The 144179-nt window shown below is 39.7% G+C and overlaps 2 protein-coding genes across 2 annotated transcripts; one reads left to right on the top strand and one right to left on the bottom strand.

Moving 5' to 3' along the window:
• The first annotated feature begins 16372 nt into the window (after positions 1 to 16372).
• On the top strand, positions 16373 to 65017 carry LOC135699244 (uncharacterized). Its single transcript, XM_065219447.1, has 3 exons — positions 16373 to 16554; positions 16617 to 16713; positions 64364 to 65017. Exons 1-3 carry the CDS (start codon positions 16373 to 16375, stop codon positions 64943 to 64945), a joined length of 861 nt encoding a protein of 286 aa, XP_065075519.1. The 3' UTR covers positions 64946 to 65017.
• A 7846-nt stretch (positions 65018 to 72863) lies between these two features.
• LOC135699310 (mucin-2-like) lies at positions 72864 to 139260 on the bottom strand. Its single transcript, XM_065219557.1, has 3 exons — positions 138929 to 139260; positions 73864 to 75026; positions 72864 to 73808 (listed from the first exon to the last, which is right to left on the bottom strand). Exons 1-3 carry the CDS (start codon positions 138929 to 138931, stop codon positions 73328 to 73330), a joined length of 1647 nt encoding a protein of 548 aa, XP_065075629.1. The 5' UTR covers positions 138932 to 139260; the 3' UTR covers positions 72864 to 73327.
• Positions 139261 to 144179: the final 4919 nt, after the last annotated feature.

Below are 144179 nucleotides of genomic sequence, written 5' to 3'. Positions count from 1 at the left end.
TTTTCGTTTTTACTACACTACACCGGTGTAGTGTAAGCAGCAATAAGTGCGAGTCATTGACAGTTCATCATCACTTCTTTGTAAACAAAGGTGCAACCGATAGCTACACCCTAATTTTTTTCGGTATTCGGCAGTGTAGCACCGGTGTAGCTACACCGCAAAAACGAAAACGACATTAGATTTACAGCTAGGTTTTTAAAATTATCCTTGTTTCGACTTATGCTACTTATGCTTATGCCATTTTCAATCATCATGATGTCTCTTTCAACGTGATCGTTTTAAATAACCTCCAAATTAATTATTTACTATGTTGCCTCCATGAATATCGGGTTCATGACCTAGGAAAATTCAATGTATACCACATTTATAAAACATGTTGTTCTTTGTTCCCATGTAAGCTATTGAGGTGCTCATCATATCTCTGGCTAATGCAAACCGCTTTCTCCCTGTTAACCGGGGTCACATTGTGGAACCAAGTCGAAATGACTGTTTTAATACAACCGTTCATACGAAAAACGCTTCTTCCCCAATGAGGCCCGTGATCTTAAAGGGGGTGACTTTTGTAAATACCTACTTGCTGGCGGTGATATTGACTGCGGTTAGCAGCGTACGACTTGGTTTAAAGTTCGGTCAAAAATGATTTACTTATATCACGCTCCACACCAACGCTCTAGGAAGCGAATTTACTGTCGCTATGCTGCGTAAGCATATTTTATGTAGCGCACGCAAAGTGTACGGCTACGAGGTTTATATTACAAACGATAAACCATCGGTGGTAACCGGGCGAATATTTATTGAAATATTTAGAATGCTTAATCTTAAAAGTGGAAATTTGACCTATTTTCATAGCAATTTTGCTGGAAATTTTCTTTTCCGCGATGATGATGATGGTTTGCGTGGGCCTTACAACTTTTGCTTATAAAAGCTTTTGTGCCGTTTTCAAATGCGAGACATTATCTGTGTGTTTTGTTTTCCATATGATGTTGCAGATAATTCATTTTCTACGGCTTTCTCAATCACAGCGGACAACGTTGCAAATTGTCCTGATTTTAGCAGTAGTTTGGTTTCAGTGTTACGAGCGCTAATGCAAAGTGTTTTCACTCCTTGTTTTGTGGCCATTTTGTTCGCAGTTTCAACTGGAATATTTTCTAAGATGTGAGCTTTCTCAAGGAGGAAAACCAAGTTCTCAATTTCATTGGTGAATTTATGAATGTCACCAGTTTGCTTTGTCTCGTGCATTTTTGCCACGTAGTCGTTCGGAGATGTTTGACCAATCAGTACATCTCGTAGATACCACGTGCGTGACGTATTTTTCTATCTAAAACCTTTGAGTTTATATAACAAGGAGCAGATGATTCCGTTCGGAATAATAGTGTGGTAGTCGAAACAAGGATAATTATCAATACAATATGTTTAAAATATCTATTCTTATACAAAACATCAACAACATGATGAAAAGATCAATTTATTTACCTGAACAATGCATTAGGTCCTAAGAAACATTAAACGATTCTCTTTCGTTAGTAACGTTAGAACAGAATTGTTTCTCCCTCCTCTTGGCTAGTTTTTGCACCTTGCTGTTGGTGGGCGGGCTTAATTTCATGCTTTATAGTGGAGTGTTGGAGACGGTAGGTTTATGGCTGGCGCTTTTAGATTTATTTGGGTTTGCAAGGAAATTATACTAATAACATATTTCAGAAAGTGCCCATCGGTGCTCTTTCTATTTGCGTGACAAGCTTTCATTTTTGTTTTAATTGAGGTATTACTCAGGGAACAATGTTAAACACCATTTTTGTACATGGTAATCTTATATGTGTTTCATTTTGATTTGGGATTTCCACTGTGGCGTGCTTCTATTGTGACATATTCATACGTAATTTTGTGGGACGACATAGTGGAAACGTGTGAGTGTAGTTGGATCATATACCCTATATAATTTAAAATCAGCTAGGAAACTAAATTCAAAATGAAGCATTTTAGTCACTTGAAGGTGTCACCTGGGTCAAACTAAGATATAATAAATAGGTATAGGTCAAATTCAAAAGTACTTGAAACACGTTTAGTTTTGGATTACAAGCACAAGTGCAGGTACTTAATAAAGCGTGGGTTATGATTGATTAGGTGAATTAGAGATTTCAATAATTTATTAAATTAGACTAATGAGATATCATAATCATCAAATGAACTTAAATAAGAAACTTCAGAAAGTCTAATAACATTAGGTAGATTAACAAAATAATTAGGATGCGGGGGGTCCGCTTAGGGAGGCAACTAACCTTTAAAGTTGTGGAATAAATCTTCCTATTTAGTCTTGAACTTTAATAAGAAAACACAAGCAGACCAATAACAAGCAGCATTAACAAGGAGAGGAATAGTTTAGGAAATAAGTAAAAGTAGAGGTTTGTGACAATTAATAACTTTTAATCTTTCGTAGGTATTGTTTTCTCCTGAGTTCATTGTACTCGATTACTATATTATTCTCTCAATACGTGAAATCTCTGATATATGCGGTTAAAGGATTTGAGTTAACTTATTTCTTAGTGTTCAAGTAAAGGGCGAACACGAAATTATTGCGACACCGAGTATGTCATGCCAATTTTCTTATAATGTTTAGAATCAAACCAAAATTTTAGGGTAGTTTTATACATATATTTACTTCAAAAATCAAAAGAAAAGTTAATCGATGGAGCCTTGAATGTAAAATTGAACGCATTTTCGCTTGATGCCCTCCATCAAAGTCTTTACAGTGTCATCCGGTACCAGTTTCTCAGTTTTTTTTTCCATTTTCTTAACATGTCCTTCTCGTCTTTGACTGTCTTCTTGCTCTTCCGAAGTTCCCGCTTCATTATTGCCCAGTACTGCTCCACCGGGCGCAGCTCCGGACAGTTTGGCGGATTCATGTCCTTTGGAACAAAATGGACAGAATTGGCCTCATACCACTCCAGGACACTTTTAGAATAGTGGCATGATGCCAAATCTGGCCAAAATAGCGGAGCTTCGTCGTGCTGCTGCAAGAACGGCAAAAGGCGCTTCTCGAGGCACTCATATTTGTAGATCTCGCCATTTACTGTGCCCTTTGTCACGAAAGGCTCACTCCTCAGTCCGCAAGAGCAGATGGCCTGCCAAATGAGATATTTGGAGGCGAACTTCGACATTTTCTTCTTCTTAAATTTGTCGTCCACATCGAACTTGCTCTTGCCGGTGAAAAACTCCAACCCCGGAATTTGCTTAAAATCGGCTTTTATATACGTTTCGTCGTCCATCACACAGCAGCCATATTTTGTCAGCATCTTCTCGTAGAGCTTCCGTGCCCGAGTTTTAGCCGTCGATTGTTGCCGCTCATCGCGGTTTGGGAAGTTCTGTACCTTGTATGTATGTAGTCCAGCTCTCTTCTTTGCATTCTGGACGTAACTCTGCGACATGCCGATCTTTTTAGCCAAATCACGGCTTGAGACGTTGGGATTTGCTTTAATCATCCGCTTCACCTTTCCCTCCGTCTTTTTGTTCTCCGGTACCGGTTTTCTTCCAGCTCCTTTGCCGTGGTCCAACGTCAACCGCTTCAACACTCTGGAGACGGTTGAATGGTGAATGTTCAATAATTTCCCAACTGCCGGTGCGACAGGTCAGGAAATTCCAGGTGTTTGGAAAGAATTTGTTCTCTCAACTCGCGTTGGTTCACCTCCATTTTCGTTGAATCGAAAAACACGACTTCGAGTTTGACAGCATGTACACAATACACATCAATGAGAAAGTGTGCAAAATTTGGTTGATTTTTACCCAATGGTAAAAAAGTTATGCCCGGTTGAATGTGTCGCAATAATTTCGTGTTCGCCCTTTACTTACATTTGTAAACAGCAGTCAATGTTAATCTATGAACTAAACCCTACGTAAAATCGATCTTTCCTTATGTGCTATTGATGCATGTTTAACTTTTTGTGGCTGTCGGAATCAACGCGCCTACGTCTACGGATCTTACGCAGAAGTAATTCGCAATATGGTAGAGCTTACCAAAAGTTTTTTTTTTTTTGTTGAGTTTATGTAGTTTAGAAATTGTTCGGTACGGTCGCGAAATTTTGAAATGATTGATACGTGATGATGATAGTTTCAATAGTAAAATAAGTAGAATATCTAGGGAGGAAACCATAATTAATCAACTTGCCAACAAAGGCTATTACATTTATTTTGGTGGCACTCTTTAAATGATAATAAGCCTTTTTTCTCGCTTTGGTTGTCACGCACGGCTCTCGGAATTCACGCGGTTTTCGTAACTTATATAATTTAGATATTTTGTTCGGAACGGATTTACTCATTAATCGGTTTACTACACGTCACAGCATTTTTTCCATAACTATTTTGAAACAATACTAACGGAATCCAGTGTTCTGATTCAAAGCAGAGCAGAACTCTCAGTAATGAATTCTAAATAACTCATTCAAATTTCAAACTATTTCCAGCTAACACATTCCATATCATTTTGTAGCATCGTGGCCATCTCAATCCAAAAAACATCCAACCACCTACCTCAGTCTAATCATTATCCCTTCCCATGGCGATCATGTAGCCTACATGTGGCGAGTCAGCCATTACCCCTCCTATACTATCGGCCTATGAAAATGAAAATGAAAGTTAAGAACAGAATTGTTTCTAGTCGTGTTTGTCGTATTAGAGGCTATATAATAGCTTCTTTCGACGATCTGTGTGCTGGAAATAGCTGGGAATGTCTATGAAGAGAATCTCTCAATGTTACTTGGGGCCTAATTCATTGAACAACTTGAATTGTTGAAAAGTATTCATGAGCAGGTTTATTAATCGATAACAGTCAATAATGTCTGCGTTAACGTCTGAAATACATATTCATCATAGCAAACGTTAACGGCGGTTATCAATAATCAACCCTGCTCATGAGCAGTTAATTGTATGAATCACTCAATTTTTAACGCTGTGATCAGATCACATTTCAAATACAGTCAAGCTTTATTATCATTAACCCACGATATTCTCGGTAGAAATCCAGGCCACTTCAATCACATTTCCCATGCAAAGTTCTATCACGATTGCGATTTATCAATATGCAAGCGTAAGTCTATATAAGAAAACATCGCTATGCCATATATCTCGAGAATGAGTGAAGATATTGTTAAATGGATAAAAATTTCGTCTTCATGGGTCACAAAATCACGTGTTTACTTATAAAAGCATAGTTTTTATTTTGAAAAGCTCATCGTTCGGCATTTTGTACTTGGACCCCTTGCACCACTTCTAAATGTCAACGAAAATAGCTCAATGATTTAAAAAATATAAGCCCCACCCTAATGGTACACGTTGTCCAGCGAAACGTTCATTCGGGCACCACTTCCGTTCACGGACACGAGCTTGCTACTTCCTACACCAGTTGATTTAATGCAATGGCTGTCAGCCAACGAGATTGCAGATTGCATCGATTCGTCCAGCTTCTACAAGATAGTCATATCAGAATGGCACCTGAGTTTTGACTTTATTACTAAGCTGTCTTCAATGAGCTGTTATCCTTAAAACTTCTAATTATTTTTTTCTTATTGCAGATTTCAAATCGGTTGGCGTTTTTGAAGTTGGTCCAGAACATTCAAGCCAGAACAATATTGACTGCCAAACCAGAGCAATCTTGGCTAACGAAGGTACGCCTTTTTTTTTTTTACTATTACAGTCGAGACTATAGCGCAACAGCCAAACGTGCTACGTTGGTGCGTTGCTCGATTGGTTTTGACGTTGACAGTTTGTTTGGCTTAGAATCAACAAGTCCGCTCCTCTCTAGTGCTACGCAAAGCTCCAATCTGGGAAGTTATTTGTTTTAAAGTTATTTCCTGGAAGATTAATTATTGCAAAATGAATCCAGTACCCCAACAGGTTAAACATACATGATTGAGTTGACTGTTATGTCAATAAGCTCAAAAGAAAGTTCTTCCTCTGAAAAAAATGTTTGCCACTTGAAGTAAATGTTCTAATTTATGGGATTTATCTGAAATTGATGTATAGCGTCAGATTGGTATGAGATCTGAACTAGATAAAGCGGTAATCCATGTTTATAATTTTATCCATGTAGAAAGAGATAAAACAATGAACCGAACGTACCTCCTCAACAAGACAGGGTCAATAAGAGGAACCAGAGATGAACCAGCCGATGCACAGTGGTTCCTGGCTGGTCAAAACCTCAAAAATTAAAGTTGATATTTTTTATTTCAATATTTTTTATCATTTTTAGATGTTAATAGTATCTTAAATTGAATGATTTGTGCAGTTCTGTTGATTACATATTTGTTTATGGTTTTTATAGTGTAGTGATATCACAAATTTTTGAAAAAAATCGTAATGTTTCTTGTTACTGTTTTGCTCAAATAGAGCAAAAAATAATGTGTTTATTAACTTGGTTGCTTGAGAAGAAATGTTCCTCGGCTTATTTCACGTCAAATGGATGGTAAAAAAGAGTGTATACACTGTTTTAAGTGACAGTTTCAAATAAAAAAATAGCAAAAATATACTTTTTTCACATTTAGACCAAGCAAAACATATGACGGACACATCCACCCACTATCCTTTAGTAATCAAAAGATAGCTTAAAAACCCTAATAAAAAATAACCATAAACGAACGATAACCCAAATCATTGAACTATTCCACAAATGGTTTGGATGATACCCAGAACACGTCGTTAAGCAAATTAACCATACAATTTTTATTAGGGAAGCTAGCTTTCAGATAGACTTTAATGTGTTTTGCGATTTTTTGCGAAAGATGTTGAAATTAGGAATAACAAGTAAAGTGTTCTTTGGAAAATATCCGTTTCTAAGTTAAATAATCTGCGGTGTATACTGTAGCCAGCTTCACAATGCCTTTTCAAAGCACACCAACACGCAGACACATACACACACGTACCATATATCAATCTCTTATGGTTCATGCGTTATGATTTTTTTAACAAGCAGGTTAGGGTGGCCCCTAGAAAATCGGCATTCTTTAAATATCTTTTTATACGTTCATTTCTCGTGATATTTTTATACTAGACACTTTAAGAACTTTTTATGGCATATATTTTTACTAAGTTGTTATCTCTTTTATTTGAAAAGTTATGGCTAGCTTTTGCTGAAAAATATTACTTTTTTTTTTAATTAAATTAAATCAAAGACATCATATCAAGAAGACTGACCACTTTGCCAGAATCCAAGCGACAGATACAATAGCGCTGCGCTTGAGTGAAGGTGGAAGCAACGCATAGAAAAATGAGCAAATTCACAAACCTTTCTTCTGAGGATTTAATCTTTGCTATCAAATTCATTCGAAGCATTTACCTTTGAGCGGCAGATGACGCGATTGTACCTGTCTCATAGCGTTCGTATGAGAAAATGGAAGTGTTGCCAGTCTTCTTGATTTGTTGTCTTCGATTAAATGCTTTAAACAGTAAAAGCTCTTGCAGTTTTTTACAAAAAAATGTTTGAAAATCGGTTTGCTCCATTTTGAGATATTGACAATTGAAAAGAGCATTTTTTTTTCGAAGAAAATAGCCTTTAACTTTCAAATCAAAAAAAAAATAACCTAGTTGCTTGAGAAAAAATATGCGTTATCAAAAGTTCTAAATGTAATCAGAACAATATTTTTACGAGAAATTAACGCATGAAAATATATTCAAAGAAACCCGATTTTAGTGGCCACCCTAACCTGCTTGTTTAAAAAAATCATTACTCATGAACCATAAAAGGTAAAAACGTTGTGTCTTCAACAAATTTGCTTTGAATTGAATGTTCTACAACTGTTTAGAACACTGCTTTGGTCTATCTCAAATAATAAAAAAGTTTGTATTTTTAATTCAACAATTTTATGGACCACCCTAATTTTACGAACATTAAAAGATTGAACAAAACATATGAAGCAAGTTTACCTAAGAAACCATATATGTACCTAAAACTGACGGTTTGGGCGCAAACATTTTGTCTTCCTAAATACGGCTTTGGGACCATTGTGCATTGGTTCTGGCTCTACTATACTCCTTTTTGTGACGTCTTGAATGTCAAGTTTTCTTCGTACAGCAACAATTTTGAGGTTTTGGCCAACTTTTGTTCTAAGGGGAACCACTGTGCGATGGCTGAAAGTCTCTTTAATAAAAAAAGATAAGATAAGATAATAAGAGGAACACTAAGATCAATAACTGACACACTTACCCATCTTGTGCTAACGGCGGATCTGATCCTATTGAATCAAGTGATAACCAAATAGTAAAAACAATACTAGTTGGCGCCATCATCAGTGGTTTAAAAATGCTTCGCGCTAATGGCATAGTTCCCCTGCCGAAGAGCATTCCACAATGGTGTCTTGGTTAGCTTTAGTTAGGTAAAACTATTTGAATTATTCATTTATCAGCAGGATCTTTTGAAGCCTTATGCACTTAATTCAACAAAATTAAGCAACAACACTAAATTAATACTCTTAATTGAATACTTTCATTCATATACAAGATGAGATGGGATTATTTTTTTTTAAACTTGAAAATATTACCCTCAAATGCACAATTACAATTTATTGACAACGAAATTTTTTTAGAGCATCTGAAATATGGCACTACATTGCTTGCTCATTAAATTTCGGCCCTAACTCTTTTCTACTAAATACAGTTTCACTATAACTACCAACTTTCTCTGACCTGAGGTCGTTATCTATCCTGTGTTTCAAGAATACAGGAGCACATATGTGAGAAGCCCCGTTAAAAGTACTGAACAAAGAATCCAGTACCTTTAAACTCCCGCCACATACCCTGCCAATCACATATGTTCTCCTGCCCTAGCTCCTAACTGATCAAACATATTTCTGAGGGTGGTATCACATTTCCCGGAGTTTTATTTGCTAAAATGGACCATTTACATGAATGTTTAAAATCATGTGCACTCAAAACGGAAAAAATGTAATTTTTTTTTATTAACAATTTTGCTAATGAGATTATTTCCTTCTTTATTGAAATAACAACAAGCAAACGAAAATAAAAGATAACATCAAAAATAACAGAACAATGAACACTCAAAGAAGGTAATATTCCCATTTTAATAGATTTTTTTTTTAAATATTTGAGAACGAAAATATTGCCGAAAACGATATGCTAATAAATGGCCCATTCTGAAAATAAAATCTGTGAAATGTGATACCACCCTATTAACTAACTAGCTACTATAAGTGAATTGTTAATTTGGATAAAAGGAGCACATATGTGAGAAGCCCCGTTAAATGCACTGAAAAGTCACCTCTCTTCCTAATTTGTATCAAACTCGATTTTCCATACAATTTTTTTTATGGGCCATCAGTTTCGATCAAAATCATCAAAAGAGGTAACTTTTCAGTACCTTTAAACTCCCACCACATTCCCTGCCAATCACATATGTGCTCCTGCCCTAGCTCCTATAAATCCTACCTGATTATTTTTCTACATACACTATTTCTAAAACCTAACACTACTACTATGGTATGCAACGATCGAGCTCACGGTAGTGGTCATTCGAACTTCATAAACAGTAAGATATTCGATGAAAGCACTCTGCCACATCGATTGGTTTGCTCAGAAGCACGGTCCCTAAACGAATTTTGTTTACCAAAAGGTCCCTATTTGGTGTTAATGGGTTCCGAGGAATCCTCGTAGCAAAGATGGTAGCTCGAAGTATTCGTTCGTACCCGGCTACAACATCTTTACTCGTCAGAAGACCTCGGAGAAGCTAAGTAATTTTGATGAAATTCGTTGGACCACCAGTGAGCTCGATCCATAACAAAAAACAATTCCAAACTGCTAGATGAAATTTGGAATTTCCATCAAACCGAGTACCACGGCCGAAAACAAGAAGGTCAATCCAAAAGATTTCCATCCAAACAGTTTGTTTATCAAATTTGAATTTGGGTCACTGGGATTTTTCTGAAGCATCTCAGTAGGCTGCTTCAAAAACGTCAAATTTTGGGTTTGCATACCTTGATTTTTTCTCAAGGTACAGTGCTCCCAAAATCCAGCATATACAAAATTCATCTCTGATCGCTGCATTTTGGGAATAGCAGTCTGTGTGGCAGCGTTAGCTGTGCTCGGTACATACGTCACACGTTCCAATATTTCATGGTGTGTCTTGGCGTACGTTTCAAATACTGCTAACGTTGTCGTACATTGCTGTACCTTGGCTATCCCTTCTGCCAAAACCGAATCTATCTCGGCAATGTTACACCTAAATACCTCACATACATTTAGTTGATTACCTTCCAAACTGTAAGTTGCGGCTTACTTGCCAGCCTATAGCTGGCCCGATTTACCCCGGCGGGGCGGCTACGAGCAGAGTACTTCCCCCAAAGACGTTCGGATTTGGATGGATTGTTAAGAAAAGAGAAAGAAAAGTACAATTTCAGACGTCTATTATCCTCTAACCTTTCCCTTTTCTCCTCGTTATCCTCGGTGTCACTCGGTGGGGCCCTTCGACGATAGCGGCGGCGGTTGCAGATCGTACTGCTTTACGTTGGCTCCAGACACGGTCTGTGCCGAGCGTTTTCTCCTTCACTTTAGCTGCGTAGCAGCGGTCCTTGGCGTTTAGCGGGGGGGATGAGCAAGGCTCCTTTATCGGAACCCCCTCGGCGACGGTGGTGACGAATCACCGGACCAACTACTCACCGTAGATGGTCCCGGTAGTCACCGCAGTGCACTACCCAGGCGAACGCTCCTTCGGTTCGACCTGCTTCGTCCCTCCTTGGCTCTTAACTGCGGTGGCGAGACTGGCTCTACTGGCTGAGCCACCGCAGTGAGGACGGTGGGTGTTCGGGGATCCTTGGGGTTTAGCCGGGAAGCGGAAAAATCCTTGAAATTTAGCTTCCCTTGGCGGCGATCCGACACCCTTCACTTAAGCTCACGAACCACGGCACTTTTCCAGGAAACGACGACACTTTCACGCGACGATGCTGGGAATTATCCCTCCAGCTGACACACGCCACGAAAACGGCACTCCAACTTTTCGTTTTTCACTTCAAACGGACGGGGCAAAAAACGCGTCGATTTCCTACCGTGGCTCGTAACTTTCTCTCGCTGTCCTACTTGACAATCACGGACCATACAACAACCGCCATCGTTCTCCTGCAACCGCGCTCGAATGTTGTGCTGGTTATGTTTTTCGCCTTATTTTGCAGCGGGAGGAGAAACGGGACCTAACTTCATTCTACACGCGAGACAATTTTAAACGATAATTTTTACACTATATCCTAATCCTAAAAACATGCCTACACGAATAAAATCTACGATGAAAATAACAAATTAAAATATTTACAAATAAAGCAGTGGTGAGTATGTTGCCGAGCGTGCGACCAAAACAAAAACAAATCATAACAGACAAGGCACACGCTCATGGCAAACACGTTAAAAGGGTGGGTTATTAATTGTCACCCTAGACGAGGGTTACAAAACATACCCTATCTCCTAAATCAATATTATTCTCTAACTCTACACCCTCACAATCTAAATCTTCCTTACCTAAATCCGCGTTTGCGGCAACCTGGGTAGTTTCATACCGGTTTTCTAAAATTTCTCTCCCGAATCCCTCACGAAGTAACTGTTTGCTAGGTAATGCTTTAAACGGCCGTGTGATGTACTCACCGACCGGTGACCTTACGTTGTCGTACTCATCGGTCACCGGTAAGTTTTTCAGCATTTCCCAACGATCCCGCCCTTTTGGCAGGTTGGGCTTCGAAGAAGCCGCCTTTATACGTTGGTAAATGGCCGTGAGCTTTCCATCAGGGTCATCACGCATAAAAATGGGCAAAGACACCGGTCTAGCATTACGACCGGACCGGGTCTGCTGAGCATCGCGGCCGTTTTTCATTTTTCTTGCAAACATGTTGAAAATCTGGAAATTGAGGAGAGCGATGTAAAACACGTCTGCTTAGAAACTACCTAGGAAGCCTCTTGACGATTGTTAGCAGCAGCCTTACTTATATAGGCTCGTGGTATGTGAACATTTGGTTACGATGGTGTTGCTATGGTAGCGACTGGGAGATGATGCGCAGTGGGTGAAAGTAGGGAAAATCGGACTTTTTGATCAACGTAGGCGCGCAAGTTTTCTTCATTGAAATGTCAATTTTTTTCACGGCACATCTTGAAATTTTGTAACGGATAGCGGTAGAATGAATATAGGAAAACGCAGGTGGAACGAAACTCGTAATGATGCATTTAAGTTACTTGGAATTTTCTGGGAAAAACATATCCCATTGTTATTTTTTGTGTGTGTCTCTATACGAAAATAGAAAAGGGATAGAAGAAATAGGTTGGAATCAACAGTGGCGTCGTGCCCGTTCGGAACCTTCCATGCTACCACACACCGACACCCGGTTGCTCTTTTCCGTCAGATTCGATCCAATCGAGCCATCACTTCATCCTTGGCCTTCAGCACATCTGCCTTTCTGCCGACGATGTGGGATGATCTTTCTTATAGCGAATTAATATACTATTCAGTTCCAACCTAGGTCGGGTATCAAGATAGAGTTTGCTTCTTTTCTGATAAACTTTAGTTTGATCGTTTGTTTGAAAAGCCTCAGGTTCGGTTTCCAACCCAGATAAAATAAACTATTTCTCTTAATCGACTCTATCTTTCGTTAATAACTTGGCTGCATTCATGTTTTGGGCTAATGTTTCTACATAGTCGGTTAAAGAAATTATTATTAATTGTATTATAAGATAAAAATAGCTGAACATGTTTTTAGAGCCTCGTTATTAACAAAAGAGAGAGTCGATGAAGCTGGTACTTTTGCCAGGAGTGTGCTTGATGGTGAGCACCTGAACGGCAATGGCCGGAATTCCTAGCGGTGGAGATGCGATGATGGATGGTCTTTATTCATTCCGGGTGCTAGTGCGCTTCGGTTAATTCCTAGGTGGTTCCCAACAGAACTTAGTTGATAACCAACGTACCGGTTTAAGGCAAGAGAAATCCATAACTGCTTAGTACTACCGCTGGACCACATTGACTTCATTACTAAGCTGTCTTGAATGAGCTGTTGTTCGTAAAACTTCTAATTATTTTTCTCTTGTTTCAGGTAACAAAACGGGTAGCGTTTGCGCAACCTGTTGTGAAACCGAGGAAGTTTAGCCTGGAATGGTCGAGTCTAAAGGTCAATCCCTTAGTGAAAACTAGTCAAGATCTAGAATGAGGTGTATAACTGGAGTATAATCTACCGAGTCTGTGATTTGGAGAAAAAGGCAAAATAAACTGAACTGGATCCTTTAAAGTGTCAGATGCGAATGACTGTCTTGTTTATTTTCTTCTTCGATCAGACCTTGGTCGGTGGAGTCGTTTATAACATCATCTCGCATGTATTCGTTTCCATTTAACGGGATCGGCGCTAATTATAAACAGCTAATTATAATACACGTTAACTTCGAACAACTCATTATACTACACACTGACTACAAACATCTCAGCTCTTCCCCCTTTGGAAGTTTAGCATACAAACTATCTTCAGAGTTTATAAATTCATGTTTCATATCATTCAAATAGATAATTACAACTTCAGTTAAACGTAAAATTCAACAAAGAAATATTAAACTGTGATTCAGTAACACACTGTTTTAGACTATTTTAGATAATCAAAATAATTGTCATATTTCGCTGTTCTCTGCCTTTTCGAGCAAGTTGGAAAGAATTCCGACTACTGTTCGATCTCATCAGTAAAATTTTTCACAATGATTTTCCTCTTCCTGCTACGATGTTTGGTTTCTCGTGGGTTGTGCGCAACTAAACGAGACAAAGGATAATTATTTACTCCTTCGCGATGTTTCACAACAAATGTAAAAGAATGGAGACGAAGAACCCACGCTCGATCCGTGGACATGGTCTAGAAGTTGGATTGAAAATCGCCTCGAGCGGTTTGTGGTCAGTCTCAAGAAAATCGGTCCACTGCCCAAACCAAAGCCAATGCCTCCTTCTCGATTTGGCAGTATCGGTGTTCTGTCTGTGTGAGGCTTTTGCTAGCATACGCAATTGTTCGAGGATCATCATCAGTCAGACAACAAACTGTATCAGGACAGCGCCAAGTGCAACGGACGAAGCATTCGCAATTACCCGAATTCGAAGTGAATTGTTGAAAAACCTTAACGTCTTTCAATTTAGAAAAAGATTTCTGTTGAGCATCGCCCCACACAACGGAGTAGTGACGGTTGCCAAATTTGGTAAGAAACGCCCGATGTAGTTAAAAAGTCCTAGGAAGCTCCGAACTTCTACCGGGCAGGAAGGGGCACGGAATCGTTGAAGTGCTTCAATTTTATCACGAGATTGTTTGTCCTAGAAATCCCAATTTCTGCACTTTAAAAACGTACTTGTCTTTATTCAGTAGCACTCCGTATTCCTTGAGTGTGGACAGTACTAATTCGAGAGCATCATCATGCTCACTCTCAATCTCACCAAAAACTAAGATGCCATCGATGAAATTTACCGTGTGTTTACCACAACTAAAGAGGCTGAATTTATAAAGAGACGACATGTGAAAATTGGAACAATCGATTGTCTGTCAAAATCATAGGATAAATTCAGGCTCTTTAACCACAACGGCTTAAAATCTGTTCAAGTATGAGCTGAAAGATTTCTGGAGCTATTAAAATGCCGTACATGAGGTGCTTATACCGGAAAAGGCCCATGTGTGTAATAAACGTCGTTATGTAACGGCTATCTTTCTCAAGTTCTACCTGGTAGAAAGCTTCCTTGATGTCAAGGCGACTAATGAACTTAGCGGGCGTAAATCGTGGAAGAAAATCATCTATTGTGGGCATAAGATGTCATTCCCTTAAGATAGCGACGTTTGTGTGGTGCGTATTTACGCACAAACGTACACTCAAAAGTAATACAATTCATTATTAGATTAAGAAATAAACATTTTTCAAATTCACCGGTTGTATACGCTCCATAGATTAAATTTTACACTATCATAGCTTAAACTTTATACCAAGTATGAATAGCAGTCAAAAAGCCTTCCCAAAGTATTCATGTCTAGGGTGATTATTTCTTGCCACACCTAGATTAGTCGTGCTGCAAGCGGTAGGTGGGTAGGTGGCGCGTTTTGTTTTTTGTTTTTACTGTAGTCCAAGCTGGTGGTCATTAGTGCATATTATGAAAATTGTGTCGATTAGACTGGAAGTTGGTGGAAAATGTTCTGACCATTACGTGGAACCCGTTGATTGAGTTTCATGGTGGATAACTCACGAATTAGATGCGTCAATTGATGTTTCACAAAAAGTGGCGCATTCGGGTGCACTACCACTGTCTGGTAGGTTTGCTTACATTAGTTTGGTTGTGAATGATTAGCTAATGGGTAATTAATTCCAGCTGCTGACGTCGAATTTGGTCCAGCAGAAGCATCAGAAGATTTGGCGCTGCGTGGTTTGATTGTTTCTCCTGGACCAGAAATTTGTGGCATCGCGAGTGAAAATTTTAATTTCTGTTTATTTACGTGGTGATGAGAACGCCGCTGATCTTTTGTTAGGGTTTTGCGAGGTGCATTGCTTTTGTGCACTAAGTGACTTGAAAAAGAATGCGTGGAAGCATCGGGAATGCGTGGAAGCATAGGGGATGCGCTCCCGGGTGAAGTGATTTGGTGAGTACGTTCCAGTTGAAGATTGTTGACAAGTGTATTTGTGGTGATGCAAATTATGCTTTAGATGACGCATGGCTTCAAACATTTTGTGTATCCAAATAAAATATATTACATACTAAATACGCACAGGGCATCGTCTGCTGACCATTGCCGCGGGTATATCGTGGGAGTCCCAGGTACCCGGTTCAAGCTTTAGTTGGCGGCGGTGGCTCTTCTTGACCTTCTATCCCCTGAGTAGTTAGTGTGAATAAGGGCGTCTATGTGATGTTTTGCTGTACCTGTTGTGGACATCTAGTGCATCCTGTTCCCTTAACTTGTTGAGGACACACTGTCTTGCCTCAAAAGTTACCCTTTTTGAAGTACTAGTCTTCACAACATAAAGGGCACCATTACAGAGCATGAGATTTGATCAAATTATTCGCAGTTCTACTTGTCCAACGCCCCCGGCTGGGTGAGGGATAGAGGATGACACACACACACACACAAACGTCGAATTTGGTCCAGCATGGGGAAGTCGAGGAGGGAATCTTCGGATTCATGGAGGAGGACATCAGGAATGAGGAAGCTCGTATCCGAGGACAAAAGTGCTACATCTGCAAGGAGCGGTATGGTAACGTTTCTTGTTGCGTAAAGAAGTGCTTCCGTACATTTCATACGCTCTGTGGGATGCGGAAAAGGTGCCTGTTGCATTACGTGCGATCCATGGATACGTACCAGTCGTGAAATACTCTGAGACCGAGGCCTGTGGGATTTGCAACGACGAGATGGGACCGTACAGGAAGCTGGAATCGATTCGTGCCCCGTGCTGTCAGGATGGCTGGTTTCATCGGAGCTGCGTGGAACAATTTGCCCAATCGGCGGGGTACTTTCTCAAGTGCCCTATGTGCAGCAACAAGGACGACTTTAGCCAGGAGATGCAGCAGCGTGGGATTTTTATACCGGAAAAGTAAGTGAGGCGGAGGTGGGTGAATCGGTATTGAATTACTAAATATTTTTTATCTGTTCTAGGGATGCCTCGTGGGAGCTGGAACCGAATGCATTCAACGATCAGTTGAAACGTCCTTCCGAGTGTGACACGATGTTGGGATCTGATCCAGTGTGCAAAGTGCGGTATGACTTGTTTCCACGATGAGTGCATGGAAGTTCCCTCGAACTACGGTCGACCAACGAGTCTGATTCGGAGCACGATTGCACAAGATTTGATTGCTTTGTTTTCACTTTCCTAAGAAAATAAACTTAATATTTATTGATTTTTTTGCTTTTTAATCAATAAAAATACCAGCATTAAAATGACAGTGATCAAATACATTCTACGGATAATCCACCGGTAAACTACGCATGCATATTCAAAAGATAAACTATACCCCTTATACTTCAAGTTTATACTAGGCTCGTTTTGTTGGTAACTAAACGAAGCCTGTGGTCAATCAGGCGAATAGCGTTTTAGTGTGAATTTTATACTAATTAGTTTAATTTTTTGACGTAGGACTACGTCTTTGATTTCTATATGGGGGTACACTTTGTGAAAACCGAAAATGGAACATGTAACAAATTAAAAAAGATTTTGAACGTTAATAACTCAGCTGCCCCTGGTCAAATTTCAATAATTTTATCACCACTCGTTTAGAAATATGGCTACGTATCGATAACAATGCTTCCGAATGTTGATTTTCAACAAGAAACTATTGAAAAACTGGTAAATGTCCAGCATTGTCCAAAAGCGTCGAATTAACTAACAAATCCACCAATTACCTACATGCATATGCTGCTTCCCCAGCACAGTCGTCAGAGAGTAGTAAGTAGACGAAACAAGTCGAAGTGGCATTCGCCTCCGATCCTCGGGCGCGTGCGAATAGGGAGGATGGAATTGCGTAATACTTTACACACTCATCGCCATGTTCAGAACCAAACGCAAATTCTTCGAGATAACCACCATCCGTCGTCTGGCTCACCGTGGCGGTGTCTGACGTATCTCCGGTTTGATTTACGAGGTGTGCTGAAGGTGTTCCTGAAAAATGAGATCCGTGATGCTGTCACCTACACTAAACACGCCAAGCGTAAGCGGCCATGGATGTCATCTACGTTTTTGAAGTGACAGAGACGCACTCTGCTTGGTTTCGGAGGTTAAATCATCACCAACATTGGAAACAAAACGGCTCTTTTCAGGGCCACCAAGCTTATTACAGAAAAGAGTAGAAATAGAATTCATCTGCCTGTTTGTCCATATTCAGAACCACCGACCACACAAAATGCTCATGTAATCAAACTGGAAGCAGGGATACAAATTATTTTGATCAACCTTGATCAACTTTGAATCGCCACGGCCGGATACTTTCGATGGAAGAAGCAACAATCTAGCATCTAATTCGACGAAGACGTCAGGAAACATTTCTGGATCAACAATAGAATAGGGCCATCAGCATTTGTAAACAAACCGTTCCAAAGCCTCACAAATCGAAGGCCGCTCACACAAACCAACACCAACATCTTGTAGGTAGAAGTTTCCCCTATCCGATGATGGTGTTGGTTTGTGTGGGTGGCCTTCGCTTTGTGAGTAAAGGGCTTTGGAACGGTTTGTTTACAAATGCTGATGGGCTCTTTTCTATTGTTGATCCAGATTTGTGAAGCCGAGTTATTTACGAAAGAGAGTGTCGATGAAGATAATCGATCAATGTAGATAGGACCTATTGAAAAGTGACGCGAGATTTGTTTTCCGTACTGAGCTCCAATGCTACCGACGCCAGGGAGGCAGCTCCCAGAGATGTTATGCCTTAGAACATGCCGATGGCGCCGACTGAGATTGGACCCAGGCCTACTGGGGTGAGAGGTAATCACGCTAACCACAGACGCCGATATCTATCACGGCGAATGAGAACGACCGAGTTTAGTTATCTCAGAAATAAGAAATAAAGTGCAGGAACTCAGCGATGAGTAAATTTGCCTCATGTTTTCCCAGGTTTTTCCAGGATTTTCCAGGGAAAAATTCCCGAATTTGAGAAAAGTAAAGATTGGATTCACTCAGTCTATTGGCACTACTCCGAGACTGAATAAAATTTTCGTTAATCTCCTCATTTTCTGGCAGATTTTTTTTTTTTTTTTTTTTTTTTTTTTTTTTTTTTTTTTTTTTTTTTTTTTAGGTTTTCCACACGAAATCATGAGACAACTTTACTCATAGCTGAGTTGCTACACTTTTGGCGATTATGAGTGAACTAATCTCAAATTTGGGTCGTTCTCATTCGCCGTGTACGCAAAAAGAAAATAGCCAGTGTCGCTACTTGATAGCAAACTACTCATAATGGGAGGAGTCTTTGTAGCTTTTTTACCACTTGGTTGCACATCATTCTGCTTTAAGCTAAAAAATATAAAGCAGCGCTGCTGTCTGGTATCAGCTCATCATTCGCTGCCAGACTGTTGAGCAGTTCAGTCGATTTGAATTCTCTCTAGTTTCGTTCGTTCGTTCGCAAGTCGAATTAGCTCCGCGTTGTGTAGTGACGCTCTCGCTGACCCAGCCATGGGTAAGAAATCGCGCGGTAACGCGAGTGCCGGTTTACCGGGAAAACAGACTCTCCCAGGAGACGGCGCGACCACCGAGCCAGCCCAGAAGAAGCAGAAGAAAACCCCATTGCCCATCCCGACAGGCGTTGCGGACCCGCAGCCGGGGCCTCCCGGAACTAAACGACCCAGACCTGAAGACAGCAGCGCCACCGTATCAGCAGCAAAAAAGCTGCTGAGCAACAATCCGTTCTCCGCCCTGCAGAACGGAGCCCAGCCGCAGTCGGACCCTGAGACGGTGCCGAAAAAAGTTAAGTTGCCACCCTTCTATGTGAAGGGCTTCCCTCCCGGGCTATGGGAGCAGCTGGATTTCTACATTAAGCAGGGCCTTCGCTGCACCATTCAACGGTGCACGGAAGGCTACAAACTGATGGTCTCGGCCGAAAATCACTACAACGCAGTCCAGGCCCTCTTGGACAGGATGCAGCTGGAGTACTTCTCCACTTCTCCCACGACATCGAGGCCACCAAGCCGCTGAAAGTGGTGCTGCGCGGGCTCCACGACATGGACACCACCACCTTAATGGACGAGATTAAGGCGAACGGCCTCAAGCCGGTCGAAGTCCACAAGATGACCCGCAGCAAGGCCATCAAGTATCGTGACCAGCTCTACCTGGTCCATCTGGAGAAGAACTCCACAACCGTGAAGGATCTCCAGACGACACGCACACTGTTCCACATCGTAGTGAAGTGGGAGCGGTATAAACCCACCCACCGTGGCGTCACTCAGTGCTCGAACTGCCTATTGTTCGGGCACGGCACCAGGAATTGCCGCATGGCCAGCCGCTGCATCAAATGCGGCAAAAACCACAAGATCGACAACTGCGACAGCATCGAGGAAGCCACTCCCACATGCGCCAACTGCGGTGCCGCCCACAAGGCCACAAGTAAGGCCTGTCCGAAGCGGGCCGAATACGCCGAGATCCGGAAGAAGGCCTCGTCCAACAGCCAGCCCGGTCGCAAGAAGGTTCCAGAAAATAACGCGCAGAACTTTCCTCCGTTATCACCGGTCCAATCACGGCCAATTCCAGTGTTGCCGCCGCTCCCGCTCAACCAACAGTTGGCTGCCGCTGCAGTTCCCGGTCAAGCCTCCGGGCCATCGACGGATCCCCCTGCTCCGGGATTGGCCGGTACAACCGGTGAAGCTACAGACGATTCTCCGCTGTCAACGGATGAGATCGTCACACTGTTGGCCCAGGCCATCATCATCAAGCGCACCTGCGCAACAAGAACACAACAGCTCCAAGCTATCATCTCCTTTGTCGCTAATTATGGACCGTGAACCCATAAAGATCGCCAACTGGAACGCTCGCTCCGTAGGGGCGAAAAACATTGAGCTTGCAGACTTCCTCCGCAAGCACGACATCGACGTGGGCCTTCTCACCGAGACTCACCTCAAGACCGGTGACAGCTTCTGGCTGCCCGACCACAGCATTGTCCGGCTTGATCGCACCAGCTCCAGGGGGGGCGGTGTCGCGGTCATCATCAAGAAAGGCATCAAGTACTGCACCCTACCCCACTACCGCACTTCCATCATCGAGGCCGTCGGCGTTGAGGTGGAAACATCGACCGGAAACGTCCGGTTCATCGCCGTCTACTGCCCCCGGCAATGTACCGTTAGCAATGGTACAGCACAGCAGTTCAAGAACGACCTTGCCATCATAACCCACACCAATGCCCGCTTTGTAATCGGAGGGGACCTGAACGCCCGGCACGAGGCCTGGCGGAACTACCAGCAGAACCAGAACGGCCGCCTGCTATTCGACCATTCCCAGCATGGTCTCTATTCCGTCTGGTTTCCGGACGAACCAACCTTCACATCACCGACGGGCAACCCATCGACGCTGGACCTGTTCTTGGCAAACACCAGATTAGCCAAGCCGGTTGCCGTCAACGACCTGAGTTCGGACCACCAACCGGTGCTGACCGAGCTGGACTACAACGTGGCCCCTGCACCGTGCCAGCGGAAGGACTACCATCGAGTCAACTGGGTCCAGTTTCGACGCGTGGTCGACCGCCACATCGACGACAACCCACCGCTCGACACAGTGGATGACATCGACCGGGCCCTGGAGGGTCTCCATCAAGCCATATCCGTGGCTGACGAAGAGTGCGTTCGACGAGTTCCTGTGAGGGGTAAGTTTCAAGCAATTGATTCCCACACCAAACTCTTGATTCGGCTCAGAAATGTTCGTAGACGCCAGTTTCAGCGGACTGGGGATCTGCAGCGTAAATACGAAATGGTCGATCTGAATCGGCAGATCGCTTCCAGAATGGTCTCAATCCGGAACGAGAGTTTCGGGCGGCTCGTTCAGAACCTGGACGACCGTTCCAGACCATTCTGGAAGGTTGCCAAGGTGCTGAAGTCTCACCCCAAGCCCATTCCACCACTTAGAGTCAATGACGAACGGCTTATCACCAACGAAGAGAAGGCCAATGCGATTGGGGAGCACATTGCCCAGTCGCATTTGCTTGGCTCTAAAATCCCAAGTCCACTCGAGAACCAGGTTGCGCAGTGCGTCCTGACGTTAGATGCCTCCCCTTGTGCCGTCCCTCCAGAAGAACGGATTACAGAGGAACAAATTTGCTCAGCGCTGAAATACAGTAAGAACATGAAGGCTCCCGGGTTTGACGGAATATTCAACCTAGCGTTGAAAAATCTCAGCCCGAGGGTGCACTCGCTGCTAGCTGCCACCTTCAACAGATGCTTGGAGCTGCACTACTTTCCAAGCATCTGGAAGGTGGCAAAAATCATCCCGATCCGCAAACCTGGGAAAGACCCTTCACTACCGTCAAGCTACAGACCGATTAGCCTGCTCTCAGCGCTGAGCAAGCTGTTCGAAAAATTGATCCTCAGCCGACTAAACAAGTTTGTGGAGGAACATGACATTCTTCTTCCGGAACAGTTCGGGTTCCGTAAGGGGCATTCCACCAATCATCAGCTAGTGCGGGTGATGAATAACATCCGAAGTAACAAAGCTGTATCCAAGTCCACAGCCATGGCCTTGTTAGACGTCGAAAAGGCGTTTGACAATGTCTGGCACGACGGACTTATATACAAGCTTTGTAACTCCAACTTTCCACCATACCTTGTGAAAATCACCCGTAACTATCTCCAGCAAAGGTCGTTCAGGGTGTCGTTGAATAGTTCCCTTTCGGGACAATTTCCGATCCCAGCAGGTGTTCCGCAAGGGAGTCTGCTGGGACCACTGCTTTACAGCATCTACACGTCGGACATCCCTCCTTTAGGAGACGGTTGCGTGTTCTTTCTGTTTGCAGATGACACCGCGATAGCCGTCAAGGGTAGGATGCCTCGTGAAATTACGAACAAGCTCCAACGATGCCTTGACACCTTTACTGATTATGCCACCACGTGGAAAATCAAAATCAACGCCTCGAAAACCCAAGCGATCATGTTCCTTCACAGACAATCATTAAAACTTAAACCGTCTCCCTCCTGTACCGTAATAATGGATGGTACAAGGGTCGAGTGGTCCACTGATGTTACTTATCTCGGGATGTTGTTCGATGAGAAGCTCCTGTTCCGTTCGCACATAGAGAAAACCCTAGTTAAGTGCTCCGCCTTGGTTAGGTGTTTGTATCCGCTCATTTGCCGCAGATCCCGCCTCTCAAGGCAAAACAAACTGGCTGTTTACAAACAGATCATAGCCCCCGCGATCTTCTATGCCGCCCCGGTGTGGGAATCGTGCGCTCAGACCCACAGGAACAAAATCCAGGTTGCACAGAATAGAGTGTTGAGGATGATCCTAGATCGTCCATTCGACACAAGAATAGCAGACCTCCATCAAGAGGCAGAAATTCCCAAAGTAGATTCCAAAATTGATGATATGACAACTAAATTTATTCAAAAATGCAATCTTTCTGAACATGCTTTAATAAGCAATTTGTACATAGTAGGTTAAGTGTATATAGTAGAGTAGGTTAGTTTTAAGCTGTAAATAGTAGTATTAAGTAGTTTCTCTTCAAATTCTAAAAACAAAACAAACCAATCCCACCAAGGTGGTCGACCGTGTACTAAGTCTAGGACTAATTCTGTAAAACAAATTTTGAATTTTGCCCATACCTAAAGATGAAGAAAGCAATTAAATCACTTAGTAAAAATTTATATGGAAATCGCCCAAGTTAAACTAAAATAAAGATCATTTAAACTAACTGGTATCAGCTCATTTTCGCTTCGGACGGCGTGGTCAGCAATAGCAGCAGTAGGTCGTAGCTGGTCGTGGCAAAGGAGGTGCCAATCGTCATCGCAAATTCTTCGAGGTAACCACCATCCGTCGTCTGGCTCGCCGTGGCAGTGTCTGACGTATCTCCGGTCTGATCTACGAGGTGTACAGAAGGTGTTCGTGGAAAATTAGGTCCGTGATGCTGTCACCTACTCTAAACACACCAAACGTAAGTGGCCATGGATGTCCTCTTCAATAAAACGGCCCTTTTCAGGGCCATCAAGCTTACATCAGTAAAGAGTTGGAATAGAATTTATCTGTGCTTGTTTGTCCATATTCAGAACCACAAGCCCCCAACGACCACACAAACTTGGAAGCAGGGGTGAAAGTGATTTTGATTGATTCTCGTAATCAACTTTCTTTTTGAAAAAGATTACTACAAATTTGGATCGCCTACAATTCAAAAACGGAAAGAGTTGAGATAATAGATATTTCAGGCATAACATTTAATAACGGCACAAAAGCATTTGTAAACAAACCTTCTTATGTCATTTTCCAGCAGAGAATGCAACTTATCTTCAATCTTCTTCATCAACGCGATAGGGGGACGTTGCGGGTGCTTAAATACTGGTAGAACATATAAATCAGGATACTGACCTTCACGCCTTTAATATTTGGAAACGGTCGCTTCACTTCTACATTTACTGATCTTACTTCGTGAGTACTAGGAAAGCCAATATAAATTATGCCTAAATCAATAGTAGTAGCTCTATCCAAAAGGCTCTGTTGACCGCCTTGAACTACATAAAATGTAGCGACCTTTCCAACTGCTTTACCCGCATCATCCACCACAACGCATGCAGGGTGTCGACTACCTGGAAAAACCTGGAAAGTCAGGGAATGTCAGGGAATTCTATTTATGATCTGGAAAGTCAGGGAATGTCAGGGAATTTTAATGTTGATCACATTGCAAAAAATCATGTGTGGGACACATAAAACAATCTTTGAAATTTTATCAGTGCATGACGTCAAAGTTTTTGGGAAGATCCCGGGCATCAGATCTACTCGCTGCGTTTATGGACGCCCTTGCCGGTATCTCTTCGAACAAGTTGCTGCAAGTGTCCATGGATGGGCTCAATGTGAATTGAAGCTAGAGGTACAAAAAGGTGGTGAGAAGCTGATAGATCTGGGAAGCTGTGGGCTGTATATTTTGCATAATACATTCATTGTTGTCAAATATTTGCGTGGTATCTACAATATCTTCAAAGATGTACCAGCGTTTATCATGATATATTCTGGATATACCATATTCCCGCTAAAGTTTTGCGGTCACCGATGGTTGGAAAATAGTGCTGCTGTTCAGAGGGCAATCAAAATTACTCCGCAAATACGAAAATTTTATCAAGGCGTCCAGAAAGACAAAATTGAACCAACGCCAGCTTCCTACCAAGATGTTAAAAACTGTTTGAATGTCTCGCTGCTGATGGCTAATAGTACGTTCAGACTACAGATTTATAACATGTTATAGCACTATCTTGATGGTGGTTTCTGTGTTGCAATTATTTGACAACCGTTATAACATGTTATAACTCTGTAGTCTGAACGTGGTATTAAGCTAGCTTTCTTTAAATCAGTTGCTGTCGAAGTTGAGCCATTTCAATGCGAATTTCAGATGGACAACCCTAAGGTGCCTTTTTTGTGCAACACAATGTCTCAAATGGTTAGAGGCGTTATGGAAAGGTTCATTAATATTGACCATCTGAATGGTGTACATTCCCCCTGAACGACGTCTCGACTGTAGCATAATGCAACTTCATATGGATGCTGTAGAATTTGCTTCTTCTATGGCTAATTATTCGGATATGATTCTTATGCTCGGTGATTTCAATCAACCTGGGCTTATCTGGTCGCACTCAGGTCAGGGATTTACATATCCAGATCCAATAGCATCTGTTACTACTCCGGCCAGCCGCTTGCTTGTGGACGGTACTGGTTTTCATGGATTGAGGCAGATATATAAATCTAGTTCTCATTTCCTAGACTTGGTGTTCGTTAGTGAAAATGCACTTCTTGACTGTACCGTTACTGAGGCGCCTGATGTCATCGTTCCTCTTGACAACTTCCATCCTGCTTTGGATATTTCTATCGCAAATAGATCTCAACTTCACTTTGATGAAACTTCGATTGTCTATCGTCTCAACTTCCGGAAGACTGATTTACGTTTGCTGCGACGTTCCTTGTCAGAGATAGACTGGAACGTGTTGAATGACCTGGAGATCGACATAGCTGTCGATCGCTATAATTGCTTTCTGCGCGACTGTATTTCTGCTTCTTGACCAAACGGAATTTTTCAATTGCCAGTAACAACTATCGCCGCTACAACAAGCTTCTCTACCAGCGGTATGTAATTCGCACTGAACACAATCTGCGAAGCAATCCTAGGAGATTCTGGTCGTTCGTAAATACCAAAAGAAAGGAAACTGGTCTCCCGTCGAAGGTGTTTCTGGGCAACGACGTAGCATTGACAACTGAGGATAAATGCAGGCTTTTTGCAAGGCACTTCTCGAGCGTTTTCTCGAACGACTCACCATCGCAAGCTGAAATCAATCTAGCAGTCCGCGATGTGCCAACCGATGTCGTAAACATGGATGTTTTTACTGTGGATGTTGAAATGGTTCTCTCTACGATAAGGAAAACTAAATCTTCTTTTTCACCCGGACCGAGCGTTATGCCATCTGCTGTGCTGAAAAAATGCTGTGATATCTTAGCCGCCCCGATGACCCTGATTTTTAATCCATCGCTCCATCAGCGTAAGTTTCCCACGCTTTGGAAATGCTCTACTATGTTCCCTGTTTTCAAGAAAGGAGACAAATGCAATGTGGAAAACTACCGTGGGATTACCTTGCTCGGGGTCGAATCTAAAGTGTTCGAGTCACTGGTCAATGAGAGATTGTTTGGTTCCTGCAAAACTACATTTGAGTGCGGTTAGGCATCTTGATGTCATTTGTGACACCGTTTCCGTTCCGCTTCCGCCCACATTGCGTTTGGGCCTTCAGTCGTAGCGCGACGTCAGATCTATGATGGTGTTACTCATGCAAGCGGGTTCGAAAACTTACAAATTTTGAATGAACTTATTCAGCGAGTTCGAAAAATCGCATTCGCTTTCCATGTAGACAAGGATCGTCGTTCGCAGGAGAAAATTGTTCTGCTCAAATGATAAACATTTTTAAAAGTAATCCGAAAATAAACACATATTCAACTTGCAATTTCTCTTTTTAATGTGAACTCACTGAGAGAATAAAATGTTAATGATAATTAAACTTAAATTATTTTACCATGTCTGCGGTTGTCATATGGAATTCCAGAGAGTACGAAACTGACTAATGCATGAGCAGTGCATCCTCAGGCTCGGTTGCTAAAGCAAGAATAATCACTGCTCTGTTATTTTACAAAAAAATATATGTAAAGAGAAAGGATCGTCTACGGGTTGATTTTTATTTGGCTGTGAAATTATGAACACAAATTGGGAGCTTGGTGACATTGATTAAATATTCCTATTATTACTTTTTTTTGTTGGGGGGAGTTGAACCACTGCGTCCATTATTTGATCTTTTGTGGTGCCCCTTACTTAGTAATGAATAGGGAGCCTAGTTGTGAGCAGTAGTTATTCATTATTATATTATAATATGTATCTATAGCCCTAGGTCTATTCACATACTTCGTAGGTAGTCGGTCATATAGTCTGTAAAAATTGTATTAGTATCAAGTTCTGTTGTAAGTGTCATGAGTATGCTATTCTTGATATTTTCGAAAGCTTACCCTGCTGCTCATTTTAAACTAACCTTAATTTACGCTACGGTATAATAAAGCACATCACGTTGTAGCTTCTTAGGTTAAAATAACGAAGTTTTGTGGACTGGAATTTTTCTAAAAACCGACTGGAAAGTCAGGGAACTTTATTTTCGACTTTGAGTCGACACCCTGCGCATGTCTCGAAAGATCCTAGCCCTGTCAACGGTGTTACCTTCTCACCGTACTTCGTCACACTTTTCCTGTTGGTTCCATATTTTAACCCCGTTCGTTTTCAAGTAACTCCACGATTTATCATCGATAATGCATCCAGAATCTACCAACATCTGTAACGACCTTCACCCAAAGCAATTCGTCACCGTCACTTATGTTTACCAGAATGGGTTTCAATTTCTCGAATACGTTCCGGCTTCACACGTTTGTTACTTGTAAACGTGTCTTCGCACTTCCGCTTCGTAGCAAAATGACCAATGGGTTTGCATTTATTGCATTCCTTGCTCCTCGCTGGACAATCAACATAATTCCCAAAGTGACCTTTTCGTCAACCGCGTGTACACGGATTGCGGATCTTGTTAACGCTGCTAGTCAAATCGTGACCAGTCGTAACGGTTTCGGAATGACCAGTGCTAGTCGAACAATTCATCGCCTGATGATGCTTAACGGACTCGTATGAGTTCACAATTTTTGTCACCTTGTCAATGTGCAATGTATCTTTCTGAAGCAGTTGTTCTTTCACTTGGAGCAAACACAATAACCTTATCGATTACACTTAAGCTGGGTTTGGACTAGGCAAGTCAAATGATCAACTCAGTTGATCAGCTGACTTGATCAACTCACTTGAATTGAAAAAAAGTTGAACCAGTCTCAACTTTTCAAGCCAATTGAATTCAACTGAGTTGATCATTTGACTTGCCTAGTCTTAACCCAGCTTTACACGTTCAATTCGCGTTCAAGTCAGGTGAATTCAACTGACTTGATCAATTGACTTGCCCTGTCTAAACCCAGCTTTATCAATATACTTTCTTCGGCAGACTTGCCAACATCACATTTGCCGGCTTGCTCTTGACAGCGGAGCAGGAATTTGACAAGAGTTTCATCGGAATTTGGTTTCAATGTCTATAATAAATTACTCTCAAAGGTGTCGTGCTGCTTTGGAGCGAAATAGGAATCTAATTTGGCGATGGCTAGTGTAAAAGTGTAAACTCCTTTTTCAGCATTATCTTGTACGTCGGCACCCTGGAGTGAAGCAAATACTTCCTGTAACTCGGGTATTTCTTTTGCGAGAAATACCTATGTTTCGAATTCGAGTTTTATCTTTTTCTCCAGTAGTAGCGACAAAGTAATCAAAGTTTTGCTTGTAGGGGGTATGGGGACAAGAAGACCATACGGGCCACCGCTCTTTTGGGCGTATTACTTATCAACTCAATATATTTTTTTTACAAACTTGTTGAAAATGCTTTTAATAATCATCTCCATGAAAACCCTCCCCTTGTTGCTGGTGGGCGGGCTTAATTTCATGCTTTATAATAGAGTTTTGGAGACGGTAGGTTTATGGCTGGCGTTGCTGGCTCATGTCGCGATAGAGTGGCGGGGATTACTAAGCCCTCTCTGATGAACCATGAGAGAACGAAAGATCTAGCCTAGCAGTGATAGTATCACACTTGTTACTCCTTTGTTTGAGAGTCGCGTTGTAGTACGCTTACGTATAGGCACTGACGTTGGGTGCGATACTGGCGGGTTTTGCCGCAAATCACTCTTATTCTATTTATGTTTACGCAGATAGATTTATTTTGATTTACAAGGGAATTATACTATTGACATATTTCAGTAAGTGCCCAACAGCGATCCTTCTATTTGCGTGACAAGCTTTCATTGTTTTTTTTTTTTTTTTTTTTTTTTTTTTAACTCTTTATTTGTTCCAAATTCAAAATAAATTACATTTCATTTTAACCTAGGTGCTCCAGTTACTGCAGTAACGTACCAGCCTTAATTGTTATGATATATATCTAAGTGTTTTTACATTGTTCATGTCTTGGCAATTCAGTATTTTAAACAGGTTTTTAACCTGCATGTCAGTATAACAATTGATATCTTAAAACTAAAAACTAAAACTAAATCTTATCTAAGTATAAAGGGAATTAATCGTTGCAATTGAGGATTGCAACGATTTTTGCCTGAAATTATTAATTATTTTGTTGGACATTTGTGCTAAAGTCTCAACATTCGAAATTCTATGTACTTCGGTTGTACTGTACCAGGGAGGCAACTTCAAAATCATTTTCAGAATTTTGTTCTGAATCCTTTGAAGTGCTTTTTTCCTGGTAGTGCAGCAACTAGACCATATTGGTACAGCGTAAAGCATGGCCGGTCTAAAAACTTGTTTAAATATTAGAAGTTTATTCGTCAGGCAAAGTTTGGATTTCCTGTTTATAAGAGGATACAAACATTTTATATATTTGTTACATTTGGCTTGAATGCCCTCAATGTGATCTTTAAGAGTTAATTTTTGGTCAAGTATTAATCCAAGATATTTCACTTGGTTTGACCAGGAAATTGGAACTCCGTTCATAGTAACTATGTGACTACTACTAGGTTTCAAAAAGGAAGCTCTAGGCTTATGTGGAAATATTATAAGTTGAGTTTTGGAAGCGTTGGGAGAAATCTTCCATTTTTGTAAATAAGAAGAGAAAATATCTAAACTTTTCTGCAGTCTGCTGCAAATAACACGAAGACTTCTTCCTTTAGCGGAAATGCCTGTGTCATCAGCGAACAAAGATTTGTGGCAACCCTGAGGCAAATCAGGGAGGTCCGAAGTGAAAATGTTATACAATATAGGCCCAAGAATGCTACCCTGAGGAACTCATGCCCTAACAGGTAGTCGATTAGATTTGGAATTTTGATAATTTACTTGAAGAGTTCTGTCAGTTAAATAATTTTGAACTAATTTCATAATATAAAGTGGAAAATTAAACTTTTTCAATTTAGCAATCAAACCTTCATGCCAAACACTGTCGAATGCTTTTTCTATGTCTAGAAGAGCAACTCCAGTTGAGTGGCCTTCAGATTTGTTTGAACGAATTAAATTGTTAACTCTTAAGAGTTGATGAGTAGTTGAATGCCCATGGCGAAATCCAAACTGCTCATCTGCAAAAATTGAGTTCGTATTGATGTGAAGCATCATTCTATTCAAAATTATCTTTTCAAAAAGTTATTTATTGAAGAAAGCAAACTTATTGGACGGTAGCTAGAAGCTTCAGCTGGATTTTTATCCGGCTTCAAAATTGGAACAACTTTTGCATTTTTCCATTTATCAGGAAAGTATGCCAAATGGAAACATCTGTTAAATAATTTTACCAAGAAAGACAAGGTACTCTCTGGGAGTTTTTTGATGAGGATATAGAAAATTCCATCATCACCTGGAGCTTTCATATTTTGAAAATTTTTAGTTATAGACCTTACTTCGTCCAAATCAGTCCCCCAGGAATCATCAAAAATATTTTCCCGAGAGAAAATATTCAGAAAATCCCGAGCAACCTGATTCTCAATAGGACTAGTAAGACCCAAACTGAAATTATGGGAACTCTCGAATTGCTCAGCAAGTTTCTGAGCTTTTTCCAAATTTGTGATCAAAATTTTACCACCTTCTTTAAGCGCTGGAATAGGCTTTTGAGGTTTTTTCAAAATTTTTGTGAGTTTCCAAAAGGGTTTGGAACTCGGGTCTAATTTAGAAATATTATTTTCAAAAGTTTTGTTCCTCAGGGCAGAGAATCGCTTTTTAATTTGTTTTTGCAAATCCCGCCAGATAACTTTCATGGCAGGATCGCGTGTTCTTTGATATTGTCTCCTACGGACATTTTTAAGACGGATCAAGAGCTGAAGATCATCGTCTATTATAATTGAATCGAATTTAACCTCGCATTTTGGTACTGAGGCAGCTCTTGCTTCAACTATAGAAGTAGTCAGAGATTCAAGAGCATAATTAATTTCATCTTTGGTTTGCAAAGGAATGTTTGGATCGAAGTTATATTCCATAAATGTTCGATACTGCTCCCAATCAGCTCTATGGTAATTGAAAGTAGAGCTGTTGGAATTACAAATTATTTCTTGGGATATTTCAAAAGTTACTGGAAGGTGATCAGAACCGAAGTCAGCATGGGTAACCAATTGGCTACAAAGTTGACATGAATCAGTTAAGACCAAATCAATAGTGGAGGGATTTCTTGCAGAAGAAAAGCATGTTGGGCTGTTTGGATATTGAATAGTGTAATAACCTGCAGAACAATCATCAAACAGAATATTACCATTGGAATTGCTTTGAGCATTATTCCATGAGCGGTGTTTTGCATTAAAATCACCAATAATGAAGAATTTAGACCTATGACGGGTAAGTTTCTGGAGGTCACCCAAGCTTTCATTGTTGTTTTCATTGAAGTATTACTCTGGGAACAACGTTAAACACCATTTGTGTACATGGTATTGTAACTAATCTTATATGTGCTTCATTTTGATTTGGGATAAGCATTTTAGTCACTTGAAGGTGTCAGCTGGGACCAGGGATGGAAAATCATTTACATTCATTTACATTCATTTGCCTCTAACTTTTTTCATCAACAGAATACCGTTAAATGATGTATGAAGCTTTTGTAGCTTTTAATATTAACTGCAATAAATAAAACTGTTAATAAATAAAACATGAATCTCTTATGCATCATGAAATAGAGCTGGCAGAACATGTTGGCCCTTGTTACCGATGTCACTTCACGGTGAAGTGACAACTTATCACTCACGGTGAAGTGATTCCCATTTGATTTACACGGCAATCACTTCACCGTGAGTGACAACTGCCCAACAAAAAATTTGAACTGAAGCTGAAGAAGCTAAATTTTGCATGAACAAGCTCTTATTCAGCTTTCAATGTTTGTTGGGTGGTCACTTCACTTCGGGCCTTATGACGGATGTCACTACATGGTGATAAGGAAGTGATACTCATAATAAGATCCGTGATTGCCGTACAAATCAAATGGGAATCACTTGAAGTGACGTCCGTAATAAGCCCCTTCGTTTTCATTGTGAAGTGACACCCGTAATAAAGGTCGTTATTGTTTTTCAGTGAATGCAATTTACATTCACTGAAAAACAATGGTGGTTTCTAATCGCTCTGATTCGTCATGCATAAGAGATACAGATTTGAGTTGTTTACAAGAGATGTAGCTTACATAAAAGCCTATAAAAGCTTAAAATACTATTTTACGGAATTTTGTTGATGAAAAAAGTTAGAGGCAAATGAATGTAAATGAATGCACGAAATGAATGTAAGACCCTTATTACGAGTGTCACTCCACGGTGAAAACGAAGGCCCTTATTATGGGTGTCACTTCACGGTGAAAACGAAGTGAAGTGAGTAGCTGTCACTCACGGTGAAGTGATTGCCGTGTAAATCAAATGGGAATCACTTCACCGTGAGTGACAAGTTGTCACTTCACCGTGAAGTGATATCGGTAATAAGGCCTAAATGATTTTCCATCCCTGCCTGGGATGAACAAAGATATAGGCCCTTATTACGGGTGTCACTTCACGGTGAAAATGAAGTGAAGTGACCAGTTGTCACTCACGGTGAAGTGGTTGCCTTATAAATCCAATGGGAATCACTTCACCGTGAGTGATAAGTTGTCACTTCACCGTGAAGTGACATCGGTAATAAGGGCCATAATTAATATATTTCAAAGCCAAAAGTAGAAACACGTTACATTTTAGTTTACAAGCATGGGTTATAATTGTATTGGTAGATTAGTGATTTCAATTATTCATTAAATGAGACTAAATAAGCGTGAATCATTAAATCATTAAATAAGACTAAATAAACATATGTCAAAAGATAAGCAATTATAACGGAATTTCACTCAAAGCTCTTCATAAAGGGATTCCGTTAAGAGGTTCGACAAATTTAAAGGACTAAATAATCATCAAAATGAACTTCAATAAGAAAATTCAGAAAGTCAATTAACATAACAGATATGACGCGGGGTCCGCTTAGGGAGGCAACTAGCCTTTAAAGTTGTATAATAAATCTTCCTATTTAGTATATTTGTTAATTACAGGCAATGTCAATAGCGAAAGTCATATCTTCAATTAGACGCTTACGAATAAGGGAAGTTTTAAAAAAGATGTGTAAAATATGTAGATAGGTTTGAAATAAGAATAAGGATTGCTGTGCATTAGTTTTCGATAAGGTATGATGTGTCAACTAAACCCTTTTGAGCAAATTTTCAAAAATCAAATTGATTGAGGGGTTTATTGAAAGACACCTTCATTTAAACATTGCGTTGCGTTAAAAAACAGTTCTCTTCTCTAACGAAAATTGACAAGTCATACATCTAACATAGTAGTAGCAGTAGTTGTAGCAGTTTCGCATAATCTAATCACAATTGCTGCAAATAGGCAGGGCTGAATACGGATCAAAACTAATATAACTCTTAACACTAAAATGATCCTGGAACTAACACTCATCCTGTTGGCCTATCCCATTAGGCCAGCGCGCTCACCTTCAACGTTGGCATACATTGCGAACCGACAGCATCGAACGCCGCCCGGTGGCCGCTCCAAAAACGACAGAGTGACAGTTTTGGAGTACTGTCACCATTGATGAGTTGATAATAAGACAAAAACAACTACAACGCGTACGAAAGGTAGCGATAGAAATGTTGATAGTCAAATGAATTTCTATCTTCTTCTTCTTATTCTTCTTTCCTTTATTTAACGTCGATCTCTGTTCCGCAATCTAGTGCCAATCACCGACGGACATCGATTGCCAACCATTGACGGCAATCGAATGTGCAGGAAGGTAGCTTCCACACCTGCGTAGGATATCGCACCCATTCAATTCAAAACACATGGGCCGGGACCAACGGCTTTACTTCCCTTCCGAAGGAAGACGTGACCAGAGATTTTTATGCCTCAGAAAAATCCCACCGACCTCGGCTGGGATTGAACCCAGACCCATTGGGGTGTTAGAAAGCAGTCACGCTTACCACTACACCACCGGCGCCGGCAAATGAATTTCTATAACATTCAGCTTAATCTAATTAAATACTACCTATAAATAATTAAACAAGTGCCTAATATCTATAGCGGCTGGGATTTGATACGTGTTGCTTGTTGGTGAATTTTAGCTACGGCTCGAACAATTCGAACAGATCGTCGGATCGTCGTGAGCTTTTAGGAGAGGGAGAAGTCGCTTTTAGAGACACTCTTTCAAATACACCTATCCATTCATAGTGCTTGCGGTAACGAAAGGTGTACTCCGCTTTTCGCAAGTACAAATCGCTTGCCAAATTAAGAACTTCTTGGCGAACTTCGACATCTTCTATGTCCGGAGGATCTCGGGAACATCACACTTACCCTTGGTAGTCACATACAGGTTTCCTGGAATTTGGTTGAAGTCCGCCTTCACATATATGTCTCGTCATCCATTACGCAGCAGTGTGGTTTCGTTAACATCCGGGCACGGCCTTTTGCGACCATAACCATAAACCTTCGTAGTCCAGCTCGAGTTTTGGTATTCTGGATGGTTGAAAAAGCAATTTTATTTTAAATTATTTATAAAACTGATTTTTTTTTCAACAATTTAACAACAGAAATCAAAGGTATGGTACATCGATAATACATTTGCTGAATAAAGCTTCTTTAAATATCATTCGCATACTCGCACTTTCAACTCAGCAATTCCATTTCGAATGACGATTTTTTTAAACTTTTTGATCGACCTTCTACGATTATGTTGAAACTATGCACAGTTGTTTGTTATTGTCCAACGTGCCATTTTACAAATTTGGTTCCCTAGTTTTGTACACGATAAACAAAAAAAAGGCTTATGCAAAAATGATACGCATAAATAGAATAATATACCCAACAAACAATTCAAAGTCACAAATAAGCATATATATTGAATAAATGCTGTATAACAGTGTACAATGCTGAATAAAAAGAGTTGTCGAATTATGTGCTGAAAAAGCTCATTGTTCCACTGTTTGCTCTGATCTGATTAATTTACTTATTAAAAGCTGTAAAAGTGTTAAATGTCTTCCCAATTCAACGCCAGAAGTTCGATCTAATAACAAACTGAATAAGTGAAATTTGTGCATACATTGACATTTTAATTCGACTGTTTTCAATTGATTTAATAACATGCTTTATTAGACGTCTAATAAATGTTCTCCAGATCCTTTATTAGATTTCATTGCATTACTTTACAATATCGCTGATTAAAGGTGAATACAGTCAGCATAATAGCTCTTATACCACTATGCGTCCATGTTGTAATTACATGATTTGTAAATGCTTTATAAACGACGTATTAGATTCATTATTCGACAACACTGATTCAGTCTTACAACAAGGCGAAATCAGTAGAGTAGTGGTTACCGTTTCCGCTTTCCAATTAGAAGGTCGTGAGTTCAATCCCAAGCTCAACCCTTTTTTTTTATTTGTGTAGAACATAATTAATTTAAATAGTAATCATCGATCACATGACTCACGATAATGAATGCATTGATCTAGTTTAAAATATAACCGAGCATCCTTTCTTTCGACTTGGAGATGTGAAGAGGCAACATTGGTCTCATTTAAAACAACGATGAATTAATGAACGATTCCCACAGGGCCTTGAAGGAGCTAGAGTTGCGATCGGGAGTGCTGATAGGTATTTAATTTCATGCAAGCTTTTATAGATTATTGAATTGCCCATATGATGAATTCTAGGATAGCTCAGATGACAAGGCAAGCGGCTGGTGATCGGAAGGTACATGGTTCGATTCCCATACAACGGCATGTATAAGTATTTAATAAATTTTCTAATATCTGTGTGGTGCGAGCCACGTCAGAAATATTGAAATACAATACACTTAAGAAAACACCACACACCCCTCCCTTGTCCCTGTCCCTTGTCCTTTTATTTTCGGGTTAATTTTCCCGCAGTTGAATAATCGTTTAATAAATGTATAATTATGTCTAATTAAACGTTACTTCACATGAGAATCAAGCGTATACAGAGCATCACTGTTTTAAGGAAGCAGTGATGTCTAATAAACGCTGAATAATCAAAAAAATTATCGTATAAACTCTGTTACAACTCATATAAGTCGAATAAAAGCTTCTCGACATACTTCATACAACACCAGTAGTTCAATGTTGTGGTTGAATAAATTCTCCAGATTTGTGTGAACAAAGCCTGAACAGAAGTTATTATTAAAAATAGTACAAGTACTATTAAGCAATGAATAAAATGGCCAAGAAGTCGTTTCTTCAATAGACGATTGTTTGTTGGGAAGTGCTATGGAGTTGGAGGGTTTGGTAGGGTATTCGGTTAGGATTCACCTCAAGTTGGTGATGCAACCAAAAGTATGTATTGTTTATTTGTTGTTTATTTAATCTATCGATAGCCGGCTATCGAAAGAACATATTCATTTTGTTTAGTGATCATGAATTTTAAGAGTCATGACGGAGAGCTTCGGATTATAACCATGATTTTCTGCTCAGTAAGCAAAAACGATCCCTCCAGGGTCAACGAGCATCTCAGAACCATAACGCTTCGCGACAGTACAGGACTACGTTTTCGCTTGATATGCAAATAGTTTCCGAGGTTATTGTTCAATATCAAATATACAAATGATGGTGGCGATTTATTGTGCTGTGGAAGAGCTTGGGGTTAAATCCACGATTTTCTGCTCAGTAAGCAAAATCGATCCTTCCAGGGTCATCGAGCATCTCATAATCCACAGCGCTTCGTATCAAAGTACGAATATATGGATGAACTATCTATTATTGAATAACTATTATTTACGATAATTACATGAAAGAAATAAAATATAAACTAGAAAAAAAACGTGACTACTAAAATCTCAAAAAGATATTCTCACAAATATATTTCACGCAACCAGGAATCTCAAAACCATTTGACGCTATAATGATACTCTGCACATGTTAGACACAAGAAGAGGCCAAAAAGCAAGCGTCCGACTCACAAAACCCGCCAAATCCACTTGCAGTCACAATCAACGGTTCTACGAATCGCGAGCGCTCACGAATCATAAAACCGCTGACTGCGACACTCTGAAAGCGAAATTGACAGGCTCTATTCGTCAAATGCGGGAGGAGATTGGAGGGCGGGCAATCTCCTCCCGCATCCAACAACACAAATCTCCATTACAACATCTAACGAATTCAAAACTCCGAAAATCACTCATCTATAGCAAGTGAGTGAAAGCAACCCTGCATGCAACCATTCTTCATGATACACTTTTTCTACCTATCTTTCTATTAGGCCTGTGGACATGCGTTAGCTTCGAAACTTCTAACCAAACTGGGAAAATTTTCAGATCACAAGAAAAAACTTGAAAAAAACTTTCAAAGGTAATTACAAGTAAAATAGATATTGATTATTTTACGCAAAACAAGCAAGTAATATTAAATCTCTTGTATCGTATGCTAATGTTAATTGACTGTAACAAAAATAATATGCTTAAATAAAATAAAATAATAATAAAATTATATGCAAAATTTACTAGAAGATCATAACTTTATTGGTGAGAAGTTTCTAATAAGCCCTCCCAGTTCCTCTGTATACAGAACAAATCTGATACTATAATCAGAATTGCTCAGTCTGCATGAAGCAGCCGATTTCATCAAGGAAGTTCTATTAACAACGGAGAATTAATCGTTTGAGGCATACTGAAGCATTAAGAAGGTGATATGTGTCACTATAGGAAATCATCATCGTTGCAAATATAAAGAAATTAAACATCACCGTCAACATCCATGTCCATGGGGAGGGCAAATATGTAAAATGGCGTGTTGGACAATAACAAACAACTGTGTAAAATAACAATAAATTCTAAAAACATGGATCTGAAACGATTTGCAAATCTGTGTTGAATTACTCAACTATCAGATGAATAATCCAATTTGAGTAGAGATTTGGCATAACTTTTAATATATTTTGATTTTAATATTTTTTTAGTGTGTGTTTTTAGAACTGCAGACATCCTCGCTTCCGCAAAAAAAAGAATTGAAATGACATTTGCAAAGATGACCTCACTTGATGCATCAATTTGAGCTGGTATGAAATGAAAGGTTATTTTTTTTTCTGCCTGCAAGATGATGAAGATTTTATGTGGTGGTGATCGCCGATCGGGGAAACATATCCCAAATAAAATGTCAAGGGGCATTGAAACTTTATTTGGACTACCAACCCCAACTTCTCGGTCAATAGCACTGAATCACCTCTTGGACGACAGACGGATTAGAATTTTGTCATTCTGATTTATATCCATTTCATAGTTCGGTAGAAGCAGACTTTCTCGGAATGGCGTGACCAGACACTACTTCATACAATCACTCGAGATAGACTGGATTTTTTTCCTTTATTGGCTTATAAACCGAAAAAATTCTGGATGGAGTGCAAAATTAGCATAATATCCAGATGCAAAAAGCCTGATTCAAACCAGTTTTTAGGTAAAAATTCTTCTGCAAGCTTTTATCTTTTGGGGAGAAATATTTCTTCAGAGCCGTTGTCTCCAACTGGGTTATTATTTTGGAACACGCCAACCCGGATTTGAATGAAATTCTAAATAACCGCCGTTTTCAGCGAAGCTTGCTTTCTGGCTCAAATAATCGCATGGACTGAATAGAAATCGACATCGACGTCGGCGCAGCTGATAAAAGCTAAGAGCATTGATATACGAAAAGATTTGTTTACATTCTTCAAAAGCCTTCAACGGTGGAGAGGACAAGTAAACAAAGCAGGAGTTGATTTAAAAAAGCGTTGACAGCATTAATCACGCGTAAAGGCAGACCTTGTCGCGGAATAGAATTCGGAAGCAAGGTCGCGTTGTGCTGTAAAATCTGGTCGATCAAGTTCTTTTAGTTCGAACGCGTGAACCGTGAGCACCACTCTAAAGCTCCTCGTAGCACGACTGTTTAGTCTAGGAGCTCGTGAAAATTTATGCGCACAAATGGATGTTTAATTGGACGCTGGATCAATTTGTCAAGCAATAATGTTTGAAATATTAATATTTTGATCGTGTGCCGTAGCGAATGTGTCTGGTTTGATTAATTTTGCAATTATGTGTTATGAGTCAGGTTTTCGATGCTTGTATTTGGTATTTTCTAATTAATTGAACATACTGGGGTATGTGCGCCAGTTATGGCAATAGTGGTCCAGTTTATGGCCCAAGGGCTTACTTGAGTTTTAAATATTTTTAATGGTTTTATTTGCGTAGATGTATGGGAAAATCTATGTTCCGACGTTGTAGGGACGAGCGATTCTCCATAATAAAGAAATTTGACACCCATTGTTCTCAAAAACAAGAGAACCCGAGCATTAATGAATATTTCGATACCGATACCGATACCAAAAAATAATACCAAAATAATGTTCCCACAATACCATTCCAAAACCAAATTATAATAATGCAACACCAAAACAATACCACACAGGTATTCTTTTGGTGTCCAAATATCATTTTTTGTTATTTAAAAAGAATATTGCATGCCATTTTTTTGATATTTTTCGATGGTATTTTACCTCTTGGTCAATACCAAATTTTGGTATCAGGGCAGAATTAGGTATTCATTAGTTATTTTCTCCTGTTCGGGAAGCGCTGTTACCGAATTACTTTTTCTACCTTCCTCCATATGACGAAGAAAATCCAATGGCATTTCAATGTGTTTTTGGACGCAATGAATTACTCAGTCAGGTTGTAAGTAATGAAAGTACCCATACAGAAATTTGCATACAGGGTAAATGGATGTAATGTCGGCCTAAATGTCTCTAATTTGGGCCCATACATAATTTCAGCAATCGACTAAACTTTCAATAGTGACCAAAAATATCCATAAGTACCGTCCCAATGACGCGTTTATCTAGAGAAAATTGATAGGCCATAGGCCAACATTAGAGCCATTTCCCCTATGCAAGTTAAGTTTCGAATTGTCTGAACTAGAATGATTTATTCCCTCAATTTGTTCATGTGTGAAACACAAAAGTGCTTACATTCTCTGAGAAACTGCTTTCTTCTAATTATTATCTTATGTACTGCCTAACACTGCTCCTGCTACCAACCGTTGTCGGGTTGACTTACTGTTGCTGTTGTCTTAGCCATGCACAGTGGGACCAGGCCAGACAATAAAATCATAAAATCAACTTTGAGTTCATACTTTTTATTTTGACGTGGGACTACGTCTTTGATTTCTATATGGGGGTATACTTTGTGAAAACCGAAAATGGAACATGTAACAAATTAAGAAAGATTTTGAACGTTAATAACTCAGCTGCCCCTGGTCCCATTTCAATAATTTTATCACCAATCGATCAGAAAAATGGCTACGCATCGATTAAAATGCCGAATGTTGATTTTTAACAAGAAACTATTGAAAAACTGGTAAATGTCCAGCATTGTCCAAAAGCGTTTAATTAACTAACAAATCCACCAATTACCTTCATGCATATGCTGCTTCCCCAGCACAGTCGTCAGAGTGTAGTAAGTAGACGAAACAAGTCAAAGTGGCATTCGCCTCCGATCCTCGGGCGCGTGCGAATAGGGAGGATGGAATTGCGTAATATTTAGCACACTCATCGCCATATTCAGAACCAAACGCAAATTCTTCGAGATAACCACCATCCGTCATCTGGCTCGCCGTGGCGGTGTCTGACGTATCTCCGGTCTGATTTACGAGGTGTGCTGAAGGTGTTCCTGAAAAATGAGATCCGTGATGCTGTCACCTACACTAAACACGCCAAGCGTAAGCGGCCATGGATGTCATCTACGTTTTGAAGTGACAGAGACGCACTCTGTTTGGTTTCGGAGGTTAAATCATCACCAACTTTGGCAACAAAACGGCTCTTTTCAGGGCCACCAAGCTTATTACAGTAAAGAGTAGGAATAGAATTAATCTGCCTGTTTGTCCATATTCAGAACCAACGACCACACAAAATGCTCATGTAATCAAACTGGAAGCAGGGGTACACATTATTTTGATCAATTTTGAATCGCTACGGCCGGATATTTTCGATGGAAGAAGCAAGAATCTAGCATCTAATTCGACGAAGACGGCAGGAAACATTTGTGAAGCCGAGTTATTTACGAAAGAAATTGTCGATGAAGAGAATCGATCAATGTAGATAGGACCTATTGAAAAGTGACGCGAGATTTGTTTTCCGTACTGAGCTCAAATGCTACCGACGCCAGGGAGGCAGCTCCCACACCTGAACCCTACCAATCGACCCATAAACTCAACCCGGGACCAACGGCTTTACTTCCCGAAGGAAGGCGTGATCAGAGATGTTATGCCTTAGAACATGAGATTGAACCCAGGCCTGCTGGGGTGAGAGGTAAGCACGCTAACCACCGGCGCCGATATCTTTCAAGGTGATATCACGGCGAGTGAGGTTGACCCAAATTTGAGTTTAGTTATCTCAGAAATAAGAAATAAGGTGCAGGAACTCAGCGATGAGTAAATTTGCCTCATGTTTTCCCAGGTTTTTCCAGGATTTTTTAGGGAAAATTCCTGAATTCGAGAAAAGTAAAGATTGGATTCTCTCAGTCTGTTGGTACTATTACGAGACTGAATAAAACTTTCGTCAATTTCCTCATTTTCTGGCAGATTTTTTAGGTTTTCCACGAGACAAATTTACTCATCGCTGAGTTCCTGCATTTTTAGCGATTATGGGTGAACTAAACTCAAATTTGGGTCGTTCTCATTCGCCGTGTACGCAAAAGGAAAAGAGCCAGTGTCGCTACTTGATAGCAAACTACTCATAATGGGAGGAGTCTTTGTAGCTTTTATACCACTTGGTTGCACATCATTCTGCTTCAACCTGAAAAGATATAAAAGAGCGCTGCTGTATGGCATTAGCTCATGGATTCTCTGCTTGAACGTCAAGCAGTACAGTTCGGTCTTTGCTCGCTCTGTCGAGTTGTTCTAAAGTTTCTAGTTTGTTCCAAACATTCGCAGTTTAATCGCGTCGTCAGTAGTGTCGGTCGCTTCGTGTGATGGGAAGACAGCGCTCCCGGAGCAGGCTCCGAGAGAAAACGGAGAAGAAGAACACCGGTGAGGGTAGCTTGAGTGTACTTATTTCGAATAGGTACGCTACTCTTCCCACCGATGTAGGGAATTCCACCTCAGCCACGGTGAAGCGGTCTAAGAAGAGGAAGAAAAATCAAGGCCAGTCCGATGGTGCGAGTGGACGGGACGATGCCACCTCGACGAACGTCAGCGTCATTAGTGATTTCGGCGACGCCGTCGACAACGAAACTGCTGCCAGCCCGAGTGCAGCAAAAATGAAGCTTCCTCCACTGGTGGTGAAGCAAGTCCCACTCAACACGCTGATTGGCGATCTCTCATCGCTGGGCGTTGCAGCTGAGTTTAAGCTCGGCAGGATCGGCACCAAGGTGATGCTCCGAACAAAAGCGGAGTACGAAGTGGCCGTGAAATATCTGAAGGATACCAAGGCGGAATTCTTCACGCACGACATCCCCGGTGAGAAGCCCTTCAAGGTAGTCATCAGGGGTCTACCAAACTTCGACCCCAAGATGGTCGAAGCTGAAATCAACCGGTACAAGCTAGCCCCAATCGCTGTCTTCCGAATGACAAGGAGAGACGAAAACGTGAAGACGTACCCGGATTGTCTTTTCCTGGTGCACTTCCAGAAAGGGACGGTGACACTCTATGCGCTGCAAGCCATCCATCATCGTACGATGGGAGCCATACCGTGGCGGCCATCGTGACGTAACGCAGTGCCAGCGGTGCCTCAATTTTGGACACGGTATCCGCAACTGCAACATCAAGCCACGCTGCAGCAACTGCGCTCACGAACACGCCACTTCTGACTGCCCTGCGGATGGAGACAAGCGAATTCGCGGGTGCAACCCGCCATCCCTCAAGAAGCTTCCGGTGATTCCACTGGTCAAAGCTCTCCATCCCCCCTGGATTCTGGAGACAACCAACAGCGCAAAACAACAACCCCGATCTGTTCTCAGCGGACGAATTGATGGAAATTTTCGTCAACATGTCCGGTGCTCTTCGTAAGTGCCGCAATAAGCCCGATCAGATCCAAGTGCTCGGTAAGTTCATCATCCAGTATGGCGTCTAAACCGCTAACTATCGTCACCTGGAATGCTTGCTCTGTAAGAGCAAAAGAGATTGAGCTTGCCGACTTCCTCCGCAAGCACCGAGGGGGGCGACACATCTAAATCTCAATTCTAGATGCTCTACAAATCTCACACTAGCGAATCAAACTTCGAAAAATCTTCTTTGATTTCTTGTATCTACTTGCATCGCGCATCATCTTTTTGCAGGAAATCTTCAAAATCGTCATCAATCTTCTTCATATCTACTCAGCGTGCGCGCAGCTAACCACAGCAAAACACAATTTTTCCTGCATCGTAGATAGAGTCGCCCCCCTCGGCAAGCACAGCATCGACGTGGGCCTTTTAACCGAGACCCATCTAAAGTCCGGCGACAGCTTCTGGTTGCCTGGCCACAACACTATCCGGCTTGATCGTACCAGCTCCAGGGGGGTGGTGTTGCGGTCGTCGTCAAGAAAGGAATAAAATACCACACTCTGTCCCATATCCGCACCTCTATCATCGAGGCCCTTGGTGTGGAGGTGGAGTCGTCGACTGGATACGTCCAGTTTATCGCCGTCTACTGCCCTCCACAGTGTGCCGCCAGCAGTGGACTAGCGGCTAAATTCAAAAAGGACCTGTCCACCATCACCCGTAACGGTTCCCGTTTCGTAGTAGGAAGAGATCTTAACGCTCGCTATGAGGTCTGGTGGAACTACAGGCAGAACCAGAACGGTCGTCTGCTGTTCGACCACTCACAGCATGGGCTGTACTCCGTTTGATTTTCGGATGAGCCAACATTTATCTCACCGGCGGGCAACCCATCGACGCTAGACCTGTTCCTGACAAATATCGGCTTGTCCAAGCCGGTAGCCTTGAACGAACTCAGCTCCGACCACCAACCGGTGGTGGCTGAATTGGGCTGCAACGTGGCTCCTGCTTCAAGCCTGCGTAAGGACTATCATCGCGTAAACTGGGCCCAGTTTGAACGCGTGGCAGACAGGCACATCATCGACAACCCGCCGCTTGACTCCGTGGAGGACATCGACCGAGCGTTGGAGGGACTCCACCAAGCCATAACCGTTGCTGAAGAGGCGTGCGTCCGACGAGTTCCTGTGAGGGGTAAGTTTATTGCCATTGATTCCCACACCCAACTCTTAATTCGCCTGAGAAATGTTCGTTGACACCAGTTTCAGAGGACTGGAGATCTAGCGAGGAAACGTGAAATGGCCGATCTGAACAAGGAGATTCCAAACAAACAATTTGAACTGATTAAAAGCTGAATAAGCTAAAAAATAGCTGAAGAAGCTAAATTTTGCATAAACAAGTTCTAATTCAGCTTTCAATGTTGGTTGGGTTGCTTCCAGAATGGTCTCACTCTGGAACGAATGTTTCGGGCGGCTTGTCCAGAATCTGGACGACCGCTCCAGACCATTCTGGAAAGTTGTCAAGGTCTTAAAGACGCACCCTAAATCCATTCCACCACTCAAAGATGAAAATGATGACGATCGGCTCATAATCCCCCCTCAGGAGAAAGCAAATGCGATTGGTGAGCATATTGCCAAATCGCACTTGCTTGGCTCCAACATCCAAAGTCCGCTCGAAGTTCAGGTTGAGCAATGCGTACTCAACCTTGATTCCTCCCCTTGTGCCATTCCTCCGGAGGATAGAATCACAGTGGAACAGATTTGCTCAGCGCTGAAATGCACCAAAAACATGAAGGCCCCGGGTTTGACGGAATATTCAACCTAGTGTTGAAAAATCTCAGCATGAAGGTTCACTCTCTGCTGGCTGCTGTCTTCAACAGATGCTTGGAACTGCACTACTTTCCAAGTATCTGGAAGACAGCGAAAATCATACCTATCCGCAAACCCGGGAAGGACCCAACGCTAGCTTCAAGCTACAGACCAATCAGCCTCCTTTCAGCGCTGAGCAAATTGTTCGAGAAACTCATTCTCAATCGTTTGCTCAAGTTTGTCGAGGAGCAAAACATTCTCCTAACGAAACAGTTCGGGTTCAGGAAGGGGCACTCCACAAATCATCAGCTAGTACGGGTGATGAATAACATCCGAAGTAACAAGGCTGTATCCAAGTCCACAGCCATGGCATAGTTAGACGTTGAGAAAGCGTTTGACAATGTCTGGCACAATGGGCTTTTATACAAGCTTTGTAACTTCAACTTTCCTTTGTATCTTGGTAAAATCACCCGTAACTACCTTCAGCAAAGGTCGTTTAAGGTATCGTTGAATGGCTGCCATTCAAACACGTTCTCCGTCCCAGCAGGAGTTCCGCAAGGAAGTCTGTTGGGCCCCTTGCATTACAGCATCTACACTTCAGACATTCCTCCCCTCGGAGACGGTTGCGTGTTCTTCCTGTTCGCAGATGATACCGCAATAACCGTCAAGGGTAGGATGCCTCGCGAAATAATAAACAAGCTCCAACGATGCCTTGACGCCTTTGCTGATTATGTCCCCACGTGGAAAATTAAAATCAATGCTTCCAAAACCCAAACAATATTGTTCCTCCATCGGCTAACAAAACCAGCTCCCTCTTGTACTGTAATCATGGATGGCACAAGGGTTGAGTGGTCCGCCGAAGTAACCTATATCGGAATGTTGTTCGATGAAAAACTCCTCTTCCGTTCGCATGTAGAGAAAACTGTTGTCAAAAGTTCTGCCTTGGTTAGGAGTCTGTATCCGCTGATTTGCCGTAGATCCCGCCTCTCAAGAGTGAACAAACTGGCTGTCTACAAACAAATAATAGCACCTGCGATCCTCTACGCAGCTCCGGTTTGGGAATCATGTGCACAGACTCACAGGAACAAAATTCAGGTCGCTCAGAATAGAGTGCTGAGGATAGTACATGATCGTCCTTTCGACACTAGAATAACAAATTTACACGAAGAGGCAGGCATTGCCAAAATAGATTCCAGAATTAACGAAATTAAAACTAAATTTGCACAAAAATGTAATTTATCAGTAGTAGTAGGTTAGTTGTAGTTGTAAATAGTAGTTATAAGTAGTCTCCTTTTTCCAATTCAAATCAAACCAATCCCACCAAGGTGGTCATACTTTAAAAACAGGCCTGATAGGACTAGGAACTGTAAATAACAATTAAAATCTCAAATTCATTCATGTAAACTACACAAACACAAGAAATAAAGATCATTTAAAGTCAAAAAAAGGCATTAGCTCATTTTCGCTTCGGACGGCGTGGTGAACAGCAATAGCAGCAGTAGGAAGGTGGTGGCTCTAGTGGTGGCTAGTCCACTCCTTCACACCTAACAAGCAACAATTGACTGGTCGTGGCAAAGGAGGAAAAGGTCTGGTAAGGGAGGCGCCAAGCGTCATCGCAAAGTTCTTCCAGATAACCGCCATCGGTCGTCTGGCTTGCCGTGGGGGTGTCAAACGTATCTCCGGTCTGATCTACGAGATGTGCTGAAGGTGTTCTTGGAAAATGAGGTCCGTGGTGCTGTCACCTACACTAAACACGCCAAGCGTAAGTGGCCATGGATGTCCTCTTCAATAAAACGGCCCTTTTCAGGGCCATCAAGCTTACATCAGTAAAGAGTTGGAATAGAATTTATCTATGCTTGTTTGTCCATATTCCGATCCACAAGCTCCCAACGACCACACAAAATGCTCTCCAGAGTTGTAATCTTGTAACCAAACTTGGAAGCAGGTGTGCAAGTGATTTTGATTGATTCTCTTAATCAACTTTCTCTTTGAAAAAAATTACTTCAAATTTGGTACGCCTACAATTCAAAAACGGAAAGAGTTGAGATAATAGATAATTGATCAATTAAAAGAACTAAATGCTCTTCACATTTATTCCGTCCACTAGCGGTCCTACGTCAAGCTTCCATTCGTGCCCCTAGGCACAGACCCTATTACTTTTTTGCAGTAGCAGCGCATTCAGGCGGTCAAGGAGGTTACTTTTTACCCCACCTCGTATGAGTTTGGAGGAACGTATGGAACACTTGGTCTAAAGTGAAAGATTAGGAACTTTTTCTACAAAGATAAAATTGATTTGAGGTCTTGTACAAAGTTGTTTTGTATAGTATTCTCAATCTTAGCTCGAGATTCGGCGAAATTTGTGCATTTTTGGTAAGCAAATCTTTTTCCCATACAAATCGAGATTATAACCAAATTCGTTCAAATTTTGCACAGTTGTTGGGAACTTAAGGTGAATTACTGCGACATCCTTATTCTCGGAACCACTTAGAATCTTTAAGTGCACAAATATCAGCTTCTACGACACGTGCAAAATTCAAATTGTTACTCCACGTTTGTTGAACTTCAGCATACATGAAGTAGCAATTTTTGTTGAAATCGAGCACCGATTTCCGATATCTGTGTAATTGAAAAGTGGAAGTGCATGTATAAGCAACGTGGCGGCCATTTGTGGACTCTACAAGGAATCACCTTAAATACACATTGAAAAAGCAGTGTGGAACAGAGGGTTGTGAAGTTGACCCACCCCAATGAACGAACTTTTTAATTCCATCTATTTATAGATCAATAACGGCACCGGTGACGTCCTTACGGTCTTTTGCCACTCAACATAACACATCTAGAAAATGGTACACAGCTTTAAGAATAGTTTCGCTTGGACGTACCTATAAGCCAAAGAAGCAATACAAACTCCAGGGACACATATCTACCCGAATGTTGATCAAATGTGCATTCAAACTGTCAGATAACATTTTTACGACCTCGTGGTATATGGCACCGTCCTTGGTTTAATACTTATATTTCGTCACGACGCAGTCCCACAGCAAACCGGGACCGGATTTTTTAATATTCTCGATCCTTCTTCTTATATCCCGATCGGCGTCAAACTGCTTTGACATTCAATCCAAGTGGAACATTTAGCCATCCTTTGTGGGAGTCAAAATGAGGAAGATTCAAATGAAGTGAAATCATAAAGCGATAGTAATCAAAATCAGACAACATTATTGCTGTCATTTGGTTGCTTCTTGTTAAATGCATTATTATTATTTTTTACGAACGCTTTCCATTCAGTTTTGGAAGTATTAAAAATTGCTTTATTAGCATCACCTTGCTTTCTAAAGTTCTGATTTGGCCTTTTTGTAGCTACTAATCACGCAACGGTTGGCATTTTTATTGGGTGGGGGAGAAGACGTTAGGAGACTTTTTTCAATTTGATTGATGGTCGTGACAGTTGGATTTTGTTATGGTTTGATGAGGACTAGATGTCTATTATGTTGGCCTGCTGGAATTTAATGTAAGGTTGTATAAATTTTCATATGCTAATGTCATTTGAGGATATGTCAAACTGGAATTCAGCCAATGAGAGGTAGGATTCCGCAAAACTAACGGTCAAGCCCTTGAGTCTTGATTTCTCTAGCGTCTTGCTGTGCGTGTGTGACTGATAATCATGAGTTATTAATGTTAATGTTCAGAAGAAATGCGTTCGTAAAATAAATCGGAATTTGATTTCTATCTCGAATCCTTTTCTAAACTCAGAACCCGTTTTCTGTACAGGGGATTTTTTTTTTTATTATTTGGCAAAATGTGTCGAAGGTTCTCAGAATGCTATAAAATTTGGCCGACATGTAGAGTTAATGATCAAATGAACGAAATAAAAATATAATAAAAATTAGAGGGCCCATTTTTCTGGAATGTCAGGGAATTCTATTTATGATCTGGAAAGTCAGGGAATGTCAGGGAATTTTAGTGTAGGTCAGGGAAAAAAAAAATTATGTTGATCACATTGCAAAAAATCATGTGTGGAACTCATAAAAACAATATTTGAAATTTTATCAGTGCATGACGGCAATGTTTTTGGGAAGATCCCGGGCATCAGATCTACTCGCTGCGTTTATGGACGCCCTTGCCGGTTGCTGCAAGTATCCAATTGAAGCTAGAGGAAAAAAAAGGTGGCGAGAAGCTGATAGATCTGGGAAGCTGTGGGCTGTTTATTTTGCATAATGCATTCAAGGATAGTGTTCGCATTATCAGTTGGGATGTTGTCCAATATTTGCGTGGTATCTACAATATCTTCAAAGATGTACCAGCAAGACGAGCGTTTATCACGATGTATTCTGGATCTACCATATTCCCGTTAAAGTTTTGCGCTCACCGATGGTTGGAAAATAGTGCTGCTGTTCAGAGGCAGGGCTGGTAGCGAGTCACTTTTTAGTGACTTGGTCACTTTTTTCAAGTCAGCTACTAAAAAGTCTCTTTTTTTAAGGCCAAGTCACTAAACTCACTTTTTCTTGTAATAAGTAACTATTTTCAACTTTTTTAGCGTAAATTTATTTCAAGATTGATTATTCTTTACGTTGTGACGTTTAATCGTCTTTCTCTATGTATGGATGTCTATTCATTTTTCTGGATAAAATTACCTCAGTTTTCCAAGTAAGTATGTCCAAAGTCTAAAAATATTCAATGTCTTGAAGCTTCGTATTCCATGTAAAAAGTTCAAGCTTCGAGAACATCAAGACAGATCAGATAATCAAAGGTAATCAAGTAATTTCAAGGAAACATTAGAAACCTTAAAAAAGTTTCGAGAAACTCAGTGAATTTCGAAAACTTCAGCAAAGCTCCGAGAGAATTCCTGGAAATTTTATGAACATCCGGAAAACGTGAGAATATTTTAAGGTTGTTATATCATGGAGATTTCAAGAAATTAAAAAATGTGAAAATTTAGCTTAGTTGGTTAGAGAACATAAACGAAGTTCCATTAAAAAAAAACAAGAACTTTCAGCAAGCAGTGATATATTCTAGAAATTCCAGAGAACTAAATTTAGATACTTCTAGATAGTTTAATGATATTCAGCGAAGTTCCGAGTACTTCGAGGATGATCAGATAGCTTCAGAATAATCCCATTAACTTCAGCAAATTTGCAGCAACTTACAAGGAGTTCCGTGGAATTATAGGGTATTCCAAGAATTCTATGATTGATCCTAAAACGTTAGAAACGTCAGGGAATTATGAATGTGTATCAGAAAATTTGCTGGATTATTAAACAAATTTAGAGAACTTCAGGTAAGCATGGATAAGTTCAGGGAAAAGCGAGTGTTAATAATGGTTATAATACTTAAGGAATATTGTCAAAACTACAAGGCAAATTAATTAATTTCAGTAAATTTAAGGGTTCTTAAAAAAACTGATAAATTCAGGGTAGTCTAGATAACTTTAAAGAAATTCAGTAATCGTTTGAACACCAAGAAAGTCTAGACTATTGAAGAAGTTTTAAATTAGTGTCGATAATTTAAGGGAAGTTTTATGAACTTCAGAAAAATCTTGAGAACTTCAGTGGAAATCATAGAAATATATTAATTATTTCGTTCTAATTCCATGAAAATTTCGGGAGCACAAAAGTTCCATAAATTCAGAAAAAATTCGGAAACGTTGCAGAAAGACAGTGGTCTTCAGAAACCAAAAAAAAAAATTTATTTTTCTAAATTTATTTCTTACTGAAGATTAATCCACTGTGAATCTTAAAAGTTCAAAGTGTGAATGAAAATATCGAGAAAAGCCCTATCTTGATGGTGGTTAACATGTTAGAGCAACCGTAACGGTACGCTGCTAAACTCATTTTAGCAGCCCTCATCATAGCGCAGCTACCGTATCGGGGGTTGCGATACGAGTAACTAAAATAGCAGTCGGCTTCTCGGTGAGAAGCGCGTTACCAAATTTAGCAGCGCGATAGCAGCGCGGGAGAAAGGTTGCTATTCGTAGACATGTCAAAATGCTCACTACCGGTACGGACTACGGCGAGTAAATTGATAACCGCGATAGCAGCGACCGGTGTGGAGAAGAGTGACTAAACTAAAATGAGAGCGCTGTACGCTGTTAAAATAGTCGCGCAAATGACAACGACCGTTACGGTTGCTCTTATAACTCTGTAGTTGTCTGAACGTGGTATTAAGCTAGCTTTCTTTAAATCAGTTGGTGTCGAAGTTGAGCCATTTCAATGCGAATTTCAGATGGACAACCCTATGGTGTCTTTTTTGTGCAATGCGATGTCTCGAATGGTTAGAGGCATTTTGGAAAGGTTCATTAATATTGATCATCTGAACAATATTGCACAGGTAAATGCGCATTTGATCAATAAGATCGCAAAAAGGAACGACTGGACTTTTTTGGCAAAGATCATTGGTCGACGTATTCAGAACTATTGTTGGTTGTGAAAATGATTTGCTGCTTATCGCATGGCAACGCCAATGCAGAGAGAGGTTTTTCGGTAAATGCAGAATATCTTTTTGAAAACACATTGCGTTTGGGCCTTCAGTCGTAGCGCGACGTCAGATCTATGATGGTGTTACTCATGCAGGCGGGTTGGAAAACTTACAAATTTTGAATAAACTTATTCAGCGAGTTCGCAAAATCGCATTCGCTTTCCATGTAGACAAGGATCGTCGTATGAAAAAAGCTCTCGATTCCGAAAACTCAAGATGCTCAAAAAGAAGCCGAGAGTTTGCAGGAGAAAATTGTTCTGCTCAAACATTTTTAAAAGTAATCCGAAAATGAAAATAAACACATATTCAACTTGCAATTTCTCGTTGTAATGTGAACTCACTGAGAGAATAAAATGTTAATGATAATTAAACTTAAATTATTTTGCCATGTCTGTGGTTGTCATATGGAGTTCCTGAGAGTACGAAACTGACTAATGCATTAGCAGTGCATCCTCAGGTTAGGTTGCCAAAGCAAGAATAATCACTGCTCTGCTATTTTACAATAATTTATATGTTAAGAGAAAGGATCGTCTACGGGTTGATTTTTATTTGGCTGTGAAATTATGAACACAAATTGAGAGCTTGGTGATATTGATTAAATATTCCTATTATTACTTAGTAATGAATAGTGAGCCTAGTTGTGAGCAGTAGTTATTCATTATTATATTAAAATATGTATTTATAGCCCTAGGCCTATTCACACCCTTCGTAGGTAGTCGGTCAAATGTTCTGTAAAAATTGTATTAGTATCAAGTTATGTAGTACGTGCCATGAGTATGCCATTCTTGATATCTTCTACCCTGCTGCTCATTTTAAACTAACCTTAATTTACACTACGGTATAATAAAGCACATCACGTTGTAGCTTCTTGGGTTAAAATAACGAAGTTTTGATGACTGGAATATTTCTGAAAACCGACTGGAAAGTCAGGGAAAGTCAGGGAATTTTATTTTCGACTTTGAGTCGACACCCTGTTATTCAGCTTTCAAACGATATGTAACAAATTATTACATTTTACCATTTCGAACGAACTGTCGCACTTTACTTGTGATCGATGCCATCATGATCTGCACAGTCGCTGGTGACACTGTACTGGCGAACTTATTCCACTTTAAACGCATTTGTTGTGCATTTGTCACTTCTTTACCGCATCCTCGAAGTTTCGCTTGACAATTGCCCAATATTTTTCGGTCGGTCTGAACTCAGGGCAATTCGGAGGATTAATCTCTTTGGCGACGAAATTAACAATGTTTGCAGCATACCATTCTAGTACCTCCTTAGAATAGTGGCAGCTGGCTAGATCCGGCCAAAACATAACGTTGGTCTTGTGTTGCCGAATGAAGGGTAAAATCCGCTTTTTCAGACACTCTTTAATGTAAACCTTTGACGTCCTTGTGTGAGATGTGATGAAAACCTTGGTTTTAAGGTCACAACTGCATATTCCTTGCCAAATCATTAGTTTCCGAGCAAACTTATCAGCAAAAACAAATATATACCTGGAAGAGACATCCCCACGACCAGTTGTCAGGTAAAATTTTCGTCCGGGGATTTGTTTATAATCCATTTTGACATATGTTTCGTCATCCATTAAAATACAGCCATCAAATTTCGTCAAAACTCGTTCGTATAGTAATCGTGCTCGCTTTTTGGCCACTAAATTTTGTTTCTGGGAGCGATTCCGATGTTTACTGGCACAAGAAGACTTGTATCCTTCTCTTGAAAGGATGTTACGCATGGTGGAAAAGTTGGAATCGTATTTCTTTGCCAAATCACGTATGGAGGCAACTGGGTTGCTTTTCACGTACCTCAACACCTTTCTCCTCAGCTCTTTGTCCCTAGTGCCACTTTTATGATAGATGCGCTGTGCTCTATCCACACTCAGAGTATCCTTGTAGCGTTTGATTACAAGACTCACCGTTGACTTTGGGAATTTTAACACTTTTGCTATTTTTGAGGCAGACCACGAAGGGTTCTCTAGATGTTTGTGCACAATTAATTTTCTTTTCTCAAGTTCCATGATTCGTAATTCCGGGATGCGTCAATCAATCGAGAAAAACTTTTCACCAATTCCTTCGTTAATGAAACATCAACAAATGCCTGTCAAACGTTTTTTGTTCGAACCACCAGGGGCGCGGTGGTGTATTAAACCGTGCATCCAGATTTACTTTGAATCGAGCTTTATGTATGCACAATTTGAATTTTGGAGGATTTTGCCCACGCTTAGCTTTGCCTCTGTAAACGAGAACCAAATTGCAGGTTCAATCTAACCCTTTGAATCCCGAAAATACAAATTAATGATTTGATCTGATTTGAAGTTTTATTCGCTTGATTTCACAACATAGATAAGTGGATGTTTTTAATGGTGAATACATATCAATAACACATTTTCACGGTGGAGGAATCGCTAGGAAAATCAGAAGAAAAAAAAACATTCAGTGCAAAGCAAGTTTCTCTAATGATTTTATTCCATGCATCAATACTTCTAATCTTTCACTGGTGAAAATTTCAGAGTGGTGTCTCTTACAGATTTTGAGTTTTATCACAGAGAACAGACGTTGAGAATCGAACAATATTTCTGTAAAAATTTGTGAAATGATTCCTATTCAACTTAAGCGCTACTAACGGCGACTTCCCCACTTAAAAAATTCTCTTTGACAACCTGAAGGCGCTGGTGTTTCACAAATTACACTAGACACTATAGACATAATCTAGACAATTTCGTGGATTGGTACTGTTTTCAATAACATCGACATGATTCTGCTTATACCATTCAATGACATCCCTGCTGTAATGGCACCTAGCTAAGTCGGGCCAGAACTTTACCGGACCTTCGTGTGACTGAAAGAAAGGCAAATTTCTCTTCTGGAGACATTGCTCCAGTGATGAAAACCTTTGAAGGTACATCACGCAACAACCACCCTACACAATCGACTAGAAATACTTTAGGCAACGTGGGCTTTAGGTAGTGATGAAACTTCGCTAGAACTATTCCACAGCCGCAGACAATATATGAGCAAAGGCGGGCGCACACTTTTTTGCCTGTATATAAATTATCGCACTAAAGCTTCATGATAGCATTTTCAACCAACTCTGAATATTGTTAACTTCACGTATGAAGTAACATAAACACACTTTGAATGTTTATTTTTTTCCAAATCTGCAGATGCCTTGCCAAATCATCAATTTGCGAGCAAATTTATCTGCGAAGTCAAATTTGAACGCAAGGTATAATTTTTGACCTGGAATTTGTCCAATTTCACGTAAATTTCAACGTCCATCCAAATCCATCAGTTGCACTTAATTAGAACTTGCTCGTCCAGCTTCCGAGGCAACGAGGTTTTGTTTCGGCGACCTGTTGGGATGTTTGCTGGCATGGTACAACCGAAAACCTTCTCGCATACAGATTCACTGTGCGCCGCACTGAACCTTTTCGTCAAATCACGCCCGGAGATCCCAGGATTATATTGGACTGCCCTAATGATCTTCGCTCGTAATTTCCGTTCACATGTTCCACTTTTACGTTCGTTTTGCTTTGCGCGATCCAACGTTAGTGTTTCCCGATAACGTTTATAGACGGTATTTACTGTCGATTTTGAAAATATGAGAATCATTGCAATCACTCCTCCTGACCACGTTGGGTTTTCAACGTGAGTGTGTAGAATATTTTCACGTCTCTCGCGTTCCATCTTCGATAACTTTTAAACGAGTGTATCCCCATAAAAAAATTGACAGATGGGAAATTTCCCTGTCGACCGACGAAATCGGTTCAAATCAAATCAAATCAAATCAGATTGACCGCCCACGGTTGCTGCTCTGTTATTACCAGATCAGCTGCAATTACACACACTAAGATTTTTTTTACAGGAGTCAGTATTTTTTTACTGGGTTTTTGAATTACTGAAAATGTCGGTAAAAATTCAAATGACCGTTATCCGTAAGGAATCAATGAAATCGACCAATTTTATTTTCTATCATTAAATGGGGTTTACGGGATGAAGTATGACAAGTTCAGAACAAATTTTCTCATTAATAAATTTTCCACAGATTTTTAAACTTTTACCGAACAGTTCCGCAATTCAAAAACTCGGTAAAACCGTACTGACTCGATTAGTGTGTGCACAGAGAACCAACAGATGATGTTTGGGACTAACATTCATCCTCAATGTGTAAGAACTGGAGATCTAATATTTAGCAATACCAGCGCCGGCCGTGTCCGAATGCAGGTCAACTTGGGAATGGGAAGGAATGTGTTGACGTGATACTCGCTGTGAAGGAAACCGAGAAATCCTCTGCGCTTCCACGAGAAATCACTGGGATGTTGGATGTGGGGGGAAAGGTTGCACGCACACGCAGGGATCGTTTTTTTGGTAGAGCGATTATAATACACCACACACACACACACACACACACACGCGCGCGCACTCATCCAATTTCTATTTTTAGATCAGGACCCACACTGTGTTAAAGTGATGCGATCGGTGTTAAAGAAGAATTTGTTTTCATTAAAATCTAGTGGGTATAGAATAAGGCAAAGTGAAAAATTGCAAGGAAGGGGACGGGCCTGGGATTGAACTCCCGACCTTCTGCTCAGTAAGCAGAAACGGTAACCACTGAGCTACCGAGCCTCGTCCTGTCGACCGACAAAATCGGTTGTATACAAAAAAGCCCTATTAGTAAACCGAAAACTTCGGGATTAGTACACTGGTTATTTTTGTCAGCATATTCGTTAGTGTATTTAATCGGATTCCGCCGGGACCGTCGGCCATAGATTTAAGCTAGTGTAAAATCTGGAAATTGTATGTTTTTTGATCGGTGATTATTTTATTGTACGTATTAATATACAGACGAATTTGGTTTACGTAGTGATTATAAAATAGTGACAGTGAGACTAAGTGAGTGCAGCTTTATTATCAAATTTCATTACAACCTGGTAAGTTGGTATTAATATTTTTGTTATTTAGGAAAGCATACAATGGCAAGCAGGTGGAGTACTTGGGGAGTAAAAAAAAAAAAGCTGCTAAACACAAAGAATACGACAAGTTATATCTCCAATACCTGGAAGAATCAGATATAAAAAGTGATTCCGATGATGATCTGCAGCCCTCAATGGAGCATGAACAATGGAGCATGAACGACGGAATTGAAATCAGTTTTGAAGGAAATGAAGAGCCCTTGATTGAGACACTGCAAAAGGATGGAATACATCATAATGATTCTATTAGGTATCCTAAAGGGTGATACGGTCAAAATTTGGTCAAGGGAAAACGCGTGTAAATCGGTGAAATCGTTTATTTAAAAAATCAAATTAAATTTCTTTTTCAAGTTCAATTAGTATAAAATTCAGGAAAAATATTCAGTTAGGCTTCCGCTTTTCCAAATCCGGATTGCCGGGCCTTACGCTTGACTCCTGCCATCAGATTTTGTACAGCCACCTTGTCCACCTTCTTCGCCGCAGAAAGCCAGTTTGCCTTGAACTGCTGCTCGCCTTTAGCAGTTTTTTTGGTCTTCTTTAGGTTCCGCTTGACAATAGCCCAGTATTTCTCAATTGGGCGGAGCTCTGGCGTGTTGGGAGGGTTCTTGTCCTTGGGAACAACCTGCACGTTGTTGGCGGCGTACCACTCCATGGCCTTTTTACCGTAATGGCAAGATGCCAAATCCGGCCAAAACAGTACGGAACAACCGTGTTTCTTCAGGAAAGGCAGCAGACGTTTATTCAAACACTCTTTCACGTAAATTTCTTGGTTGACAGTCCCGGAAGCTATGAAAATGCTGCTTTTCAAGCCACAGGTACAGATGGCTTGCCAAACCAGATATTTCTTTGCGAACTTTGACAGTTTCATGTGCTTGAAAACATCTGCTACCTTTCCCCTTCCTTTTGCCGTATAAAACTCCTGTCCCGGAAGCTGCTTGAAGTCGGTTTTGATGTAGGTTTCGTCGTCCATTACCACGCAGTCAAACTTCGTCAGCATCGTCGTGTACAGCCTCCGGGATCGCGCTTTGGCCGTCGTATTTTGTTTATCATCGCGATTTGGAGTCACTACCTTCTTGTAAGTCGATAGTCCGGCTCGTTTTTTGGCTCGATGCACGGTTGTAGACGATACACCCAGCTTATTTGCGGCATCTCGGAGAGAGAGGTTAGGGTTTCGCTTGAAACTACCGGCAAAACTCTTTGTCGTCTCAGCGGCTTCCGGTTTTCGATTTCCCCCCGATCCAGACTTCCTGGCTGTCGACAAACGTTCCCCAAACACTTTAATTACATTTGTAACGGTTGATTTGGCAACTTTTAGCGATTTTGCCAACTTTGCGTGCGAGTAGCTCGGATTTTCGCGATGCGCGAGCAAAATTTTGATACGCTGCTCTTCTTGCTTGGACGGCATTTTGACAACTGAAGAGTGAATTCCAAAATCAAAATAGGAGCAACATTCTACACACACACACCTTCAAAATGAGGGGTGTTGAGGTTTTTTAAATGCAAAATTGAAAGAAATACGTCAAGTTGATATTGACCAAATTTTGACCGTATCACCCTTTAGTAATGTAGACAGTGGTCAGATAATAAACATATCTAGCGTTCAGAATCGTAAGGGCCTAACTGCGATAATCGGTTGGCATCAATCTTAAAAGTGAAGCCCACCTATTTCCATCCACCAACTACAGGTCGTATAAGTGAAGCTGGTCCTGGTCTTATAAGTGAAAGGACACACTGACTTACAGATTTGCTGAATTTTGGATCTGTACATGATATAAGACGCCCACTCCTATCCACATATAAGACCAGAAAATGGATGCAAATATCTAATAAGTGGATGCAGGAGGGGGGGCGGTCTTCCTTGCGTTGGAACAATTCTCAGTGCATTTGCTGTTGCTTTTGTTAGCCAATATAACCTTTTAAGATACTGTATTGAAAAATGTTCAGGAAAATGCAAGGAAAAATTATTAAAATTACAAAAAATTACAACTTACCCCAAAGGTAAAATCAATGAAGAAAATCTGTCATATTAGTTAGGTCCTCATGATTCTGCGTGCTAGAATATGTTTTAATTTATATACAAACTATCAAAGCCACAATGTACTAAAGCAGTGTTTTTTTCTGTTTCTCCTAGCAGCAGTGACACTGTGCATGAAAAAGAGCGAGACGGATGAATTCGAGGCAGAAAACTTTAAAGATCTCAAATCTAACGTTCCACTGAAATATCGGCTTGCATATTTCGTGTCACGTTACCACCTGAGTGTTGAAGCTACCAAAACATTATTAGAAATATTTCGAGATGAAGGTCTCGATGTTCCGATAAGTTGTATGACCTTGTTGGAAACTCCTCAAAGTGCTTTACTGCCTAAAAAAGTTCACCCTGGTGAATACGTCCATTTTGGAATTAAAAACACGTTTTCTAATTTGGTTGGTGATTCAATTGCGTCAACAATGAGCGAGATAAATTTAGACATCAATATCGATGGTCTCCCCGTTTCAAAAAATAGAAGATGCTTATGGCCTATCCTAGCTGCATTCCCAAACGTGTTCGAAATCTCTCCGTTTGTTGTTGGGTGCTATGCAGGTCTGAAAGAACCATCTAATTTTGATGACTTTCTGGTTGACTTTGTAGCAGAAGTCAACGATTTGATAGCAAAAGGTATTGAAATAACTCCTGAATCTGGAACGGTCAGACTAAATTTTAAAATTCGCCTGTTCATATGTGACCGCCCAGCAACGTGTAAAATAAGCGGAACGGTGTCACACGTCAGCAAACACGGTTGTCCGAATTGCGAGCAAGTTGGTAGCCGCGTAAATTGTGTCATTGTTTATTCGAAGGAAGAGAGCTGCGCACGAACTAACGAATCTTTTCGTCAGCGAGTGGATCCTGAACATCACCGTGTCCAGTCCGTTTACGGAGTTGAGCGCATCAATGGATTGGATATGATTCTACAACTAGGAGTAGATCCTATGCACGCTTGTTACCTTGGTGTAACAAAAAAGGTACTTGAAAGCATGTTCGGGAAGTTGAAAAAAGCCGGATACAAAGGGAGGAGATTGCGTAAAACTGATCGAATTAAAACAGGTTTGTTCTGCTGGCTTTGATAAAGATGAAATATTTGTCTAATTTTTCACTTTTTTCTTTAAAGGTTCATTTTACTTTGAATTAGGGAAGCTCAATCCAAAGGAATTTGCAAGGCGTCCAAAACCATTCGAAGAATTGTCTAACTTTAAAGCAACCGAATTTCGTTTGTTTGATTCTTACATTGGTTTGCTTGTCACCGGGAAGTTCTTTGAAAAAGAACATCACGAGCATTTTATGTTGTACTATTGTGCTCTTCGTCTGCTTTCTATGAGAAATCCATTAAACAATGACATAGAGTTAGCAAGACAATTTCTTAGAAATTTTGTTCATATGTTTCATAGATTCTATGGTGCAACTGGTCTTACGCACAACGTGCATATGTTATTGCATTTAGCAGACTATGTTGAATTGTATGGAAATCTGCCTTCAATCAGCGCTTTCAGGTATGAAAACTTTATGCTAGAGATAAAAAGAACTTTAACTAAAAAGCATCAACTTGTGCAGCAACTTTACAATCGAACAGTTGAACAAACAAAAATCGCTGAAAAGCCTGGTTATCAAAACCAATTTGCAGAAATATTTCAAATGAAAAAGCGTCTATATGGCTGTTTATTTGCATACCGCACCTGCTATTTTAATAATAGAAAAGTAATTAGCGTAAACGGCAAAGATGATTGTGTTATGATAGATGGAATCCCTGCTAAAGTTCTTGGTTTTGCAGATTATGAAGGCCAAAGAGGCGCAATTATCAAAAAGTTTTCAAAATTACGCCAATTTTTTCAATCACCAATTGATTTTACCAAGATTGGTGTATGGTACGCTGAAAATTTAACCGAAGAAATTGAATTGTTCCGAAAATTTACTTATTTTTTCACTGAAAAACGTTATTCCTAAGAGGCATGGCTTAAAATTTATGAATTTTCAAAGTATGTCATGTTCGGGAAAATCTGAAAGCTCAACTAAAATTTTCCAGGAAAATTGACCACCTACAATTTTTTAAATATTTTTATCGTTCTTAGATCCATAAAATCTACATGTGGGCAAAATTTCATTAAATTCTTAGACCCTTCGGCCTATTTTGTCCGATAATAAAAAATCTCCATATATTAACCACAGACAAACAGACATAACACTCACAAATTGCGCATAGTCAATTCCCTTGCGTTTGACGTTTACACACTACCGCCATCTGTTCAGCGTACTGCCCACCAGAGTGTACTCAACAGATGGCGGTTATGTTTAGCGACGATGTTTTACAGTGAGAAATATTCAGTTGGTTATGTCTGTTGGCCTTTGATTAAATATGAACGTTGTGATAACTTTTAAACAGCCAGACATGTACCAGGAACGTGCTAAAAATGTGCTGAATAAAAAAATAAAAATTAATTAAATTTTTGAACAGAACAGGATTAGTCACCGCGACATTTTCAGTAAAATGGGTACTTTTTACTCATGCACAAAAAAAAATAACATGCAGGGTAAAAAGTACCCATGTTTTGAAGTATTCGTCGAATACATATTAATGAGTAAATCCCCTTTTACTCATTTAATGTGTTAGGCCACTCGCTAAAATGCGTGCGCACTTTTCTTTAAAATGGTAAAGTTTTACTCTTTAATTGGGACTTTCAAGTCACCGTGTGAAATGAAGAAAACAACTCTCACAAGATCTGTCCCAAAAATCGTTCGCTCAATCGTTTTTGGCATGTCAAGCTGTGCTGACTTTCATTTTGCTTGGTGAAATTTTTTTATTGTTCAGTAACAATTAATGAGCGACTCGAATTCGTTGCGAAGATTTTTGGAGAGGGAATTTGATCGAATCAATGCTCGGTTTGACAGAGGTAATTATAGTTATTCACTTTATTGTGCTACGGCACACTAATTAGTATTTTTTTTATATGTTTTTCTTTAGTTGAACAACAACAACGTGATACGTTGGTTCATCAACGAGCGACACGGGAACTGCTATCAGAATGCAACAACCGGCTCCAGCTCATCCAAAAGCACATGACGCCACCAACAAAACGGACGTTTCCGGTAAAAACCATCGAGGATTTACAAACTGTTGTTGGCAAATTCGAGCACCCGGATCAGGCAGCCGATATCAGACAAGAAATAACATATCCTTTGAGCAGTGTCAACCAGGATTAATGGCTGCGGGCAATAATGTCTGACCAGGTTGTTTCCCATTAGCATACCGCAGATGAAATTCGCCATTTGAACTTCATCAAACATATACTGAGTAAGTTGTTTCGGTTTTATTGATTTCATATTTAGTAACCGTGTTTGTATTTTTCTTCCGTATAGATAACATCACATTTACCACGGACAAACAGTTCACAGCCTTGGTGAACCAAGGGAAAGGAAGAGCATACTCACAACGACGGAGAGAAGCAAAGAAATCTGTGGCCAAGGAAAATGCCCCACCCTTGGCTCCACCTTCCAGAACTGTAGAGCTCTTTGGGAAACCATCAGGTGCGAAGAAAACTAAAAAGGAGGAAACGCGTGTTGTGGTGCATGTGGTTGAAAATGTAGATGCTTCTCCATCGGATTCAGCGGTTCAGGGTTCGGAGGAATCTGATGATGACATCGAGGAAGACGTTGAATCCCCTGCCTATACTCCGCTGAAATAATCGTAAACTGTTGTCGGTTTTTTCTCTCTATTTATATAATAAATAAATAAACCTTTCAAAACCAAATGTGTGTAATGTTTATTTGTTGAATTCAATTTCCTCTTCTGTACCATCTAGTATACGCTCACTTGATATCAATAATGTTGTCTGCAAATGCATTATTCAATTATATCTGTCGATTTAGTATGTTTTATCAGAAGAAACAATTTAATTACCCGATTAATTAGTGTACTTCATCTGGTTTCATCAATTTCATAAGCCGATTTAACCGATTTAATCGTACAAACAACTGAATGAACCGATTAACCACTCTATTTCGTTTGGTTTCATCAATTGCGTATGCTGATTTATTTGTCGACTTAATCTGTTTTCATCGTAGAAACAATAATTTAATAAACTGATCAACCAGTATATTTCGTCTGGTTTCATAGAAGCCCGGCTACAACTCTGTCATCCTACTAATCGTTCGATTTGCTCGCTTCTAGTTGACTGATTTCCTATGTTTTCGACTACCGATTTCGTGTGCTGACGCGTCGGCAACCTCCCTTTAAGAGTCGATGCAACAATTTATAAATACGTCGGTTTCATAGTCGGTCAATATTACCGACGTGAACCGATTTAGTCGAGGGGAAAATCGGGAGGATTTTTTATGGGGATCCATTCAGCCAAACGTCTTGGTTTGATTTAAAAATGACATATTGCTGTACAGGGTGTGCCATATTGTATGTTGGTATGTAAATATTGAATAACTTTGACATTTGTCAACCGATTGACTTCAGTAGACACATTTTGGAAACTTCAATTCAGTACAATTTTAACCATGAATCACTTCACACCAAAACAACGCGCTGAAATCGTGACGATGCACATTGAAAATAGTTGTAGAGTTGTGTTAATTCAACGTGCATATCGTCGAAAATATCGTGACAAGCAGGCGCCGACTGACAAAACTGCTCGTCGTTTGGTGTCAAATTTGGTTGAGCATGAGATAGTGGGAGATCGTCCACATGTCGTTGGTTGAAGTGGTATGAGAAAGTGTTGCCTAGGATCCAAATGTGTCGTATCGCCACCGCGCTCAGCAGGACTGGACGCTTAACGGTGTGCCATGCCACACTGCAAATCAAACAATTCAGTTTTTGCAACTAAAATTCCCTAGACATCTGGTATAAAAAAGGCAACCTCTCCAGGTTTGACGCTTCCAGACTTCTTTTTGTGGGGTTTTTTTTTAAAGCAAAGTTTACGCCAGCAAGGCTCAGACCATTGACGAACTCAAGGCACACATTTGTGCCGAAATCATCGCTATATCGCCTAAGATAAAAGTGATGGAAAACGCAGAAAAAATGGCAAACTTTACTGTGGCGGCTACTTGATTGATGTTGTATTCAAAAATTAGTATTTGAAAATCGGTTGTTTTTTCCAAGTTATTCATGGTTTACATACCGACATAAAATATGGCGCACCCTGTATAGTTCGAAACACACATTTACGCTATTAATCTATTTTATTGAAAAATAATATGCGAATAAAAAATGTTATCAAAAAATCAGAAAATTGATATAAAAGAAACACAGATATAATCCATTACCAATAGTGATGGAATTATATCTGTGTTTTTGACATGGACTTAAATTTGACACACCCATTCCAACACTCAGGTCATCTACCTTACCATTTTCACTATCATTATTATTTACACAAACACGTATCGAAACTAACAGTAGTCATGTCCTAAATCTGATATGAGCTAAGGTGAATATATATGCTAATTGAATTACATATCTGGTTGAACCTGATGCCGATCAACAAACGGTGAAGTAAGAAACTGTGTTTGACCGCAGATACAAAGTATTTTCAGTGTCAATACACACCAAAGCGAGTCAGTTGCGGATCTCTCGACCTGGGAAACCGAAGGCAGCTTGCAAACGTTTTGTTCGTCAATTATCACTTTGGTATATTACTCCATACAAGGTGCGCTGGACATCATCCCCCACTATAAGGCGACTGATTCCGCCGAACTATTTAAATAAAACGAATGATCTGCAAACCATTAATTGTGAATTTGAAAGCGAAAGGTACAACAAATCCATCCTCCTGAGGGAATTGCTGATTTGCTAGAGCAACGTGTTGAAATGGTAAATATTCGGCATATTCGTCAATCAAAAGCTTGATTTTAAACGACATTATTTTTTTTTCAGAAAAGTGCATTGTTGGTTTTGGCCGTGATCCTCGGCTGTAATGGTCAAGGATATCAAGGATATTACTACCCCAAGCCAAGCATTCCACTTGAACCAGCGCCTGTTTGTTCAACGTCGTATGTAACGCAGACCCTCCGAGAAGCCGTCCAAGTTCCTGTATATTACACATCAACCGTGGTGGATCAGCAATACTTCACAGTGTTTTCCACCGTCGTTCAACCAGTGACCCAAATTGAAACCCAAACAAGAACAGTGGTTATAACGCCAAGTCCCGTGATCCTATATTCCACTATCGTGTCCACCGTAACGGCTTTCAGCGGCATTCAGGATGATAGCAGCAGCAATCAACAATCCTTGAACAACGGTTATCTTCCTCCACCGGTAGTAAGTGACGATGCTCGGGGTCGCCTAAATAATGAGTACCTGCCTCCATGTGGAGAAGAGTCTCGAAGCAACACAGGGGTTAACATTTTGAGCCTTGCTGGTGTTGATAGTGATGCTGTTAGCCAAAATAGTGTACGGTTCAACCCACTGGAACAGCAGCAAATTTCGCTCAATCTCGGAGCGTTGCCTCCGTACTGATTGATGCGTGGTTTGCATGCAAGCGTCTAAGAACGAGATGTGGATGTAGGAAACGAGTGTGTGATGATGTGCGAATAGATTTAGGCGTTACATATTAAGAGGATTTGCTTTCGATCCTGTTAGGTGTGTTAAATAAAAAAATACTTCTGAGAGAGAGACACTTCTGTGTTCGTGTTTGAAGTAAGGCTGACATTGATTTTTTCGTTGACTACTGCTATATAGGCCTATAATTTTGTAATGTAGTGTACTTAGAAAATTCCACTCGTTCAAGGGCATTTGGTGGGATACTTGTGGAAATCATTATTCATGATGCAGTTCACCATTTTTTATAGAATCCGTTTTGTATTGTTAGGGTTTATAGTGCAGTTCCAAACTCCGAATAGTTGCTGTGTGCTTTTATAATGTTTCGCGCCTATATCAAGAACAACATGTGAAAAGGGCATACAAGCTTTTTGTAAACAAACCTTCTTATGCCCTTTTCTCGCCACCCATATGACACCTACGCAAACCATCAACATCACCGAGTAGGGGAAACTTTCCCCTTCCCGATGATATTGCTGGTTTCCATGGGCGACCCTCGGTTGGTGAGAAAAAGGCCTACAAAGGTTTATTTACAAAAAGCTTGTATGCCCTTTTCACATGTGGCTCTTGATATGATTGTTAACGACCAACCGGACGCTACCTTAGCTTAATCGAAGCAAAATTTTGAAATTGAGCAACTCGGCCCTCTTCTATTTAGTATTTGATGAATCTTATGACTTTTGTACGGTAGATTAATTTTTTTTCCACTGTTCCAATCTCATCCTCGCACAAGTCACCACGCACCGCACAGAGGGGTATTTATTCTACGCTAGCTGACCAATAGTCGATTTTCCCAAATACAGTCAGGAATCCTTATTGCCGGGGTAACGGGGGCGTGAATAAGGAACCTTTAATAAGGATACCCACAGCTTATGGGATTTTCACTAATGGAGGCTGTGGTGGATTATCTCATTTATTTCAATATATAAAGCTATACAGGCTTAGACAAAGTTGTTGTACTGGGAAAGACCAACAAGCCTGAATCATTGGATTCAGGTTTAATTGGGAACTACGCCGCTAGAGGCGCTTTTCTTTTATATTACTTATGACGGGCGTTATAATATATGGAACGTTGGACCCAAGTTAGAATATTTCGTGATCCTGGCCATGCAGAAAGTTGCTGTGCTGAGCAAAGTTGTCCAGGTGACCAAGTCCTTTCGGATGGTGGACATATGAGTTCAGAACTCTCTCACTACGCAGTTCTAGTGTGAACGTGCAATTCCTATATAAACTGTATCTCGAGAGCCTGGCCATATAGAAAGTTGCTGTCTTCAGCAAAGTTGTTCAGGTGACTAAGTCCTTTCGGATGGTGCTTATTTTATTCCATAACTCTCACACTACGTGGCGCTAGTAGCATAGCATAGCATAGCATAGCATATGCGATTGTACAAATCGTGGGTGGCTATATAATGGTCAACTAATACGTTTTGCAGAAAATATCGAGTGTTGACGCAGAAAATATCACTTGGGATTAGTGATTTTCCCCACACGAAAATAAAATCTACAATACAAGCATCGCATTATACACCTGGCCACATCCTTACAATCGCAGGGGAAGGGAGGGAAAGTTAATCCAACATCTACTTAAGAAGGTGCAGGGAACCCATACTACCTTCATAGGTGTCACAGGAACTCTCACACTACGTGGCGCTAGTGTGCACATAAACTTCCTTAATATGTTATGTCTCGAAAGCTTGTCCATATAAGATATTGCTGTACAATGTGAAAACAGGAGCAGGAAAAGGGATGACGTTTAGAGGCTGGAATTTTATTTCTTATGCCATTTTGAAATCCAAGATGGCGGTAATCGGTTAAAAAAAGTAAGAGGTTGTATCCAAGACTCGACCGTAGATTTGACGTAGGATTACGTGCTTGGTATCAATATTTGGCGACTATGTTAACGGATTAATCATTTTGTCAAGCTTTCATGTTCCATCAGATGTCACTGCTGTTGTTGGCGGTGGCATCGATCGGAAACTACACATTATTTGTTTTCCAATAACTGTTCACAGAGGACAGTGCAGTGCAAAACATGTCTGGTACCTCTATATATGCATTTAGATTAACAACGGAAGTCCCTCCTTTTTTACACATTCTGCACTCAAAATAGCTCACCCCTCACAGGATTTCCTTCCGAATTGTATGAATGGGGCGGGCCAGAAAGTATCGTTTGAGCAGAATATGTAAAAAATGAGGGACTTAGAATGTTAATCTAAATGCGGTACCAGACATGTTTTGTACAGTCAGAAAAGGTTAACTACCCCATTTCCGGCTTATTAAGCACAACCCGCACTTAGTCTTTCTTAATCTAGCGCAGTTTAGCACCAAACGGAATGTTATTATTACTAATGGCTTCCAAATTTATTTACCTTATCTTACGGTACAGATTTGATATAGAGAAACAAATTGTTTAGATATTGTTATAAGTCTAACACTGCTTCTTGACGCCAAACTCGGCCTACGGATTCTAAACTCGGCCTTACGCATTGAAACCGCCAATGAATTCACTTCGGCCTATCGGATAAAGAAAAAAATTGATTCGGTCGGAGAACTTCTTTTGTTTGTGAGAATGATGGGTGCATGGGTGCGTTCTCATTGACTTTATTCGGTAGCCTATTAACTAAATTATCGTACCAAACGTCTAATTGACTTATTAACTCTGAAATCATGGATTTATTTGAAGTTTTCTGATCGATAGGCCCAAAATCGGCGATTAGACCGAAGTAGTTCTCTACCCTACTCTATTTTGTATCTTCTATAGACAGGTTGAGCCTTGATAGCTAGCTGGTTGCGGGAACTGATGACCTTGACAAATGTCCAAATAATACTCTTTAACAAACTTGTGGTGGTCCTGAAAAGGACCGTTTAGTCGTGATGGTTGAGTAATGCTGAGCTATTAGGGTGATCAACCTCATCCGTGGCGATCTGTTAACTGTTTGGAGCAAGGTTGACGCGCTAGGCATTGATGACCCACAGCTACTCACGAGGAAACTGATTTCGATCGCGGTGCGGCTTCTTCTTCCTTCTATGGATGCTCGCTACTTTCAGGATGCCTTTCGTGGTGTACTGGAAAACGATGTTCAACGCCACACGCCGAAAGCACTGCTGCTGCTGCTGCGGACACCGTCGACCGGACACCACCACACACGGTGATTAAATGAGCACCGTTTACATCGAATTCGATTTTAAAATTGTGTTAGGGAATGCGCTGTTTGCAGGTAATCGGTGATAATTTTGATCACCATTGCAACAGTTGGACATTTGTGTATTTTTCAATAGTGACCTATTGAAAATTAATAAAGTGTTCAATTTAGCAGATTGGTAGATACATTCCCAATTCTTTGGCTTGTTTAGAATTAATATTCATCTGCTATTGACAGAGGTATATGTGGTCAAAACCTGACCTATTTTCGTCCCGCGGTCCATTTTGGTTTTTTTGAAATTGCACCCCCAATATGTTGCCGAAAGACATAATCCTACGTCAAAACTGTCAAATACCCTAAAATATCGATATTTTTGGAAAATGAGGAAGGATATCATTAACAGACATTATGGGCATCCAGATTGGGAATGACGTGTAGAGGCCGGAAATCGATAGCAGATGGCATTTCGGAATTCAAGATGGCGGCCATCGGTTCAACAAAAAAAAACTGTAAAATAACCTACAATACGGATATTTTTGGAAAGGTGACGACGTGTAGGGGCCGGAAATCAATGCCAGAAGTCATTGTTGAATCCAAGATGGCGGCCATCGGGTCAAGAAAAACTGTCAAATTCTCTAAAATATAAGTATTTCCGAAAAGGAAACGTCGTGTAGAGGCTGGAAATCGATGCCAGATGCCATTTTGGCATCCAATATGGCGGCCATCAGTTCAATAAAAACTCTAAAATAACTGCAAAAACTTACAAATATGGAATTCCACATGTACACTAGCGCTGCGTAGTGTGAGAGTTCTGAACTAATATGTCCACCATCCGAAAGGACTTGGTCACATGAACAACTTTGCTGAAGACAGCAACTTTCTGTACGGCCAAAAAATTGATTCCACATGACATCGGTAGATTTCACTTCTAGTATTATTTTAATGAGATAAATGAATGAAACATCTTTAAATTAAATGTACTTCCAACAATTCAAGAGAAAAAGCTATGTTTGCCTAATATGTTGAAAAAATTCCAAACCTATCAGTCCCTTGTCGCTAATACACGCATAACTAGATAATTTCAAGATATGAATAAGATGTAATTCTTCATAGGATATACGTTATGATCATCCCAGGATGCCATCAGAGTTGCTTTCAGGATTCCTCAGAATCATCTTATAATTTCTTCTGGCTTCCCTTGAAATTTCCGTGCATAACAACCTTACAAATTATCTTTTGGAATCCCTTCTTGTAAATCCTAGAATTTATTCTTCAATTATCTTAGAATTCTCAATAATTCTATTAACACTCCGAATACGATGCCTCCGAAAAACGTGTAACGACAACTTTGCAATGGCATAACTTAGCCATTTCTTAATGAATTTCAAAAATTGTGGTACCTTTAGAATAACTAGGGTTTGCAGATGATTTTGATTGAAAATAGAGTCGTCTACTTTTTTAAAAAAACGAAAAGAGTTGTTACACGTTTTTTTGAAAGGTGTGTTTGTAGGGTTTAGCAAGTGGCGCAAGATCTGTAATTTAGATTATGGGCACAAAAGTTCACAATTAGCCAAAATACAGTCATGCTTCCTATAAATTGATTCCTGGAGACAACGGAACGGTCCTCGAAAAATCCGGAACATCCGTAAAAGTGGTCAATCCATGAACCTGATCCTAGAGCTCTGCGGTTTTTTTGAAAACATTAGGAACTGTGATATAAAAAAAAAATTTGGTGTCGTGACATAAACATGTACCTGGATGTTCATAGGACCGTCCTCCGGAAGATCCGGAAGATCCGGAACATCCTTAAAAGTGATCAATCCATGAAACTGATCCTAGAGCTACGCGTTTTTTAACGTTAGGATCTGTGATATAACAATGAAACAGATGGCCATCGGACCGTACAGCGGAAGTTCCGTAACATCCGTATAAGTGGTAAATTCACGATCCTGATCCTAGAGCTCCGCGTTTTTTTTTAAACAATAAGAACTGTGATGATAGAAAGAATTTGAAGTTGTGACATAAACATGAACCTGGATGTCCATGGGAACGTCCTCCGGAAGATCCGGAACATCCGTAAAAGTGGTCAATCCATGAAATTGATCCTAGAGCTCCGTAGTTTTTTGAAAAACACTAAGAACTGAGGTGATAGAATGAAATTGTCGTCGTGACATAAACATGGACCTTGATGGCCATGAGACCGTCCTCCGGAAGATCCAGAACATCCGTGAAAGTGGAAAATTCACGAAACTGATCCTAGAGCTCCGTGGTATTCTTGAAAACGTTAGGAACTGTGATATTAGAATGAATTTGGGATCGTGACATAAACATGGACCCAGATGGCCATCGGACCGTCCTCCGGAAGATCAGAAAAAGCCGTTCAAATGGTCAATGATCCTAGAACTCCACGGTTTTTTTCGAAAACACTTGGAACTGGCATATATAAATTTATTTGCGGTCGTGACATAAACATGTACCTAGAAGGCCATGTGACCGTCCTTCGCAAGATCTAGAACATCTAAACTGATCCTAGAGTTTTACGGTTTTTTTTTTCGAAAGCATGTGAAACTGCGATATAAAAAAGAATTTGGGGTCATAACATAAACATTCGAACTGTGATATATTAAAGAATTTAGGATCGAGACATCAACATGAAACTGGATGGCCATTGGACCGTCCTCCAGAAGATCCGGATCATCCGTAAAAGTGGATCATCCATAAAACTATGGAAAAACAGTGGTTTTTTTCGAAAACTCTTGGAACTGCGATTTAAGATAGAATTAAGGGTCGTGACATAAACATGGATCCGGATGGCCATAGGACTGTCCTCCAAAAGCTCCGGAACATCCGTAAATTTTTCATACTGTGAAACTGATCCTAGAGCTCTGCAGTACTTTTTTAAACACTGTGATATAAGACACCACTGGATCACTTTTACGGATTTTTCGTATCTTCCAGAGGACGGTCCATGTTTTTGTCACGACCACAAATTCTGTCTTATATCACAGTTCCTAATGTTTTTGAAAAAACTGCGGAGCTCTCCGATCAATTTCATTGATTGACCTCTTTTACTGATGTTCTGGATCTTCTGGAGGACGTTCCCATGGACATCCATGTTCATGTTTATGTCACAACCCCAAATTCTTTCTATCATCACAGTTCCTAATGTTTTCAAAAAAAAAAACGCTTAGCTCTAGGATCAGTTTCGTGGATTGATAACTTTTACGGATATTCCTGATATTCCGCAGGACGGTCCTGTTTATGTCACAACCCCAAATTCTTTCTTGTCACAGTTCCTAATGTTGAAAAAAACGCGGAGCTCTAGGATCATGATTGTGGATTGATCACTTTTACGGATGTTCCATGACCCAAATTCATTCTTATATCACAGATCGTAATGTTAAAAAAAACGCGGAACACTAGGATCAGTTTCATGGATTGTCCACTTTTACGGATGTTCCGGATCTTCCGGAGGACGGTCCCATGGCCATCCAGGTACATGCTTATGTCACGACCCCAAATATTTTTTTATATCACAGTTCCTAATGTTTTCAAAAACACCGCAGAGCTCTAGGATCAGGTTAATGAATTGACCACTTTTACGGATGTTCCGGATTTTTCGAGGACCGTTCCGTTGTCTCCAGGATCCATATATAGGAACCATGACTGTAGGCTGGCTAATTATGTACATTTGTGCCCATAATCTAAATTACAGATCTTGCGCCACTTGCTAAACCCTACAAACACTTCTTTCAAAAAAACGTGAAACAACTCTTTTCGCTTTTTAAAAAAGTAGACTCTATTTTTAATCTTTTTACAATCAAAATCATCTACAAACCCTAGGAATTCTAAAGGTACCACAATTTTTGAAATTCATTAAGAAATGGCTAAGTTATGCCATTGCAAACTTGCCGTTACACGTTTTTCGGAGGTTTCGTAGTCGGCGTAAAGTTTTTTACCCACCGTATTTGGAGTGTTAAAAGTATTTCCATAATTATCTGTAAAAGCTACCCTTTGAAAATTAATCTTTGAAATATTGCTAAGAATTTCCTTGGCGTTCATCCCAGAATTGTCTTGGAAATCTTAACAGACCTTTTAAGGAATTTTCTGATTTTTTTAGGAAAATCCCTTGAAATTTAGTTAGCAGCGTATTCTCTCGGGATTCCCTTTACATTATCCTCATAATTTGGTTGAATTTCTTCTACAATTCACGTTGAACTTTTTCTCAGCATTTGTCAAAAGATCTCTTCTGAAATCCTTTGAAAATTATGTCTTTTGATCTCACAACTACATACTGGGGGTTATTCCGAGAGTTGAAGTGAAGTGAGAAAAATCACGCCGTGGTGACGTGACTCTTCATGTGACTTGAACAGAGAGTCACCACGACGTGACTTTTCTCACTTCACTAGTGACAAAAGTCTCTTCGACTTTCGAAATAACCCCCACTGCACTCCTATGGGTCAAAAGTTATCCTAAATAATAAGCTATGTCTCAAATAACAACGTTGGTTTCATCATACTGCTGCAGACCATGAATTAGGCTTGGTCTTGACAAGTTCGATAAAATTTGTAATGTTACTTGGAATATTTCACCATATTTAACTGTTTCCATTAAACCGAGAAAACTACGTAAGTCATCCGGAAAAAAAACCCCTGAAATAACCGGGATTTTAACTTATCACTAATACTAATAAATTCAAAAATACAACCATGAAGTCTTTATTTCAAGTGCCTTCGTTTTGAACACATGTTGGGTTACTATTCATCAGCAAGCTTTCGTTAAATTCTATGGTATCGTTTCTCGGATGAAAACTGCTCTCATTATCCGGCTGGCTATCTTCATATTTATTTTGGTCATTTCGTCGCAACATGTCAGCACAGCGCACTGGCTGCGGCAGCCTTTTTAATTTATTTACACTACAATGAACGAACAAAATCTATTGCTAACACAGCGTTAAACTTTGTATCAACAGTGAAATGTTGAGTATTTGTTTTATCTCGCGTAAGGAAGAAAGAAAATCTGGATGGACAGCACCAGCTTTCGGAGGAAAGATCGGAAAGAGAAGCTTCGCTTCTGGCATATCTCACTTACTACTACTACTACTACTACAACAACGGGACAGAGTATTTCTTGTTCATACGATATCACTACTAGGGGTCTAGATCAGGTTGAATCTTTCCGGTTCCGGTGGAATGATGTCGAGATTAAGCGGTGATCGCTTGACGGTGGCAGTTGCCTCGACCGGGAGGTATGCATTCGTTGGAGTACAGGTGATGACCGTTTCCGTTAGTCGTTCTGTAACGGTTACGGTGCGAATGGAGGTGACTTCCCCTGGTGCTGGAAGGTAGGCATTGGCGGGCTTGCAAACGGTTTGTGAAGCGGGAGGCAGAGTAACGGTGGAGTAGATGGTTGGGGTTACTTCGAGCGATGGAGTTATAGTGATGGTTTTCGTTCCTCGGGAGGTGATGGTCAGTACTGGAGCCGAGATTGTAGTGGTGCTGGTCGCTCGTGGTGTTTCCGTACGGGTGATGGTGTTGGTGGTACTGGCGGTAGTTGTGATCACGTTGGTTGGAGTCAATGTTCTGGTAACGGTTGTCGTCGGTTCAGTTGTCTGGACAACGAACGATGGCGTGATGGTTCTAAAATAGAGAAATTTTTAAGCCTAGAAACAAGGGATGTTACTATAGAAATTACCTGGTGATTGTCCGTGTGGCAGCCGTTTCCTGAACGAAGAAGGACGGTGTAATCGTTCTGGTTTGGGTGTTTGTTGAGTCTAGTGTGATCAGTCTGGTCGATGTGGGAGTTATAGTACGGTCTACGGTTACCGAATTCAGGTAGGAGAGTCTAGTTGATGTGGGTGTAACGGTTCGATTAATGGTGACAGATACTGCATAGAATACGTTGGTGGAGGTGGGAGTCACAGTTCGGTTGATGGTTGCCGCTAGCTCGTAGAAGACGTTGGTACTTGTTGGAGTCACCGTCCTGTTTACTGTTACCGATGGAAGGTAAAACAGACTCGTGGATGTGGGAGTCACCGTTCGATTGATAGTTACAGAAGGTAAATATTGAAGGTTTGTATACGTGGGAGTTATGGTTCGTGTAAGTGTAACCGAATCTAGGTACTCCAAACTGGTGTATGTCGGAGTGATAGTTCGGGTAATGGACACTGACGGCAAGTAGGATAAAAAGGTGGACGTTGGTGTGATGGTCCTCGTGACCGAAGTACTGCTGGCAGTGAAAACACTGGTAATGGTGGGAGTTACAGTGCGAGTATTCGTAACGAAAGGAGTTTGGCTGATGACGATCGTAGTCGTTGGAGTTATAGTACGAGTCGTAGCAATTGGAGATCCACGAGAAGTAATGGTTGTTGTTGTAGGAGGCAATGTTACTGTTGTGGTGCTTTGTTTAGGTCTGATGGTAGTAGTTACATCTGGTTCCGGAGGAAGATAGGAATTGGTGTTTCCACAGAACGGCCTAACACTGGTTGTAGTTTCCGTCACTGTCGTCGGAATGGTCTGTGTAACTGTTTCCTTTTGGATCTTCGTCTGAATTGCGGTCGATACTATGGTCTCGGTTTCTGTAGCCGTTTTCGTAACTGTTCGCGTCTCCCACGGACACGATGGAGTACCATCTGGGTAACCACAAACATCCGGTCCTCCTTCGCATTTTGGCTCGAATGCAACTATCGGTTTCTCGTTGGAGTATCCTCTGAAAACGTTTTCCGATTCACTTGGTTCGATCACATTCCTGAACTGTTGTGCCGCCTGTGCTGCTTCCTGGTCTTGTCCGAGTTCCAGCAACGGAATGTCCGCCCGACAGACCGCCAGCAGTGATACGATTGCCAGAAGGTGAAATTTCTAACAGTGGAGAGGAAATAAATGTACATGTTAGTATTAAATATTTAATAAGGTCAGTATGCTGATAAAATTTATTAAAAAATCACACTCGTAATACTATAGATAGGTTCTAAAAATGCAGCAAGTGATCGCAGACCAAGAACTTTACCTTGAACGATGACATGGTTGTTGACTATGCACCTGTAGACGCTACTCTTCGACCGATGTCTGATGGTTGACTGTTGCGGATTAGAATTGCTAATGCCCCCTCTGTTAATCATAGCATCCATTCCGGAAGATCCACCGAACAAAGGATTCGTTTTCTTTATAAATCGCGAAAATGTTATAGCAAAAGGCCACCAAATATCAAACAGGTTCATTCAAACCTGCCGGTACAAAACCGGCTTTGACGTGTTCGTTGTATTGTTTTCTACTTTTCTTCAGCATGGTGCTCATCTTTGCCATATGATAATAGGATGATAAATATTTGACAAAACTACAGCATCGCAGATCCAACGACCTTCAGTGGCTTTTATCACGTTCGGGCTGTGTCTGCACGGTTGGCACTTGTTTGTCAAGTTGCACCTAATACGCTTCTCCTATAAGTACGTTCTGAACGATACATATGCACCTAGGTATGTGAGAACTGGACAACTGGTAGATGATTTGAAAAAAAACACTACCAAGGGCAACCAGGCAACGAGGAGTTGTTGTACAAATTACATATTCTGCTCAGGCTGATAACCTATTTAAATCAAGTCGCTAGATAACGGTTGAGTAAACTGGATCGTGCATGCACAGATGCATCAGAGATATGGAGAAATGTTGAGCGTTTTCAGATTTTTGCATCTAGATTATGCAATGTGACCAGCTTCTGTTGTTACATAAATTAACTCAACAATTTATACGTTGTGCATATAAATAATCATTTAATGTCATTCAGATTCGAAACATGGATAAAATATTTTTTGGTTTCGTTTAGCGCGTGGTCATTGCCAGACATTTTTTTTCTTTTGGTTTGAATGCTGATATTTTGTTCACTGTTCTCAGCTGTTTACCGAAATAATTATGAACATGTCCCATGCATCTCAACATTTATGAAGATGTTTGTGCATTAGTCATTCAGTGTGTATGATTTCATTTACGTGCAAGGGTCTTTTTAAAGCAAAGTCGTTAGAAAAAGATCTGAGATGTTTGTGCTGTTACAATTGATGTTACCGTTGGAAACTTTAATAGGCAATACGTTTGCTATTTCAGTGCCAGTTTTTTACGTTTATAACTGGTTGTTTTTTAAGACATGCCCAAGATCTCGTGGCATTACTGCCGAAAGTGTGAAAACAGTCCAGAAAATTTGCCACTTTCGGAAGTTAGCCTATTCTTGAGCGATCCAACAATATCCCTACTGAACTCAAGCTTTTCTGAAGTTAATATTTTATGAGCTTAGTTTACATTTTTTCAAAAGCGATTTAAAAGTTTTGTAAAATTCAGTATTGTTTAAAGTAATTCTGAACGTGTTAAGCTCTTCTGAAATGGTCCAGTACTTTCCAAAGTAATCCTAAGCTTTTCTCAAGTTATTCAGTACTATCTGAAGTGATTCTGAACGTTTCCAACGTGATTCCATTTTTCCCCAATGACAATCCCATACAAATTCTCTATCGCAGTGGCCAGAACGTTCATTTTCCGATGGTTCTATAACTCGATATCAAGTTATTGGACATCAAGTTGTGGAGAGTTGACTGTTCTTCATCTATGTTGCCAAAATCTTTTTCGGGTTGACATCTAGAAGAAAGAAATCGATGTCCGACGCCATCTTTAAATTCAAGATGATGGCTTCCGATTTCAGAAGAAGTGTCAAATCGCCTACAAATGGCATCGAATATCGATTTTGGGCATTCACACGTTGTCCCCATTCCGAAAATACCCATATGGCCGCTATATTGGAGTCCAACATAGCATCGGATATCGAATTTCGGCAGCCACGCGTCAAGAGGAGCGGTCGTGGTAAATCCCGTCCAGTCCCACAAGTGCATCGCGAAACAGTTCAGAATCGACAATTCGACCGCGTCCCGTGTGAAAAAAATTGTTCAAGGAAGCCCAGATGACTCAATGGTGAGCTGGCAGTGGAAGAAAAGCGAAAACGACCGGCCCCGTGAACGCAAGAAAGGTGTGCGATTACTTCAAGCGCAATCCGAACCTTTCGATTCGGGACGTGGCCAACCGAACCGATAAACAGAATACGGTGGCCAAATCCCACGCCAGGAAGCTGTATCGCGAGTGGTTGGTGCAGCCGAAATACATCGTAATGGACGATAAGACGTACATTAAAGCGGACGCCGAGCAGATCCCCGGCCTGGAGTATTTCGTCGGCAATGCCATCTGGATGTTCCGGAGAAGTTCCGGAAGAAGAAGGTCGACAAATTTGCCCAGAAGTAATTAGGCAAGCGAACTGTGGATGCGTACACAACGGCCAAATATATAAAGAAAAATGCCTCCAGAAGCGCCTGCTGTCTTTCCCCGGTCCCACGAAGAGAACACTCTGTTTTGGCCGGATATGGTATTGTGTCATTACTCAAAACCGGTGATGGAGGGGGTACGAAGCCAACGATGTTGTTTTTGTGCCGAAGGAGGCAAATCCGCCAAACTCACTAAAACTTCGCCCAGTAGAAAAATTCTGGGCGATTGTGAAGGACAATCTCCGGAAAGAAGGTCGAAACGACAAGGATTTGAAGAAAGAGTGGATGAAAGGGTGTAAGAAAGATGGCGCAAGTGTTGCACAGGAATTGAAAGTTGGCGTTGAGTCCAAGTTGCGGGCATTTAACCTAGGAGAGGAGGATGAATAAACCAACTTTGCAAAAACATAGCTAATTTGCGTTTATATATTCCCTGAGAGATTAAAAAATATCCGACTTAAAATGAGTTTTTGGTGATCATTTTTATCTGTTGCATTTTTTTTCGTGTACACCCAACAATTTTGGTTTTATGAGGGTTATGTAGACCATGATTTGGACTTGTAGAATGCTATAAAACCTCTATAAAGCTTGCCATGTTACTTTGACAGTCTTTATCTGAAGTGATTCAATATTTTCTGAAGTTTTTCTGCAGTAATTCAGTTCTTTTCAAATTGATTCCGAGATTTTCTAAACTGTTTCAGTACTTTCAGAAGAAATTTTAAACGTTTTTCAAATGATTCTGTGCTCCCCAAAGTGATTAACATTTTTCTGAAGTGATTCTAAACTTTTTTGAAGTGATTCACTTATTACAAAGTGATTCAGTTCTTGAGGAAGTGATTGCAAACTTGCGAAAATTTATACAGTACTGTCTGAAGTTTTGTGAAGTGATTCAGTTCTTTCCGAAATTTCTTACGGAAAGTTCTTACGGAAACGATTATAAACTTTCTGGAAAGATTAAGTATTTTCCAAAGAGATTCATAAATTTTATTAAGTCATTTTATACTATTCGGAGAATTTCCGAGCTTTTCTGAAGTGATTCAGTACTTTCAGAAGTGATTACAAACTTTCAAAAGTAATTTAGTTTTTGTCGAAGTGATTCAGTACTTTTGGAAGCGATTCCAAACATACTTGAAATGATTCAGTACTTTCAGAAGTGATTATTAACATTCTGAAGCAATTCAGTACTTCCGAAGTGATTCCGAGCGTTCGTAAAGTGATCGGTATTTTTCGAAGGGATTCCAAATATTTCTGAAGTGAACTTTCCGCAATGTTTTAGTATTCTTCAAAGTGATTTCATTTTTTCTGATCTGCAGATCTTTTTTGATGTTATTCAGTACTTTTTGGAGTGGCTTTTGACACTTTAAAAGTGATACAGTACTTTCTAAAGTGATTCCAAACTGTTATGGATCGATTCAATACGTTCAGAAGTGGTTCCTAAAATATATGCTACTTTAGCATCTAACACGCTTTAACACTAATTTGATGTTTTCGCTACTTTGTTAATAGAACAGTGTTCTTCAGTTTATCACCACAATACTTTTGATTGGATTTATATCCACTCTCAAACTTTACAACTTTATTTTCCCTTTTCGTTCTACCTGTCTCTTTTATTCTTCGACCATCTAATTCATTCATGTCATTATTTTACCTCCTGAATTCGAAATCGGTAACTGACCGTTTTACCGAATCTTGTATACAACAACTCCTTATCCCTTAAAGAATGAAATCTATTAAACAAAACAAGTAAAATTAAACAAAATCGAACAAATTATTAACAATTCATTGAAATTTAAAAGTACGAACGTTTATCTAAAAATCTTTTCTTCTTCGACCTTCTCTTACTTCTACTGATAGGATTCGTTTCCATACTCAAAAATTCCTTTTCTTTTAACATACTTTCATCTTGATCACGAAAAATAAACGACTCAGTGGGAAAACCGTAGTATGAGGAGCTAGAATCTGATAGATTTTCTTCGTCCTCTCTTCTTCTTTTCCTGCTACCGTTGCTGGATTCAAAATGTTCTTTTTCTTCAATACGCTGCTGAAAAACATCTTCTTGAAATTGCTGCACTGGTTCAATGGGATTAGATGGCTGAATCTCTCCACGGAAAACAACCTTAACACCCATTTTTCGGCGATAGCTGGGTTCGATTTTCAGTTGTCGCTTGTGTGCCCATGCAATCCTGCCACCAAGAGAAATCTGGAAAACATATCCAGACACTGGTTTTAGAAATTTTGCAGGAATCCATTTTCTAATATCATTTTTGTTAGGATTTTTGTAAAATATCAAGTCACAAGCATTTATATTAGTAAATGGATCAAGTTTCTTTTCCTCTACTATTGCATGCATTCCGGTTAGCATCATCAGATTTTGTTAGGTTTTATTTAACATTAGTTTTAGGAGTAATCAAATCTAATAGGGTTTTAGATTTATATGAAAGTAAGCGTTCAGATGGAAATTCGCTGTCTTTCTCAAGGCAAATATTCCTATAATTGAACAGAAAATAGGATACTTGTTCATCCGTGTCCAATTTCCAGATTTCATTATCCAAAAGGAATTTTTTGAATACATCCTTCATCAAACGAACAGTCCTCTCTGCTTGGCCGTTACTCTCATGATGATAAGGAGGGCTTTTCATGACGATTATTCCCTGCCTCTCAAAAAACTTTACAAAATGGTCAGAATTAAATGGTGGTCCTCCATCGGTGACTAAAACGTCCGGTAATCCGAACCTTGCACAAATACTGAGCAGAACCTTAATTACCTTGTGATGGTCCGTACCATTCCTCATATACTCCAACTCGATCCATTTTGTAAAGCTGTCTACTATGACCAAAAACACTTTCCGCTCAAAATAAAAACAAAATCTGCATGTATCCGACTAAATGGCTTTTTCGTTGGTATCAATCGTGAATAAGACTTAGGTTTTGTAACTGCATTCATCTCGTTACAACTTTGACATAACTTCACAAACCTCTCTATATCTCCATTTATGCCAAACCAATACACGGTTCGCCTTGCAAGCTGTTTTATTTAGCTAATTCCTGAGTGATTTGAATGTAACAATTTAAGTACTTTATCTCTCATACTTACAGGAATTATAACTTGATCCTGAAACAAAACGCAACCAAATCCAGCAGCTAGGATCAGATACACCGCCGATTTGTTGTAATATAACCACTTTGAAAATTTATCGACGAGAAATTTCCTTGAAGACTTTGTGCCAGCTAGATTCACTGAACTGCAGGCAAGTTCATCGACCGGTGGTGCACTACCGGCACCAAGCAAAAAAAACACACTTCTACACCAAAACTGCTGGGTTACCACAGTTGACTTCTATAAGGCGTGTATGTGCCCGTGCTTCGGCCGACTCACTTTGTTCGCATTGAAAATTTTGATACAAACAAAATGGCTCTCCGTGATGGCCGAGAAATTCAAGCTAGATACATCACTTTTCATCCAAAATTAAACACTCGCGCCGGACTTCAAACTTTTATCCTCGTCGCCACCAAAATATATGCTACTTTAGCATCTAACACGCTTTAACACTAATTTAAGGTTTTCGGTACTTTGTTAAAAGAACAGTGTTCTTCAGTTTATCACCACAATACTTCTGATTGGATTTATTTCCACTCTCAAACTTTACAACTTTATTTTCCCTTTTCGTTCTACCTGTCTCTTTTATTCTTCGATGATCTCATTCATTCCAAGGGGGGGAGGTGGCTGTCAAATACGAACAATCGTCGCCTACCTTGCATAACTGGTTCCAAACGTAAACAATCCATAAGAAACCTACAGCGTTTGTTTACGTTTGGAACCAGTTTCACACAGAAATTCAAAACAACCCAAAATTAAGTTCTTTTCACTCATCTCCCATGTTCCGTACGATAAGCCAAATTTGGGAAAACTGGCTCAAAGTAGTTTGCATTTAAGCACGGCAAAAAAAATTACCCATCGCTAAGTTATTTTCAATTTTTTCTACCCAAAATTAAGTTCAATTAACTCAAATTTGGGTATATCGCATATTACTCAATTTTGGCTTCTCGTACGGAACTAGACGGTTGAGTTGAATCTTTCGTTCTATTTTTGACAACAATAGCGAGAGGAAATGAAACGGGCAGAGGTCAAATAACTCAAATTTGAGTTTAAAAACCCAAGCGGTGGGTAGTTTTGTTTTTCTGTGCATACAAGATGATCAGTAGGAGTAGGCTGATTTGACAGCACGTCCCCCCCCCCAGATTCATTCATGTCATTATTTTACCTCCTGAATTCGAAATCGGTAACTGACCGTTTTACCGAATATTGTATACAACAGTACCAAACATCCAGAACAACATGTGAAAAGGGCATACAAGCTTTTTGTAAACAAACCTTTGTATGCCCTTTTCTCGCCACCCATATGACACCAACGGAAACTTTTAACATCACCGTGTAGGGGACACTTTCCCCTTCCCGATGGTATTGCAGGTTTGCGTGGGCAACACTCGGTTGGCGAGAAAAAGGCCTACACAGGTTTGTTTACAAATAGCTTGTATGCCCTTTTCACATGTGGCTCTTGACATTTCGAAGCGATATAGTATTTTCCGACGTAATCGAAATATTTCTGAAGTATTCAGCACTTTCAAAAGTGACTCTGAACTTTTATGAAGTGGTTCAGTCCTATTTGAAGTGATGTCGAATATTCCTGAAGTGATTAACTGCTTTCCGAAATGGTTCAATTATTTTATTAAGTGATTCAGTACCTTCCGAAATGATTCCAAACTGTATTTAAGCGATTCAGTACTTTTCTAAATGATTCCGAACCATTCTAAAGTACTTTCCGAAGGAATTTCGAGCTTTTTTATATGATTTCAAACTTCTCTCGCATACCACACCGTGAAATTTTTTTGAAAGAATCATTATGTCAAAATGTCTATCTTTCGCCACTAAGTAGCGTCAACTTTTGTCCGCCAATAAGGATTTGCACCGTTAATGGTTAACCTCAATCGGGTGATTTTTTCAACAGTTCAGTAGTACTATATAACGATCAGGTGCAAAGGCCACTTCGAATTTATTTGTTTCAGTAATATGTTTTTATATTTTTTCCTGAACCTAGCGGTAGCTTTTTAAACAAAAAATATTTAGTTGAAGATGCTAATTTCTAATAACAGACTGAAGTGGTAATTTTTATACGATAGATGAGGAGGAGATGAAAGTATAGAATTGATAGTTCCGTTTAGATTACGGCAGTGTGAAAATTGCATGTAGAGAGTAGATAGCGAGCTATGACAACTTTTAAGGAAGGTACAAATCGGTTTTATCATCTCTCTTTACCAAACTCCCCCTTTGGAGAGGGATGGTGAGGAGTGTGTGTCCCCCGCCACCACTGGCAAAAAGAGATGATCGCCGACCGCTCAAGTACAAACGATGTGTTTGAAACAGTTCTACCGATTTTTACCGCACTCCAGTTGTTATTCGAAGGAAGGCAAAAAAAAAAAAATATTTGTTTTTCCTCGTAAACATGATGTAGGAAAAATTGGAAAATAATTTTAATTTTTAAATGGCTTGCTCCCCTTGTAAATATTATCAGGGCCGCATCTGTAAAATGCTAACGCTTCTGGTAGACAAGTTCATGGAAAGAAAATTCAAGCAAGACATTGTATTTTTTAAATTTCCCCATAAACTTCACAGATAAAAATTCTGAATTTTAATTGTGATGTAAACATTCATTCACGTAAACTTATATTTCATTGGGCTACAAAATGGTGAGTTGACAACCTGGAAGGAGCGGAATACCTAGCCCTGGTCCTCACAAGTTCCTACTTCACGCCTCCTCGAGTCATATGATAACAAAAGACTACCAGCTGAAACATGGACACAGCTGGTTGGCGTAGCCTGGGCAATGTTGCCAGTCCGGCAATAGCAAAGTGAAGAGGTGCGACGCGAACACTGGCGCGGTAACCATAGTACGGTGATAGAGGAAATGCTTCACCAAACCTGAGCGTCTGCTCACCATGGAGGTGCGGCTCAAAACGGCGTCTGTTCTCCATGTTAGGAGCGGCTGATCACCGTCCTAGTGCCAGCGTGGGACTCTAAACAGAGCTGTGCACGATGGTCCCCCGGCGAGACAGGGGGTTGGGGCAGGCCCAACAAGCCGCCCTGGAAAAAAACAAAGTTGCAAATACCGAAGAAAGAAATACGGATCGGAACAATCGGCACAGACCTACGCGACGAAATAAGGACTACGATTGGAAACTCGGAACATGGAACTGCAAATCGCTCGGCTTCCCGGGTTGCGATAGGTTAATCTATGACGAACTTCAACCACGCAACTTCGAAGTCGTAGCACTGCAGGAACTTTGCTGGACGGGACAAAAGGTATGAAAAAGCGGGCATCGAGCGGCTACTTTCTACCAGAGCTGTGGCACCACCAACGAGCTGGGAACCGGCTTTGTAGTGCTGGGTAAGATGCGCCAACGCGTGATTGGTTGGCAGCCGATCAACGCGAGGATGTGCAAGTTGAGGATTAAGGGCCGTTTCTTCAACTACAGCATCATCAACGTGCACTGCCCACACGAAGGGAGACCCGACGACGAGAAAGAAGCGTTCTATGCGCAGCTGGAGCAGGTGTACGACGGCTGTTCGCAACGGGACGTCAAAATCGTCATCGGCGACATGAACGCTCAGGTAGGACGGGAGGCAATGTATAGACCGGCAATCGGGCCAAACAGCCTGCATGCCGTATCGAACGACAACGGCCAACGATGCGTGAACTTTGCAGCCTCCCGGGGTATGGTAGTTCGAAGTACCTTTTTCCCCCGCAAGGATATCCACAAAGCCACCTGGAGATCACCTGACCAACACACAGAAAACCAAATCGATCACGTTCTAATCGACGGGAAATTCTTCTCCGACATTATCAACGTCCGCACGTACCGCAGTGCGAACATAGATTCGGACCACTACCTAGTTGCAGTATGCATGCGCTCAAAACTCTCGACGGTGCATAACACACGTCGAAGTCGAACGCCACGACCCAACATTGAGCAACTACGGGACACCGGAGTTGCCCAGGACTACGCGCAGCAGCTGGAAGTTGCACTACCCACGGAAGAGCAGCTTGGCGCAGCTTCTCTTGAAGATGGCTGGAGGGACATCCGTTCAGCCATAGGTAGTACTGCTGTAGCGGCACTAGGTACTGCAATCCCGGACCGAAGAAATGACTGGTTTGACGGCGAATGCAAACTGTTAGTAGAGGAGAAGAATGCAGCACGGGCGAGAATGCTGCAACACCGCACGAGATTGAATGTGGAGCGATACAGACAAGCGCGGAACAGACAAAACTCGGTTTTCCGAAGGAAGAAGCGTCAGCAGGAAGATCGAGATCGCGAGGCGATGGAAAATCTGTACCGCGTAAACGACACACGGAAGTTCTACGAGAAGCTAAATAGTTCGCGCAAAGGCTACGTGCCGCAAGCCGATATGTGCAAGGACTTGGACGGTAACCTTCTCACGAACGAGTGTGAGGTGATTGAGAGGTGGAAGCAGTACTATGACGAGCACCTCAACGGTGAAGCAGCAGAAAACGAAGGTGGCACGGCAACAGACCTTGGAGCACGCGCAGAAGACGACAGGCTACCGGCCCCTGATCTTCAAGAAGTTGAGGAGGAGATCGGTCGGCTGAAGAACAACAAAGCAACTGGTGTAGATCAACTACCAAGTGAGCTATTGAAATACGGTGGTGAAGCACTGGCTAGAGCGCTGCACTGGGTAATTGCCAAGATTTGGGAGGAGGAGATATTACCGGAGGAGTGGATGGAAGGTGTCGTATGCCCAATCTACAAAAAGGGCGACAAGTTGGATTGCTGCAACTACCGCGCGATCACACTGCTGAGCGCCGCCTACAAGGTACTCTCCCAAATTCTATGCCGCCGTCTGTCACCATATGCAAGAGAGTTCGTGGGGCAATACCAGGCGGGATTCATGGGTGCCCGCGCTACCACGGACCAAATTTTCGCGATTCGGCAGGTTCTGCAGAAATGCCGCGAATACAACGTGCCCACACATCATTTGTTCATCGATTTCAAATCCGCATACGACACAATCGATCGAGATCAGCTATGGCAGATTATGCACGAGTACGGATTTCCGGATAAACTGACGCGATTGGTCAAGGCGACGATGGATCGAGTGACGTGCGTTGTTCGAGTATCGGGGACACTCTCGAGTCCCTTTGAATCTCGAAGGGGGTTACGGCAGGGTGATGGACTTTCGTGTCTGCTGTTCAACATCGCGTTAGAAGGTGTGATCAGAAGAGCTGGGATAGACACGAGTGGCACGATATTCAGGAAGTCCATCCAGCTCCTTGGTTTCGCCGATGACATTGACATTATGGCACGGAACTTTGAGATGATGGCGGAAACGTACATCAGACTGAAGGCTGAAGCTAGACGGATTGGACTTGCCATCAACGCATCAAAGACAAAATATATGAAAGCAAGAGGTTCTAGGGAAGACAATGTTAGCCTCCCACCCCGAGTTCAGATTGACGGTGACGAAATCGAGGTGGTCGATGAGTTCGTGTATTTGGGCTCACTGGTGACCGCCGAAAATGATACCAGCAGAGAAATTCAAAGACGCATTATGGCAGGGAATCGTGCCTACTTTGGACTCCGGAGGACGCTCCGGTTGAATAAAATTCGCCGCCGCACGAAGTTGACTGTCTACAAGACGCTGATTAGACCGGTGGTCCTTTACGGCCACGAGACCTGGACTATGCTCGTGGAGGACCAACGCGCCCTTGGTGTTTTCGAACGGAAGGTGTTGCGTACCATCTACGGTGGAGTGCAGATGGATGACGGAACGTGGAGGAGGCGAATGAACCACGAATTGCACCAGCTGCTGGGAGAACCATCCATCGTCCACATTGCAAAAATTGGGCGACTACGGTGGGCTGGGCACGTCGTAAGAATGCCACACGACGACCCAGTGAAAATGGTTCTAGAAAGCGACCCAACAGGAACAAGAAGAAGAGGCGCGCAGCGGGCAAGGTGGATCGACCAAGTAGAAGGCGACCTGCGGACCCTTCGCAGACTACGAGGCTGGCGAACTGTGGCCATGGATCGAGTAGAGTGGAGACGACTTCTTCGGACAGCAGAGGACAACAAGGCCTTAGCCTGATTGGTAAGGTAAGTAAGGTATATTTCATTTCACGCAACCGAGCAACTTGCAAACCATGTTGTATTCAAATATGAGCTTTTGTATACAATATTTGCTACCTTTCATGAAATGTGTCAGAACTTTACATGATATATAATGTAAACGTATACGATATGTGACGCTCCATTTATGTGCATCATATTGAACAGAAATTTACACTACTTTTTCGAACTGTGTTGTCTATCAAGGACACTAGCCATTTCATTAAATATTCCCTGATCTGTTTACCAGGGGCGCAAGCCACTTCTAATTGCACTATTTTTATCATTTTTTACCTGCACATGATACATAATTTCAATTTTTTTCCTAAAGTTGTCTTCCAATTCATTTAAGATTTTTGACTATTTCAACCTGAACATGTTTACCAGGTGCACGAACCATTTCAAGTTTAACATTTTTAATCAATGTCTACTACAACAATGTTTGACAAATTTATATATTATTCCCTGAACATGTACATCACTTCAAATTTAAAGATTTTAATCCTTTTAAACAGGCTAACCAGAGGTACAAGCCATTTCAAATAAAAACTTTTTGAAATTTCGAGGACATGTGTATCATCTTCTTCTTCTTCTTCGCATTTCAAGCTTATTGCATATCGCATATTAGCTTATTGCGTGCTCTCAACTTAGTGTTCTAGATGCACTTCCACAGTTATTGAGAGCTTTCAATGCCTGTACCATTTTTGCATTGGTAGTCCAATCATACTTCTATGCCCAGGGAAGTCGAGAAATTTTCCTACCCGAAAAATTCCTAGACCGGACCGGGAATCGAACTCAGCCACCTCCAGCATGGTCTTGCTTTGTAGCTGCGCCTTTACCGACTGAGCTAAGGGAGACCAACAATGACATGTTTATCAGGGGCTCTATTTATGTGCATCATATCGAACAGAAATTTGCACTACTTTTTCGAACTGTGTAGTACGGTAAAGAAATAAATATTGATTAGGATGCGATAAATGAAAGAAATTGCTTTTGCAGACTGATTCGCAACCAGGGTTGGAAAAGTTCTCAATAGTTCACGAAGTTTACCAAAGGAAAAGTTCGCGAGTATTCCCGATAGTAAGTTTTGATGAACTTTTCCAACACTGTTCGCAACAGTGAATTTTTTTTGAGCAACGTGGAAATATGATTTAGATGTAACGCCCCCTAATGCTGCTCTGTTTCATTTCTATTTAATTATAAACACTCCTTGCATAGAGAAAAATTTATTCATTTTTCATTCTTTATTATAGAGATTTTTAGCCGAAGGCTAGTTTATCTCTTAACGCAAAGTACAAGAGCCGCCAGTGGTGTGATCAGAAAACCCCTTCCTGTTCTATTTAGCTATGACACACCATCTGAGCATCCGAGTTGTGTCCGCACAGCAACAATTTACTCCTACCTGTAGAATCTGCCGACAAAACAAGCAAATTTAAATATAAAGATTGAAAATGTGCGATAATGGGCAACACGAATGACCACAGTAGCAACTGTTTGCTTTTAATAGCATTTCTCATCCGACAAGCTTTGGTGTTGGAAAGCTTACCTTTAGACGAGCGACTGAGTAATTAGCCAGTAACAACGATTGACGATGGACTCATGAATTCTAAGTAGGTAGCTTCAGTGAGTTCTTTTTATACGCTGCCGAGATGACCAATGTGACGTAATACTATGCGGACAGTGAGCAAACAGAATGAGTTTCGCTGTAAATTGCCTTATAGATGACTTCCACCGACCGTTGTCGGTAGTTAGCTTAGATCAAGATTTCCAAAAGATTAGCCAAACGGAACGTTATCCATGTATGCAAATTATACTTAAAGTAAATTAGCTAACCACCTTCGTCGTTTGTGATGGGAGTCCAGGGAGTCAGACAGCATTTTTATTCAAACAATAAGTGCAGGGGTTGCGTCCACTTTGCTACCACTGAGCCTGTTGTACGGGCAGCCTGTGCTAACCCATTCAAGTAATTGAATAAAGTCTGCTTTAGCTAGCTTTATGAGGAATCGCTGAATAAAACGGTGTAATAGCCAGATACTAAACCCGTGACTTATCCGGTTTCTTAGTTTTCACACCGATGGAAAGATACACGAGCAGGCTTGAGCGGCTTCAACAGATACAATTAACGTGCGAATCTCCTGTCCGGTGAGAGATACTATCTCCCGCGTCTTTCCAATAATGGGAGGATGTATCGAATTGCTTCGTGTGGCCTTGACTACGTTTCTTTTATTACCATAAGTATAAGCTTAGCAATGTGTGCTGTTACGGAAAACCAATCTAGCAGACGTCAGCTACTAGTCAGGGAGTGCAACTTTGAGATGGATCAATTTTATGTGTACGAGTAATTAATGGCTGTGGAGGATGCGGTGCACAACGAATGGATTGGCTATGCGCGTCACGAAGGTCAGCAAATTTTTTAATGTGGAGGAGGGTCTAATTACCGGTAATACTCACTTTAGTGAGCGAACTGTCGGTCAACTTATTAAACAAATTCAAACTCCTTGGATCGGGAGGTGCTTGATATCGAGGCGGCCATGACCGTCTAAATCGCATATTTGTGGTTGCCAGGACAACATGGCAAGATTTACTAGAGACTATTAATCCTCATCACAATGATAACAAGTGTTTGGCGTGATCATGAGCTGCTAATAGGACTGTGTAAGCCATATGTTAGCTATGCTCACAATTATTTGCTTGTTTTTAAATAAATTATCCACGGTGGCTCTATTAATCATCAGCCAACGGCTTTGCGAATCTTCACACGAGTAATAAACAGGAAAATTACTTTGTAATGAACCAATCAATAAAACACACAGGGAAAGTGCAATCGTGACATCACTATTTTGTATGTTAATGATTATTTGTTCTACTATTCCGGAGTGGCTACGGGAATCTAACTTGCATAATGATAATTATGATGCAGACAGGCTTTGGAACAGTTGAACTTTAATATTATTATTTTTCGAGCTGAATCTCAAGTGTGCTGAGAATTGGGGTAGGATTCAGGGCATCTCTAACGTCTGATTGAAAATGCTCAAATCGCGAGTAGCAATCAGCAGGGTTGCCAAATTCAAACCTGTGTTTTCGCAAAAAAAAACTTTTCATCGTCGTTTTTTTACAGCACATCTGTGACGATATCTGTATCAATAATTTGTGAAATAAATCAAATAAATGTTTTCTTAGAAAAGTTATCAAGAGTTTTTGGTTGCACTTTGGTTCTGATAAGCATAAAAACCAAAAATGCGAGGAATTAATACTGACATAGAAAAGGATAATGCGCCTCTGACAGTTATCTTTACCTTTTCATGGCAAGGCAAAAAAATGGGTAGATAATAGTGGGTGATACGAAAAGTGTTTTGAAGCAACTATTAAAGTTGGGTTATTTAACAAATTAATCTTGCTTTTCTGAATGATTTATCATAATTCAGAGTTTCAACTCAACTCAACATTGAGTAATGTTAGACTCAAAATCGCAAAAAAAACGTAGGTTACTCATAGACTGAGTAAAATTTTCCTCAAAATTCTGCACGAATATGTGGATTATCGCCGAAAATTTTACTCAGTCTACACACCAAAAAATTCTGGATTTTACTGGCGATGTAAACATCCATGCATGTAAACATTCATACATCATACATGTAAACTTCCTTTTCACGTAAACTAGCAGCTTGCAATAAATGTTGCAAACAAAAGTGGACAGTTGCTTACAATATTTGGAATATTGCATGACATGTCTCATAAATTTACACGATCAGTAATCTAAACTTGTATGATGTATGACGCTCCATTTATGTGCATCATAGTAACGGAAATTTACGCTACTTTTTTTTAGCTGTGTAGGAGTACTAATAGTCTGAATGAAACCTCTCTCGATTTTCCTCATATTTGAATAATTTTTCCTGAAAAATCATGGAGAACTTTACTCAGTGCAACAATGACTTACGTTTTTGCGAGTTTGAGTGAACGCAAATCAAATATGAGTTAGATTTATCGGCCGTGCGCCGATTATGCCTTCTTTGATGGCTCACGCTCATCATTTAAAAGTGCAAGAGCACACACGTTCATCAAAGAACCATTAACGAGCAAATATAATTTCACATATTTAAATCTTCAAGCATATCCAAATTACCTCTGTCTTCTCAGTACCAAGCTCTACGTGGGCTGTGAATAATCGCCTACATGCTTTTATTTTCATTTTCACTGAGGTTATAAAATGCAAAATACATATTTTTTTTTTTTTTGAAAAAAATATCGAGTGCGCGGAATTTTAAACATAGGGTTAACTACCCCATTTCCAGCCTATTAAGGACAACCCACACGTAGTCTTTCTTAATCTAGCGTAGTTTAGCACCAAACGGAGTGTTATTATTACAGATGAAATAAAATGTCAACAAACTAAAAATTGCTAACTGAAACTTATTTCCGGAAAAAAAAACTCCTAGGAGAAAAAAAAAACCATAAAACCGGAATTAAGTTCTGATATTCTGCTCCTAAATTCCTCGGGGGCACCCAGAACATGCCCGGAAGTGGCCAATGTGGTCCAAGGCACTCAATTTTGTTATTGATATTTTTTATGGAATTTGGAAGTAATGTGAAGTGTCGCATGATAGGTTTTATTCCTTCCATGTCAAAATTAGCTCCAATGTCCATATACCCTGGAACTTGTTCCGGCCATATCTCCGGAACCAGTTGACCGATTCCAAAAATATTCGAAAGCTTTCAATGGGACCACAATACCTATAGTTTGACGTTAAAAAAAATTTCCAAATCGGGTCAATGATTTCCCAGAAAATGAGCCATGATGAATAGCTAATGCGTGGAAAGTGTACTTTTTTAAAAACGAAGTTAAACTTAAATTTCTTAATTTTTTTAAATAGCAAATTCATAAAAACTGTATAAAAAGGGTTGTTTTTTATGATACCAATAAGCTTTAAACAATGTTTTTGAACAAATATGGGCCAAACTAGCATTTGCAAAAATAGGTCCAACCATCATCATTTTTTAGGTCCAACCAAGATCAGTATAGGTCCAACCAACATCATAATTCTTTGCTGAATAAAAACGTTTTTATAAAATCATTTGTTCATAATATTTAACTTTTTATGTTATTATTAAAAACAAGAGAGGTAGAGTTCCCGCCCGACAGTGGAGCAAGCCGGAGCTCGGTGATAACGCTTAACAGAGCGAGAGGAAGAGTAACGGAAACCTTCATCCATACACCACGTCTGTCAAATTGCTTCCACTTGTTCAGTCAGACAGGGTGACCAGTAAATCGGGAAATCGGAAAAAAAGTCAGGAATTTGAAGTCACCAACAAAAACCCGTGACAAATCGGAAGAAAATGTATTGCGTCCTTTTCTCAAGAAAAATAAAAATTCAAGACCTTCAGTTCGCGTTTGGCTTGCAACGTTAGCAGTTCAGCTCGTGCCGTGTTCTGTGTGTGCATTTTTTCTTCCCTTTGTGCGTGCTGGCGTTCCGCCTCCCGGACGAAAGTTGTCATCGTCGTGTTTGTGTGTTGAGGTTGTGTTTGAGAAATGCAATCGAAGTGTGCCGTGGCCGCTGTTAGACGCGTGGGTTTTCGGTTGCTGGAGATTTTGCTTCTAATTTCAGCGTTTCTCGCGAGTTGATTCGGCCGATGAGGAGCTGGCGTCGCGAGTGATTGGTGATGGAAAGTGAATCCAGTCCTGTTTTTCTCTGCTGAGATCCCTCTAGTTGTAGCAGCTAGAGTGTATTTCGTGGTTGATGGGGCTTGTGCTGCTGTGGTGAGAGTGCTGTTTTTAACACCGGTTGAAGAAGTAGCGGCAGCATATCTATTGAAGCTCTTCGAAATCATCGTGATGTCATGGATTCCTTAGCAACATATCGGGTGAAATCTTTCCTTTATTTTTCTCGTATTCCCATTTTATTGTTAGTTATATTAGTTATACATCACACTTTACATTTACATCCTTACATTATTAGTAATTAGAGATAAAATATATATTTGCTTAATATAACCTTGAAATTTCAGTGTTACATCCACTTGATATTGTGAGCTGAAGAAACATAGAGCTGCATCTTATTATATGTAAAATAATTTTATTTTCATTGCATAATATCAACTATTTCATCTATATAGATAAATTTATAATCATTATTTCATATTTAATGTTCTGATATATTTCATTTCTCTATTACATATATTTTCATTATATAAATAAATACTGGAACTGGACGATTGGAGTGGTATGACAACCGGAGTCTAGGAGGGAATAAACACTATCATTTTCTGTATCCTACCGATTCGATTGTGGTGGTGTGAATTCTACTCCAACAGTTTCAGTGAAATTGACGCGCCCTTCTTTACAAACCATCCTGTAGAAAGCTTAATAAGTATTGCGAATTGCGTTATCCGATTTGTTGGATCGTATCGTTGGAAGGAGATTCTTAAATTCCCGTGGATTTCGCGTAAGTGTCTCTGCTTACGGGTCCGCACCTCCGTTTTTGGCCCTTCATACAGCGATATTGTGAATTCAGATCGGTAGCTCGAATTGATCTTGCTATTAAGTGGAGCTGCATACAAGACAAGATCTTTGAAGGGATGGTGGCTACCTTACATACATACATACATACATACATACATTATTAGAAACAAGAGAGGTAGATCTTTCCCCTAATCACGCATTTTTCAAAATTATATGTTGAATTCTGTTACCGTTTCGACGTAATATCCCAACTTGCTTGCCGAATAAAAAACTATTCGTATTAAAATTTCAATTATTTATTGTTAAATGTCTAATTTTTATGTGTATATGTCTAAAAATAAATATGATAGTTAATATAAACTTCTTGTTAGGAATATACAAGTTACCTGCACACTCTACAAGTTAAAATGTTATATATATATATATATATGCATAATAAAAGCAAGAACAAAGTTTGTTAAAATACACATTTAGTACACACAACAACACGTTAAAATTGCTGCAGGGGACGGTTATTGGATTGTCGCGGGTGGATATAGGACGAATAGAAAGAAAGGAACAGAAAAAGGAGAAGAAGAAATGTAGGGCTAGCTACTGGGACTGGAGCAACAATCGAGGCTTTTTCCAAAGTACCACGGAAGTGAACAGATCATCGTGCAAAATTAAGGAGACGAAGCTAGAACCTCGTGAGCGGTTGTGGCCGTTTTTCCTCAGACACCCACGGAACCAAAGGGGTTAGTCTGTACCGCGCGTATCCTGAAGTTTATCGGCTTGTGTTTTGTCGCCAATCAGGACGCGAAGACCCACGCTAGCTCCCAGTGTTATCCCCTTGTGGACCAAATCTCGGCAATCCAAGCCGGCCCTCGAGTTTTGAGGTTAAACCGACGACGCTCATCCCGACGTCGCGTACCCCCCCCCCCCCTCGACCACTCGCCCGCGACCAGGTGTCCCCTCAGCAGCCGGCCGGCCAACCATTACACACCCAACCCACTGTAAGTGTTAGTTAAGAAATAAAAAGGATTAAAGTGAATTTGTGTGTCGTTTAATCAATGAAAGATTGGACTGTTGGATAGCGATTCCATGACAAAAGCCGACCCTGAGAGTGAGAGACCTCAAGCTCGAGCTAGCCAGTAAAAAGAGGTGGATGTAGCCCACCCCAGACGACCTCCGTGGCTAGACCAGAGGTTAGGGGAACCTTTATACTAGCCCTTCTGGCTAGGCAGTAACAATTCATAAAAAAATACGACATGAATGTTGACGTCGTGTGAAACCGGCCTAAATAGGTCCAACCATCATCAGTTACCCTACCGTTAGTTCTGATAAGAGGTCACGAAATATTCGTTTATTGTTGAAGATGCAAAACTGCTTCTGGCGGCTCATTGGTGTACGGGTTTTCTTGGGCCTAATAGCCATTGAAACGCCATTGGGTTTCTCTTGGACCTATCGAACGGAAAGAAATATAAATTCGCATGCGCCTTTTGTACACTTTAAGTGCCCCTTTTGTTTTCGAGATCTTATGTTGCGTTATTCAACACTTCGTCTTGCAGGTATTGAATAGAAGCTGAATTTAAGTATGGGCCCAAATTAGGGGCATGTAGGGTGATATTACATCCATTTCCCCTATTTGATCAAAATGACGTCTGAGAATAAGTTAAGGCCTGAAACCAATTAAATGGTAGAAAATTCTCTGAGCAGACACTTGGCGCACTGAACTAACGAACCCGTCTTATTTGAATGTGAACAATTCATGAAAAGATGTATGTTGTAACTATTAAATTTCAAAGTGATAAGGAGGGTTATTCGAGGGTATTTGATGGCATAACTTCAGCTTTATTCATGAAAAAATAAAATATCGAAGTGGGAACTGTTGAGAAAATTACCAATTTAACATAAGTGTTCAAATGTGTCAAATTCACGATTCAGCCATGTTGGATTTTTTTTTATGGATGAGCGACCAAGTTTGTTTACAATTTGCTCTAAAACCGCACTTTTCCCTCCCACGATCTCCTCGCCCGTATAGGGTCAAAGGTTTTTATTTCCTTGATTTGTTTTCCGTCGATCTTGTTTTCCGTGCTGAGCACCAATACTATCAACGTCAGAGAGGCAGCTCCCATACCCGGACCCTTCCTATCGACCCATCAACTCATGAACCGGGAACCAACGCAACGGCTTTATTTCCCTTCCGAAGAAAGGCGTGATCAGAGATGTTATGCCTCAGAACTGGGATTGAACCCAGGCCTACCGGGGTGAGAGGTAATCACGCATAGGGACAAAGCTATCACCATGTTATACCCACCATGGGCCATACTATCACCTACCACTTTTTTCGGACGTCATTTTTGCAAATGCAGAAGGACTATATCCCTGTCAACCAGATATAGAAGGACCGTAGCTAACATGATTTTAACATTTTTGTGAAAACTGACAGGTAGGTTTACACTCATTTTTCTCAAAAACAAAAGAATTGCTCCGACCCAATCAATTTTTATCTTATAGCGAATTCGTTTATTATTCAGTTCCAACCTGGATCGGGTATCAAGATTGGGTCTGCTTGTTTTCTGACAAACGTAAGTTTAATCGTTTGTTTTTAAAACCCAGCTCAGGTTGAGGTTCGCACTGACAAAAAGTTCGGTTCCGCACTGGGTTGGAACTGGTTAAAACTCCGATAGTAAACGAATTCGCTATTAATCCGATAGGCCGAATCGAATTCAAAGGCATTTGAATGGCATTTCAATGCATGAGGCTTTATTAAGAATCCGTAGCCCGAGTTTGGAGTCAAGAAGCAGTGTTAGATTTTTAACTGACGGTCGAGTTTCGAACGCCTTTGGATACGGTTGTGTTTTAAGTTAGTTCTCTGTTTTGTGCGTGCATTCGCTTTCATAGTTTTCGGTTGCATTTGCCGAAGTTTTAGAATCGAGAAAGAAAACATGATTCATCCGAAGATTTAACGCTATATTTTTTTCTCCCGGTCCAGAAATTTGTGGCATCGCGAGTGATAATTTTAATTTTAGTTTATTTACGCGGTGATGATGTTGGTTCACTCGCAACTATTTTTGAATAAAAATTAAGTGTTTTCGAACGAAAGTGTACCAAAAGTGCATCTGAACGTGTTTCGCAGTTGGGTGTGGTGAAATTCGAGCTTGATTTTGGAAATCCGTATCACAAAATTGCCCACCGATTCCTTTTTTTGGCCGTTCACCGACGACGGGTGTGCTTTCGCGAGAGTGCCGTTTATTGGATCCGTTTCTTTGCTAGGGTGTGTGTGTTTTTTTTTTGTCTAACTAGCGTAAGTGTGCCTGCGATTTGCATTGAGTGTCGGAGATTGTGAGTAAGCTGAAGGATGTCTCGCTAGATACGCCCAAGACTGGACGGGCGGTAGCTGGTGGCCGTGAACGGTTCCTGGGGAAAGCACTAGATGCGACCCTCCTCCCAGATGACCATGGCAATACAGGAAGTATTACAACAAAGGTAATTGCTATTAGATATTTTGCAAACAGTGACAGATAGCGGACATCAAGAACCAGTGGAGGTGCCGGGCAAAGGTGTTTATCCTAGACAAATGGTAAGTTACAAATTCGCTGTTGTCGTTGTCGTAGGCGCCGTCGTAGTCGCTGTCGTAATCGCCGTCGTAGTGGTAGGCAGTACCGTTAGTATATTTAAAATTAACCACCAACCGCTAAAAATATGAATTATCGCGTATTTCTGTTGTTCATTACATGCCAAGTGAAATTCGAGAGCGTAATTTCATTTGAATAGCTTGTTTAATCAGGTCTTAAAAAATCGTCACGTCGGTCATAGCTTGTTATGATTGCCTGAACCATGCGTAAAGAGAAAATCGAAACATTGAACGTCGCGTGAAAGTGGATCTTAATGAAGGCCTAAGTACTCTTTCGTAGCTTTAAGTTTAAGGATTTCAAAGATCGTCGGTTGCAGTGGCTTGCTTACTGAGCAGAAAAACGTGGTCCCAGGTCCTTTCATATTAAAAATGTTTGGTAAGATCGCTTGTTTATCGTGTATTTTGTAAAACTTTTCGTTGTCGTCGGTGCCGGGTTTGAATAGCTATAAAAACTTGAGTAACGCTATAATGTGATATGAGGGGCTCGGTGGCCTTAAAGCAACCGGTTTTGCTTACTGAGCAGAACATCATGAGTCTAATCTCAAGCCCATCCACATTCAAGATTCGCCAATGATTAAAAAGGAGCTCGTCTGCCTAGTGGCAAACGTTTTTGCTTACTGAGCAGAAGACCGTGGGTTCAATCACAAGCTTCTTCGCGTTATATGATGGTTAGGACATCAATTCAGCTTATCGTTTACCAAAACGAACCTTGCTGCAAAACCCAACCCTATTACCACAGAGGTAACTCTAAGACCAGAAAGTCCCGAAGAAACGAGCTCAACTTTTTGGCTCAGCTCTGGTACTATCTTCGGTCCCAAGCTAATCGATTCACCCCTCAAAACATAGGAAAATCCACTAACCCCTCATTTTATCTGTCAAACTTTCATAGCAAATCAAAACAAACATAGTGTTGTACTGGAATTTCGACTAGAATGGGGTACGTTAGTTGATTTGCTAGGGACCAATAGGCTAGTCAAGTAGTGAGCCAATTTAAAATCGTTAGTTTCGTATTGATTGTTGCTATTACCCAATATCCCAGTGATTCCTCGTGTAAGTGCAGAGGTGTTCTCGGCTTCCATCAAAGCGAGTGTCACGTCAACACATTCCTACCCCTTCCTGTCTTGACCTGTGTTCGGGCGCGGCCAGCGCTGGTATTGCCTAGTTTGAGATCACCAGTTTTAACACATTGAGGAAGTCCCAAGCATCGTCTATTGGTTCTCTTTGTAATTACAACTGGTCTGGCAATAACAGAGTAGCAACCGTGGGCGGTCAATCATGCTCATGCTCAGGGGTGTTAGATTTTTAACAATATCTCAACAATTTGTTTCTCTTTTGCAAATTTTACGGTACGTACGAAAGGTAAATAAATTTAGAATTTATCTACAGTAAAAACCTAGGGGCAAGACAGCTTTTATTCATGAGTAATATTGGAGTTAATTTTGAGTAGCTCTGAGTAACTCGAGTTGCTCAGTATTGAATGCACGGTAGCATAGCAACCTGTTTGTGTACGTGTTTGTTTCCCAAATGTCGCCGTCAGATGTTTGGCGAAGCAAACATTTCAGAAGTTTCAAACCGATCACCATCCATTGACGTATCGTACTGGATCACTATTCTCAAATCCCTTAATCTTCGTACATTTTTGTTAAACCTTACTAAGTAGTTTTCACCTGAATTGAATGCAGAAAATCATAATTCAATGATCACCATCAACATGAAAAGATTCACGCTAAGATGCACATACCTAAAAGTCGGTAAAGAATACCTAGATATCGGTAAACATTACCGATAATCGAAGAAAGTGCACCTACCTAAATTATCCACCATTATGGATTACCAATAATTAACGTTAAAAATGTCCTCATTTATAGTAAAAAATAGCAAATTTAAAGTAAAAAGTAACGATTTATATCGGTAAAAATAACCGATAATTTTAGGTAATCGTAGCTTAGAGTGTTGCATTCGTAATAGAAATCCAAGTATTTTAACGTCTCTAAGAATTATAAATTAAATTGTCATAATATCTTCAACAGAGTAATATAACAAAAATGTGTTTTATTCCAGATAATGCTCCTTGTTATATTTTTTAACATAGATTTAGAATCGATGGAAAAGAAGCTTTTTATCGTCTAGGCATATTTGTTTATTCAAAACTTTATGCTAGGTAAATTCAAATAAAGAAGGAAACTTAAGAAGGATATTGACTTTCCTTCTTCATAAATTCGATCTTCTTCTTCTTCTTCTTCTTCTTCTTCTTCGCATTTCAAGCTTATTGCATATCGCATATTAGCTTATTGCGTGCTCTCAACTTAGTGTTCTAGATGCACTTCCCCAGTTATTAATTGAGAGTTTTCGATGCCTGTACCATTTTTGCATTGATATAATTGGGTGGCAAGTCCAATCATGCTTCTATGCCCAGGGAAGTCGAGAAATTTTCCAACCCGAAAAATTCCTAGACCGGACCGGGAATTGAACCCAACCACCTCCAGCATGGTCTTGCTTTGTAGCTACGTCTTTACCGACTGAGCTAAGGGAGACCCTTCGATCTATGTAATTTGAATTACTGTAGTTTACAGTTATAATTGTAGACCCCAAATTTGCTTAAAACGTCCATAATTATGCACACCTTTCTGGATGTTTCGACAACGAGTTCACTGTTAATGGCATCTTCTGTGGAGCTAAATATCTATCTAGCTAGTTTTCTATTTAATTGTCCACTCTTACCTAAAGGCTTCCGCTTGACTCTACAATTCTCCAAGTTAACCATCCAATCCAAGCTAAAATCTCCCGAAACGACCCTCACACGGTTTCGCAGCAGTTTAGACGGATTTGTGAATTGATTCATTTGGATTGGATAAGCTTAACGTCACACAACCTGAACATACAATTTTTTCAAGATTTAGCATATCTGGCTTATGTGCTGTAAATGAATTAAATTTGCCTGATTAATATTAGTATCAATATATGAAAATATTACGAAAAAGATCACTCTGACAGTTGATGTTTATTAAAACAGTTTTTAATTCTTATTTGTTGATGAATGTGCGACTACTTTGATCAACTTTGACTAATAATGCGTTACTCATATTTACTCGCAGCAAAAATATTAACTCTGAGTACAGTTAGTTTACCCCTTGGTAAAAACAATCTATTTTGTGAAGACAAAAATCCACTCGAAAAATAGAGGCAAGAGGCGGAATGTGCTCACCGTAGGCCCTAAATTAGATCTAAGCCCTATGACAGAACAAAACAGCTTACTCTTTCACACTTGCATCGCAGTGCAAGAGAAAGAGTAGTTTGTTTCAGTCATCCAAACCCCTGTATTCATCACATTCATGTGAGTTACGACGAAACTATTGATTGTTGCTCCCGTGGAAAAATGTCTTCTTAGATAGCAATCAACATAAGGTAGGGAACGGCTTAAACAAGGGGTGAAAACTCCTAGTTTTTGCTCATTAATATACAGTTATGTGATGTGAAATATATGTGATCACATATAAATCACTGTAATTTTGAAGATTACAAATTTCATCCTGAATAGGGTTTTCTATCTAATTTCCGTCCTATTAAGCACAACCCGCACTTTACCTCTCTTTTCTGAACGAGAATAAACTAAAAATAGAATATTTCTATCAAAGATGACTTCCAAATTTATTCACCTTTCCAAACGTACCGTTGGATTTGACAAAGAGTCACAAATTGTTGAGATTTTGTTTAAAATCTAATACTGCTTCTTGCTTCTAAATTCGTTCTACGAGTTTCAATTCCGTTCTAACGCATTGAAACGCCATTAGATTTTCTTCGTCCTTCGGATAAACGTAGAAAAAGGGGATTCGCTAGAAGCGCTTCTTTTGTTTTGAGAACAATGAGCGTAAATATTCATACAATGCGCTCTAATAGGATTTATGTTGTAGCTAATGAAGTAACGCATCGGAACAAACTTATTATTGATTTGTGCGAAGTGAAATCATTGATATTATTGATCTTTTCTGATCGATAGAACGGAAATAGGCGATTACGACCATGCTTGGCGTGCACAGTTGTACACACCAACCGCTCATTTGTTAATAACTTTTCACTCAGTTGTTGAAATGTATTTTTCTTTAAAGTAATTGATCGATTAGGATCACAGTTTACTGTAGACATGCAAGGAGTAGGTAAATATTAACATTTGAATCAACACCACTGAATTTTTACACTTAAAGTTCGAGATGTGCAGCGAGCATTTCTCACTTAATTTTACATCGCAAAACACATACAGTTTATTTTTAGAATTAAAACTTACTTTTTTGTACGTATTTATAACTAGTTGAAACTCTATTTTATCGACTGATTCAATAAGAACTATGTTCGTCAACTGTGTACAAAGTTATTAGCAAATGAGCAGTTCGTGACCAAAACTGTGTATGCCAAGCATGATTACGACGAAGTAGCGCTCTACCCTACTAACCGTTTTCTAGAAGTTGCAGAAATTCGCCTGCCTTTGGGATGTTTCCATTTGTTTAACCCGTGCAGAGAAGTTTCTCTTGGTCAGTTCTAGTTTCACAGCCAGCCTTGTTGCTAGAATGTAATATTGATTGTAGAATTTTCCTAATATTAATTTCAGATGAAATTGGTACTGATCTTATACTTTTTGCAGACTTTAACTTGGACTGGACTTGGAACTGTATAACAAACTTTGGCCTAGTATTATAGATTTGTCTTGAATTGATAGCTATGGCATCACTGCTTCGTAATACTGTTTGATGGAATCTTCTATTGTTTCCTATCTTTGGACACTTGGTGTGCTGTTGTTGTAGGGTAAACGACGCACAACTATAGGAACCTAACGCTTCTAACGTATCGCAACTATAGGAGCGGTTCCCCTAATCAGGCTTGCAATTGCTCATTGGAGCTAAAATGTTATTATTTGGAATTACACCCAACCGGGGGATGTAAGATTCGCTTACAATTATGTGAGATTCATCATCAGAGGATGTTAGTGGAGACCGCATGAACCGAGGATGCGATATACCTAGCTGCGGTCCAATGCGAGAAAATTGGAGAACGAAAAATGTAGAGTGTATTAGTGAGGTAAATTAGTTATTTCGAAAAAATTAGGAACCAGATGGCTGACTGGACTCGATCCACAAGCGTTACGATTATCAGACCTGTGCTTTCTCCACTGCTCTCTCCATGCTTCTGAATTTGAATAGCCTAAAAGCAAACATGAAGCGTTCATTTTCTCGCATACTCGACTTCGTATGCTTTTTCTGCTGGAGAGATTCGAGGCAAGTGTGTGCGTCGTTTTACAATGTTCTACAATGTGCGTCGTTCTACAAGCTTACTGATATAGTCGAAAGCGTAGATAGAACACGAAATAAAAAAGACAAAAAACCATTACATTGCCTGCATGGTCAATTTATAACAATCGTTGCGATGTTCATGAACAGAGGATGATAGGAAACGGAACTAACATAAATTGTAATAGATTTTCGGTTTGCGTGTATGAACCTATGAAATATACTGTCCGTTAGAAGTGTAAGGTTGCAATAGTTGTACATGGGGACTTCATACACAACTATAGACCTTTTTGGCCTTTAATAGTCTTTCTCTATTTAGCACACATGGATGAATGGACGGATTGTTCTCCCACTAATCTGTTTCCCTCTTGCTCGCATTCGTTTAATGTAAATGGTGCAGTAGTGTGTGTCGATTAAACGTCAAAAACCCTATAGGATCCTAACGATTCTAACGTACCGTAACTTAAAAGGAACAGTGAGTGAGTCGCTATTGCATAAGAATAGCGTAAGAGTACAAGAGAAGAAAAATTCACATTGCCAATTCAAATATCAATAACTAACTTGAAGTTAGGTAGTAGGGTAAGCGCTCCTAATGTTGTGGTACGTTAGAAGCGTTAGGTTCCTATAGTTGTGTATTGAGTCTCCATGCATAACTGTAGGAACCTAACGCTTCTAACGTACCACAACTTTAGGAGCGTTTCCCCTATGCGATTTTCTCATAACATGCTAATAGAAAAGTGCACGATCATAAGCATTTGACGTATTGCGATTGATTTTTTACGAGCAAGTGTCGGTGGAATGGCGCGCGTTGAGGAAATTGACATAGGAAGCAAATCGTGAACTGGACTAGGGTAAAGGCTCCTTAAGGGACCAAATTAGATAGATAAGTTGTTGTATTAAAAATGATAGTTTCAACTATTGATTACAACCCTGAAATCAGTGGGTCGCGGCCGAAAGATTGGGATCCTCTGTTCTAGTAGCAAGTTTCTGTGAATAGCTCTGTCAATCAATACCAATCCTTAATGACGAAATAAAAAAATTGCAGTTTGCAATATAGCACATTTAGAATATGGTTATGGCACCGAAATATACCAAAAACCAGCGCTTTTCTTTGATATGCATAAGACTAGGGGAACCGCTCCTATAATTGCGGTACGTTAGAAGCGTTAGGTTCCTATAGTTGTGCATGGAGACTCAATACACAACTATAAGAACCTAACACTTCTAACGTACCGCTACTATAAAAGCCCCTACCCTACTTATTCACAGGAAAAAATGACTGCAAACCATAACGTGTGGTGAAACATCCAACCCAAAACCGTTGTGCAACAGGCGGAAAGAAGATTTATTCTGGCAATCTTGTTTCATACATATTATGACCTGTCTCATTTATATTCCGGTTGAGCGCGTCCTCAAAACATTATCTCGCTCGGCAATCAGTAGGATTTGTCTGCAGCTGGAAAGTGACCAACAACGAACACCGACCGAGCGATGCTGGAATGTTTTCAAGTCTCATAAATTCGTGAGCATGGATTTTGCACAAATTTGTCTTCAGTCATCCGGAAAAATTAATCAACCGATGATTTCTTCGTTAGTTTCCTGAAAATCAATTTCACTTGACCTTCAGCAAGTCTCCCAATCACCATCATTCCTCGTAACGAAACACGACAACTTATCAAACATTTTGCGTAACACGTACACTTGAAATTGAACATGTACATTCAGTACATATAATTATCGTATCATCCGTAGGCATGTCATTGCCACAGATCGGGTAATTTAAATGCTAAATCCATTAGCGACGAACCCTTTGTTGTGTTTTCACCCCTCTTCCGTCAAATACTCACACTGTACGCATGTACTTAGCCATGGGTTCACGCATCATCGTCAAGTCCAATCCAAAACAAGATTCATTGACCGCCGACGATGGTTGAGTGGAGGCAATTTGAAATCGCAAAATTTCCAACAGCTTGCGACGTTAAAACTACTATTTGCGCGCACATATGCTGGAGGAGAACAGGAAAAAACTGACCACCAAGTTCACTGTCAATAACGCGGGGAGATGAGACCCACCGAGAACGTCTCAGACTGGTTTTGTGTGTAATAAATAAAAGTTTTTTTTTCCCGTACACTTCAGAGGTAAGGGAAAAAATTCAAATTGCAAATAAACTTCTAGGCAGGGATATTCAAACTGCGAAATGATATGTTGCGTAGGAATTTATTTTCTCTATGAGGGGCATAAAATAGTTAGACATACATTGAATGTTAAGTATAGCTTACAACGTAGTGGTGTGGATTTGATTTGTTTGAATTGATATTAACATTTGATAACACTACCATAAATAGTGCGTTTGAAACAAAATAAGATGGCTCAATGATGGATCATCTTGCTTTGATCACCATATTAAAACTAAGAAATCGCAACTCTGTATTATTTCCAAATGCAGTAGTATCCTTTGATGATTCCATTAGTCTTATTGCACCACTCAAATATATTCGAGTGGGAAGCAAACCATCCGGCACAAGTTCAAAGGCGACGTCTTCGAGAGGCTACCATCATCGCCAATTGTTTTTTTTTTCTAAGCCGAGTCGAATCAATCATCCAAATTTCCTCGTTCCTTGTTTCAAACAACTTTGAAATGTGATCCCACTTGTATGACGTCAAGTTTCCAGACGAGTGCTATACCTCTTCTACCGGAGATGCACCAAATTTGAATCAATCGGCCACAAGAATTTGTTCACATTATGGTTGCCTCCTTACTTTGGCAGCATCCAGCGGTGAGTCCACTTTTGAACGCCCGGTATCAACAATTAGAAACGCTGTAGACGTTCCGCGTGAGTGACAATAGTCCATCAAACAATTTTGGGAAATATTTGCTCAGGTAATTAACGGATTCCGAGCAAGAGGTGCCTTGATTACACTTTTCGGAGGAAACATCTTCAGTTGGATAAATATACGTCCACCTAAACCACTTGCAAGCTAATCAAGTCGTCAGGTGATTACACCATGCGAGTATGTATTCTGCGCGTATTTAGTAATTGATTGAACATACCGACAGTCAAACTGGATGGCCTTTCGGCTGCATTATCAACAGTTGACAATCTTCTTTGTTTTAAACGCAGCTGGGAGTGCTCCCATCTTCTCTGAAAGCGTTGTTATATATTATGCTAATTCTCAGGACCGGTGGTTTCTGCACTGGAATGTTGCACAACTTTTCAATGGGATTGAGTAGATAGTTGGTAGATTTTGGAAACCTCGCAGAGACACATGAAGCTGACCTTTTGCAAAGTTGATTTATTCAAGGTCCAATCGAGCTAACGGTCAACGATCTTATTGGGACCCTGGTTTCATAACCGGATTCTTTAATAACAGTGCGAGCAGCAAATAATATATCCTTTAAATTTGTCGAACCTCTTGACGGAATCCCTTTATGAAGAGCTTTGAGTTGGTTGGTTTATTTCCTTTAAATTCCGTTATAATTGCTTATCTTTTGACAGATACGCGTATTTCGTTTACTACTTGCAGACTTCATCAGTGCCTTTTTCGTTACATGTCTGAATGCTTCATACATATTGTTTATTATTTTTTCTATGTTTCTTATGAGTAGTGCTTAAAACTTGCTCAAGAAAGCATTAAGCTTAAGTAGTGAAACATAAATGTTTGGACTGAAAGTATAACTTGAACAGTCTATACCCGAAACATGGCTAGATGTGGCCAATGTGGTCCTGGATTGGCTGTCTTTGATCTTGTTTTTGAATTCTGATGTGATTTGAAGTGTCGCATGATGAGTGATAGTTTTGATCAGGAACTGGAAACTTCCCCGGGGGATGTCCTGATGCGACCAATGTGACCCTTGAAACTAGGTATGTTTATCAATTAACCCTTTATAAATAAAACTAAGCTGTTATAACGTCGTTCGTACTAAACGTATTTTAATACAGGGTGATTCAGAATAACTGTCACCGATTTCACAAATATGCAATTCTCAATGGGTAGATGGGTATATGTTCAAGTACGTTTGATTTAAAGTGTGTACAAATATCAGCTTGTACTGATAGTAGGATTTGAAATTTCATTCGTCTTCGATTTCAAGCATGGACGTAAATATGAAGCCTGTCACAAATCTGTTTAAAAGGTGTTATCTTTTAGAAACTGAAACCTCTTCAGAGGATTATGGAAAATCCGTTCAATATCAGACCTTTGACGCATTGCCAGGACTCCAAAAGTGCGGAACTAAAACGTGAGTGCCAGCTGTGGTTCATTTTTGTGACAAATGTGGCTGGTAATTAAAAGCAAAGGGAGAGAGATTTGAATTAAAGCATGCTAAGTTGAAGGTTATTTATGTATTATGAAAATTCATTCAAGCACTCAATCTTATGCCCTTTTTTATTATGTAGTTTATCTGGAATATATTGATATAAAAAAAAAAACACATTCAAGCGTTCAATGATTTTGACCAAATTTAAAAGTGAGAGTTGTTCCGAATCACCCTGTAAAATTGATAAAAAAGTAGACCAATGTTTTTTCATAAATGTGCAAAATTTCAGCTAATTTGCCTTCTTTTTCTTCAAAATGTAGCAGTTTGAAGAGACGTTTTCAAATAAGAATAGATTGTTAGGCTCCAGCTGCCAACATACCCAATCGATCAATCCCGAAATTGTACAGATAAACCTTGAATATTTGTTTAATCAGTAATCAAAACCAAATTTAATCACCTCAACCAAGATTTACGAATGTTTACACACATATGAGGTTGAGCTAACCTGCGAACCACGCCTGTGGGTTAATGGTGAAACATAGTTCCATTAAACACTTCGCATAAACTAGAAGAAATTCCAGCCAACCTGATTTTGCCTAGGTTCACAAACAAATCCGAATAAACTAATTCCTTCGAAAACTTGTTTTGCGGGATCATGATTTGATTATGTTATGTTTTGGGTGCGATCAGCTTTAAAATCTAATAAAATTATAAATCAACGTCCACGGCCTTCACAACGGCTCTATGGAGAATTTATCACACCGAACCATGCCTCTGCCACGTTCATAAAAGTGAAGTCTAGCTTCCCACTTCATACAGTCCGACGATTGAGACAGGTGAGGCTCGTGACATGACAAATTGTCAATTTCCGATGATGATCCGACAGTCAACTCGTTTCAATAACAACAACAACAAAGATGTGCTTTTGGGCCGAGGCGGATAATCAAAGGTGTCACAGAAGGAAGAAGTGTTAGTTTGTTTAGTAAAATGAACTAAGACGATTGTATATGGCAAGTTTTGCTATAATCAACACTTCTCGTTTTTATTCGCGAAATTCACATCATTTGCGAAGAAAAGCAATTTGACAGGTCCAAATCTGTCCAAATCCACCCTTAACTTTGCAGCTGTTTATGGCAAAGTAGTGAGCTTTTCATTACAGACAAATAACTCACCAACACTAGCGCATTGTGAGTTCCAGTCCACCTGTGATTATCCGCCTCGCTTTTGGGCAGCAAGCAGTTTCTTATCACGCGAATCGGTCCGGATTTTTTTCTTCTTCACCTTGAACCACCCAGCGGCCTGCGAACCTTGTGATCTAAAGAAAAAAAAACACGTGTATTGGAACAATGAGCCATTCGCATGCCCAGTCCGAACGGCCTCGCAAAGGGAGATCTTCTGTTGCTGGAGTTAAGTTATGGTGTTTTCGTTTTTCAGCCTTAGTGGGGCATGAATGATATTTTCTCTTTAGGTTTGCGAGAATTTTAAGCATCCATTGTAGTTGCTGCTGATTCGCGTCGTGAAGTGGACGCAAAATGTTTGAGTAATATTTTAAGCGTCTTTCGTTTTCATGGAATTCACGCACCAGACACTACTAGGCTATTAACGTAGCCAATTTTGAATTTTGGTTGGTAGAAAGAAACTGTTCGCCAGTTTGAAAAAATAACAGTACCTGCAGTTTTGAGCTGGATATCAACACACAGACAACAATAGGGTAGATGTTTATAATAGGCCCCATCGGGGCAAAACGACCCCTTTGCATTCCTACGAATCTAGGATTTAGAGACAACTAACCAACCATCTTTCGATTTGCTTCCGTTTCTTTTTCTTGAATTCCGAAATCATCACTTTCTAAATTTTAGTCAATTCATTGGCAGCATGCGTCACCGTGCCAAACCCGTATAAACTTCAGGAAAAAAGTCCACTTTTTAATACATAGGGGAAATTACTCTGCTATTGGCCTATGGATCTATAAAATATTTTGTTTTTTTAATTTTTTCCTGAAAAAGTGCTTTATATGGGCAATACAAATGGATAGTTTTGGTTGCTAGCGAAACATTGTCAAATTCTTTCATTCGAAATTTATGTATGGGCCCAATATTAGGTACATTAACCCTATAAAAGTCTCACTATCTAGTGCATAAGAAAAGCATAGACAACAAAGTCACATTGCCAGACCGCGCTGTATAAATTTGGTGTACACCCCTGAGTGGAAAAGCGGATGACAGGTTACGTGCACTGCTGTCATCTACTCCGTTTGTGTTTAATTCAATCTTGTAATCTTGTGTAACCTTTTAATTTAATGTATTTAAATTTAATTTTAATCAACTGCTGGACAATCCAAACATTTGATGGGAGTCATATAACCATTCTCCAATGCAAGTTTGACAAATAAAGAGTGCCGCAAATCAGTAACAAAAACCAAATTAGGAAAAACTTTCTTCTGGTGTAGATTTTTAAGCAATTTCAGTAAGCATTTTAGCGATAAATCAGCGATTAGAGATGAACCAGCCGACCGCACTCTAGTGCCAATCACCGACGGACATCGATTGCCATCCATTGACGGCAATATAATGTGCAGGAAGGCAGCTTCCACACCTGCGTAGGATATCTCACCCATTCAAACACACATGGGTCGGGACCAACGGCTTTACTTCCCTTCCGAAGGAAGACATGACCAGAGATTTTTAGAGAGAGAAAAATCCTACTGACCTCGGCTGGGATTGAACCCAGATCCATTGGGGTGAGAAAGCAGTCACGCTTACCACTACACCACCGGTGCCGGCTAAATATCAAACTTAAAGTGGACATTTTATACGATAAATGAGGAGATGAAAGTATAGAGTTGATAGTTTCGTTATAGTACACACTTAGTACTCAATGCCGAGTACTCGGCAAACAAATTGGTGCCGTTAATCTCGGTTTGGAAAAAAATGTAAACAATCACATATAAATTCTATCGAGATTTCAGCAAAACTTAATACATTTCAATAAATTTGAAAAAAATCAGATTGTTCAATCAACCAACATATTTACGTCATTTAACATGTTGCAACAAAAACGGCTGAAATGACCGCGGAAATGACATATTTTGTTCAATTTTACGTCTTCCTGCTGGAGTACTCCAAGGATCGGTTCCATATTTTCAAGAACTTCCACTGTACATAACAGACACAACACAGGTATTCACGAGGCTTACAAACACTTAAATATTTATTAGCGCCATGAAAATGGCAGATGAAAGCTGAAATTCCGAATCTAGGTAATCAAGCGATGCTAAAAACCAAATCTCGGCATATCACATAACCGAGATAAGCGAAGCCATTGTTTACGTTTGCGCTCGGCATCGGTTTTGCCAAATTTCGGAAACAATATGAAACAAGCTGAGATTCACAGTGGGGCTGAATCTCGGCTAAACCTGATTTTTTGCTGAATTCTCAGTTAATTATGATGATGCCGATGTGCACGGCAGTGTGAAAATTCTATATAGAAAGTAAAAAGCAAGTAAAGGACAATTTTGAGGAAGGTACGAATCGGGCCGACCATCCATCCCTTTTACCAAACTCATCCGTTGATGAGGAATGGAGAGGCGGTTGGTAAAAGGGATGCTGAACCTGATTCGTACATTCCTCAAAATTGTCCTTTGCTTTCTACTTTCTATACAGGATTTTCACACTGCCGTACACAGTTCAAAAAAGTAGTGTAAATTTCTGTTCAATATGATGCACATTGCACATAAATGGAGCGTCAAATATCACATACGTTTACATTATATATCATGTAAACTTCTGACACATTTCATGCAATGTAGCAAATATTGTATACAAAAGCCCGTCTTTGCAAACAACATGTTTGCAAGTTGTTCGGTTGCGTGAAATGAAATACAAGTCTACGTGAATGAATGTTTACATCACAATTAAAATTCAGAATTTTTATGTGTGTACTCTAACGGAACTATCAACTCTATGCTTTCATCTTCTCATCTACAGTATAAAATGTCCACTTTACGTCTGACAATTTACGTTAAGCGTCTCCAACTATGTATATCGTTAACTTCACGCATTAAGTATTAAAACATGATTAGTTAAAGTATATAATTTTTAAGCTTTCACACATGGATATTTGCAATAGAACCTACCGAATGTTTTCAATGAGCCGGACACATACATTCTACGTCTGAACATCAAGCATACATTATGTTCATTGTATCTACTCATAAGTTTCATGGGATTTTGTTTATGTGAACCCCATGATAATATGAGATGTTTTACATGAAAATTTGTCATGACATATGTGTACTCTTAACTGAATGTATGAAATTATGCATTTTCTTTAAAATTATTTATTTCTTACTATAGTTCATCCATGGGAAATATGCCCCACTTTCGGCAGGACAATATATCCCATTATTCATGCGGGAGCGGGACATTTCACCGAAGGACGTTTCGCCGAAGGTCATTTCGCCGAATTAGTAATTTTGCCGAATAGGTCATTTTGCCAAATAGGTCATTTCGCCAAAGAGCATGCCATTTTCTACAGTTTTGAACTTTTCTCAAAGCTCAGTAAATTTTGAAATCAGTCTCGAAAATAGATTAGAAGCATTGGCGTAGCTAATGGGGGTACCAGGGGGGCCAGGCCCCCTCCAGAATTATCTAGGCCCCCCTCCAGAATTATCTAGGCACCCTCCAGATAAATTGTCTAGCTACGCCAATGATTAGAAGGTTCGATTGTTTCAACCTGGCAAGCTATTCAAATGTAATGCTTACTTCTTTTGAACATGAGCAGCTCTTTTGAGTTGTACTGATCTCGGAAATTTTTAAATAATCAATGTTTCACATTTGTGTCATCGGATTGAAAGAGGAAGTTATTTTCATATATGTAACACTAGAAACGCGGATGAAGTAAGAACACCACATCTTTTGAATAATGCTTCACAAAATTCATTATTTTTCAAAGGTATAAATGTTTTCAATTCGATGCCTAGACATATCAAGTGTGCAACTACACTTACTGAATTTAAGAGACGCTGCATTTCACATGTACAAGCTGTTTTTTGAGCAGTTCAATTTTTATGAATGGATAAATCATGTATCTTGACAAAGTTATCTCTGACGGATTATTTTGTATGGAGACTGTCATAAAGACATTTTAGTAATTTGTGTAGCATATACAAAAAGCTACATTGTTTGCCTCGATGGTGATGATAGATTTTTAGTTTTTTGATTTTGTAGTAGTAATAGTAAAAATAGCTTTGAGTAGTCTACAATGGTTTGAGCCTCACTCGCGGAATACAGGTTTAAATGACTAATACGTGGAAATTGTGGCAAAAGCCTTGAATTAGTAAAGGGTTGGCTGGAAGTCGTTTCCTTGGATATAGTCCTGGCACTGCGGAAGCTTAAACGTGTAAATCCCAGGTCACATGTAAATGGAAGTATTGTCGGGGATTATACTTGGACTCTTGATAACTAGTTACACCTTCGAAAGTTTTTGGTTGATGCCTATAGCATATTTAACAGGACATTTATATCTGCAATTGTAATCAGCTCGATTTTGTTTGCAAACCTGGTTAAAATGTTTATATTTAATTATCTTAAAGATAACTCGTCCAACTCAAACCATTGTACGGGTCATCATCATCATCATCATCATTTGTATAAATGTTTCCCTCTTTTAAACATGAGCAGTTCTTTCAGGCAACTGATTTTAGAAAATTTTAAATTATCAATATTTTTGATTTATAGGAATGCTTTCTTCTTTTAAACATGAGCAGTTCATTCGAATTGTACTGATTTCTTTATTTTCTAAATAATCAATATTTAAAGGAATGCTACCTTCTTTTAAACATGCATGAGTAGTCGTACAACTCGACGTACATGCAAAAGTCAGTTAATTGCTTAGGAAAACGAAGTTCAATGCTTGGGATTACGTTACAAAAATAGTTTGTATTGAAATAATGCATTTGACAGGTATTTTGTCGATTTTGAGGAAATGTTCCGAACAATATTTTGAAGCGATCTACGAAAGTAAATAATGACCTTTCATACTAAATACTTGTGTAATTGATGAGCAAAGTTAGCGACCATTATGATTGTGGTCCTACAATTGAACTGAGAAAATGGTTTTCAGAAAATTTATGCAATAAATCAATCTTGTAAAAAATGCAAAATATAGCAATTTTAGCTCTTTAATTTTGCACGGCAGAGTTTTTTCATTGAGCGCTGTGTTATTTTCTAATACATTGATGAAGGGAGTCATTCTAGGGGTAAAAGGTGTGACCATCATCATCTAAGAGGAAGAGGTAACAATTGGCTTCTTACTCTTTAATTTCTATCTTTATATTTCTCTTTATCTTTGTCTATCTCTATCTTACGCACATCAAATCAGCCAATCACGAGCTGGTTCACGTTTGACAGAAAAGTGGTTCATAATTGCCCCCGTATTGTCACCTCTTCTCTTAGTTCATCATCATCATCATCACCATTCGGCCTAATGACTTTCGGCCTAATGGCTGGACACAAAAATTACATTCTTTCTCTCAAGAGCAGTTCTTTGAGAAGAATCTTAATCTTCTTTGTACATTCATGATTTCTGTTTTTTTTATAAGATTGTAGCCATAAGCTTAGCTAGGTTTTGATATGGACATTTGATAGGTAATTTGACAGAATCGCAAAAAGTACGATTCTTTTTCTCATGAGCTGTTGTTTGATAAAAATCTCATTCTTCTTTAACTAATGGTTGTCCGTACGAACTAATTGAAGCGCATGTGAGGGCTTTCTTATTTTCAGATGTGATTAATATCCAATCTAAGGACGTAAACCGAATGGCATTTTGCTTAAGGTGAATTGCTGAGGAAATCTTATTTCTGATTGATCTTGACCTCAAAATTTTAAGAGCTCAAATATCAACTTCCACAAAACATACACCAATGAAACTGGATCTTCATGGCCATTAGGCTGAATGTAGTTAGACAGTTTAGGTTGCCGGATGCCAATTGACATCTTTGCTGTAATGCATATCGTAAGGACTGCTCATTAGGGTGAGAAAGGTTTGTATGGCGAATAGCAACCCACTGCTCATTCGATCGGTATTGAGGCTCCCAACAATATATACGTCTGTAGGTATACACGGAGCACTTGGCCTAAAGTAAAAGGTTAGCAACTTTATGCAAAGAAGCCGAATTAATTAACGGGCTTCAACAAAGCTGCTCTGCATAGTATTCCTTACATAAGTAGCAGACTTGGTAAACTTTCAGCAATTTTCGATTTTTTTACAAGCAAAAATCACGATGATAAAGAAAAATATAATTTATATAACAAGGCTCAATTGAATCAACTTTGCAGAGTCAAGAATGCTTGTTCACTTTGCAAAACATCGTAAAACTATAGTCAAAAGGTACAACACACTAAACACTTTGTGGTTTCATTGTATGGCAGTATCGCCAACGGAGGCCAGAGCGCTTCCATTGCAGCAATGGACGCAAAACGTGGTCAGCACTCACACACACATAACTAAACGGTTGTTTTCCAAAGTCGACGACGCATTGACCGAAATAACTGCTGGTGAAGAACAATGAGGAGGACCACACAATGGTTGCTGTCGAGAAAACAGTCGATCGTGTGGCACACATCGAGGGTGGCCTGCTTCTGTCGACAGCCGAGTGAACACTGTGACACAGATGTTGGGAACAAAAGAGTAGTGGGGAACAGGGGGTTGTTACGTGGACCCACCCTACTGCTCATATTCAAAGGAAAAGGGAACATGTTAGGAAAATTAATTTCCATAACCAAAAATCTAACTATTTTTAACAGTCCGGCATTTTAAATATTTCTTTAAGAATATTTAGAATAAAATCAAGCCTGGGATTTCATCATGAACCATTAAAATCATTTCAACATTAACATAATTTAAAATATCCGAAGTCTCCGATACTTGAAAACTTAATTAATTTGGGAATATCAAATTGGAAACCAGTGGAACTCTTTTATGAGTGAGAACAGCTGTGGGTTAGAATCACTACGCCAAGTCGAGTTATAAGTGTAGGCGTGATCTATTTACCTCCTGACCGCTACAACAATGTCATTGGTATTCAGGATCATGTGAACTCCATCGGTGCTATTGTTTCCAATTCGGAATTCAATGACTATGCTCGGCAGCTCGGAGATTATAACCAGCCTTTGCTCCGGTGGAGTAAGTCGTACGGTGGGTCTTTCCACGTTGAGCCTCAATCGGTTCATTGGCTGCTAGTTCAACGCTTATCGACGGTTTCGCTTCACATGGCCTCAAGCAGATCAATGGTGTATTGAATAGGAACGCTCGCTTTCTAGACCTTGTTCTGTCTAACGAAGCTGCAACTCTGGCATGCACCGTTTCGGAAGCCGTAGAACCTCTGATCTTTCTTGAAGCAGACCACCCTGCTTTAGACGTCCTGATGAACCTCCCAGCGCCAATCGTTTTTGAGAATTGTTCCGAAAATAATCGTACACTGGATTTCCGTCGAGCCGACTATGTTGCGATTAGTGCTGCTATTTCCGGTATCGATTGGCGACCATTAGAATTAACTGGATGTGTTGACGATGCCGTTGAATATTTCAGCCAAATGATTTGGGATATCATGGCTGAATTTGCATCTATTGCCCGCCCCGCACCAAAGCCACCGTGGCCTAATGGTCACTTGCGTCGACTGAAACGGTATAGGGCTAAATCGCTACGAAGATACTGCCAAAATCGTTCGTACATTACGAAGCAGGAGTTCAACCGCACAAGTAACGACTATAGGAAATGCAACAGATTCCTGTATCGACGATATGTCTTCCGCACACAATCATCTCCTCGTAGAAATCCAAAGCGTTTCTGGTCGTTTGTAAACTCTAAAAAGAACGAAGTCGGTTTGACATTGTCAGTTCATCTCGGTGAGCAAACCGCTGAATCTGAAGCGGAGAAATGCCACCTTTTTGCTCAACATTTCATGAGTTCGTTCAATGAATCTTCGGCCTCACCAAATCAAGTCACAATTGCTTTAAACGATTCTCAAACAGATGCATTTGAGCTCCATCCGTTTCACATCAGTGAACATACCGTCAATCTAGCTCTTCAAAGGTTGAAACTCTCGTTTGCTGCCGGGCCAGACGGTATTCCTGCGTCCGTTCTGAAGCTGTGTTCGGAGTCATTGCTCAATCCCTTGGTAAATTTACTTAATCTGTCACTACAGGAGGGTAAATTTCCTGAGGCATGGAAATTTTCGTATATGTTCCCCGTCCACAAGAAAGGTGATAAAAGGGATGTTCAGAATCACAGAAGAATCACATCACTATGTTGCTGCTCCAAAGCATTTGAGATCATCATCAATGAGGCGCTCTTCAGCTCTTGTAAAAATTACATCTCCACGGCCCAGCATGGATTCCTCAAAACGGGCAGTTACAACCAATTTGATCGAATTCGTGTCGCTCTGCGTTCGGACAATGAACTCTGGCGGACAAATCGACGCGGTTTACACTGATCTCAAGGCTGCATTTGACCGATTAGACCTCAACATGCTTTTGAGCAAGTTTGAGAAACTCGGAGTGTCTGGATCCTTCATCTCGTGGTTCATATCTTACCTTACGAACCGTTCGCTTTGCGTTAAGATTGGAGCTTCTCGTTCTGAAGTGTTCACGCACGTTTCCGGCGTTCCCCAAGAAAGTAATCTGGGACCCCTTCTGTTTTCGCTTTTCGTCAACGAGATTTCGTGTCTACTGCCACCTGGATGCCGGCTATTCTACGCTGACGATATCAAAATGTATGTGGTTATCAATTGCATCGCTGATTGTGAGGAGTTGCAGCTGATTGTGGATCGTATGCAGAGTTGGTGCTCCCATAATTTCTTGACGCTCAGCATCAACAAGTGCAATGTGATATCAATTCACCGCAAACAAAACCCGATAATATTTGATTATTCCATTTCCGGGCAACCATTAGGAGGTATGAAAACTTTCGCGATCCGCTTTGCCTGCGGGCGCTGTATCGTTCGTTAGTACGTTCAATCTTAGAGTATAGTGCTGTCGTCTCCTGCCCATACCAAGCATGCTGGATAGCCAGATTTGAGAGTGAACAGAGAAAGTTTGTTCGCTACGCGCTTCTTCATCTGCCTTGGCGTGACACGGCTAACTTGCCGTCTTACGTGGATCGCTGTCGTCTGCTTGGAATTGACACCTTGGAACAAAAAAGACGGAACGCTCAAGCAGTGTTTGCTGCTAAAATCATTACCAGCGAGATTGACGCCCCCGAATTACTTCGGCAGCTTTTCATTTACGCACCTGAGAGAGTGATTAGACAGCGTAATTTTGTACATCTCGCAGCTCGTAATCGGCAATATGGGTTGAATGAACCTATCCGAGCCGTCGCTAATGCGTTCAATGACGTCTATGCATTGTTTGACTTTAATGTGCCGTTAACTGTTTTTATTAGAAGACTGTGCTGAATTAGAATGTGTCCGGTTTTTGTTTTAATTATTCTTTTTGACGTAAGACTACGTCTTTCATTTCTTTACTGACGGTACACTTTGTGAAAACCGAAAATGGAACATGTAACAAATTATGAAAGATTTTGAACATTAATGACTCAGCTTCTTCTGGACCAATTTCAATAATTTTATCACCAATCGATCAAAAATCTTCCAACGCATCTACAACATTGCTTCCGACTGATGATTTTTAACGTGAAAGCATTAATGTCAAGCATTGACCAATATACAAATAAAAAGTTATAATTTTATCACTGTTTTCATGAAATAAACGTTCTTCCCAAACCCAGTCTTCATAATCGAGTATCACTTGGTTGCACATCAATCTGCTTTAACCAGAAAAGATGTACAAGAGCGCTGCCGTATGGCATTAGCTCATTTTCGCTTCGGAAGGCGTGGTGAGCAGCAATAGCAGCAGTAGGAAGGTGGTGGCTAGTCCACTCCTTCACACCCAACAAGCAACAATTGACTGGTCGTGGCAAAGGAGGAAAAGGTCTGGTAAAAGAGGTACCAAGCTCCATCGCAAAGTTCTTCAAGATAGCCACCATCCGTCGTCTGGCTCGCCGTGGCGGTGTCAAACGTATATCCGGTCTGATCTACGAGGTGTGCTGAAGGTGTTCCTGGAAAATGAGGTCCGTGGTGCTGTTACCTACACTAAACACGCCAAGAGTAAGTGGCCATGGATGTCCTCTAAAATAAAACGGCTCTTTTCAGGGCCATCAAGCTTATATCAGTAAAAAGTTGGAATAGAATGTATCTGTGCCTGTTTGTCCATATTCAGAACCACAGGCCCCCAACGACCACACAAAATGCTCTCCAGAGTTGTAATCTTGTAACCTAACTTGGAAGCAGGGGTGCAAGTGATTTTGATTGATTCTCTTAATCAACTTTCTCTTTGAAAAAAAAATACTACAAATTTGGTACGCCTACAATTAAAAACGGAAAGAGTTGAGATGATCGATAATTGATCAATTAAAAGAACTAAATGCCCTTCACATTTATTCCGTTCACTAGCGGTACTAAGTCAAGCTTCCGTTCGTGCCCCTAGGCACAGAGCCTTCTACTTTTTAATTCATTAAGACAACAATATGTCAGCAAATAAATAAATAAATAATTAATTTCTGTAAATCTTATGTGGATAAAAATTTCTTATATCAAAGATATCGCATATTTTTGTTTGAATGATATTTTTTTCTTGATATCAAAACTTAAGAAATTTTATTTAATCCGTGTTCATGAAAAAAAAAAGAATGGAATATGCGAAACAATTAACAGGAAAATAAATGCATTTCTTCTCTCTACAATTCATAATTACTGAATTGAAATATTTTCCCTTCAAAAACCAAACAGAAAAAATGTAACTGACATGTACGGTAATAACATTTTAGCTGTCTTCTCAGTTAAATACTAGCAGAATAATGATCGCATTTACTGGGGTTTCCAAACACACACACTAAGAAATACCTAATCTTACACGTGATGGAATCCATCTTTGACATAAAGGATGAGACGGAAACAAACATGTCATGTAAAATTAAGTGCTCCGAAACTGAAAAGTTCGAAAGTACGTTTGATTGAACTGAATTTTGCGTCTATTATGACTCAATTTTATATAAAAAAAAATGGCAGTCGTATATGTCAGTCTCAGAGCACGTAAATTTTTATTCATTTTTTTAAGTGTGTAGTTGGAGTGAATTACCGAACGAACTGTTTATTTTGACAATTCGCATGTGGATTTGAGGAAAAACCTCCAGTCTCCTCATTCATTAATGTATGAGCTAGGTAAAGGAGTGTGCGTTTGACTAATACTGTCGCATTAATGACTCTAACGGATCTATCAACCTATCCTCTTCAGAACTTTCACAAATTATCGCACTATAGCTTCATGTTGATCAGTGTTCGGAAAAACTCAAAAACTCAAATCTCATGCATGAGTTTTGCCTTGCAAAATTCAACGTCGCAAAAATCACCGATGAGTATTCAGGTTCAAAAATTCATTGCTTTATATTTTGGCGTTATTCATTGTTATTACTATTGTTTGTGCATCAGGGGTTGGAAAACTAACACAAAATGCATAGGCATGATATCAATTGACGTTTGAGTGGTTTTTATGAGTTTAAAGCTGGAATGATTTTTCGGCATTGTGAGCGTGAGTGCGTGAATATGCATGAGAATCTCAAGCGTGAATTTTGTTTTCCGCATTCGCACGCGAGTTTTTTCTCGCAGGGAGGCTCAATGAATGAGATTTGAGAATGATTTTCCGAAACTGATGTTGATATTAGTTTTAGCAATTCCAACCAACTCTGAAATTCGTGTTTACTTTTTTACGGAAATTTCTGTAATCATATAGCTCTGACGATACCTGGGTGATCCGCAATTCAAAACCCCAGTTAAATTTTACTGACTTCAGTAAACTTTTGTAAGTGTGTACGACCTTCAAATGAAACCCTAATTGAAGCAAATGGTTTCAAATATCAACAATCTATGACAAATATGGTATCAACAACAGGGATCGGTGTACTTCGCTCGTGCAGAAATGAACGTTGAAACCCGTTTTGATAAGGATAAGGTTATTTGCTGAATCATTTCCGTACTTATTCCCTCTTCAGAATTCATCACGTTAAGCTGTTGGTTAAACACGAAGTATTTCCGCATTTTAAACATTCGATTCACTAGCCCGCACTGAAGCCATCAATAATGCTGACTCCTGATTCGGGTGTAGAATTTCATTTCGCAGAACGATCAATATTTATATTTGCCGTAGCGTTCAACTGCCAACTAAGTAGACATGACCTCATCGTGACATAAATTCGTACTTTACGTTCAAAGAGTAACACCAAAAATCAGCAGCTTCCAGTCATTACACATAGTGCGGATAGTCACCTCCTACAGCTGTCGCAGCATCCAAGCAGAAGAACCTGTCCAATTACAGCTGACCTCCCTACAACCCATATCGTTTGGAGCGAAAAGAAACCCAACCGGAGTGGTAGGTATTTATCAGCTCAGAGACTGAAATAAAAGAAAAACGATGATCAGCCCAACCCAGTTTTCGACCTGCCTTCAACATTACAAATTGGCATATTTCTGCTTTGTGGGACCGTTTTTGCGACTGACCAAGAAATAATTTAACGATAAAGGTCATGTTAATAATGAAATTTAGTTCATCTCAAAATCATCTGAACTTACGCAAAATCTAAATAAAGTCAACTCTCATTGAATCAATTCCTTATGCAACGCTTATTTACCTCGATCAAACGAAAGCATCCATCCTCAACCGTACGACCCCAGGTTGTCGATACTGATCTTCTCCGCAGTACTTGCCATCACCGTCATTAACTCTTTCTCAGGAAGGTCATAAATTACATTTATGAGCTCAACCACACACAGCTACCCGCAGGGAGTTTTTCGTTTTGCAAATTGTAGCTCACCTTCAACCGGATGAATCTGGAGTGCGTAGTCAGCGGGGCCTCATCATCACCATTGGAAAGCCCAAAAACAACCGGCCTGAACTTTGTGTGGATATGATCCGGTATTTATCACCGAGACAGCGATCGACTCCTCGAAAATATTTCATCCGTGACACCTCTTGAAAATTATCTGCGTGAGCTACTTCACACAACAATCGCTTAATCAGCACTACTTCGTTAAGTCGCATGAAAGACAATACCCGAAAATGAGCAAGTAATAAATTTAACTGCCTTCTGCGTAACGGTAGATGTGACCATATCGTGAGAATCACAAGGAAAAGGGTCACACTAGAAGAACGAACACATCCCTCTGGTGTCGTCCGAGTACGTGACGCGATTTCATGAGCAGGCAAAACATGAAATGTGTGCGCTATCCAGTGGTTTTAATCTGTGTATAAATCAATTTTTACGATCACCAGGATGACCGGTTCTGCGGTGCCGGTTGAGTTCGAAGCCGAAAATGTCATACACCTACTGCAGTGGATAGGAAAGGTTTGGGTGCAGCAACAGCAGCGTTGATGTCACTCAAATCTCGTCAACATTGATCACCGACATTGATGAAACATTCGAGGTGTTGATTAATTTAATCCAGCCTAGGCTAGGATGGGTGCGATGACAGCCGAATGGTGACCTTCAGCCAATCAATGTCATCGAGCGGAAGATGATTTGCCAAAATAGGTGCTAATTATTGGTTGGATGTGGAGGTGAGGTCGTTAGTATCCCGTTATGGTGACAAATGGTGTTGTTTGGAAATTACCAATGCGGTGAACTGATGGAGCAAACACAACTATGTATCAGAAAAAAGTAAATAAAGTTAACAATACGTTTGTATTCGGTGACACTAAGGTGCACAACAAAAGCAAATCATCTATTTTGAATAAAAAGGTACAGCATCAATGCATGGACAAACCTCTGGATTTTTTTTCTGAATAACGCTAGAAGCAGGCCTAACTGTGGCCCAGTATGTAAGATAATCGAAATGTATTTTTCATACAAGCAGTTCACATACAATTTGGTTCGTTCGACTTCCATTATGTGATCCCAGGATTTAACTTGCTTCTGTCTGATTTTTCTGTGCAATTGAATGTACTGAGTGGATTGTTTAATTTAAATCAATGCAATGATGACTCAATCCTGGGTTTGAGTTGACGTTTCAATGCGTTAGGCCGAGTTTAGAATTCGTGGGCCGAGTTAGGCGTCAAGAAACAGTGTTAGACTTTTGACAATATCTCAACGATTGGTTTCTCTTAATCAAATCTTACGGTACGTACGGAAAGGTAAATAAATTTGGAAGCCATCAGTAATAAAAACACTCTGTTTGGTGCTAGACTGCGCTAGATTAAGACAGACTAAGAGCGAGTTGTGCTTAATATGCCGGAAATGGGGTAGTTAACCCTATGTTCCTTGAACTCCTGATCAAACGAGATGTAGTGTAAATGTAGAAGATGTAGAAGTATAGATAATAAAAACCATTTCTTTCATATAAATAGAGCTGTCAAGTTAAGTGACATAAATAGTAGCAAAAACAAGTTTTTAAAAATGTCCACAGGCATACCTAAGTTAGAACACAGTTTAAGGCGGATAGACCAGAGTTACACGTGATCTTTAACCATACATGAAAAGTAAATTGTGACCATAATGAAGGGTACTCCTGATACCAACGTTGCATTTACATATTTTAAGATATTTTAACCAAATTTATGATTTGGCCCAATGTCACCCCACATAAGGTTTTTCATTGGTTTCACTTAATTTTAGAAAAATTTAATATCAATTTCAATCAACCATTTCCTTGACAGTCGTAAATATATCATTGATGAACGTATCACATTCTTAAAATTGTTTTTCTTGTCAAAATGTAAATGTGGTCGAGTCGAATGGTTTATTTTCAGTTACGCAATTTGGATTTCGGAGAGGCAAAGGAACGAACGACTGTCTTGCGTTGCTTTCAACTGAAATTCAACTGGCCTATGCGCAAAAACAGCAAATGGGTTCAGTTTTCTTGGACATTAAGGGGCTTTTGATTCTGTTTGTATCGATGTCCTTTCGGATAAACTCCACGATAAAGGGCTTTCACCAATTATGAACAACTATTTGAGCAACTTGTTGTCTGAGAAATATATGAGCTTTTCTCATGGAAACTCGACAACTTCACGAATTAGTTACATGGGTCTCCCCCAGGGCTCATGTTTAAGCCCCCTTCTTTATAATTTTCATGTAAAAGACATTGATGGTTGTCTTGATGAAAATTGCTCGCTAAGGCAGCTTGCAGATGACGGCGCTGTGTCCGTTATAGGACCAAGTGCACCGGACCTGCAAGGACCATTGCAAGATACCTTAGACAATTTGTCTACTTGGGCTATGAAGCTGGGTATCGAATTCTCTCCGGAGAAAACTGAGTTGGTTGTTTTTTCTAGGAAGCATCATCCTGCACAGTTACAGCTTCAACTAAAGGGTAGAACAATCACTCAAAGTATATCTTTCAAGTATTTAGGTGTCTGGTTCGATTCCAAATGCACATGGGGAAAACATATTGCGTATCTAAAACAAAAATGCCAACAAAGAATCAATTTTATTCGTACAATTACCGGAACTTGGTGGGGAGCACACCCGGAAGATCTTATCAGGTTGTATCGAACAACCATCCTTTCGGTTTTAGAGTACGGCAGCTTTTCCTTCCAATCCGCAGCAAAAACACACATTCTTAAGCTGCAACGGATTCAATACCGTTGCCTTCGTATTGCGCTAGGCTGCATGCACTCGACTCATACGATGAGCCTCGAAGTACTCGCGGGTGTTCTCCCACTGACAGATCGTTTCGCTGAGCTGTCTTTCCGGTTCCTCATCCGTTGTGAAGTATTGAATCCTTTGGTAATAGAACACTTTGAGAAGCTGCTCGACCAAAATCCTCAAGCAAGATTCATGAGTTTGTACTATGAGTACATGACGCTGGAGGTTGGTCCTTCTTCATTAATCTCCAATCGTGATTGCTTTTAAGCCTTCTATAGTTCCTCTGTAAATTTTGATCTGACCATGATGCAAGAAATCCATGGAATACCAGATCACCATCGGTCGATGGTTGTTCCCTCAATTTTTGCAATCAAGTACCACCATGTAAGTAACGATAAAAGATTTTTCACAGATGGGTCAACCATAAATGCTTCCACTGGATTTGGTGTATTTAATCAATTTCATAGCGCCTCCTATAAACTGCAGAAACCATGCTCCATATACGTTGCGGAACTCGCAGCTATGTTTTACGCAGTAGAGCGAATTGCCTCACTACCTTCTGACCATTATTTCATTTTTACGGATAGTCTTAGCTCATTGGAGGCTATTCGTTCAATGAGGCCGATGAAGCACTCCTCGTATTTCCTGCCTGAAATACGAACTAAACTGAGTGCTTTATCTAACTGCTCCTATACTATCACCTTAGCTTGGGTCCCATCTCATTGCTCAATTCCGGGTAATGAGAAAGCGGACTCATTGGCTAAGGTGGGCGCTATGGAAGGCGATATTTTTGAGCGACAAATCGCCTTCAACGAATTTTTCTCCATCGCTCGCCAGCAAGTCCTCATCAGTTGGCAACAAAAATGGAATGATGGTGAATTGGGAAGATGGTTACATTCTATTCTCCCACAGGTGTCGAACAAACCATGGTTCAAAGGGTTGGACATGAGCCGCGACTTTATACGCGTTATATCAAGGCTTATGTCCAATCACTGCTCGTTAGACTCGCACATCTATCGAATTGGGCTCTCAGGCAGCAATTTATGTGCGTGTGGCAGTGGTTATCACGATATCGAGCATGTTGTTTGGTCGTGTACCTTACACCGTGTTGCCAGATCTGAGTTATCTACATCCCTCAGGGCCCGAGGAAAACAACCCGCGATACCCGTTAGAGATGTCTTGGCGAGCCGAGACCTTGACTATTTGAATTTAATTTATGTGTTTTTAAAACGGATAGATTTGAGGATTTAGAAGTTAGTGTCATCTTGTGTTCTCCCAAGTTGTTAGCTACCCATCGGTGTACCCCCATGATTGTCTTTTTCATCAGAGTGTCGCCTAGTTCGAGATCAAGAGCACATTGCTCTCCAAACCTTGTGTTCACAATCCCTACCCTGCCATCCATTTGTTACAATTTGTTACCCCTAACCTCGAGATAGCCGCGAGTAATCGGCCCCCGCTTTACTAACGTTAGTTTTAAGTAATTTTGTTATCTAAACAATGAATATCGGCTCCGCAAAGCTACAGCGAATGAGCCTGGAAAAATAAACGAATTATAAAAAAAAAAATGTAAATGTTGTAAGCTTGGGAACGAACAACTTTGACTTCTTGGCCCATTTTCACCCCCACTTAGGGTAGCTTCAATATAGCCGAATATATTTGTATATTAGTAAAAGAAAAACTTTTTATAAATGAAATTGAAAATTTAGGCTAGATTTAGAAAACGATTCCCATGTAAAATCGTGAGCTGAATCCAAAAATGTAGTCACAGCCACATTTTTGGATTCAGTGCACGATTTTACATGGGAATCGACCGTCAGCGGAAGTTCTCTGATCATCACTGAAGTTCCTTAAATTTTCAAAAGTTCGTGAAACTGCTTTGAGGTTTACGGAACTTTTTCATTGTTCCGCAAAGTTCCTGATGCTCTCAGAAATTTTCTGAAGATTTCGAAATCTTGCTGAGGTTCTCGGAACAACTTTAAATTTCATGCAATTAACTTGAAGCCATGTGGTTTTCTGAGCTTTCCTGAAGTTCTTGGAACTGTTCTGAAATTAATGGAACTGTCTTAAGTTCTCTGGTCTTCTGTGAGATTCCCATAATTGTAAAATTTCTGAAGATTTCTCAAATTATCTGGAGAGCCATGAAATTCCCAAAATTACCGGAACTTTTTAAAGATTCTCGAAATTTTCCTAAAGTACATATAACGGTGCTACAACAGATCTAAGCTCCTCTAAAAGGCTAGACTAGTGCTGCTAGCGATGAAAAGAGGTGATGCTGCATTTTTGAACGTGACGAAGTTTCTGGAACACCAATCCTCGAAGTCTTCGATCATATATAGTTATAGCACCCAAGTAACAATCCAGTAACCATTTAGCATCCACTCTGATTTATGATGGTTTTATAACGGTAATGAACAATCCATTTAGTTTAAATATAGCATTTCAAAGTGTAAAACATTCCTGCTTAGTAATTCAGCTTTTTGCTGTTTTAAAAACCTTTTATAGTCTGGCAAGAAAGTCAAAAACTGTCTTGTTTTAAAAATAAATTTAAAACAGTTATCAATCCCTCCATAAAACTGTTCTGTAATTCAAGCATAAACGTCATTAGCATTTGTTTATTAATGTCTTGATAAAATACTTTATAAACGTGTTCTATCATTATAAAAGCAACCAAAAAACCATTAGGTTTTGCATTAGAGCAAAATGCATTTATTGTTGCTTTTTAGGCTTTTTAAAGTGCATCATTAACTCCCCAATTACTCTGTTTACAAATTCAGCTTAAAAGATGGTTCCTCATAGTTAATAAATGCCAAATTTATGACAAGAAAATCTCGAAGGATAGACGAAGTAGGATGAAAAATTCAAGTCGATTTCAGCAAAATTTACTTCTTTAGAAGAACCAGCACACCATCAACAACTGACCATCTGGCGGAGAAGAGTAAAGTGAGCGTGGCCCTCGAATTCATAAAACATTGTCGAAAGTTTTAAAACATACCAGCCTTCTCCAGATCTTGCGAATAGATGACAATCGAAATAACAACCGACAGCAAACCAATGAACTGCTAGTTAGCGGAGATTAGCTGGTTTCCGATCCATAGCAGCGATTTTATTCGGCGAAAGAATCAACTCTTCGAAAATTTCATTCAAGCGTACATCCCTGCATCGTTGAATAGTGGACTTCTGTAACCATTCGGAAGAAGGGGATCTTTTTTGGGAACGATTGCGTTTCCAGCTGTTCGAAATGCGAAATGTTGTAAAACAGTATCGCAAACTATCTGAGTAACTGCTCCTAATCCATCGGGAGAAAACCGCCTGGAATAATCCTGGATCTCACAGCACAACTATCGAAAGATAAACAAACTTTGACGTTTAATTTTTTGCAGGCAACTTTGCCTCCATAAATGCTGCCATAAATCTTAACGGGTTAGGAACAAGCAAAATGGCTTTAGATAAATACAATTCAGCCTACAAGTTTTCTTCATCAAAGCCATTTAAAACTCTCATTAATTTGTTAAGAAATTCTTGAAAGCAAAACAACTTTTTCACAAATGACCCATGAAAATCAACTTTTATGCCACCGGCATGTTACAATTAGTTTGCTTGTTTTTTACAATCTTCGATTTTCAATCTATATTTCCTTAGATATAACTATATTTTGGTAAATTTAGTAATGAGCAAACATTTAAATGCGAAAATATTAAAAATAATGTCTCGGCCCAGCTCGATCTGAAGAATATATTTTTTTTTTAATTCAAATAATTAGTCAAATCGACGTTTTGCGAGGGTGGACTTAATTTTTTTCGATCTTTTCACGTACATTCTACATAAAATTTAATATGGCACTTAAAACTAGGCCACTTAATGAGATGTATTGTAATAAATTTCGATATTCAACAAGATTTTCATACCATCAGTTTCTATTTTAATTATTTTGATAAGATCGGATTCATAAATCCTTTTCTATCTTGATTGATGATTTCCTAGTGGATTCAGTATGCGGCCAGGGGAAATGGCTCGGAAAGGGTTTTTATTGTTGCTTAATAGCTTTTATTGTAGCTTTCAAATGGTTCTCAACGCGTTCGTCATACAACCTGTTGCAGTAAATCAATCTTGAAGAGCTTCGAGAATACACCCTTCAGAACCTTCTCCAGGGTGGGCCAACTAGACATATTCTAGTCTTAATGAGATTTTGGTGGATACATTAATGACAAAATAGCCTTGACCAGGGTTTTATGAATGTTGTTTTATAGTTGCTTTGTAGTATTTCATAAAACTTAAAATGTTACTTGGGCTTAACGCCATCTGCATAGAAAGAACGACAGCCAACCGGAATAATGAATCCAACCTCGTTAATGAAGATTGAAAATAGCAACGACCCTAAATTGCTGCCTTGAGGTACACCGGATGTATTGGCAAAAGAGTTTGATTGTGCTGCTTCGATTTTCACGCATAGCTCTCGATTTGTCAAGTATGGCTTGAACCAACGAACGAAGCCCTGTGACCAGTGCTTCAAAATCTCGGCAATACACGATGATATTGACAATTCTGCTTTGGTCACTCATTTGAGCTAACAGTCATTGTCAAAGCAAACCATGCGGATTGTCAATGACAATGCTGTCAGTGACGAACATGTGTAGATTTTTTTTATTAACTAAATTTGTTACGAAATTAAATGACTTGAGCAATACAATTACATGGAACCGTTAAAGTGAACAAGCATCTACGTCCTGAACTGCTTGGATAAAAATAATGTGACACAGAAATTTTCATTGACGAAAATATTAATGCGATTTTGACGTAGGTTTTTTGAGGATCAAGTCAGTGACTATGTGACATAATTTTTATGTCAATATCGCACGAAATTCTGTCAATGACAATGACACATCTCAGCACTAAGCTGGACTTTCCTTCAACGCGCGGAGCTTCCGTGAAGTTATCGGGACTGATATTCTTGATGCTCTTGGAGCTTTTTTTAATGCTCCTACAATTTTCCTTACGTTCTCTGGTCCACTGTGAAGTTTTCACAGTTTCCTATTAATTTTGTAGCTATCTCTGATATTCTCAGAACTTCTTGAAAGTTCCTGCGTTTTCTCTGATGATAATGAACCCACCTTGAATTTCTCGAAAGTTCCCTAAAGTTCCCAAAGTTTTCCAAAAGTTCTCAGAACTTCCCCAATGTTCAAGTAGTATGTTATTGAAACTTATCTGAAATTCTCAGAATCTAATTTAAATCCTTGTTACTTTTATAAAGCTACTACAAAGTTAATGGGACTGATCTGAAGTTTTACAAGCTCCTCTAAAGTTTGTGAATCTTTGCTTAAGTTCTTGAAATTTTCCTGATTATGTTTTTGAAACTGCCCTGAAATTAATACAGTTGCATTTGAGGTCTCTTAACTTCCCTGAAGTTCTCTAGACTTCCGTGAATTTCTTGGAATATCGGCATTCGGAATTTCTTGGAATATGACATTTTCATAAGTTTTTGAAACTTCTGCAAATTTCCTGAAGTTAATTGAACTTCCCTGATAGTTCTCCTGCATTGTCTGAAATCAATGGAACTGCCCTGAAGCTATCGGAACTTACCTTTAAATGTTTGTAAGAAAGTTTGAACATACTGAGAGGTTAGCACATATCATCGGTAAGAGACGTGTGTGTAAGAAAATTTGCGAAAAAAATCTAAAGGCACCGGTGGGATTCGAACCCACAATTCCCATTCAGTACACGCATGCATTACCAATTATACAACGGTGGACCTACAGTACTGGACAAAATAAATCATACGCTCAACCCAAAAAATGCATCATATTTTTGCTATTTTGCACGCAATTTCAGCAGTATATTCAGAAAAGTTCAAGTATTTCTCATGGTGCATTCAATTAGCTGAATGAAATTTGTTATAATATTCTGCTATTTTTGACACAAATTTAAATAAATATATGCTCTCTTTTGATCTTGGACAAAATAAATCATACACACCTAAGTTTTTATTTTTTAGCCATCGAATAAAAACAAAATCTGAAGATTTGGCATCACGGCGTAATATTTGACAGTTCTTGTTCCGGGAAGCGTGCGCATCGCACCATTGTGTTTTGTTTGCGTCATTTGAAAAGTGACGAATGTCGGGAAAGCAGATTTCGCTCGATGTTAGAAATTTGGTGATTCGCGATGGTGAAAAAGGAATTTCTTTTCGGAAAATTGCAGAAAAGTACTCGATCTCAGTTGGAGCTGTTCAGCACATATGGAAAAAGTACGAAACACGAGGAATACGTCATCGTGCGACAAGTAATCGTGATGACATCAGAATTGTTCGAATGGCTAAGCAGAATCCGAAGTATTCGTCGAGGCATATTGTGGAATCGATGGATCTCAATGTAAGTCGACGTACTGTTCGCCAGTGACTTAATGAGAGCGGTTTGAAAAGCTGTTTGGCATCGAAGCGTCCTTTTATCAACAAGTGGAACCAACGGAAGCGACTGGAATTTGCAGATGTGTACATTGACTTGTTAAGTGAAAATCTGGAAGTTTCGCTACTGAAAACTGGCCTGGAATCCAATTGCATTTCCCAACCAGATAATGAACCAAAGCACACAGCGAAGAAAACAACGGCATTTTTCAAATCAAATCGGATCAAAACGCTGGAATGGCCTCTCCAATCTCCCGATCTCAACCCAATTGAGAATGTGTGGTCTTACATGGACAACAAAGTAGATAAAGTATCGGTTTCCGACAAAAACGTTTATTTTGAAGCACTTGAAGCAGCGTGGGAGAATATCGATTCAGGATATCTACAAAACCTCGTTGAAAGTATGCCAAGACGGTTGGAAGCAGTGTTGAAAGCAAAGGGTGGTCATACCAAATACTGAGGGTGTTAAAATTTAAGTTGAAAGTTGAATTAAACAAGAATTTTCAATAAGAAATTAGGCGTATGATTTATTTTGTCCAGCTCGAAATTCTCCTTTTACAAGTTATAAATGATGATTGAGAAAGTCATACAATATATTGAATATTCTATACCTGCACAGTTTTAGCGAAAAACATACAGAAGTATTGCAGAACAAACCATTATTGTATGTTTGAATCTACCTGATATATCGAGCTCCATTTTATGATTTATTTTGTCCAGTACTGTATATGGTTTATGGATGTATTTGGTTAATGACATTTGAGTTTCGAATCCGTTTCCCACCCTAGTCTTTTTGCGCAAGCGTTCTACATAACATACATTCTACCTTTAAAGATCTATAAACTTTCCCGAAGTTCTGGATGATCTTGAAATTTTCGGAACTATCCTGAAGTAATTCTATTGTGCCTTAATTCGCAGTATTTTAGAATATGAAGCCCCAGTTTGAACCCCGTAACACGTGAGGCAGATAAACCGTATCGAACGTGTGCGAAAACTGTTTATACGTTTTGCACTTCGAAACCTTCCGTGGAACGATCATGTTCATCTTCCGCCCTATAAATAACGCTGCCGTTTAATAAACAGACAGATGCTGCAACAACTATTTATATTTGACATCTTAGAGAGTAATATCCATAGTACCGACCTCCTATTGGAAGTCTCGTTCAATGTAAATCAGCGTCAACTGCGGAAGTCTGATATCATCGTTGTTCCCGCAGCACAAGCCATGGATTCTATAGTCCGTTAAGTTCTTGCATAAGGGCTTTCAATATTATTAGCAATTTTTTTGACTTCAGTATGACGAAACAGTGTTTTAATAAAAGGTTAAGAAATTAGATTAAAATAGTGTAATAGTTGTAGTATGTTTTATTGTTTTCGGAACTTCCTTGAAGTTCTTGGAGTTTACAAAAAATAATCAGAATTTCTTGTATGTTCTTGAAGTAAAACTATAAAGTTCTCTTAGTTTTCGTGAAGTACGTTTTTAAAGCTCCCGCAAGATTCCTGATGTAAAACCGTTGGTCCCCGATTCATGAGTTCAAGGATCGATAGGTATGATACAGGTGTGGGAGCTGCCTCCCTGGTGTCGGTAGTATTGGTGCTCAACACGGAAAACAAGATCGGCAAAAAAACAAATCAAGGAGAAAAAGTTTCCTGATGTTCATGGAAAAGTCCTACAGTTCTCAAAACTGCTCCGAAGTTCACGTTACTTTTCTACAGATCTCCAAACTTCTTTGAAGTTTTCGAATTCCTTTCTTCCTTGTTCTTGGATCATCTATAATTCCTTTGCAATTTTTCTGAAGTTAATTAAACGGCCCTGAAATTCTCAACTTTCCGTAACTTCCCTAAAATCTTACAATTTTTCTGATGCGTCCTGAAGTCTTATAATCTTTCCTAGACATCTTCAAAATAAGCTGACGTTTTCTGGACTTCCTGAAGTTCTTGGAACTTCTGAAAAGTTATTTAAATTGTCATAAATATAATGGATCTGCCCTGAAGTTTCTGATTTTCATCTCCATTGTAGATTTACCATACAAAAGTAGCTATATAACGTTTTCCGAAAATGTTTAATTCACTGTTACTTTTCTGGATTGATGCACATCCTACTACAATTGGAATTTGGGATGCTAGTTTCTCAACTATTTAAGGTTTATCTGTATTATTTTGGGATTGACATGATGAGCCTTCGTGAAGTTTGTTTAGTTTCAGTAAAACACTTCGTTTTAGAATGTCCTTTTCAAATAGGCTATATCGTGATGTACGTAGAAACAATGAAGCTGAAATTTTGTTAATTTTATTCAAAATATTATTCATTAAAATGCTCTACACATTACTGAAATCTGTCACACACAACGAAAAAAGCCGCAAAAAGCATGGTCTTCCCTGAATTGGAAGGAACTTCTGTAAAGTTCCTTTCATTAATCCAGAAGTTATTGAAATTCCTCCAATGAGCTTTCATAAGTGTCACAGGATGGCTGGACATTTGTTAGTAGAAAGGATATACCATAGGATACGTATGGTAATATTTATTGGAAATTTATGAAAATTAGAATTGGGTAGGACCTGACATTGAACTTACGTCCTTATGCCCTCTGGATAACCGGACGGTCTAGGGGCGCATGAGCATTAATTATTAAAATCTAATTGTTTGAATCTAGATGAGCGTCAAATATTCCTTTATGCATTTTGGTGTAGCTTTGATTAGAGGGGCGCATGTAGATCGAATTGTCTGATCCAAAAAAAAAATCATAGTGTTTGGCTGGTTACTCACGGAGTAACCATGAGTAATCACCATGACAGGCGTGGTTGCCATAAAACCAACCTCATTTAGAAAAGGTATCGTTTTTATTATGTGCAATTTTTCGTCAAAATTGCAAATTGATTATGATTACTTCGTGCAAGTATCTCCTATGGTGTTAAAATACGATTGAAGAGATCAACTCATAATTGAGTCGGATATCATTAAAAGCTGGAAAAAGCTGGGTTAGTCACAGAGTGAGAAATATTTTATTTTTCTTAAAAAACTGCTCGAATTTGAAGAAAATCTGCATATTATAATAGTATCTTTGAGATCTAACGAGACGTTTATTTTTTTCTTTGGGTTTTTTTTTCTATAATCAGTGGCTGATCTGATCAAAACCAGACCCAGGATCAGTCTTGTAAGCGGTCACGGTAGTCGACACATTTTCTGTGATAATCGACTGTCTTTGCCTCCGACACTTACAAAACAAGCTATCATAGTGCAGTACCAAACTCAAATGTCATTTAACATGCTCTGTCATACGACACTGTCGGCGAATACCGTCACGAATGTATGTATTTTAGTTTTTCTCATAATAAGAGCTGCTGATGTTGTGCTTGTGTGAATTCTGAAAATAGCAAGCAATGACGTCCTAGGAATAACATTTCTGATCATAAATGGTTTAATTTACACCAAATTGAGGAATAAGAACCAAATCACTCATGTCATATGATAGTTATTTGATAATTTTCTTTTGCTCGAATGTTATTCTACCGGTTGTGTTGTGTGTGAGAGACGACGGTAGAGCATGAGTGTACGATTACAAGCAGATTGTCGCGCACGACAAAGAAGCGAGTTTCGTAAAAAACGTCAACTATTTCAACCCCTGCCCAGGATACAATTTTTAGTCCCTCGGTGAGTTCACTAAGGCAGAAGAAGTCCTGCGAGAGCTGCAGCTCAATCTATATAGTTCTACGTGCCTGTTATTTGCCGCTGACAAGCTGTTCTGAAGCCAAGTAGGGCCCTCGACGTCCCATCATTCATCTCATCGTTGTGTCGCAGCGCTGAACCTGACTATTGCAGTGGCGTCGTGTCCACATGTGCACGACACAGGTGTAAATAATAAAAAAAAATGGGTTTAGATTTTTATAGATTTGATGGTCACATTATAGTTGTACTTCTCCACTCCAGATCACAAGTGACCATGAATACACTATTTTATAGGGTGGCTCAATTAAATCTTCGACTTCGGATTAAATTAAGTTAAGATCGTCTGCCTAATCCCTAATGCATTAATTTCTAAACATGTCGATATCATACCTTAACAAAACTCATTAAATAGTGCACCTAAAAGCTATTTTTTTTTTGGTGGCGGGTGGCAAGTTTGTGAATGTTCAAATGCCCGATGTGAGCAAAGCAGACCTTCTATCACCTCTTGAAACATTCCACAATATATGCCGGATTGCACCACTAGTTGTAATTGAAACTTTCAGCAGTCACGCGTCAAACGGGAGCAACACGGAAACAGCAGTCTGGTACGCTTTGGAAGTGTATAATACTTGCAGACCGGTTTGAATGAGTGAGTTTAAATTAGATGAACATTTGTGATGTATGGGTGCCTAAAGCGTGCGTATCGCCGGGAGATCGTCTTCGTACCATGGTGCGTTACTGATACAAGATTTACCACCGAATCATAGTCCTGACAACTTCAAACTAGAGAAACAGATTTTTTAGTAATCAAAGGACACATTTTAGTCTTTGTTACTTTTTATACCTTGTTAATAGTGATAAGACTCGGGTAGTGATCACCTTGGTTAGGAATTTTTATATTGTATATATTAAATAAAAAAAAAAAAATGTTCATATAGGGGAATTTACGTATTCTCGGCAACCTAAGCAGCGACCTTCTTTCTATAGCCTTTTTCTCTAAGGAACGCACACATATGCAGTATTGGTTTGTTTACAATCTTTTGCTGCCAGCTGCTCTAACAATTTCAGTCGAAAGAATTGTCAAAAACTGTTTTGAAACGCTTTTACAAAGCTCCAATCTTCTCTAGTGAGAGCGAGTATTGTCGGCAACCAGTTTTTCTTCGGCAACCGTTCCATTTGAACTGCATGTAAATCTGCTGTTCTATTATCGGCAACTCGAAATCAGCTACAATTTGTAGTGCGTGTGTTGCATTTCAAGAAAACCTTGCTAGATTGCTTTTTCTCAGTGGTAAAAATATAGTCAAAGTGAAGCTGAAAGCATAAAGAATCGTTTGCATGCATTCAGCGAAGTGTTTTCGTAAGAACATCCAGTGGAAATAGTGTTTCAATTTGTGTTGCCGAAAATAGTCTGTCATGCCGAAGCCGTCATTTCCCCTAGTACATATACTCCTTTTCCCTTTGTCCTTTTCATTTACCTTTCGCTCTTATTTTTTTCAGAAAGCGAGTAATGGCGCTATAGCCATAAGCCATAAAAGGCTAGGACAAGAGTAAGTGATCATGTCCCAACCATCAAAGGAAAATGGAGCATCACTTAACCTTTCTAGCTAAGATGCATCCAACGACCAATCAAGCATATAATCGTGTCGTTTTATCCATTTATTGGATTCTGAAGCATCGTGTTTAAATTTTCGATGTCTTTTGAATCATCTTGACCCTTAAATGCTGCACGGCCGTTTTGGTATGTGTGACGCATCTTAGATGTGAAACATATATCAAATAAACAGGAATAATGATAGAGATATATCAATTATTGTCCAGGATACTTTAAAGTACTGGCTGTGTTGGTTTTTTCTTTCCATGATTTGTTTTCCGTCGGTCTTGTTTTCCGTGCTGAGCACCAATGCTACCGACACCAGGGAGGCAGTTCCCACACTTGGACCCTATCTATCGACCCATCAACTCATGAACCGGGGACCAACGGCTTTACCCCCGAAGAAAGGCGTGATCAGAGATGTTATGCCTCAGAACATCCCGGCGGTGCCAATTGGGATTGAAACCAGGCTTGCTGGGGTGAGAGTTTAAAATCTAGTTTTTTCTAAAATAGCTCTAACTTCTTACACACTCTTCCAAATAAGCCCAATACGATACCGATAACCAATAAATGGTTGATTAGCCAGCAGCCAAAATCTATCCTATTAAGTTATGCTCGTACAGCTGTCTTTATGAAATGTACGGACAGCTATACGCTCAATTTTGAGAACACTGTACATCCAGAACCAGTTAATTGATTTCATAATTATTCAAACTCTTTCTATGGGACCATAGTGCCTATCATTTGGCAACTAGTTCGGATCAGCAGTTTCCAAGAAACGGTACTTAATTTCTACGTAAAATTTACTTGGACGTCCACGAATTTAACGAAATGACGCCTTAGAAGACCTGAAGTCATACCGAGCGTTCTTATCCAGCGAACGCACACAACGACTGCGGGAGACTGCACGGAAATTCTACAGTCCTCGAAATTTTCATTAACATTGACGAAATCTACGGAAGGAATGAACAACGACTCTCTCCTCGCAGAAGAAAACTACAATGTAAGTAAAACTAGTCCTCCAAAAATCTCTTCACCTTCGCCATCAGAATGCGACTGAAATTCTGGTGAATAATAATGGAGACAATATTTTGTCAACCTACGCACTTCCAACAATTTCTTCACAAAAACAGAATACGACTGAAATTTTGGTTTTCTGTCAAAATTTCAATTGCCTGAAAAGCCCAGCCAAAATGAATTGCTAATCAAGGCCGGCAACATGAAGCTCTTTTTGCAAATAAGAAATGATGAAAACATCAATACATTCTAGAGTGAAATACACATATTCTACACATGAAGTAAAAAAGCCTATTAGAACTGAATGTAATAAGATGTAACTTTATATCATTTAACAGAAAAAGAACTCCATTAAACATTTAAAATATATTAGGAAAACAGTATGTAGAAAAATGTGAAAGAGTTAGGGATTTAGGGATTATCTTTGACTCCAAACTAACTTTCATAGATCATTAAAACATAATCATTGACAGTGAAAATAACATGCTAGACTTTATCAAGCACTTTTGCTATAACTTTCAGGACACAATTAAAACACTATATATTGCCAAACTATGCAAAATTTGGCGCATGATGGCGTCTTACAATCAATACTACGAAACCATCGACTTTCCAATGTCTCAGCATAAACTAAAATAATATTTTAACTCCATACGGAATCATAACTCATAAGAAGTAAAAATTGAATAGCAGACAATATTTTTTTTTTTAATATTCTTATGAAAAACAAATCTGGATATGTATTTGTACTAGTCGGTTGATGAAATAAATAAATAATTCAATAAATTTATTTCGTTACAAATGCACTCACAGACATTTCCCGAGCTCGTCGAGTTGAGCCGATTAGTACATTTGGCTCGACCCTCAAAGCCTCGGATCCGATAGCCAGTTTTCCATGCGATTTGTATCAATCTAGATCAATTTATCGATTCTTGAGCAGATTTTTGTGAAAAAAAATTATCTTCTTGCTTTTCACAAAAAAAAAAAAAAAAGCATTGCCAGTTTTTCTGGCCAGCTGAACCAAGACTTGAAGTACAAACATTGGTCCAAATTTGAATTATTATAATTTCGTTATGTTGGTTATGACGAAACAAACTTGTTGATGTAACGTGTTATGTATTTGTCAGGTATTTTCATAGGATTTCAACAGTGAATAGTGTAGGTAATTTCCATCTTAAAATTTACAGGGTGATTCGTAATAACTGTCACTTTTAAAATCGGTCATAACGATTAAACGCTTGCATTATTTTTTGATATCAGTATATTCCAGATATACTACATATATAACCTTCAACTTAGCATACTTTAATTCAAATCTCTCTCCCTTTACCTTTAATTACCAACCACATTTATCACGAAAACGAACCACAGCTGGCACGCAAGTTTTAGTTCTAGCACTTTTGGAGTCCTGGCGATGCGTCTAAGCACAGATATTGAACGGATTTTTCACGCATGGTTCCTTTTTACCTCTATAATGATGCGAAAAATAAATGTTTCATTCTTTCGAAGAGATTTCAGTGTCTAAAAGATAACACACGATTTTAAACAAATTTATGACATGCTCCATTTTCACGTCCAAGACTGCTTGAAATCGAAAACGAATGAAATTTCAAATCCTACTATCAATACAAGCTGATAGTGGCACACACTTTAAAACAAAAATACTTGAACATATACCGATTTTACCCATTGAGAATTGCATATTTCTGAAATCGGTGACAGTTATTCTGAATCACCCTGCAATAAAATTACGTATTTTATCCAAAATCTGGTCTGAAATGTTCATATCTTAATAAATTTGGAACTGTCCGGCAAATAACACAGATAATCCATGAATTAGTTGAAAAATAAGCAGGAACGTATCACAACCTTGTAAATTGTGACTGGATCTTAATTTTTCACCAAGTTTGAATTAACTGATCGTAAATATACGAATAATGTTTTGATAAAAAGGGAGCAGTCGACGGAGCTGTTTGGGTACGGTTCGGTTACAAAAGGTGGACTAAAACTCTCAAGCAACATTTCCGGTTTTATTATGATATTCAAGTTCATTGTTAAGAGATGAACTAGCCTATGGCTAAAAATCTCTCTAAAAAAAGTTCATTGTAGGCAGGGTTGCTTCCACTCACTTGCTATAAAAAATTGTTTTTCGGAATTATAAAATCATTAGATGATGTAACGATATGTTGTACTTGTAAGTAACAAGAATAGGGTGTAAAGTATGTGTTTGACCCATAAAACCTGTCAATTTTGCTTACAGAGCGTCACAATCAGCGATCTTATGATTCGTGAGCGTTCACTCAGAGTGAGTGCTCACGAGTCGTAAAATCACTGATTGTGACGCACTGAAAGCAATATTGACAGGTTTTATGACTCAAACACATACCTAACGATCCCTTCTTGTAACTTACAAGTACTAATTATCATTATAACATCTAATGATTTCATAATTCTGAAAAACAATTTTTTATAGCAAGTGAGTGGAAGTAACCCTGATTGTAAGTGTTATAAACCTCTTCAAAACCATGATAAATCTAAAATTGTTTCGCGCTTGAGTTTAGCTCTTAAAGAATTCATTAAAAAGTAAATTCTATCCTATATTTCAGAACAGAGTAAAATAAAATGTCGATCACAAATTTGCGACGTCGAAAAACAAAAACAAAAATTTAAGAAGGTGATAAGGTTGGGATTAGAAAGAGTCGACATAATTGATCATAAATTTATTAGGTGAACACCGGCGTTTGACCATTATGAAAATAACCATCTGCTTGATCCTTTATCGTTTCAAGGTTGAACACATTATCCAAGTTATCGGGGGATGAGCTGGACTGTAATTGTTTCTGTAGGTGTGTAAAATCAGTTGTTTTGATTTTTAATGTTGCTGCAATGTGTTCTGTATCCTCCATCCAGGCTAGTTTGACACACTGGCACTAATGATCGTCCATATATTCATATTTACAGACTTAAGCAACATTTCTCACCCATCTCTTAAGCTACACAGTCTTCATCGAAACGCCCAATCATAAAACATAAACAAACCACCTCTTGCGTCTTCAATCACCATTGAACACAAACCATAGATCACCAACCGCCAGCAGTTTCTCCGACTGAGATTCTTTATAGCCACCCAGCTTCGTGAGAAGTAACCTACAGCCACCGGTACATAGTTTCAATCAATCACACAGCACGGTGCAATTTGCGCTAGGTCACATGTTCATGTCACTTCTCCGACCGAGTAATCCTTGCAAGGTCCTTGGGGCTAGCCCCTCGACACTAAATGCTGATGCACTAAATCCGATAACTATCGACACTCACCATTTTTGTCGCCTTCTCGGCTGTTGCTGTTGTATCCTTATGTAATCAGTTGAAGCACTTGATGCAGTGCTCCTTGAAATGCACACTCACGCACTTCCTCAGTCCTTGTGATCACTTTTTCACACCCTCGTCAGAGGTTAGTAATTCACACAGTTCGTAAATCCTCAAACCGCGCCCGATGCGTTAACGTAATATAACAACACACATACACACCCACACAGCGATCCGTTTCCCCCGAGAATGGCAGTGGCTATAGCGGTCAGGTGAAAATTCAAATGAGAACTAAAAGATGCTCCATCTCCTTACGGCGTTTTTATACCACTGTTGCGTCGCTCTTACGCGTCTCAAAGGTAAGTCTTGACGACGCGCTCAATGCTGGTGGTTCCTTGCGAGTGTTGCTGGTCAGCGGAAGGGCGAAGAAACGGTGACGGACGCTCCTCGAGTTGGGTGTGATAAAGATGCGTCTCTCGCACAGGGGAATGTGGGGTTTAACTGGCCGATCGGAAAGAGTCAGGAAAATGATGGCGTTCTTTAATTTGATCGCTCGTGTGACTACTTGCACTTCAAGTAATATACAGAGGATTAGTAAATAGGTTTGAAAAGTGCACTGAACCAAAATAACATATTCCCGTTATGTGGAATTCTAATAAATTGGCGCTTTAAGAAAATCAAATGAAAACGATATGATTGAAAATGAGTCTGGTAAATTCTATATAAAATTGTCACATGAAATTAACTTTTTGTTTTGACACATATATTTTATCGGTTCTAAAAAAACATCAGAGAGTGGAAGGTGGTGCCTTGAGTTCACAGTTGCGTTTTTTTATTGTAGCTGATTTGGGAGGTGTGATGCTGTCGGTACCTTCGCGCCTTACCTAATGAATGTAGTGCTACGTTATGCTTCTTTTGCTAGAGTGAAGAAAAATAACACTGACAAATTTATGTTCCATTTCGGTGGTGTCGCGTCGAATGTTCAAATCTTTCTTAATGCTCCTGTGTCCAATAAGACAACCTCTAAATTATACGAATTCATGGAACTGGTTCATGAAGTTCCAGTACTAGTTCTAGAATCTGGAAGAAGGCTTACAATTAAAATCTTAGCAAAGTAAATATTGCAGAAGTTTTTTTTTCAATCCTAATGCATTATTTTCCGGAACCCCTTTTCCTATGGGACAAAACAAAATGAAGGTTATTAAAATACACTCTTATAATTGCTAGCAATATTGCTTTTATTTTTTACAATGTTTTATGAGTGTGCGAAAACATCGTTGAAAATAATTTTAATAATTTATGCAGAATTATTATATAGATTAATTGAAAACGATATTCATCCCAAAAACCATCTATTCCAATGAGATGTACATATTTTCCTATAGTACAAACTTAAATTTCTATCTAATAGTTTCTACAAGTCTGTTAACACTTTAGACACATCAACAAACGTCAAAAATCTTTAAAAGTCACTCCAATAAAATATAACTGATTTTCATATAAGATATATCTTTTAGTGAGCAATATTCATCACGAATACAGGTATATTTTAATGGATTTTCTTATAGTGCAAACATATCTGACTTTACATTAGTTTCTAGATGTCTGTTCCCACCTATGAAATATCAACAGTTCTTCACTATAAAATATATCGAACAATTTTCATATACATCTTACTCATTGCTAACCAGCAAAGGAATGTTATGTATTAAGTATGTTAAATTACGATAGAAATCGTTCCCTATCGCAGTCATAGTTTTTAGCTGATAATCCAATGGAATCTATCAATCATCGCATAGAATGAATAAACCTTCGAACATTGCTATGTTATTCACAGAAAAAAAAAAATAATATCACATCAAAGTGGATACACTTCAATTGTGTCGAAAATATGGTGTAATATTACTTGCCAAAAAGGACAAAATTATCATTAATACAATGTATGAACTGACATTACGCTGCTCTTCTTCTTCTTCTTGTTCGCATTTCAAGCTTATTGCTTAGCGCATATTAGCTTATTGCGTGCTCTCAACTTAGTGTTCTAAATGCACTTCCACAGTTATTAATTGAGAGCTTTCGATGCCAATACGAATGCATGAATTTGTATTTTGTGTGGCAAGCACAATGATACTCTATGCCCAGGGAAGTCGAGAAAATTTCCAATCCGAAAGATTCCCTCGACCGGACTGGGAATCGAACCCGCCGCCTCCGGCTTGGTTATACCGTGCCTTTACTGACTAGACTATGAGGCCCCTCAACTGCCCCGCTGCTCTTACTGCATTTGTTTATTGTTGTGGCCATAAAAATTACATCAGATTTTTGACATGATTTAAGTGCATCCTCTTGGATGTAATATTAAAATTTATTTTTTGCTGTGTAAGATGGATCCAATAAACCGTACATGTTGATTTGTTTCAGAGAACTAAATAGAAGTCTGGAAAATGCAGGATTTTTTTAATGTTTGTATGAAAGGTGCGGTAAGTGTAAAGAATCTATAAAGTTGATAACAGAACATATTAAAAATAGTTCAATCAAATGTATGTTCCATCAATACATTGAAAGTAGAAAACATTGATTGTACAAAAATATGATAATAAGCTACATATTATTGTAATGCCCTTACCTATGCTACAGAGACGTAGTGAAGGTTTGCTACGCCCTTGGCGAAGTGCTGTCATGGTAAATTTAGAGCTAGCTACTCACTGATTTTTATGTGTGCGCTTTCGTCCTCCTGTCGATATCTGAGAACAGTGAAATAAGAAACTGTCTTAATACACAAATAAAAATCGGCAAGAACTTATAACAAACTATCGAAACTTCTTTATAGCCTCGCCCAATTTTCCTTAATCAAAACGAGATAATTTATGCAGTTCTAAGATTTTCACCGAAGTTCATGGATCTCTCATACACTATTGAAAATAATTTCTCAAGAACGTTAAAGTTCCCTGACAGTCTAGTATTCCCTGAAATTTTTGGAGTTTCCCTGAAGTTCACATGACTTTACGGAGCTCTTAGAACTTTTCAAAAGTTTCCGCAATTTTCCAGAAGTTTTCATACCTACCAAGAAGTTCTTTGACCTTATCTGAGCTCCCGCAATTTTCTTGAAGTTTTAAAAACTACCTTGAAGTTCATGGAAGTTCTCTCAAAATCTCTTAAGGGAGGAAATACATATAAAAATTTTTTTATCGATTTTTTATACTTTACTTTAAATTTTTTTTTAAATACTACGAGCGATCTATGGTCCCGGTATCGCCGATTTACCGTAAGTTCCAGAAATCATGTTTTTACCCAACCCAAAACTTTAAACGTGTTCTTTTCAAAACAGTGTTTTCCAAATTGGCGGGAAGGATAACTCAAAAAGTTCTCATCCAAATGACTTGAAACCTGGCACATCTTAAAGGAATTAGATTTTTACTCTATGTGAACCACTGATATCATAAAAAAATAACAATAAATAGTGAAAAAAAAACAGTGAAAAATCAACTTTTTTTTCAGATATTTTTTTTTAATTTTTAGATTGTTTTTTTACATAGAATAAAAATCTTTTCTGAATAAGGTCCAATTGATAAAAGATAGTTTTGTCCATTTTTCAGGTCTCTAGAACTCCCGCCAATTACCAATCCCCACCGGAGGTGACCTCCTTCCGATGTAACCCCAAGGAGCCACAGGTGAAAAAAAAATCTCAAATGTAGAGGAAGATTTAAGCAATTTAATGCAAAAAACTCCAAACGTTTGCGTTGTTTCATTTGCTCACAAAAAAATCCGAAATCGTCGAGTTTTTGACGTGTTACTTGTATTACTTGTTACTTGTGTTACTTTCCTGAAGTTTTAGGTGCATCCCTAAAATATTCAGGTGACCCAAAATCTTGATTTAGTTTTCAAAGTATGACAGCCATATCTAAGCAGGAAATATAATTATCGAGTTATGGAACACCAATCCAACTCAAAATCGTTATCACAATAGTCATTTAATTATTTTTTACTATGGTTCTATAACTCGACATCGTGTTAGCAGACATCAAGTTGTGGATAGTTGACTGTATGTATATTCATTAGTCTTGTACATATTGCTTTCCCTCGATCTCATTTTTTTCTAGGCTCGAAATGTCTAAATGAATATTGAAGCATAATTCCTTAATTTTCAAACTTACACCTACTTACACTATAGGTTCAATTGCGTTTCTAATGGTTTAAATGATACCGTGGACCTCTGGTAATCTTATCGTTTTAAATCTGAACACTTCATAATTTGAACATAGGAGGAGGAGGGGCATAGTGAACAGGTGGGGCATATTGAGCATCCCGCAGTTTGGCTCTGGATCTCCAGCTGCATGAAACAAATCAACTGGTACTAGGTTCAATATCATTATGATATTGATACTACCACCAACCAATTGGTTCCGAACGGCCGGAAGTCCAAGCTGGTGCACCGGATGCTCGACTATTAGTACAAGACACTGAAGAAGTCTGCACATTGTTGACGAAATACGCGTATCTGTCAAGGATAAGCAAATAAGGTAGTGAAATTAAATGAAAATTACTAATTTTTCTCCCTCTCTCTTTTTTTATTTTTTCCTTTGGTTTGTTTTCCGTCGATCTTGTTTTCCGTGCTGAACACCAATGCTACCGACGCCAGGGAGGCAGCTCCCACACCTGGACCCTACATATCGACTCATCAACTCATGAGCCGGGGACCAACGGCTTTACTTCCCTTCCGAAGACTCTCTCTCTCTCTTTTTATACAGGTATTCCACTTAGACGCCCACATTCATCAGGATTCATATTCTAGACATAATTTTCTTTAAATTGAAGATATTTGCATCAATAAACATTTGTTAATTTTGGCCCAATGTCACCCCCTAGGTACAATGTCACCCCAGCTTACGGTACCAGGAATTGGGATAAAAGAATACCGGCTAAAACTCGCGTAATACGAGAAAAGGCCTATTATTGTTGATCGATTCTCTTCATCCTGTTAATCACTTTTTCACGTGGCCAACGTAGTGATCTTTTGAGTGTAGGAATTATCAGGATTTTTTACATGAACTTATCTTAAAATTGTACTAATAATTGTTGAAGCGATGTCGCAGCGCCTCATTGTCGTTATAGCGTCACTGCGCGTCAAAGCGCCGCCGCGGGCCAAAGCGTCGCCACGTGTTAAAGCGCCGCTGCGATTTGAGTCGCCACTGCGATTTGAGGCGCCGCCATGATTTGAAGCGTCGCCGCGATTTGAAGCGCCGCCGCGATTTGAAGCGCCGCT

This window comes from Ochlerotatus camptorhynchus, unplaced genomic scaffold, assembly GCF_037179485.1.
Source record: "Ochlerotatus camptorhynchus isolate MF236.1 unplaced genomic scaffold, CSIRO-AGI_Acam_v1.1 ptg000105l, whole genome shotgun sequence".
NCBI classification, from domain to species: domain Eukaryota; kingdom Metazoa; phylum Arthropoda; class Insecta; order Diptera; family Culicidae; genus Ochlerotatus; species Ochlerotatus camptorhynchus.
This window is presented reverse-complemented; position numbering and strand designations above follow the sequence as displayed.

Excerpts from the sequence above, each read along its gene's own strand:
- LOC135699244 (XM_065219447.1), top strand. The coding sequence starts at position 16,373 with ATGGGACCGTACAGGAAGCTGGAATCGATTCGTGCCCCGTGCTGTCAG. Across the intron at positions 16,555-16,616 it reads GGGATTTTTATACCGGAAAA|GGATGCCTCGTGGGAGCTGG; the intron begins GTAAGTGAGGCG and ends TATCTGTTCTAG. Across the intron at positions 16,714-64,363 it reads GATCTGATCCAGTGTGCAAA|AAAAGTGCATTGTTGGTTTT; the intron begins GTGCGGTATGAC and ends TTTTTTTTTCAG.
- LOC135699310 (XM_065219557.1), bottom strand. Across the intron at positions 73,809-73,863 it reads GCCACACGGACAATCACCAG|AACCATCACGCCATCGTTCG; the intron begins GTAATTTCTATA and ends TCTCTATTTTAG.